The following is a 144179-nucleotide window of genomic DNA, read 5'->3' as shown; positions in this document are numbered from 1 at the left end:
CTCTTGGGAGACTCCATAAAAATTAGCCCTGGGAGTGCATTTGGCCATGTGTCCATCCACTTTACCATCCATTTTTAAAATAGTGGAAGAACAGAGTGGATTAATGAAACCTGCTGGACTTCCTGACATGGAATCCATGAAGTGACATCAAAGAGTGGAAGAGTGCTCTTGCGCTCACATCCTGTGCTTGAGCTGATCCTTGTGTTCGTAGAGTGCTGAACCAGACACACACTTGTTTTGATCCAAAGGGGCTCTTCTCATGTTCTAATGCTATACAGAAAAAAGAGATGCATGGTTCCTTGCCTTTTCTTTCTGTAAAACAGAAATCCACACAGAATCAGCATGGAACAGACTTAGAGGGGGAAACAGCGGGTAGCTCTTCGAAACAGACTTGACAGATCTACCCGTTTCTAGTCAGGAAATCAGCCAACTGTAGCTACCAGGACAGTGATGGGAATGGAGGAGCCTGAAGGTGGCCATTTGGCTGCAATATCCTGCCAATCAGAGAGATGGCAATGGCTTGCATAGCTTCCCAGAGAGGACTCAAGGCTTCACACATAGTTCCCAATCATTTGTTAGATGAGTGAGCAACCCGTCCTTACTCTGTCAGGCATCCCTTTCTTTGCTGTTTATTCCACTCCTGCATATTTCAAGATTGGTTTCAGCAAGTGTTTCCCCTGTGAATAATATCCGCTTTGTCCTCTTTCTCCTTGAAGCGATATGCTTAATTGATTGGTGGCCATCTCGCTACACTTCTCCAGTATTGATATATTGGATATTATCGGCCAGTGATGGCTTTGTAGAGGCCTTGCGCAGGGTGACCTGCTGCGAGGTGGGGCTCTCTACCTTGGCATCCAATTAGCAGAGGAGACGATGTGGAACACGCTCCCGACACTGAAATGATTTAACATTAATAACCAGTCTTTCAAATATTTATTGCAATGGCTGTTTTTGGTAAATAATGCATGAAGGACCATTCCTCCCCACTCCCCTTCCCCCCCCCCCCCGACTTGCCTAGCTTTGTGGGCTTAATTTGCCTTAATGAGGATAAGAATCGTACTGATAGATTGCCTCATTGTGAATGTGAAAAAGGTATGAGAAACGTTTCCTTGAAATATCTCTTGTCGGGCAGCAAATGGCAGGTTGTGTTTTCCCTGGGTGGGTTTGTCCCATAATGGGAAAGGCTATGGAGAGACCTCATCTAGCTGGGCATGTTCTGCAAAAAGTGATGACGAATAGCCTAAATTCTTGTTTTCTGGGCCTTTTAGATGCACTTTATGGATTACAATGCATTCCTAGCATGGAACAGAGTGCATAGCTTTGTGCACTGCAAATGCTGCAGGCTCAGAGCCTGGGAAAGTTTCTCCTTTTTACTAGAACTCTACAAATACTGTCACAATCAGGCCCATGCTGGCTGGGAATGTTGGGAACTATCATTCAAAAAGATTAGGAAAATCTTGGAGTAATGATAAAAAAGAACAAAATTGCCAGACTTTGCTCCCCCCCCCCAAATTTTTTTTTAATCTCCAAGCCATAATCTGTATTTAGGGTTTGAAGAGGTCTGGAAATGGTCTGAGGAACCAAATTGGAACTAGCAATTAGCTATTTTTGTTGCTACTTAATAATTGTAATTTTGCTACTATTATGAATCGTAATGTAAATATCTGATATGGAGGATGTATTTTCATTCACTGGACCAAATTTGGCACAAACACCTGATACGCCCAAATTTGAATACTGGTGGGGTTGCGTTTGGAATTGGTTTTGTCATTTGGAAGTTGTAGCTGCTGGGATTTATAGTTAACTTACTATCAAAGATCGTTCTGAACTCCACCAATGAAGAAATTGAACCAAACTTGGCACATGGAACTCTCATAACCAAGAGAAAATACTGGAAGGGTTTGGTAGGCATTGACCTGAGTTTTGGAGTTATAGTTCACCTATATCCAGAGAGCACTGTGGACTCAAACAATGATGGATATGGACCAAACTTGGCACAAATACTCAATATGCCCAAATGTGAACACTAGTTGAGACTGGGGAAAATAGACCTTGACATTTGGGAGTTGTAGTTTCTGGGACTTATAGTTCACCCACAATCAAAGAGCATTTTGAACTCCATCAATGATAGAATTGGGCCAAACTTCCAATGCATAATCCCCATGCCTCGAAGGGGCTTGCTGACATGAGACTCCCTCCAGCATTGCACACTCTCCCTCACCCACACATGCACACTACGCTGCCATGTGCCGAACACACCTGCTCTCCCCTCCCTGGGTGGAGTCTCAGAAACAGTCCTCCCCTTGGCTGAGAGGCTGGCTGTAGGATTTCACCCAATTACGATAAAACATTATAAGGTTGGTAGCTAATTCTGAATTTTCAAATAGTACAGTTTCAATTCCTTATGAAGATAGAACCCCAATTGGATTAAATCTTAATCAATTATTTTCATGAAAGCTAGACAAATAGATCCATGCCTTTGCAGCTAACCCTTAAGCCAGGCATGGGCAAACTAAGGCCTGGGACTGGGGTGTGGCCCCTGTGGGCTTATCTCAGGCCCTCTTCATTTTCTCTATCCTCTTGGCATAAGGCCATGGTGATCCACCACATCCTTATGCAGAATGGATGGGGGAGGGATGTATGCAGCAGCTGAGAGCTCTCTGGAGTGCTCTTAAACATCACATATCTTGCCTTCCTCCTGGCATAAGGAGGATGTGAGCAGCCTTGTCCTTATGCCAGGAGGACGGCTTGAGGAAGGCACGCAGTGGTTGAGAACCCTCTGGAGCACTCTTGGACATTGTGTGACTCACCCTCCTCGAAGCATAAGGCTGACAGGACAGCCCAAAGATCGAGGAAGAAGCATTGCGGAGGAAGATTGGGACAGTCACTGTATGACTCATTTTCCTCCTGGGATAAAGACAGTGTGAGCAGCCTCGTCCTTATACCAGGAGGACAACCTGAGAATGACCTGCCCTCTCCTGGTCCCGCTCTCTTCCATGCCCTCTCCCTCCCGGATCCATCCCACCCAATGTTTGCTTGGCTGCTCTCTTTCCTGGCCAGGCCCACAACGCGGCCCCAAGCGACAAAAGTTTGCTCTTGCCTGCCTTAAGCAAAGTGTTCCTGCTTTAAACACAAAACACACCAGCAGCCTGTGGCCCAGACTGACCCAGTTTAAGGCAAATATAAGTGTAGCGTTTATCACTCAGCTACCAAATATGGCAGCCCAGCAAGCCACTGCAGCCTTGGAACACAACAAAAGTCCAGCATGGAATATATGCAGAGGCTGGCTGGCAATTGAATGATTGCTCTCCGAACCTGCTATCAAGTTGCTAAGAACACCGTTTATTTTTCTGGCTGACAAAGCTCTTGGTTGAGGCTGGTTTCCCCCACCTGCTGGCTGCTCTTTCGGCAATCTCTCCACCTCCTGATCGACTGAAAGCCATTCACATGGCGCATTCGATAGTCCTGCCAGGCACTCATCAGAGCCTCTGCGTGCACGTGTCTATGAGCATGTCTATGCATTTTGCCTGCTAAAGGACTGAAATTATTGCATTTCAGGTAGTCACACTTAAAAAGGACAGGACTGGGAGAAAGAGAGAGACTGAGAGAGAAAGGAGAAAACACACTTGCTTTAAGTTTAGTAAAATAATTCTATTCCACTTTTCTAGGGAGCCCCCGGTGGCGCAGTGGGTTAAAGCCCTGTGCCAGCAGAACTGAAGACTGACAGGTCACAGGTTCGAATCTGGGGAGAGGTGGATGAGCTCCCTCTATCAGCTCCAGCTCCTCATGCGGGGACATGAGTGAAGCCTCCCACAAGGATGATGAAAACATCAAATCATCCGGGCGTCCCCTGGGCAATGTCTGTGCAGACGGCCAATTCTATCACAACAGGAGCAACTTGCAGTTTCTCAGGTCACTCCTGACACGATAAAAAAAAACAAAAAACATTTTTCTAGTAGTCCAAAGAACATTGCACCAAATGATGATGATGATGATGATGATGATGATGGTAACAATCTCACATTGCATGCAAAACAGCCAGTTGGAACAATTACTAGGCAGGGATGCAAAATGCAGCATTTGCAGAAAACACATTTCTCAAACCAATGCCAAAAAAAGGTCTTACACACCATCTGCAAAAATAACATGGTCACTTTCCTTGGAATATAAGGAAGGAGGTTCAGCAATTTGAGGAAAATAACGGAGAAGGCCAAACTCCTGCCAATTGCAACCTGAGTTCATTTCAAGTATGGATAGGTAGGAACAGATTCGTCTGCCTCTGTCCAGCCCATGCCACTTTGAAAAGGGGTCAGCCATGTATCCATGCCATTTCTACATTAAACTGCAAATTTAAAAATGGGAAAGGCAGCAAAGGGTTCCCTATAAGAGTTTTGCTCCCACAAATAAAATTCCCTTCAAGTGCCAAATCACTAGTATTTCAGAGAATAAGGCATTCCGCAAAAGTGGAAAAACTACAAATTTAGAAAGCCACTTTTTCAAACCTGAGAAAATTGGTTTCCTTCCTGTATTTTGAGCAGATACTTCATACTAAAGACAGAACAAAGTATGAGAAATAAACAATAACATTTTAGTCGCTGTCCTTGTGTGCTGTGGATTTTTATAAAAATTTCAAGAGCCACATATTAACTTGGGGATGGGAAAAGAACTCAATCTAAATTTGCACATTTAGAGAGAAAGAAAGACAGAGAAACCGAGACAGAAACTTGCTGATGTCTCCCTTGTCCTTTCTTGCTCATAAATATGTTTCCACTTGTCAATCTAAACTAAATAAAGTGTCAAGAGCTCTTAGAATAATAATAAAAGCCTTATCTTCCAAAGTCATGCAGGAGTTGGGTGATGTAGCTTGAATTTTCCCCTCCTTACAATACATTTAGCAAGGTTCTACATATCCTCCATAGAAACCCAGGGGAAAGAGTACTTTACAATTACCTTTTAAAAAATCTATTTTCTGAGCAATAATTTGATCATGTTCTAGAATATAAGTAATATCCTTCAGACAAATCCAACTTCTGGTCCACAATTTTGTCAGTGCACTAGAGTTGTATGCAGAATTCGTTTCTCCCGTTTCCTTCGTTTCTTTCATTTTTTCGGGAGCACGGAACAAGAACGACCCTCCTGCTACGAAAATTTGGTCAACTTGAAAGCAGGTTGGAGTGAGTTCTGGCTTCTGGCCTGCTTTTCTGCATCACAGAGTAAGAGGCGCTTGGCTGCAGGCACTGGTGGCACCAGCGCTCTGGGCCTGCACACCATACTTGCACTCTCTTTCCAGGAAGAGTGTGTGTGTGTGTGGTGTGCAGGAGCATCCATGCCTACCAATGCCTGCCGCTGAGTGCCTCTTACTCTAGAGTAAGAGGTGCTTGGCTACAGGCACTGGCAGGCCTGGGCCCTTTCTGGGCCTGCACGTCACACATGCACTCTCCTTAGAAAGAGAGTATGTATATGGTGCGTAGGCCCAGAAAGTGCCCATGCCGGCCAGTGCCTGCAGCCAAGCACTTCCTCTAGAGTAGAAACAGCAGCAGATAAGAAGATGCCTCCTTAAAGTGTGCACTGAGAAGAGGAGTCTGGGTGGGAAGCCCCCCTCCCCATAATAGGCTGATAGAAAACTGACCTTTTGGCCCTGAAGAGTGAAAACAGATATCTGTCCTCCCGATTTCAGGAGGTTCCCAAAAATGAATCAGGGCCCCCACCAAAAGCTGGGACATCAAGATTTATCCTGAATGAACAAGCCCACAGTGCACTACATTGACAGATGAGAAAAGGCATAGAAGTAGAGAAGAAAGTAATGCTTTGGAAGGTAAGATGGAATGAGAATTAACCAATTTCAAATTTAGAGGTCCTGAACCCTCAAAAAACTTTTGTTTTTTGTAAAAAAAAAACCTTTTGAGTAACTGCTCAAGGCTATAATGCTTATGGGTGCAGTTTTTTACGCACCACCTTTCATGGTTTAATGTTGCACAAGCTGAAAGTTACAAAGCAGAAAAAGAAAGTCAAACTAAAGCTGTAGTCATTGCTGATCTGCATATTGCACCGTGTTCTTTCTGTGAAGAAACCTGAGCAGTTTTCCATTTCTGTGTCAACAGTGGCAGTTTTTCTAAGCAAGCTTCATAACATTCATGGAAAAGCTGTGCAGTTCCTGTGATTGCAAAGAAGGAAAATCCAGAGCATCCCAAATCTACAAGATACTTCTTTGTTCTTAAAACTTGTCAGTAATGGGGAAAAAGCAAGATTTATCATTTCTATTAGGGGTAAAGACTGCTTGGAGAGGCCCTGACTTAATAGCACTTTGTGAACTAGGAAAAAAACGAGCTGCTAGTATGTTCTGTCTAAACTTGAATATAGGTTTGAATCCAGGGAGCGTTGTGAGTTCCCGCTGTTCACCCCAACTAGTGCCAACCTAGCAAATGTGAGTAGATCAATAGGTACCACTCCGGCAGGAAGGTAATGGCACTCCATGCAGTCATGATGGCCACATGACCTTGGAGGCGTCTACGGATAATGCCAGCTCTTTGGCTTAGAAATGGTGATGAGCACCAACCCCCAGAGTCGGATTTAATGTCAGAGGAAAACCTTTATGTTTACCTAGTATATTCTGCCCGTTGTGTCCCAATCCAACCATTAGGGTTTCCCCTTCCCCGCAGCATCGTTTTTTAATATTTTCTCACTTTTGTACAGGTTTCAGTCCCCTTTAAACAAGAGAGAAAATTCCTCTCTTAAGGTTTAGTTACTAACAGCAAGAACTTCAAGATAAAATGCTTTAAGCATTGTAATTTTGACCATAGCATTTGTTTATAAAGTGGCCTCATACAAACCAAGAGAATGAAATAATATTATATGCTGCAACCACTGGTTTTCACTTTGCCTCATATTGTTCCATTCAAATGTACCATGTGCTTTAAAAAGTAACAATTGTAGTTATGTTTCAGGAATGGAGAGTAAAAGAGCTGATTCCTTTTAAATGAAGTGGTAACCATGTTGGAAGCATAGAACTTCAATGAAAGCACTTTCAGTGTAACTTCCCAAGCGTTGCTTTGATTAGGTTTCATTCTCTTTCTGTGTTTCCCTTACATTCTGAGGTTGTAGTCAGAGAATCATAGAGTTGGAAGAGACCACACCTCTCCTATCAGTTCAGTTTCTCCAAAGGGCAATAACAACCTCTGCTCCTGGGGTCTAGAATGAGTTCTAAATATTTAAAAGACATAGTCCAAAATGCCACATGGAGCAGACAAAGTATAACATTCTGATGAGATAAAACTCCACTCCATCTCCCCTTCCACTCATTTGGTTCCTGGTCAACTATTTCGTGACATAGCCATTTAGTGACCCTTTAGTCACCAGTAGACAGCATGGTGGTATCCAGTTATATTACTAAAGCCTGATGCACAACGATGCCATCCTTTAGAATTGTTGCATGAATCATGGGAAATTCTAGAGGATGTTTTTGTGTTTGGACATCTCACTTCACTAATGTTCCTTCTCTGTTGGTCACTACATGGCCATGTCAGATACTTCTCCTGGAACCTGGAAAGTTTTGAGTGAGTTATGGTCACAGCACAAAGTTGGTGATAAATGCTCCCTTCCTCAGTGACCCAAACCCCAAAGATATATACATCACCTCACCTCCTTCAAGACTCGCCTGGTTCTTGAGATGCCCCTTCCAACATGACCATTTAGTGATCAGTGGAGAGGAGGAGGTGGTGGAGAACTGGCTGTACAATTATGATACCATCTTCTGGGACATCCAGGAGACTCCTATATGTTTCCAAATGGCACCTTTGTTGTTTTACATCATGTTTCAGGAACATCAGATACTTCTGCCTTTGTCACGTTGCCAGGGCTCTGTCTTATTTAGGTAGAGATGAACCAAACTCCCAGTTTTATCAAACAGTTTAATTAAAACAGTACTTACTTGCTGGCTGTTTTAATAGACCAAAATATAAAACAAAGATAGCACTCAGCCACAGAATAAACAAAAAACGGATAGCAAAAGCTACACCATAGTCAAAGGGTCCAGTCCAGTGGTCAAATGCCAAGAGTTCAATAAAAGTCCAGGGAGCAAGAGTCTATACCGTAGTCAAAAGTCAGTCCAAAGGTTCAAGGTTCCAAGATTACAAGAGACAGGTCAGGATACCAAAAATCCAACTGACCTGAGGGAAAAACCAGCAGCATCCACCACCAAAATATGACAATAGTTTTATTCCAAAGATCAGTCCCAAGGTTAGCTCCTTAAATCTAATAACACCCAGCTGCAACCTATCCCCTGCATGCCTCCACCCTTAATTACTTTTACCTGTAAACTGTTACTTACAAACTACTCAGCCCTTTAGAACCAAGACTTACATTAACCCTTCAATCACCAACGGCCAGGTCTACCAGCACCAACCACCATCAACTATGGAACATACGATAGCCTTATACTTGTTCTCTACCAGGTACTGAAAATATATTATTATAACAAAGTACGTTTTGAGGGGCTGGGGGTTATTGTGCAAGGAACGTCTTTTATACTCTGGAATAAAAAAGATATATGGTAGCATTACATTCAAGTTCATCATTAACAGGAAGCCACCCATGGTTTCAGGCTATTGAAAATTCTCTTGCATTGTGTTGTCTAACGGACAGTAATTTATAATCCTTTACAAGTGGCAATTAATTAAATTAGAAACATATTATAAGGAGATCTGAATTGGTTAGTAGAATCAACACAATACCATAAAGCTAACAGTCCAGGATCAAGAGAATATCCCCTGCCTCCTGAGCAAGAGGCAAGTACATTCTCGGCACAGAAAAAAAGGCTAAGGTTGATGATTAGAGGTACTGTTCAAGAAAAAGATTAAATAATCACCCAGTTTAAACTTGCTCATGCTTGCATTTGCACATTCTGAGCCAACCAAGTGATTAGAAAAGGAGGTCTTTATTCCTCCTGAGGTGGCCGATCTGCAGAAGTCAAAATGATAAATATTTCTAGGGCATTGGCTGGCTTTCTCAATTCCAATTCTAGATTCATAACCTGGATTATGAAACCATCCCTGTTTCATATTCACCAGCACCACATAGTCATGATTGTGTCACTGTTGTCACAATTGTAAATGCTCTCCCAAACTAAGGACACCAGATCCCATTTTATTTATTTATTTACAGTATTTATATTCCGCCCTTCTCACCCCGCAGGGGACTCAGGGCGGATTACAATGTACACATATATAGCAAACATTCAGTGCCAATTTGACATACAACGTATACAGACATACACAGAGTCTATTTAACTTTTTTCTGGCTGCCAGAGGAGCTGTCACATTCATCGTCCATCTGTGACACTAATGAAGTATTTCCGCATTCCCCGCATGCTTTTGCTGGAGTGCTTTGCTGGAGTCTTTTTTATGGCCTTATAAATTAGTTAATTTAGCCTCCCCACACAAGGTGGTACCTAGTTTTCCTACTTGACAGATGCAACTGTCTTTCGGGTTGCAAAGGTCGATAACAGGCTACACAATTGGTTGGAAGCCCACTCCAACCCGGGCTGGCTTCGAACTCATGACCTTTTGGTCAGAGTGATCTTAATGCAGCTGACACTTAGCCAGCTGCCCCATAATCCCAATGGAAACTATGTGGAAAACTATATGGGGTCGGCCCTGTTTAGTACTTGGGTAGGAAACTGTCAATGAATACCAAGTGCTGTAGGATATGTTTCAGAAGAAGGAACAGTGGTTGATACAGAATATAGACCAGGGGTCTTCAAACTAAGACCCGGGGGCCGGATACAGCCCTCCAAGGTCATTTACCCAGCACTCGCTCAAGGTCAACCTAAGTCTGAAATGACTTGAAAGCACACAACAACAACAACAACAACAACAACAACAACAACAATAACAATCGTATCTCATCAGCCAAAAGCAGGCCCACACTTCCCATTGAAATACTAATAAGTTTATATTTGTTAAAATTGTTCTTCATTTTAATTATTGTATTGTTTTTAAGTTTTTTTGCACTACAAATAAGATATGTGCAGTGTGCATAGGTATTAATTCATGCTTTTTTCAAATTATAATCTGGCCCTCCAACAGTTTGAGGGACTGTGACCTGGCCCTCTGTTTAAAAAGTTTGAGGACCCCTGATATAGACCAATGCCATTTACTAATGTCTGCAAAGGAAGTGTTTGCTAAAGTTTAGTCCCAAGTGCATACATCTAGCCATTTGTGAGATGGCTGTATGGAAATACCTTCTCAAACATCTTTGCAGATATTGTGTATGTATTATGTATGTACGTAGTAAAGGTAAAGATTTCCCCTGACAATAAGTCTAGTCGAGTCTGACTCTGAGGGGTGGTGCTCCATTTCTAAGTCGAAGAGCTGGTGTTGTCCGTAGATGCCTCCAAGGTCATATGGCCAGCATGACTGTTCAGCAGCTCAGTGGTTTAAGTCACTGTACCACTGGGGGCTCCATATAATGTGCAATAATAATAATAATAATAATAATAATAATAATAGAATTGGTGAAATAAGAATATTGAGAAATGCAGTAATATATCCAAACACATTGTTGAAAGATTTAAAAGGAATTGGGGAAAATTTTTGAAGTGATACATACATTGTTTATATTGATGTTACTCCTGCGTATGTATTAATTTTTAATATATGTGCCCATAATGAGCAGAGGCTGAAATGCAGCTATGTAGAAGTAAAGGTTTCCTCTCGACATGAAGTCTAGTCGTGTCCAGCTCTGAGGGCAGATGCTCATCTCCATTTCTAAGCTGAAGAGCCAGCGTTGTTCATAGATGCCTCCAAGGTCATGTGGCCAGCATATCTTCCCGCAGAAGTGGTACCTACTGAACTAGTCACATTTGCATGTTTTCAAACTGCTAGGTGGGCCTAACAGCTGGATCTCACCCCGCTTCCCAGATTTGAACCACCAACCTTTTGATCAGCAAGTTCAGCAGCTCAGCGGTTTAGCCCGCTGCACCACCAAGGAGTGCCTGCATATGTATATGCTATTCCACCAAATTTCACCAGTGGGAGGAAAAATTGTTCAGTGATTTATTGAAGCCGGAGATCACCATTGGGAGACCTACTAAAATGATTGTAAAAGCTCCAGGAGGAGCCAAACTATTATTTGTATCTGATCACCAGAGAAATCACACCTTGTTTTGTGTAGCTCTTTGGTTGTTGAAGGGAACATTTAAAAAAAAATCCCTGAACTGCAAGAATAAGAATCTTCCTATGTTTGCCATAGATGAAGAGAACTGTACACTTGGCTCTTCTTGAGATGAGGTATGAAAGGATGTGGGCAAATGCCGAAGGCTCAGATCCCAAAGTCCGCCTACTTTCATTAAATCATATGTATATCTTTTTTCTTGAAAAGGAAAAAAAGTACAAATACAAATCTGGCCCTTAATCTCTGCCTCATTAGGCCACTTCACAGGACTGCTGTGAAGGCCAATCTATAAAAGCCTGTGAGGTGTTGAGTAACTATGGTGATGGGATGGCAGATAAGAAAGGCCGTTAAAGAGCTAATTATATATCCAGTGCTGAGCTAATAAATAATCGAAAAGTCTGCCTTGATTTAGGCATTGCTGGGTCTGCCCCAGTTATAGTTTGTCTAGCACTTTGCCTTCTGCATTGCCAAATATTTGGCCTTTAAAGCCCAGCTAACTAGCCTTCAGTTCAAAGATAGCGGCCATAGCATCTCCAAATGTTTTCCAAGCTACATTGATGAGCAGGAATGGAACCATTCCCTCTGACAGGAGAAGGTTAGATCCCCCCCAGTGCAAGTATGAATACTCAATAGTGGTACTGCTGCGCCTGGTGTAAAAATTAGGGTTGGATAGGTTCATTCGGAAGAGCCTGAAAGTCATTAAAAACTTCTGAATTTTGCCTTCCAAAGCAGTTTTGAACCATGCAGGAAAGGGTGGGGGGGAGGGTATGTGTGTGGGGGCAATCTGAATTTGAACCACTTACTTTTTTTCGGAAGTATTCCATAAAATTTGGATGTCTCCCAAGGTTATTTTAATTTTCACAACTGTTACGTAACTTCAGTAAAGCCTAAAAAGTTGTAAAATGTCATGCATTCCCTCCCCCAGCGATGCAAGGAGGGATGAGGTGGGTGTGGCCAAGCATAGCCATTGTTGTAGTTAGAATCATAGAATCATAGAATCAAAGAGTTGGAAGAGACCTCATGGGCCATCCAGTCCAACCCCCCGCCAAGAAGCAGGAATATTGCATTCAAATCACCCCTGACAAATGGCCATCCAGCCTCTGCTTAAAAGCTTCCAAAGAAGGAGCCTCCACCACACTCCGGGGCAGAGAGTTCCACTGCTGAACGGCTCTCACAGTCAGGAAGTTCTTCCTAATGTTCAGATGGAATCTCCTCTCTTGTAGTTTGAAGCCATTGTTCCGCGTCCTAGTCTCCAAGGAAGCAGAAAACAAGCTTGCTCCCTCCTCCCTGTGGCTTCCTCTCACATATTTATACATGGCTATCATATCTCCTCTCAGCCTTCTCTTCTTCAGGCTAAACATGCCCAGTTCCCTAAGCCGCTCCTCATAGGGCTTGTTCTCCAGACCCTTGATCATTTTAGTCGCCCTCCTCTGGACACATTCCAGCTTGTCAATATCTCTCTTGAATTGTGGTGCCCAGAATTGGACACAATATTCCAGATGTGGTCTAACTAAAGCAGAATAGAGGGGTAGCATTACTTCCTTAGATCTAGACACTATGCTCCTATTGATGCAGGCCAAAATCCCATTGGCTTTTTTTGCTGCCACATCACATTGTTGGCTCATGTTTAACTTGTTGTCCACGAGGACTCCAAGATCTTTTTCACACGTACTGCTCTCGAGCCAGGCGTCCCCCATTCTGTATCTTTGCATTTCATTTTTTCTGCCAAAGTGGAGTATCTTGCATTTGTCACTGTTGAACTTCATTTTGTTAGTTTTGGCCCATCTCTCTAATCTGTCAAGATCGTTTTGAATTCTGCTCCTGTCCTCTGGACTATTGGCTATCCCTCCCAATTTGGTGTCGTCTGCAAACTTGATGATCATGCCTTCTAGCCATTCATCTAAGTCATTAATAAAGATGTTGAACAGGACCGGGCCCAGGACGGAACCCTGCGGCACTCCACTTGTCACTTCTTTCCAAGATGAAGAGGAAGCATTAGTGAGCACTCTCTGTGTTCGTCCACTTAACCAATTACAGATCCACCTCACCGTAGTTTTGCCTAGCCCACATTGGACTAGTTTCCTTGCCAGAAGGTCATGGGGGACCTTGTCGAAGGCCTTACTGAAATCCAGGTACGCCACATCCACGGCATTCCCCGCATCTACCCAGCTTGTAGCTCTATCGAAGAAAGAGATCAGATTAGTCTGGCATGACTTGTTTTTGATAAATCCATGTTGACTATTAGCGATGACTGCATTTGTTTCTAAGTGTTTGCAGACCGCTTCCTTAACAATCTTTTCCAGAATCTTGCCCGGTATCGACGTGAGGCTGACCGGACGGTAGTTGTTTGGGTCATCCTTTTTTCCCTTCTTGAAGATTGGGACCACATTGGCCCTCCTCCAATCTGCTGGAACTTCTCCCGTTCTCCAAGAACTCTCAAAGATGGTTGCCAATGGTTCCGAAATGACTTCCGCTAGTTCCTTCAATACTCTTGGGTGTAGTTGATCTGGCCCTGGGGACTTGAACTCATTAAGAGCGGCCAGGTATTCCTGGACGACTTCTTTCCCAATTTGGGGTTGGATGTCCTCCAATCCCTCATCCACTCCATCTTGCTGAGGTTGAAGACTCTCTTTTTGTGAGAAGACCGAGGCAAAGAAGGCATTAAGTAGTTCTGCCTTTTCCCTATCCCCTGTCAGCATTGCCCCATCTTCTCCTCGAAGAGGTCCTATCGCCTCCTTGTTTTTCCTTTTTCTACTGACATAAGAATAGAAGCCCTTTTTATTGTTTTTAATGTCCCTGGCAAGTCTGAGCTCGTTTTTTGCTTTAGCTTTGCGGACCTTTTCCCTACAGGTGTTGGCTATTTGTTTGAATTCTTCTTTGGTGATTTCTCCCTTTTTCCACTTCTTGTGCATGTCTCTTTTGTGTCTTAGCACAGTTAGAAGTTCTTTGGACATCCATTCTGGCTTCTTTGAACTTGTCCTATTTTTTCTCTTTGTTGGCACGGTTTGCAATTGCGCCTTGAGTATTTCACTCTTGAGAAATTCCCATCCATCCGTACCTCCCTTGTCTTTTAGTATCTGTGTCCACGGAATGCTGCTCAGCGTTTCCTTCATTTTTTGGAAATCAGCTCTCCTAAAGTCCAAAATGCGGGTTTGACTTGTCTTAGTTTCGGCCTTCCTTTGTACCTCAAATTGCAGGAGCACATGGTCACTTGCCCCTAAGGATCCTACCACTTCGACCGCATCGATCAGGTCCTCCGCATTTGTTAGGATGAGATCAAGAGTAGCCAATCCCCTTGTTGCCTCTTCTACCTTCTGGACCATGAAATTGTCTGCAAGGCAAGCGAGGAATTTGTTGGACCTTGTACTCTTGGCTGAGTTTGTTTTCCAGCAAATATCGGGATAGTTGAAATCGCCCATGACTACTACATCTCTTTTCTGTGCCTGTTTGGTCAACTGTTGGCAGAAGACTTCATCAAGATCTTCCTCCTGGCTTGGGGGTCTGTAGTAGACGCCTACAACGACATCTTTTTGAGTCCCAGTTCCCTTGATTCTTATCCAGATGATTTCAAGCTGGTTTCCCAGATTGCTGTCTTGAATTTCTTCTGCAGCATAAGAGTTTTTTACATATAAGGCTACTCCGCCTCCTCTCCCCTTTGTTCGGTTTCTGTGAAAGAGGTTATACCCCTCGATATCTACATTCCAGCGATAGGAGTCATCCCACCAGGTTTCAGTGATGGCTATGATATCATATTTGTGGTGTTGTGCTAGAAGTTGGAGTTCGTCTTGTTTATTTCCCATGCTCTGTGCATTAGTGTAAAGACATGTGAGCCCCTGGGATCTTCCCTTGAGCTGTTTAATTGGGATTATTGTGCTTTTGGTACTTGGTCCTTGTTGTGTTTGTGCAGCCCTCCGTTTAGCCTTCTGGCGATTCCCAGACATTATGGGTAAAGTAGTGTTCGCAAGGCTGTTGTCCCCCTCCCCCGGTGGACCTAGTTTAAAGTGCGTCTAATGATGTTTGCGAGTCTGTGAGCAAAAAGGTGTTTTCCTACTTGTGTGAGATGCACCCCATCCCTTGCCAGTAGGCCATCCTCCTGGAAAAGCAGGCCATGGTCGAGGAAGCCAAAGCATTCCTCCTGACACCATTCTCTAAGCCAGTCATTGACCTGTACTATTTTTCTGGCTCTTGTGGGTCCGTGTCTTACAACAGGGAGGAGGGATGAAAAGACCACATGTACATTACATTCTTTTAGCATTGCTCCTAGAGCTCAAAAATCATTTTTGATCTTTTGAAACGTATGCCTTGCAGTATCATTGGTTCCTACATGAATCAACATGAGGGGAGGACGGTGATAGGGCTTGAGGAGCCTGGTGAGCCTCTGAGTGATATGGTGTATTTTTGCCCCCGGTAGGCAGCATATTTCTCGAGCCATCCCATCCGGTCTGGAAATGACAGCTTCCGTTCCTCTAAGGAGGGAGTCGCCTACTACCAAGACCTGTTTACTTTCAGGAATGACAGGGCCCCTTTTGTGCAATGTAGTGTGTAGGTCTCCAGAAACGTGATCCTGTTGGTGTGTATTGTGTAGGTGAAAAGTGTTGTCCTCCTCCTCGACATCCCCGGTGCATTCGTCAAGGACAATCCATTGAGATTCGTCCAAGAGCCTATGGTTCTCCTGTATGTGTTCCTGTTGCTCCTGGTCTATGGTTGGGGATGGTACACCTGCAGGATTGTGCAAGTGTGAATGTTGTGAAGTGTTGTCCCAGTCAGGGCTATCCCCCGCACACTGATCAAGGATCAAGGATGAGCCACTGATCAGTATCTAAGCCATTCTGGTCTTCCCCAATATGTTGTGTTTCTTGGTCAGGTGGTAGTTGTGTGAGAATTTGGAATCTATTGTGTAACTGCAGCTGAGCGGAAGTATTCTGAGGAGGCTTCCGGGTCCTATGTGTCTTTCTAAGGGTGACATTTCTCCAAGCCTGAGGGTTGTCCACATCTGAGGTGCTGTTCTGTTGAGCCTCCCCGTAATGTTGGTGTGATATGGGCTGCGTGTCTAGGCCAGTGTGGTGTGTGGTGTCTAAGAACAGCCCAAGTTCCTGAATGTCCTTAAGGGTGTTAATACGGTCCTCGAGTTGTCGTATCCTGTGTTCCATGCGAGTGATCTGTGTACACTTGGGGCAGATGTAATTGAGTAATTGTAGTGTGAAAAAGCTGAACATGCTTTGTGAAGGCCAGGCCTCCAATGGTAGAGATTGCAAAAGGCCCGGCTGTTAAGCTACATTTTCCACACTGCCCTGCTGCTCATTAGCCAAAATGGCTGAAGGACCCAAAAATACTATAACTGTCTGTAGCAGTCTTCATCTAAATATAAAATAAACTGATTGAATCTACAAAGTTGTCTAAAGAAGCCAGCAACACAATAAGCAACTTTTGCAAAGTCAAGAGAACATAAACTGCTTAAAAACCAATCATTTCACTTTGGCTTGATTGGGGTACAGCCAGCCAGCCCTTTACGTCAGGAAGTAATGATAAAATAAAATGATTGATTGCATCTACAAAAAGTAATAAATGGATGGATGTGCCTTGAGGTTCTCCTCCAACTCAGTAGAGGAAGCAAATGGATGTCAGGAGAGATTGGATGGTCCCTTTTTGCTCAAAAGAAGGGGGTCAGTCTAAATGTCCCTTGATGGGGTCTGTACTATACTTTCTGTTCTCGACCAATTTAGCACGGTTTGTGCCAAACAAACAAAGTTTCTGGAGTAGACCAACTACTTTCAAAGTAAAGACCACCCAATGAAACAGGAAATAACACTTTCTAACCAGGAACAGGTTTTCTTTCTTATTAAAAATGTTTTTTTAATAAAAAATTGAAAATTCACCAAAAATCCACAGATAATTTATTTTATTTATTTCGCGCATTTCTACCCCGCCCTTCTCAACCCCCAAGGGGGGACTCAGGGCAGCTTACAAAGGCACAATTCAATGCCAGCATAAACATAACAATGGATAAAACACGTTAACAGCAATTATAACAATTAAGACAGTCAGTTTATACATCAAAATCAATAAAAACAATCTAATGCTCAGCGTTCGCCATCTCAGAGTCTGTAAATTCATTCGACATTGTCAAGTACTATCGATTCTGGTTGTCATCGTCCTTATCTAACCGCCAGATTGCCCGAATGCCTGGTCCCACAACCATGTTTTTAAATTCCTTCTGAAAGAGAGGAGGGATGTCGATGACCTAATTTCCCTGGGCAGTGAATTCCACCGGTGAGGGGCCACCACCAAGAAGGCCCTGCTCCTCGTCCCCACCAATCTCACTTGTGATAGAGGTGGGGTCGAGAGCAGGGCCTTCCCAGAAGATCTCAAACTCCGGATAAGTCAAAGGTTATGAAACCTAGTGAGCTAACAGTGGCCCATGCTTCCTACCACTGTGGCAAGTTTCATCAGGATTGATCTAAAAACTGAGGGAGGGAGAATCCCCTGAAATTTCCTGTGTCAGTGCTGTTTTTTTTCCTACTGCGCATGCATGTCTGCCATTAACAAAATGATTCTTAAATTTCAGAAGTTTCAAAAAGTTTTGAATTTTTTTTAAAAAAAATTGGAAATGACTTTAGAATAGAACCACCAGCACCCCCTACATCCGAAACGGGTTTTGAACCATATTTTTGGATCAACCAAGCCTAGTAGAATAAGCAAGTTTTAAAAGTGTTTTCAACCATTGCTAATATGTTTAATCCATTTTGATCTTGTTTAAATTTTGCCTTTTAATCCAAAAGTGTTTCAAACGGTTGCTCTTCTATGCTGCCCTGAGATCCTATGATAAAGGATGGGAGAGAAGGAGTCCAATCTATCCATCAATCAATCCTTGAAAAGTATGTACCAAGGGTTTTTTTTAAAAGCCAGGCTTACTTCTGAACAACTGTTAAAAAGGCAATGCAGAAGTTGTACCCTGAATATGAAAGCTCTGGCTGTAGGAGAAAGCATCTCCTTGCCTTTCAGAACTTCTACCCTTTTCAAGAGTGCTGGGGGCAGCCTAGGGAACCATTACCGAGCTGGTGAAGGTTAGCTGGAAGCTGCTCTATCATAAAACGTCAATGATGTGGAAATACAGGATCAAATGAGTAGCAATTCATAAGTCACCGCATGACAGAACAAAAATCTGTGTGGAGGAATTAAAGGCATAAATACTGGAGGGCGGTGGGAGGGAGAGGAGCTTCAGAAAAGAAGGTTTCCAGCTAATATGCTCCTGACATCTGGAATGGCAACTTGCTGGAACTTCTCTGGCATAAAAGCACTTTGGCAATTAAGTTGTGTGAATGCAAAGGGAGGAAGGAAGTAGGTTTATCTTTTTCGTTCTCTCTCTCTCTCTCGTTTTCTAAACGGCTTGGCAGGTGATGAAAACCCAAATATCATTTGCCATTAATGCTAGCAAATCTACCTTTTAAAAAAGACGAGGTTAAAAAAGATGAAAGGAGTTAATTGCCGTAGTCATTTACTTGGCTTTATTTCCTTGGGGGAGGCAAGGGAGGGGGGCAAAACGCTGCCGGTAGATGTTTCTCGCTTGATCTCCCACCTGGATGACAGTTCAAAAGTTCCGCTGCTGTGATATTATTTTAATGCTTTCCAGGTCGCACACAAATAGTTATGATTTGCTGAAAGCATGAGAAAGCGGTACGGTCCTTAATTTATTAAGGTGAGAATGGGGGGTGGGGGGTGGCTGCATCAAGAGCAACACAGTGGTAGACATTTCAGAAGGCTTTCCTTGGAGATGGAATAATGTGGCTTTACAATCTCACCTTGGTTACCAGAAATGCCTGGGGCTGCCCCTAAGCACTTTGCTATACATCTGGGGATGGTTTCCCCATGGTTCAAAGTCAGCTGTTTCTCCAGGGCTATGTTTGCTATGTTTCTAGGATCCAAGGGATAGTAATTATTCTGGATGATTTTTTCTGAAATATTCATGAAAGCAGCAAATCCAGTTAGCTTAAAGACAGAACTGGCTAAATATGAGAAACATGTCTTATGAAAGCAGCGAACCCAGTTAGCATAAAACCATAACTGGATCAATTTGACAGACATGCCATGTGAAATCTCTACAAGTTTGGCTCTACAGTAAAGATAACTGGTGGCCAATTTGAGGACAGTAGAGAAATGAGAGGCAATGGTGACCGGTGTCATAACACACCCCATAGAATCTGAGCTATCCAATGCAAAGGATTCAGATAATAGATCTCTTTCTCTAGAAGACATCCCCCCCACACATAGGAGCAGCTAGTTGTTGATGTGGCTGATGAGGAACTTCATGATGGTGAGCCCTCATCCCAGCAAAGGAGATTCCTCCATCACTTGTGGAACATCATCAGGAAAGGGAACTGTGGTGAAGGAGCCAATGCCATTTAGTTAAGAAATGTTGAGCAAGGAAATTCCTGATTTTTCTAGGTCAGAAGGTTATAAATCCCATAGCAGATGTTGAATTTTTTCCTGATCACATCTGTTTAATCTCCTTGGGTTCTACTTGCTTGCTGCTCATGGATTTATTTGAATTCTTGACCCCTGCACTGGTATATTGTGTGTGTCTGTTTCCACCTTATCAGATGAAGACAAACTTGTGTCCTAGTACACTGCAGGATGCTTCCTTGGTGGCATCTGGTAGGTTTTGTCAAGGATGCTTCCTTGACAAAACCCACCAGATGCCATCACATGCCAAAAGGCAACTTCCATTGGGTCTCCATAGAGGAAGTGTCCTGGCAGCATGCTAGGAAGCTTTCCTGAGAACACAGGAAGCCTCCAATGTTCCCATAGGAAAGAACAGGAGGAAGGTGGATAAGGTAAAGGGCACAGTAGATGATGCAGGGCATAGGGCAATGGTTTCCCCCATTGCCCACTGGATTCACCATACTGTATGTGACAAATTCCCCTGCTGCTGCCCAGCTTCAGACCTCAGTGTGATGAACCTCTTTGCCTTTTCCTTGTGTCACTGGTGATCATTACTGCTGGATTCAGAAGTAGTGGAGACTCTTCTGCCGCAACTCTCTCCCCCCCCCCCCCCCCAGTCAATGTCTATAAACCCTATTGACTTCTTGTATGACCTTGATTGACTTTATTCATCGGTAACTGTTTCTCCTTAGAGTAGTTTGTCTCTCCTGGAACTTGCTGCCTGTAAGCACAAGGTTACTTGAAGCACAGAGCTGTTTGGACTACCTGGCTTGCCCCCAAGACTTAACTGTCTGTCTTTAGTATATAGAATAGGAAAGAATGTCCTCTGGGTCTTCACCTCAGACTGCAAGATGCCTTGGGCTGTCTCAAAACATCACACAATGTTTTTAAAAGGAAAGTCTAGTAGATCAGTAGCCAAGATACTGTAGTATGCTGGGGAAGATAAATTCTCTCCTCATGTAGACTCATGTTCCTTCTATTCCCCTCCCTTGTCCACATAGCAGCTTCCATGTTCTGCCAGTGGCTGACTTCCATTTATTGGCTGGGGGCTGAGATGTGAGGGATGACTGAAGGTATATGGTCAGTGTTCAGGAGAAACCACTATCATAACTCTCCAACATACGCACCCTGGAGCTTTCTGGACACTTCCTGTGATCCTTTCCATCCACTAACCACTACTCAATAAATGGCTATTTTTCCATCATGAGAAAGTTGTGCAGTGGGGAGGCAGGAGATGGTGGACATCACCTGCTTCCCTACTGAATCTCCTTCACAACATCCGGAAAAATACATATGTGCACATAATCTGGATTTTTGTTCACACATTTCACAAACATGATCCCAGCCAATATCTGGTGGAATGCTAAGGGCATGGCTTCTGTGCGAAAAAGGAACTGAGAGGGTCTCCTATCTATCTCATGATTTGTGTTTTCCAGGTCACTGTGCAAGAAATCTGCAGATTTTTAAGGAGTTGTCCAAAGTCCTGAAACTATTTGTGGAATAAGGTTCTATATCTTGGACAGCTCTTTAAAATCCAGATTAAAGCCCACAGTGGAGTCAACATACCACTGATATAGAAGCCACTGGCCACCATTGGTTCAGACTCTGTTGTCTGATTTTCTATACTATATGATCTGTTTCCATTGTTGGTTGAACAGACTGAAGGCCAAAACAGATAGTATTTTAAATACATTATGTAACACAAAAATTGCTTGCATCATTTCTGCCACAATTTACTTCAGAAACATAGGCTCTCATTATCTTGTCCAGCAAAGAGAAAAAGTTGATTTTTGAGGAAAACAAGCAGAATGTTATATTCCTAAATGTTTTGAGCCAACTTCCTTCACTTTCTGGGAGACAATATGGGATGGTTGTTAGAACATCAGAGCAGCTCCAAGGAGATCAAGCTTTCTATACCCACCACAAACACAAAGTTCATAGAGTGATCTTGGTCCAATCACTTTCTTTCATCCCTACCTACCTCACAGGGTTCTTGGCAGGATAAGTGGGGGCAGCAAGGAAAAGAGAAGAACCAAGCACACTACTCTAAGCTCCTTCAGAGAGGCATGAGGAGAGGAAAATGAAATAAAAGGAGTGAAACAATTTTACACCAAAATGGCTGGTACATACAGTTTGGGAAAGATATTGCCTTCTCCAAGTCTGTGAAGCAGAAAGTTAGGAGGTTTTAGTGTTGCAAAGATAGCTGTCTCCTTGATGCATGCTACCACAGCCCACAGTTCCAATCAATACCGCAACCTCTTGTTTGTGCTAGAGATGGTCTCCCACTAATCTTGGCTTCAAGAAACCCATAAAAAGCAGCAGCGAGAGATTTCTCGTCCTGAGTGATGTTCTCTTGGACTCAGAGTGCCCATCTCTGCCTCCAGAAATGACTGCTCATTGTTTACGGCCTTTATCGCCACTCTACAAGTCTCCTTGGTTCTCCTTGAGTGATGCTGCCAGTTTACAGCAGGAGGAGGGAGAAGGGAGGAGGCGGATGGTGAGGGAAAGGTAAGCTGTTTGCCATCAATGGACCCCAAGCTGTGCTCACAGCCAAGCATGCAATGTGCACTCAGGTAGGTGGAATGGCCCTTAAAAGCCTGAATGTGCTGACTATGGAGGAAAAGATGAGCCAACACAATCATGTATACATAGCATACAATGTTTCTGAAGGAAGAACACTCTACTATGCTTACAAGCAGCAAATACTAACAGTGACAGATTAGCATAACAGGAAGCAGCTACAAGTAAGTCAAGGCAGGCCAGGTCATACCAAAGCAATCCAAGAAGTTTTCAGAAGGTGAGGGGAGATGTGATCTTAAGGTCTCTGCTGGTATAGAATCTGTTATAAGAAGCCAACTGATTATCCAAAAGGGTAAGGCAAGAATATATACTGTTGTTGTTGTTGTTGTTGTTGTTGTTGTTGTTGTTGTTGTTCGTCTTCTTCTTCTTCTCCTCCTCCTCCTCCTCCTCCTCCTCCCTCTCCCCCCCCCCCCCTCCTCCTCCTCCTCCTCCTCCTCCTCCTCCTCCTCCTTCTCCTTCTCCTTCTCCTTCTCCCTCTCCTTCTCCCTCTCCCTCTCCCTCTCCCTCTGCCCCACAGAGGCACCACTCAGGAGCCTTCAGTGAAAAGTTGTGCAACAGTTTTCAGATGAAATCACACAGATCCACTCCAACTTGCATGGTGTGGTTGATACTAATTGCAATGGATGTGATCATGGTACCAGCATGTCTCCTATTATTGGGCTTGTTTGGTTTAAGCAGCCTGCTGATGTGGACAGGAGTCTTAGAGAGATGAGAACCACTGCTTGTGTAGTGGATCCTTGCTCTTCCTGGCTTAGAAAAAAGAGGGAAACTAGCAGAGGGAAACTAGTCAATTCAGTATAGGGAATAATGAATGTATTCTGGTAGCAGTCTGGACTCAGATAACCCAGTTCAAAGCAGATATTATGGATTATCTGCCTTAATATTCTGGGTTATATGGCAGTGTGGAATGGCCTTGCAACTGAGACTTTTCAACTCCCTTGACTCCAAGCACAAGCTTTGGTTGGAATTCAAAGGTAGACTTCCAGTTTGGCTTACAAGTCTTGAGTTTGTTTTCACCAGGCTTCAATCTGTGGATATATATTTAACTTCTCCCAGGAGCTCGTCACAAGGATAAGGTTGACCTTTGCCTCACAGATTTTGACACAAAGAGAAAGGAGACAGGAATATCTGACAGATGTACACCTGGGAATTGGTGACTTCTGGCCAAAGATTAACTTGTGCATAGGAAGCATACTAACAGTGGCCACATCTGTTTGGGGGATTTTATGGGTGTCCTACAGCAAATCAGCTCTCCTGGGACTGACAGCTCTGCAGATGGTGGCACTTTGTTTATAATTGCTGAAATACAGCGGCAACCATTATGATGAAAAGAGCAAGCATCATCCATGTCTTTGTCTTATTTAAAGCTGACATACTGAGGTCAAATCGTTCATCTCCTGAGAATGCTCAAAGACATTCGTCAAAGGGAGAATCTCCAGCCTTGTAGTTCAGCAGTGTGATTTATAAGTCACAGTGGCGGAAAATAATATATTTGGGTGTGTTGAACACAATTTCTTCCCTTTCATTGGCCACTTTTCCTCTAGACTTTTAGATTCCATAGACAGTGTTTAGTTACCGTTTAATGTATATGTGCAGGGATTGGCTCTAGTATCAGTGAAATGGTATATCCAATCCAGGTTTTAAGCCATTAAAAAAAAAAGGTCAAGGTTCTGAACCTATTGAAGTGGGGTGGTTACATGGATTCAGCACTATGGATAGCTCCTAAAAAGTAGGTGTGGATTCACTTCAACACTGAACATAGGAGCCCCTGGTGGCACAATGGGGTAAATACTTGTGCTAGCAGGATTGCTGACTGACAGGTCAGCGATTCAAATCTGGGAAGAGTGGGTTGAGCTCCCTTTGTCAGCTCCAGCTCCCCATGTGGGGACATGAGAGAAGCCTCCCACAAGGATGGTAAAACATCAAACATCCAGGCATCCCCTGGGCAACATCCTTGCAGACTGCCAATTCTCTCACACCAGAAGCAACTTGCAGTTTCGCAAGTCACTCCTCACCAACACACACACACATACACAGACAAAACCTGAACATGGAGCCAATTGCCATAATTGGATGAACTGATATTTGGGGGAAAAACCTATCCAAGACAATGAACCAGACTAGTCCAAACCAGTGGAGAGATTGGTATTGATTCTGGTGGCAAAATAAGGTTGTCAGTATGGCATATGTAAATATTGATGTTCCATGTTATCCCAGGCAAAGGGAATATAGTATGCCCCCATTTCTGCAGGATATACATTTCTGGATTTTGTGTGCATATGTTAAACTACGGATAATAGTGAATGCTATTATCTCTATTGAAATTAAAGGCTTCCAGTCCAAGAGTGCCATAGGGTCATGCTGGAGGACCTAGAAAATGCATAGAGAGGACATAATTTGACAGATATTGATAAATGAAACTATATGTATAGTTCCCACAAATATGAGGGTCATACTGTAATTCCTCTATTATTTGCCCTACTGGATGAAAAGATAAATATTTCTGTGCAGTTCCCAGTCCATGCACCTCTTTATGACCCGATAAATATATGTACAGAAAACGTGTTTCACTTTTCTTGTTCTAATGTTGGCTCAATGCTTGTTGTGAAGGACAAGGGAGAGATCACTGTATTTAATTTTGAACTATCAAAAACACATCAAAATAAAAAGGAATAACCAACCTCCTTGTACAAAAATAAATAAAAGTACCCAATTTCCAACATGTATAAGGTGTATTTATTTTATCTCTGCGCCTTGGTAATTCATCTTCAGATAGCAGTCCTGCTTCTTTGTAGAGTGACAGCACAATTGGCATCATCAGCTAGTGGCAATCTTTTTGGTAAATGCTTTAGACCTTGTGTTGCCTAACAACACAATGCTTTCTTGAGGCAATGGTTCACACACTTTCAACAACCACACCTCTTTTGGGGAGAAATTATCCTTTTTAAGGAAGGGACATGCTCAGTGAGAGATTCTGACTGATATAGAAGATGGGGGCAGACTGTTCCAAGTGTGCTCCAGGTAGATCCAGGATCAAGTCTGGGAAACCATGTAAATGTGAAACAGAAGAAAGCCCATTTTCATTTTAGATAGGAAAGACTGAATCAGGCTATTTGGGCTTTATGTAGATTGCTTGGCATGATGATTTGGGGTGAAAGGGATGGGCAATTTCAATAGACACACACCTACAGTTATCACATAACATTATTCACCCGCCTAACCATTTCCACGTTGAGAGAATCGGAACAAATCATAGATATGTGAAACCAATGGTATAGGAACATGCAGGACCTCTCCAAAAAATAAGGCAAAGTGTCACAATGGTTTAAAACAGTGGGTTAAACCGCTGAGCTACTGAGCTTCTTGACTGAAAGGTCACAGGTTCAAATCCAGGGAGTGGCGTGAGCTTCCGCTGTCAGCCCCAGCTTCCGCCAACCTAGCAGTTCGAAAACATGCAAATGTGAGTAGATCAATAGGTACCGCTCTGGCATGAAGGTAATGGTGCTCCATACAGTCATGCCAGTCACATGACTTTGGAGTTGTCTATGGACAATGCTGGCTCTTCGGCTTTGAGTCACCTGAGGGCTGAGAAAAGCGGTATATAAATGGAGTAAATCTATATAAATAAAAATGTAATGTTCATTTGTGGGATTAACAGAACTCAAAAACCACTGGACGAATTGACACCAAATTTGGACACAAGACACCTAACAACCCAATGTCTGTCCTTCACTCAAAAATTTGGTTTTGTCATTTGGGAGTTGTAGTTGCTGGGATGTATAGTTCACCAATCAAAGAGCATTCTGAACTCTACCGATGATGGAACTGAACCAAATGTGGCACACAGTTCTCCCATGACCAACAGAAAATACTGGAAGGGATTGGTGGGCAGTGTCCTTTGGTTTTGGAGTTGTAGTTCACCTACATCCAGAGAGCACTGTGGACTCAAACAATGATGGATCTGGACCAAACTCTACACAAATACTTCAAGTACCAAATGTGAACACTGGTGGAGTTTGGGGAAAATAGAATCTTGACATTTGGGAGTTGTAGTTGCTGGGATTTATACTTCACCTACAATCACAGAGCATTCTGAACCCCACTAATGATAGAATTGGGCCAAATCTCCCACACAGAACCCCCATGACCATCAGAGTGAGCCCCAGCAAGGCGTGGCAGGGGATGGCTAGTAAATAAAATAAATTAGAAATGGAGATGAACACCAATCCCCAGAGACAGGGGAAAACCTTTACGTATACCTCCTCTTATTGTTCTGTGGTGCAGAAATGACTTTTGCCGACAGTTGTGGAACAGATATAAGGTGCCAATGGAGAGATGGGAACAGACATTTCTGAATGTCCATGAGTTGGTAATAACTTAATGAGAGGAGTGAAGGAAGAACACCCATCCAGTATGGAAGCAAAACACGTGGGTTTATTGTTAATTGCTGTCAGATCTGTTCTGACTTATGGTGACCACACCCCAAAGTCGGACATGACTGGACTTATTGTCAGGGGAAAACCTTGACCTTTTACAATTAAAAGAAGGAGAAGGCGAGAGCATTTGCAATCAGGAGAAGTATATATCTGCATGGAGATTCAGCCAATAAGAGACAGACAATTGAAAAGACATTTCATTCCTGTTCTGAAAGAATGAAAGCATCAGGATGCTGGGACCTAAAAGAGCGAGAGCTCCTGGACAAAACACTCCTGCTGACACTACAGGGGAAATGGCACCATGTGTTCCAAGCTGGCTGGGACCCAAGTGAGCTTGAAGTGGGCTGGATATAGTAGAGTGCAAGGAAAGGGGAATGGAGACAGAGAACTGAAGGGGACAAAGATAAGGGGGGGGGGGGGGGAGAGAGAGAGTGGGTTTTTCAGCCTTCTGGCAGGAAGAATGCCAGGGACAAAGACTCTAAAACCTACGGCACGGGGCCAGGACAGAGTTGTTATAATCCCTCTGCGGATTCATTTGCCAGCTACTAAAGCAAAAGAAAGCAGTACCCTGAAACGGAGACTAGCTATTTTGCAGCAATTAGTTGTCAGCGCCTGCTGCTGATGTTGGAGGAGAGCCAGCTGTAGAGCAGAGAGAGGTATGGAGAGGATTAAGCACCCAGGTTTCCCTAGAAGAAGCATTCTGGGGCATGGAATAGACTCGCAAGCGCATATTGACAAGCTGCCCTTCACTGGGGGCAGAGGCGTCTGCTGTGGCTCTTTAGAAGTCCATTAGCTGAGCCAGAATGGCTGGTTTGACCTCCTTTGGCTTTGAAGTACTCGCAATAGATTTATATGACAGACTGAATCTGGTCCTAATACAGTTGTTCTCTATTCTTTGAGATATATTTTACTGTGTATGTTTCTAGTGAAAGGGCGAAGGATACATTTCAGCCTGGTGTTCTTGGGGGCCACACTTAGTTTAATGTTCCTCCAGCTTTAGAAGAACTAGAATGGGTGGTGGTGGTGGGGGGAATGCATGTGATGATGTTGTTGTTGCATGCCTTCAAGTATTTCCAACTTATGGCAAGCCTAAGAAAAACCAATCCTGGGGTTTTCCAGGACTAAGAGTGTGTGACTCAGCCAAGCTCATCCATTAAATTTCCATGGTCAAGTGGGGAATTGAACCCTAGTCTCCAGAGTTGTAGTCCAGTGCTCAAACCACTATACAACAGTGTCTCCAAAAAACAACACCAACACTACACCACATCAAAAAAATTCCACAGTAATCCCCAAAAGGGGAGCCATCAAATCATGTTGTCATGGAGAAGGAGGCATGACCTAATGAGGAATCCAAGAGGAATGCAATGGGATCTTAGAAGGGCCATATAATAATAATAATAATAATAATAATAATAATAATAATAATTTATTTATATTCCACCATTCTCACCCTGAAGGGGACACAGGGTGGATCACTGTAAACATACACAGCAAACATACAATAGACAGACAGACAGAACAGAAGGAGGTGCAATGGAAGGTTGGCTCGAGTCCAGGGGGTGCTGTTGCTCTTTCCTCCATGATGAAGAGCCATCAGGACTTCCTCCTTCCGTTTGGTCGCCCAGCATTTTCTGATCTTCTTTCTTTATGGCGTTGTAGAACACCTCTGCCGCTTTTTAGTGGTACCTAATTTCTCTAATCACATCTAAAGCTCTTAGGTAAACAATGAGCTAGGCTGGCAGTTGGCAGCTCATGCCAACCCGGGGATTCGAACTTGTAACCTTTTGGTTGATAGATCTTATAATTGTTGGTGATTTACCAGCTGTGCTAAACCTCTGGCCCTGTAACTGAAAAATATGCCTCTGTAACTGAAAAACCTACTCCTGCTCTGATAGGATTCTCAATTCTTTGGAGAAAACAAGAGCATTAAGTATTGCCACTCAACTGACTTTCCAATATAAAAGGAACACACATCAGCCAATGATATGAACCCTGCTATATCAAACCAGAAAACCACTTAGTCCACGATCCTGTTCCTCCATAGTCCAAATAGATGTCTTTCTGGAGCTCCTGAACAAGATATGAGGATGCAAACCTCCTCCAACCTTATGTTCCTCACTAGCTCCATTCTCTTATTTATTTACACCCTTCTGTTACTCTTTTTGAGAAGCGTGCTATCTCTAATACTGGAAATGATAAACAGACAGTAAACAGTGATAGCTTGCTTGCAAACTCTTTTCCTTTTCGTCTTGCCTTGCTTATCAGTACCTCAATGGTACAGACTCCAAACCCCTTGTGACCATGGATCCTGGAGATAACAGACCCATAAAAGTCCCAGCAAATGGATCATGCTACATCAGCATCCATGACTTCCAGTCAACCAGGTGATACATGATGCATATGGTTATAGTTGCATCTAATTTAACTTAGTTCCTATATGATTTTTTTCTTCCTGGGCGTTTCATCCAGCCACACATCCACCTTCCCCCATATCAGTCCATCAGCAAATCATTTCTACATGCCTTCTTCACCTCAGAGGCTTTGTCCCTAATGGGGCTGAAGATTTCACATGACATTTCTGACGATGGGGGCAATGCAGAGGAGATAAAAGGTTTGAGAGAAGGTTTTGTGTGTGTGCGTGTCTGTTTTCTTTTACAGAAAGTGAAAAATCAATCCATGACCTTTTGAGGAGTTTATGAATTCTTGGCGTGGCGGTCGATAGGCATTGATTTCTCTCTTGGCGTGGGCTTCCCATGCAAGCTCTCAAGTGACAAAAGTGGCACTTTGGGGTGGGGCAGTGAGGTGAGGTGGGCAAAGTTGACCCTTTTCCATATTTTAGCAGAGGATAACATTATTATCCCCCCAAAAATTCCAAAAATCCCAAACACCTTTTTTCCCATAGCAGTGATGAATCTGACAGTACCCGATTAGAAGCGATAGAAAAGTGCAAAGATAGCTGGTATTTAAAGCAGGATTACTTTATATGAATCCAGAAGCCAGAAAGAATGAAATGAACTCTTCATAAATGCTTGGGATTCAGTCTGCATTTTAACTAGCAAAACAGATTTGCATGCCAGCTAATGAAAGGAGCAAGGAGTCCCACGCTAAACAAGCTCAAAAGCAAAAGGCCAGAAATGAATGTGAACCTGCAATGGAACATAATAAGTGTTTGTACATATGGTCTCACATTCAGTGGGAATTTTCCTTTGGGCTTAAGGTTATTTGTTTACTTGATTCATTTATATCCCTTACTTTCTCAGGTTGGTCAAAAGACTGCAGAAGAAAGAAACTCAGATGTTTAGAACCACAAATTATAAATGTCTACATTCTCAATTTGCGAATAAACGATAAAATCTAACAAAACCAGCAGGAGGGAAATGCTGCTTGCTGGTACTAAGAACGTAAATCTCTGTAAATTTCCTTCTTGCAAATGAGGCTTACTCATTTTATCATTTTTCTTCTCATTTTGAAACTGCCATTGAAAACTGCACTGCTCAAAGAGTTTACAGCTTCTGACTTATTATGTTTCCCTGGCAAAAGCATGTAGAATCATAGAATCACAGAGTTGGGAGAGACCTCATGGGCTACCCAGTCCAACCCTCGGCCAAGAATCAGGAAAATCACATTCAAAGCACTCCCAGCAGATGCCCATCCAACCTCTGCTTAAAAGCCTCCAAAGAATGAGCCTCCACCACACCCTGAGGCAGAGGGTTCCACTGCTGAACAGCTCTCACAGACAGAAAGTTCTTCCTAATATTCAGGCGGAATCTTCTTTTCTGTGCCTTACTGGTGCATTATTTAAACTGTTATGTTTATTCATATCATGATTTGATCACCATACTCAATATATCCCATATGCATGGGGGTATTGGGGTAATGATACCCCAATATTCCTAATGCAGGCTAGACCCTCTTTCACTCAGACTCAGCCCCCTGAAACTCAGCCCCCCCAACCCCCCCTGAAAAAAATTCAGCCCCCCCCCCCGAAACGAAATCCTGGCTACGGGCCTGATTATAATGGTATAGTTTAATATAGTAATATATAATACTGATGGAGCCCCCGGTGGCGCAGTGGTTTAAAGCACTGAGCTGCTGAGCTTGTTGATCGAAAGGTCGCAGGTTCGATTCCGGGGAGCGGCGTGAGCTTCCGCTGTCAGCCCTAGCTTCTGCCAACCTAGCAGTTCGAAAACATGCAAATGTGAGTAGATCAATAGGTACCGCTCAGGCGGGAAGGTAACGGCGCTCCATGCAGTCATGCCGGCCACATGACCTTGGAGGTGTCTACGGACAACGCTGGCTCTTCGGCTTAGAAATGGAGATGAGCACCACACCCCAGAGTCAGACATGACTGGACTTAATGTCAGGGGACTACCTTTACCTTTACCTATAATACTGATATTGTACTATGCTAATAATATAATATAATTATAATAATTATTATTGGAGACAGTATATTATTTGAGAACACAGAAATGCTGGACCACTCTCACAACCACCATGTCAGACTACACAGAGAAGCCATTGAAATCCACAAGCATGTGGACAATTTCAACAGAAAGGAAGAAACCATGAAAATGAACAAAATTTGGCTACCAGAATTTAAAAAAAAACTCTAAAATTACGACAGCAAAACAACAGGCAGGAAACAATCTGGGACACCTAATCACCTCTCAACAAAAGATTGCCCCAGGCACTGCCAGGCCATCAAATTCTAATCAAGGTGGTCAGTTGAAGCATTCACACCTAGCTCCAGCAGACAAGAGTCCTTTGTCCTACCCTGGTAATTCCACAGATATATAAACCTTTTTTCCTAGTTCCATCAGACCTCACTACCTCTGAGGATGCTTGCCATAGATGCAGGTGAAACATCAGGAGAGAATGCCTCTAGAACATGGCCATATAGCGCAAAAAAAACCTACAACAACCCAATTATTATTATTATTCTACATCTTAGTCTCCAGGGCAGCAGAAAACATGCCTGTTCCCTCCTCCCTATGACTTCCCCTCACATGTATGCAGAAAAGCAGCATTTTAACTTTTCTACACAAGAAAATACTAGAAAATGTCACTTTGTGGATACATACAAAAATCTCATGCATTTTCCAGGCAGGATAAGTCTCCAACTGCAAAGAGTGTTGTTTTGTCTAGGATTCACCTTGTCAGAATTGCCTGTCACTTGAGAAGCCCATTTTCAGCCATTTTTCTTTGACATTTTTGAATGTATTTGCCAACTCTAGCTTATCTTCTGAAAATGCATACATTACAACTATGTTAACTGGTGCCTAAATACCAAGAGTATAGCAGGAAGCTAGACTTTAATAACCAGGGAAGGAAACCCTCATATATATGTGCTAGTCCTATGAGCTTTGCATGCTCATACCATCACCCAGAGTTTGGAGCAGTAACTTTGAGACTATTACTTTCAGAATCTCGAGGTGGCATAGCCTTTTTACATTGTGGATGAAAGATTTTGGGAGTTGTAGTCTCAGAAACAACCTTTTCAAACACTGATAGCATCTTGAATTCGTTGCGATGACCAATTTGCTTCTAGTCATAACAGTCAGCATTGTGTGAAATCCTTGGAAGAGATGGGACAGTTGAGAAGATGAGCTGGTTCTGTTTCACTATGCTAGAAGGAACAGTCTCTTTACTTATACATTCATGCATGCAGCATATTTATGATGAGGTGGGCAAAATAATCCATTTCCACTCCCTGGCACTTTTGCATGTGCTCCTACCTCCTGTTATTTTGTGTATTATTTGTCTATAATTTTGAAAGGTCTGCATAAAATAAGCCTTTCACATTTGTCCCAAAATAACTTTTCTAATTATATTTTATCCCCCCAGACATACCTTGAATAGATGCATATAGAAAAAGAACAAGGGAAAGAGGGAGAGAAAGATGAAAACTGTATTCCAGATTTAGTAGAACTGAATACCCTAGCATGGATCTGATTGGAACTTGCAAAAGCAGATTTTGATACAAATTTCTTCTATCCAGGTAGATAATGAAAAAGAAGCTCAACTAAGTTAGGCTAGCCAACACATTCAGATGGAGGAATGTTTTCTGTTTATGATCTGCAGCTAAGTTTTACATTTGCAGACTCCTTTCGCCAGCTCTGACAGTCACTCAGATGTTATAGGCAAATGGCACAATTGACAGCTAGATCACTTATGGATGAGATTGCCTGCCATAGATATGGGTAAAACATCAGGAGAGAATGCTTCTGGAACATAGCCATAGAGCCCGGAAAACTCACAGCAACTCTGATATCTTATGTTCAATGCACAGCAGATGAAGACTCTTTTCTTGCTAGCTGTTTGTGAGATTTAGCTAGCCATGTGTTGTTGTACACTTAAATATGTATTTCCCCAGTGCTGCAGTGGGTTAAACCACTGACCTGCTTAACTTGTTGACTGAAAGATCGTAGGTTCGAATCCGGGGAGCGGTGTGAGCCTCAGCTTCTGCAGTTCAAAAACATGTAAATGTGAGTAGATCAGTAGGTACCGCTCCGGTGGGAAGGTAATGGTGCTCCATGCAGACATGCTGGCCACATGACTTGGAGGTGTCTATGGACAATGCCAGCTCTTTGGCTTAGGAACTCACTACTCAGTGAGATTAGGCAAGCCCCCTCCTTAGCAGACTTCAAGAAAAGCCTGAAAACCTGGCTTTTCCATTATGCCTTTGGAGTGTGACCATCCATCCCATTTGTGTTGCCCCATTTATAGTGTTGCCACTATGATAGATACATCAAAGCTGCAGTTTGATGCCACTTTAACTGCCATGTCTCAATATTGTGGAATTGTGGGAATTGTAGTTTTATGTGTTATTCAGCCTTCTCAGCCCAATAGTGCTGGAATCACACTACATTACAACTATGATTCCATAGCACTGAGCCATGCTGAAGGTGGTGTCAAACTGAGATGTGCCCATGACTGCATCTATACTGTATTTATGTATTTATTTATTTGCATTATTTCTACCCCGCTCATATCAGCCCGGAGGCGACTCAGAGTGGTGTACACAATCGGCACAATTCGATGTCATAAAAATACATACATTGATAAGCAAAAGAACCATTATAGTGCAATTAGACATAAGACAGTGCATAATAACAATATTAAAAGCTAAAAACTATATCCTCTCATTCAAGTCCTTATCCGTTCCATCGTCTTTGGCCATTTCTGGGTCATTTTCCAATTCAAGTTTGTCTATTTATTCGGAGGTTCCAAATGCTTGCTCGAAGAGCTAAATTTTTACTCTTTTCCGAAAGGTCAGGAAGGAAGGGGACTGATCTAATGTCCCTAGGCAGGGAGTTCCATAGCCGAGGGGCCACCACAGAGAAGTCCCCGTCTCTCGTCTCCGCCAGACATGCTTGTGAAGCAGGTGGGATCGAGAGCAGGGCCTCCTCGGACGTTCTCAAATTCCTGGAGGTTTCGCAGAAAGAGATGCGTTCGGATAGATACACTGGGCCGGAACCGTAACTGTAGAGTTAATGCAATTCAAATCATGGGAGCTTTAGCTTTACCAGGTTTTTAGCTTTCCCTGCCAGAATACTGGTTCCTCCACAGACTAAAACTTCCAAGATTCCATAGCATTGAGCCACGGCAGTGGAAAGTGATGTTAAACTGCATTAATTCTATGGTATAGATTAGGCATTGTTAGGTACTGTTGGAATCTTCAAAATTTGGAATAAATTTGGAAAAGTTACCTTTTTGAAGTGATTTCAAAGTTTTTAAGGAAACTGGAAGTCCCTTTGCCCTTCTGAAGCCTTTTCCGCCATTTTTGTTACAACTCATGAAGTAAGTCGGAAATGATTCAGCTTTTCCTTGCTTCTGGTCTCTGGCCTTGGCTTAAGCCAGAGAAGCCAGTTTTAAACCAGAGAACAAAGGAATTTCCTCTGTTTGCTTTTCCCCACTTCTGGTCCCTGGCCTTGGATCAAGCCAGAGAAGCCAGTTTTAAACCAGAAAAGGAAGGAATTTCCTAGCCTCGGCTGAAGCCAGAGAAGTCAGTTTTAAACCAGAGAAAGAAGGAATTTCCTCCATTTGCTTTTCCCCACTTCTGGTCCCTGTCCTCAGCTCCATCCAGAGAAGCCAGTTTTAAACCAGAAAAGGAAGGAATTTCCTGGCCTCGGCTCAAGCTAGAGAAGCCAGTTTTAAGCCAGAGAAGGAAGGAATTTTCTCCACTTGCTTTCCCCCACTTCTGAAGTAAAATGACTACTTTGAAACTAAAGACCATCCAATGAAACAGTAAGTAACAATTTCAAACCATTGACGAAAGGATTCGGAAGTCTCGGAAGTTTCGAAAAGTTTTGAACATTTTTTCTGTGAAATTCAGAATTGAATTTAGAATCAAACCACCAGCACCCCCTACATCCAAAATGAGTTTTGAACCATTTTTTTAATCAAACAAGCCTAGTATAGATGCATCCTATATCTATTAGGCTTGGGTAACCATGGGAAAAGTTTGGTTCTAAACTCGTTTTGTTTTTAGGGGGCCCTTGTGTTTCGTTTTTTTATTAATTCCGAAATTTTCCTTTAAAATTTTTTGAAATTTACGAAATTTTGTAAAATTACGAATCGATTTGTTAATGGCAGACGAGATTGCGCAATATGCTAAAAAACCTCCAAATGGGACAGGAGGAACTTCTGAAGCTTCCCTCTCCCTCTGTTGTTGACTGTTGGTGTGATAAAACAAACAACAACTATAAAACTTGCACCAGACATGCGAAAATAATTACGAAATAATTACGAAATAAATTGAAAAAATTGTTTCGAATCTTAATTACTCCTCACACTATTCCTGCATGGCTCAATATTAGATTGTAAGCTAATTTAAATACGAATTAATAACGAATTACGAAATTAACGAACGAAACCGCCCAAGCCTAATATCTATCTGTCTATTATCTTCTCCAGTCTTGCAGAGTGAGCTATCCATGGTCCTGACGTTCCCTACCTCATTCGTAGATTTTTCCCATCTGGCAATCCCAGAATGGGATCACCAATGTGAATCTTATAGACTTACAGTTGCGTCAAGAGTGCATAATTCTTGTACACCTATTAAGTACAGATGGCTTGTTGCTGTGACACTGAAAAAAAAGAAAGAGAGACTTCAACATGTTACAGTCCTGCTGTTCTACTAACCCAATCTTTCTCTTTTAGTTCTTGGATTGTTCTTTGTTACTTGATGATGAACAGTAGGTGTATGCTAATAAGGCACTGATGAGCAGTTGATGTTCCAAGAACCTGGATTGCAAGTCACACGCTGCTGCCTGGGTGGCAGTTGGAACCAGTTTATGCTTGGTTTAACCAAATTGCAGATAGAAAAGGGCAGAGAGTGAGAGCTGGAATCAACAGCATCAGTTTAGATTAGACTTGGAATGAGCTGCATTTGGGGATTTAAAGGGGATGGAGATGGAATGAGACCAGAATGATATTACTGCAAATCTGGTATTGATTTCTCCATTTGATTTCTGCATCTATGTAATACCTTCGTAGGTGGTACATTTGTAAACAAATCAATTATTACGAAGCCTCAACATGAAGCCCAGAACTTTCCAGCGCCAAGGGAATACGAATGCATGAAATGGGAAAGTCTAAAACCTCTTCTAACTAGATGAATTAAAGACCAGTGTGGATTGAGATGAAGCCTGGAGGCCACTTACTTTGCTGATGGCTAGAATAACATTTGGGGGCAACCGGAGGTCATCGGCTTGGTGAGAGAATCCGAGCTCATGCAAGCAGGAATGAGAAGGAAAGAGAGCTTGAGGGGAAAAAAGAATGTTGACACATAGACGTTCAACTACGATTCTCCAGATGTTGGTGTATTGTAGATCCCAGCTGCCCTAGACAGTATAGTCAATAATGAGGGATCTTGAAAATTACAATCATGGTCAGAAGCATTTAGCAAGTCATAATTCACGTTACCAAACTCTGAAGTCCAGCTTGGGTCCCTCAGGTATTTTGGATGTTAACTCCAAGAATCAATAACTGGTTTTTCCAGTGGTCAAAGAAACTAGATGTCATCTAATGGCAAAGATGGAGATCCACTCAGGTAGACCATTTGTCTTCACGGGTATTGGACATGCAGATGTGTAAGCAGAAGTGCTCAGATCTCCAGATATTATTGGGTTACTACATCTTCCCTTATAGGGCCCCTGGTGGCGCAGCGGGTTAAACCGCTGAGCTGCTGAACTTGCTGACCAAAAAGTTGGCAGTTTGAATCCAGGGAGTGGGATAAGCTCCAGCTGCTAGGCCCAGCTTCAGCCAACCTAACCATTTGGAAACATGCAAATGTGAGTAGATCAATAGTATTTATTTATTTATTTATTTACTTATTTACATTTCTAACCCACCTTTGTCACCCCGGAGGGGACTCAAGACAGCTTTACATACAGGCAACAATTTGATGCCCTAAAACACAATGTACACTTAAATAAATATTAAAATAAAATTTAAAAGTACATTAAAACAATTGAAACATTTTAAAATAATACATTAAGAATTAAACATGTAATGCACGAGTGTAATCTAGGCACTTCCAATCGTCATTGCACATTGTTCCAGGTGTATCTATTGCATAAGTTCTTTAAAGGCTTGGTCACAAAGCCACGCCTTCATTCCCTTGCGGAAGATCAGAAGGGAGGGGGCTAATCTAACATCACTGGGGAAGGAGTTCCACAGCTGACGGGCCACCACTGAGAAGGCCCTGTATCTCGTCTCCACCAATTGTGCTTGTGAGGGAGGTGGGATCGAGAGCAGGGCGTCCCCAAATGATCTTAAACTCCATGGTGGTTCATAGAGGGAGATACATTTAGACAGATATGCTGGACCAGAACTATTTAGAGCTTTATAGGCTAAAGCCAGCACTTTAAATTGTGCTCGGTAGCAGATTGGCAGCGAGTGGAGCTGATGTAACAGAGGAATTGTATGCTCCCTGTATGCTGCTCTAGTGAGCAATCTAGCTGCTGCCTTATGGACCATTTGTAGCTTCTGAACATTCTTTTGTGGGAAGGTAACAGAGCTCGATGCAGTCATGCTGGCCACATGACATTGGAGGTGTCTATGGACAACGTTGACTCTTCGACTTAGAAATGGAGATGAGCACCAAGCCCAAAGTTGGACACGACTGGACTTAATGTCAAGGGGAAACCTTTACCTTTACATCTTCCCTTAGCCCCAGCAAGCATGGCTCATGGTCAGTAATGATGGAGATTGTAATCTAAAGCTTTGGGGAGGGACAAGATTAGCCGAGGGGACGGGGTATGAGATGCAGTGGTTGCAGAGATGAAGTGTCCAAAGAGGCCTGTCTATTACAGACCCAGCAGACTGCAAAGCTTTGATTTAATCTGACAATTTAGCCTGCCGCGCCTACTGTCTCTTCTAATATATTCACATTTGTTTGATCTTCTACAAACCTCTTCTCTCTGATCTCCTGATGAAATAATAAATCCAAGTCCTTGGGGGGAGAAAGAAAAGAAAAGAAAGCAAAGCAAATGCACTGCAAAAGCTTGTAAAAGGGGGAAGGGTGCATTTTAATCATTTAGCATTTCTTCCATTAGATACCCCCTCCTGGATAGTTTGATAGTTTGCTACCTTTTCTTCTTTCATGAAATATAAGGCCTATAAAGGCTTGGAAACTCACAAGGGCTGTGCTGGTGATCACCATATATGTAAATTGGGTGCCATTCCCCCAAAGAAACATTTCAGATCAGATGGAGGTGAATGTTGATGTATTCTTAGCAGCATACATGGCGTAATCTTGGCAAATACCTACCCACATATCACATATTAATTCTTAGATAGTATAATTCTGAAAAAAGGAGAAGAGGTTGGATGCTTTGGAAATTTATTTTGGAATATATGTTAATTTACCATTGCAAACAATCTCTCTAAGCACCTGCCTGGTAAATGGTAGGTTAGAGATCCGTTTGCTGTCATCATTACAAGCAAAGGGAAACTGCGCCTGGAAAGTCTTTAGCTCCTTCATTTCACAAGGGCTGTGGCTCCTATCATAACTGGCAATAAAGCAGAAATACAATTGCAGCAGCCGCCTGAGAATTTTAGGCTGACTTTAAATGCCTATTTGGCCTCTGATCCCACTTCTCTCCGACTCTACTTCCCCAAAGGAAAAGACGAAAAGAGGAAGATTTTGTTTTATTTTTCCCTTAAACATTGTTTTATTGCAGTACAGTATGATCCGTGTATCTATGGGGAATACTGTATGTTCCTGGACTTTGGGTGGACATGTGAAACTGCTGATAATAGTATTTATTTATTTATTTATCGAGTCATCAGCAAGCAGTCATTTCTATTACATTTCTAACAGAACAAAGCAAACAAACAGACAAGATACAAAAATACAGAATACAGAATACAAAATTTATGAGTTTGGTAGTTGATTAAATGTCCTTTGACCAGTATCTGGCCACTTGGAGTGCTTCTGGTGTTGCTGCAAGAAGGTTCTCCATTGTACATGTGGCAGGGCTCAGGTTGCATTGCAGCAGGTGGTCAGTGGTTTGCTCTTCTCCACACTCTCATGTCGTGGATTCCACTTTGTAGCCCCATTTCTGAAGGTTGGCTCTGCATCTCGTGGTGCCAGAGCGCAGTCTGTTCAGCGCCTTCCAAGTCGCCCAGTCCTCTGTGTGCCCAGGGGGGAGTCTCTCATCTGGTATCAGCCATTGGTTGAGGTTCTGGGTTTGAGCCTGCCACTTTTGGACTCTCGCTTGCTGAGGTGTTCCAGCGAGTGTCTCTGTAGATCTTAGAAAACTATTTCTAGATTTAAGTCGTTGACATGCTGGCTGATACCCAAACAGGGAATGAGCTGGAGATGTCTCTGCCTTGGTCCTTTCACTATTGGCTGCTACTTCCCGGTGGATGTCAGGTGGTGCAATACCGACGAAGCAGTGTAATTTCTCCAGTGGTGTAGGGCGCAGACACCCCGTGATAATGCGGCATGTCTCATTAAGAGCCACATCCACTGTTTTAGTGTGGTGAGATGTGTTCCACACTGGGCATGCATACTCAGCAGCAGAGTAGCACAGTGCAAGGGCAGATGTCTTCACTGGGGGCATGAGAGAAGCCTCCTCGCAGGATTGCAAGACATCCGGGCATCCCATGGGCAACGTCTTCATAGACGGCTGATTCTCTCGCCACAGAAGCGACCAGCATGCAAGCTGATAATAGTGAACTTAATTCAGTGGGACAAACAATACAGATACCAAAAAGTGGGTACAGCTTGTACAGGAGGCCCTAAGTCTGTGTTTCTCAACCTTTCTAATGCCATGACCCTTTAATAGAGTTCCTCATGTTGTGGTGACCCCCAACCATAAAATTATTTTTGTTGCTACTTCATTACTGTAATTTTGCTACTGTTATGAATCGTAATGTAAATATCTGATATGCAGGATGTATTTTCATTCACTGGACCACATTTGGCACAAATACCCGGTATGCCCAAATTTAAATACTGGTTGACTGATTTTGTCATTTGGGAGTTGTAGTTGCTGGGATTTATAGTTAACCTACAATCAAAGATCATTATGAATTCCACCAATGATGGAATTGAACTAAACTCGGCAAACAGCACTCTCATGACTGACAGAAAATACTGGAAAGGTTTAGTGGGCATTGACCTTTAGTTTGGGAGTTGTTGTTCACTTAAATCCAGAGAACACTGTGGACTCAAACAATGATGGATCTGGACCAAACTTGGCACAAATACTCAGTATGCCCAAATGTGAACACTGGTGGAGTTTGGGGAAAAAACATTGACATTAGGGAATTGCAGTTGACAGGATTTATAGTTCTGAACCCCACCAATGATGGAATTGGGCCAAATTTCCCACACAGAACCCCCATGACCACCAGAAAACGCTGTGTTTTTGGTGGTCTTTGGCGACCCCTCTGACACCCCTGCGCAACCCCCCCCCCCCCAGGGATCCCAACCCCCAGGTTGAGAAACACTGCCCTAAGCAAATAAGTGAAACCAATAATAGTGAAAGCATGTATAACAGCTGAGCAGATCATACTGTAGCTGATGTAGAACAACAGCCCAAGTCTTGTGTACAGAAGCAGCCCTAGGTAATTTTCAATGGTAAGCAAACAGTATTTTGGTGCCCCCCCCCCCCAACCAATCACTGATATATATTTTCTGTTCTTCGTGGGAGTTCTGTGTGCCATATTTGGTTCAATTCCATCATTGGTGGAGTTCAGAATGCTCTTTGATTTTAGGTGAACTATACATCCCAGTAACTACAACGCACATATGTCAAGGTCTATTTTCCCCCAAGAGCACCTCAAGAGCGCCCCTGGGCAAAATCAACTATACTGCAAATGCTTACTTTGCGTAATGGGTTGAGCCGCCCCTACTTGTGTACAAAACCTTACTTAGCAGTAGTTAATTCTGTTTGATGGTAATTGCTGATCAGAATAAGATTTTTTCTTCTTGTTGTTTTTCTCTACTCTAAAATCTGGTGATTTGTTTCCATCTTGGAATTTGATTAGGATGTTAAGATTTGACCTTTGAAGTGGAATTGGACCTAGTCACTTGAACTTGTCATGTTGGGATCATATGTGTAAGGCCAATATAAGGTATTATATCCTTTGGCAAATAACAGATTATTGCCAAACCCTGGCTATTTTCTCTGAGAGCTCCTTGGATGTGAAATGGCGATCCCAAAACAGGAAAATATCAGCAGAAGAAGTATGGATCAAATTTGCCAAGAAATTGGTCAAAGATAATTTCCTTGAGCGAAAATTGTATTTTGCTCTATTCTTTTTTTTTAACCAGAATTGAGTGTGCAAAGAACACTGCCATCTGGTGGGCATAAGGACTCTGCCTCAGCACTGTGCACCTTTCCACTAGGGCTGGGCGGTTTCGTTTCGTCAATTCGTAATTCGTTAAAAAATTCGTTAATTTTTCAATTACAGAACGATAACAAACCAGTCTGGAGCAATTTTTTTAAAAAACAAATTTTTAAATCGTTTCGTAAATGTTTTGTATTTCGTTATTGTATTCGTTTCGTTATCGTTTTGAGGTCGTTTCGTTATTATTTCCGCATGTCTGGGGCAAGTTTTATAGTTGTTTTTGGTTTTCTAAGGGTTTTTATAGTTGTTTTTGGTTTAATTAAGCTTCAGAAGTTCCCCCTGTCCCATTTGGAGGTTTTTTAGCGTATTGCGCGGTTGCGTCCGCCATTAACGAATTGATTCGTTATTGTTTCGGAAATCGATTCGTTATTGTTTTGTAATTTTTTTTCACATTTACGAAATTTCATAAATATCGAACTTTTTTAAAGGAAAATTTTGTAATTATTTTAAATAACGAAACGCAAAAACCCCCAAAAAAGAATCGATTTTAGAAACAAATTTTTCCGTTGTTACCCAGGCCTACTTTCCACAATACATTGTGTTGAAAAGCTGTAATGAGATATAGAGTCAAATTCTGTAGTCAACCCTCTAGGACAAGTGAAGACCAAATCTGTGGGGTTAATTTTGTAGGGCAGATGCACATACAAGAAAGAACTCTTGTCTGTTTGAGCCAAGTGTGAATGTTGCAGTTGGCTACCTTGATTAGCATTGAAAGTAACCAAGCTTTAAAGCTTGGTTATTTCCTGCCTGGGGCAATCCTTTATTGGGAGGTGTTACCAGGCTCTGATTGTTTCTCCCACCCTGTTGCTTTTGTTGTTCATTAGTTCAGTCGTTTCCAACTCTTCGTGACTACATGGACCAGCCCACACCAGAGCTCCCTGTCAGCTGTCACCACCCCCGGCTCCTTCAAGGTCAATCCAGTCACTTCAAGGATACCATCCATCCATCTTGCCCTTGGTCGGCCCCTCTTCCTTTTTCCTTCCATTTTCCTCAGCATCATTGTCTTCTCTAAGCTTTCTTTTCTTCTGATGATTTAGCCAAAGTACTTCATATTGGCCTCTACTATTCTTCCCTCTGATGAGCCGTTGGGCTTTATTTCCTGGAGGATGGACTGGTTGGATCTTCTCACTGTCCAAGGCACTCTCAGAACTTTCCTCCAGCACCATAGTTCAAAAGCATCTATCTTCCGTCCAGCTCTCACATCCATAGGTTACCATTGTTGACTATGCGGATCTTTCTTGCCAGTGTGTTGTCTCTACTCTTCACTATTTTATTGAGATTGGACATTGCTCTCCTCCCAAGAAGTCAGCGTCTCCTGATTTCCTGGCTGCAGTCTGCATTTGCAGTAATCTTTGCACCTAGAAATACAAATTCTGTCACTCCTACTCTGTAGATTCCACAAATATATAAACCCCACTTGCCTAGTTTCCAATAGACCTCACAACCTCTGAAGATGTCTGCCATAGATGTGGGTGAAACGTCAAGAGGGAATGCTTCTGGAATATGGCCATACAGCTCGGAAAACTCACAGCAATCCAGTGATTCTGGCCATGAAAGCCTTTGGCAACACATTTCCAGCGTTCATCTTAAAGATGAAATACTCTGTGTATACATTCACTAGCATTTCCAAGAGCTTTTTAAAATCTACTATAGCCAGCTCCTTCCTTAGAAAGCTTTTGGGCATGTAGACCTAGTGCCTAGTATCTGGTCAGGTTTACTCTCAGCCAGCTTCAAAAGTGCTGGAAAATCAAGCATTCTCTTTCACACACAACCTCTGAAGCAATGGGGGGAGTTTAGATAGCACAGGACACCTGCTTGCCTGTATCCATCCTGACTTCTTTAGCTTAGGTTTCTCTATGTGCACCTCCCCCCCCCCCCCCCCAGTGCATGGTCGTAAATACTTTTTGTATCTAAGCAGCCGGATCATGTGACCCAAGAAATGTCTAGGGTTGGCAGTCATAAGAAAACTCCCCTTCTTCATCTAATTCCTCTTTTCTCTTTCCCCCCCCCCCTTTTTTATGCTCTCAGCTTCAAGACAGTGAGCTAAAGCTTTAAGCTCCCAGGAAACCTCCCTTTTACTTGGGATATAGGTACTTGGGGTGTACTTATTTACTTAGGTGATCCCTCATAGCCTGAGGATGATGGTCCTCCAAGTATAATGTCTTGATGGTGGGTCCGTAGATGGCTATGGAGCCCTATTCTTGATCCGCACATTCTACCACAGTGAGGACATCAGTTTCCAGGTGGAAGGCAGTCCCAGTTAGGCACACTTCCTCCAGCACAGCTCTCATCATCCTTGGAGCAGGTAAGCTCCCCACCACAACAAGGGGGCACCCATCGGACTACAAACAGAGGCACAACTATGTGGCCCAAATGATTCATTGGAACTTATGTCACAAGTACCATCTGCCAGTAGTAAAGAACTGGTGGGATCATAAACCTTCAAAGGTAATGGAAAATGAATGCGCAAAAATACTGTGGGACTTTTGGAACTCAATACACCAGATCTCACGACTGTGGAAAAGAAAACAAGTTTGATGTCGCCATATCAGGTGATAATCAAAGTGACAAAAAACAACAGGAAAAAATCAGCTGTTATCAGGACCTCAAAATCAAACTGCAAAGTTTACTACCAAACTGCTACCTCCGAGGATGCTAGCCATAGATGCAGGCGAAATGTCAGGAGAGAATGCCTCTAGAACATGGCCATATAGCCTGAAAAAAACTTACAACAACCCAGTGATTCCAGCCATGAAAGCTTTCGACAATAAACTGCAGAGGCTCTGGCATAAACCAGTACAGGTGGTCCCAGTGGTAATTGGCACACTGGGTGCCATGCCAAAAGATCTCAGCTGGCATTTGGAAACAATAAACATTGACAAAATCACCATCTGTCAACTGCAAAAGGCCACCTGACGGATCTGCGCACATCATTCGAAAATACATCACACAGTCCTAGACGCTTGGGAAGTGTTCGACTTGTGATTTTGTGATATGAAATCCAGCATATAGATCTCCTTTGCTGTGTCATACTGTGTTTATCTATAATATTTATACTTTATTTATATTCCACCCTTCTCCCCAAGGAGACTCAGAGCAGATTACAGTATGTAAACAGACACAGGCAAACATTCAATGCCTTGTTACAATGAAATGCAATGAGACACAAATATACAGAAAAATGCAAAGGCTTCTCCTTTCATTTCCGGCTCTGGAGGCAGTGCTCATCTCTTGTTTGGAGAGGTGCTCATCTTCATTTCCAAGCCTTGGAGTCTGCATTGTCTGGTCATGTGGCTGATGTGACTGCATGGAGCATATTTTTGTCTTTTCCTGCCGAAGCGGTACCTATTGATCTACTCACATTTGCATGTTTTTGAACTGCTAGGTTGGCAGGAGCTAAGGCTAACAGTGGGAGCTCACCCCATCCCATTGCTGGAGCCCTCGGTGGCGCAGTGGGTTAAACCCCTATGCCGGCAGGACTGAAGACCGACAAGTCACAGGTTCAAATTCGGGGAGAGGTGGATGAACTCCCTCTGTCAGCTCCAGCTTCCCAAGTGGGGACATGAGAGAAGCCTCCCACAAGGATGATAAAAAATATCAAATCATCCAGGCGTTCCCTGAGCAACGTCCTTGCAGATGGCCAATTCTCTCACACCAGAAGCGACTTGCAGTTTCTCAAGTTGTTCCTGACACTATCAAAAAAAAAAAAAACCCATCCCATGAATTTGAACTGTCAACCTTTAGGTCAGCAGTTCAGCAGCACAAGAGTTTAACCCATTGCACCACCCACAGCCCCGTTCTTCTCTTTCCCAGATACCAAGCAGATTTTAGGTAGTAATATGATATGAATCACTTCTTTTTCCTCTACCTTCCCCTAAATCACAAATGAGTTATACTTTATATCAGTTAGGCATCACTGTCAAAACTTGTACAGTTCCATGTGTGATGACAATGGTACAGCAATCAGCTCTGAACATTTGCATATCATTTACATACACAACTCATAATCAGTAAAAAATTTCCAGAGAAAGCATTAAAGAAAAAAGAGGAATCAAATTTCATGCATGCGTTTAAGTGCATGCAACTTCCTTCACTCCTGTTCATCCAACGGTACATTTCTCTCTTGTCTCTTTCTGTCCTTCTGCTACTGTCACACTGCTGGTGTTATTTATGCCTTGTTTTTATTATCCGGTGTATTTATTGGCACTGCATAAACAATGTTAAGAACTTCCCCATTTCTTTGAGTGATGAGAAATCTAGGAACAGAGATATAAGTGTTTAGTTTCTTCTCCTCAGAGAGTGCACTTGCGATTTATGATACCCTTGCAATCTCTCTGGATGAAATCCTGTTGGTGCATGAGACACTCATAACTACAATGGCAGAGGTGATGGCACATCAATAGGAGGGAAAAGATTGCAAGTTCGGTAATAGCAAGGGAGGAAAGGCACAGTCATTGCTGTTGCATTTCCAGGAAGACCCACTCCAAACCACTGATTTCTCCAATGACTAGTCATTGGTGGCCACTGTGTTCTGAGAAAATCAGCAAGGGACATGGCTGATACTATTCACAAAGCAAGCATTCCCAAAATATCCTTGCTCTGAGGATTCACTGGGAAGCCAGGTCTTGGAGAACCTGACTGCTTGGATCCAACAGCTTTTACTTCCGAATATTGCATTGACAATTCCTTTGTTTTTCCTCCCCTTTCCATCCCTTCATATCAATGATAGAAAGTTCACAGATTGGTTGAAAGTTTCCATTAAGTTTTATAATAATAATAATAATCATCATCATCATCTTTATTTATATCTCACCACCATCTCCCCAATGGGGACTCAGAGCGGCTTACATGAGGCCAAACCTGGACAACATGTTACAGCAAATGACCATCGGATGCAAACTACAGATAGTTATCTGTATGTTTCTAGTGCAATTTTTTTTTAAATCATGCCAGAGTGACTTGAGAAGCTACAAGTCGCTTCTGGCATGAGAGAATTAGCCGTCTGCAGAGACATTGCACAGGGGAAGCCCAGATGTGTTACTAACCTGTGGGAGGCTTCTCTCATGACCTTGCATGGGCAGCTGGAGCTGACAGGTGGGAGCTCATCCCACTGCAGAGATTTGAACCATCAACCTTCAGGTCAGCAGTTCAGTGGGACAAGGGTTAGTGGGGTCTGCTTCTACAATATCCTACAAGTTTGGGTGTCCTCTTGGATTCATCACTTACGCTTGAGGCTCAGGCGTCGGTGGTGGCCGGGAGGGCTTTCGCACAATTGAGACTCATGCGCCAACTGCGACTGTACCTTGTAAAGGCTGATCTGGCCGGGGTGGTCCATGCCTTGGTCACCTCTAGATTGGACTACTGTAACGCGCTCTATGTGGGGCTGCCCTTGAAAATGGCTCGGAAATTCCAACTGGTGCAACTGGCGGCAGCCAGGTTGTTAACTGGTGCTCCTTACAGAGAGAGGTCAACCCTCCTGTTTAAGGAGCTCCATTGGCTGCCGTTCATTTTCCGGTCCCAATTCAAGGTGCAGGTGCTCACCTATAAAGCCCTAAACGGTTTGGGACCCGCCTACCTGCATGGCCACATCTCCGTATATGAACCCACACAATCTGGAGAGGCCCTGCTCACGATCCCACCTGCGTCGCAAGCGCTTTTGGTGGGGACGAGGGACAGGGCCTTCTCTGTGGTAGCCCCCCGACTCTGGAACTCTCTCCCCAAGGACATCAGACAAGCCCCAACGTTGGCAGTCTTTAGAAAGAGCTTGAAGACCTGGCTGTTCCAGTGTGCCTTTCCAGAATAGGAAACTCCCAGCATCATGTCCCAAATGCACTTTACCAGAGATTTAAGATTGCCTGCGCATCACACCTACCCTAAAATCCTTACACTTCACCTGTTATGTCCAGCACTTTTTAATTTTATTCATTTCATTTGGCCCGGCCCTTAGTTTTAAATGTGTCATGATCTTATTGTTTTAATGTTTTACTGTTATTGCTTTAATGTTTATTGGTTTCCTTTATGAGGTTTATTGTTGTATTTGTTATGCTGTTGTTTTATTGAGGGCCTTGGCCTTTGTAAGCCGCATCGAGTCCTTCGCGAGATTTTGCGAGGTATAAATAAAGTTAATAATAATAATAATAATAATAATAATAATAAGTTTGGGTAATTTCTTGTTCCATTGTATTATTAGCTGCTAGGCTTGGGCGATCCAGTTCGTTAATTTTGGTATTCGTTATTAATTCGTATTTAAATTAGCTTACGATCCAATATTGAGCCATGCAGGAATAGTGTGAGGAGTAATTAAGAATCGAAACAATTTTTCCAATTTTCGTAATTATTTCGTAATTATTTTCGTATGTCTGGTGCAAGTTTTGCAATCTTGCATTTACCCCACTTCCGGTCCCTTTGCTCTGCTGCTTCCCTCCTCTTTCCTCATGCTTCTTCGTGCCTCACTCTGGGCTGCACTGGGCTACCTTCCTTCCTTCCTTCCTTCCTTCCTTCCTTCCTTCCTTCCTTCCTTCTTTCCTTCCTTCCTTCCTTCCAGCTGGCAAATCTCACATTCCCCCCTTCCTCCTCTTTCTCCTGGCCTCCTTCTTGCCCAAAATTTCTCATTACTTTATTTTTCATACCCTTACTCTATGCCACAGGAATGCGTTGCCAGGTACAGCTAGTATATAATATAATATAATATAATATAATATAATATAATATAATAATATAAAATACAATTATAATATAATATATAATATTATAATATTATATTATATTATATTATTATAATACTATTATATTATAGTATTGTATATTATATTATTATATTATATTACTATATTATTATTATATTATATTTGTTGTTGTTCATTCGTTCAGTCATCTCCGACTCTTCGTGACCTCATGGACCAGCCCACGCCAAAGCTCCCTGTCGGCCGTCACCACCCCCAGCTCCTTCAAGGTCAGTCCAGTCACTTCAAGGATGCCATCCATCCATCTTGCCCTTGGTCGGCCCCTCTTCCTTTTGCCTTCCACTTTCCCCAGCATCATTGTCTTCTCTTATATTATATTATATATTATAATATATATAATATAATATAATATAATATAATATAATATATAATAATATTATTATAATATATATAATATATATAATATATATAATAATATAATATATAATAATATAATATAATATACAACAATATAATATAATAATATTATAATAATATAATATAACATAGTTGTTGTTTGTTTTATCACACCAACAGTCAACAACAGAGGGAGAGAGAAGCTTCAGAAGTTCCCCCTGTCCCATTTGGAGGTTTTTTTTAGCATATTGCGCAATCGCGTCCGCCATTAACGAATCAATTCGTAATTTTACGAAATTTCGTATATTTCAAAATTTTTAAAAGGAAAATTTTGGATTTCTTAAAAAAACCAAAACGCAAGGGCCCCCTAAAAACAAAACGAGTTAAGAACCAAATTTTTCCGTGGTTACCCACGCCTAGTAGCTGCATTTTCCCTCATTGTCCATGTGGTGCTGGAAAGGGAAGGAGACCCACCCAGGGCTTAGTTGCAGAAAACTGCCTAAGAAACTATACTCAACCATTCAATATTTTGGATTTAAAAAATATATATTGTGTTTGTCTCCTCTCTTTGAATGCAGCAATTTCTAAGGCATCTAGGTTAACCCAGGAACACTTTGGGAATTAATCTGTAATAAGGACAAGCTTATTCATAATCATTGAGACAGCCAGTTGCCAGATTTACAACACCATTATGTGCAAAACTGTTGACTTTCAAGCGTGGCCTGTACGATGTCACTTTGAACATCAGTGTCATGTCACTGCCGAGATGGAGGCTACGCAGAAGGCGACAGCTTTGCCTCTTCCCAAACAGTCTTCATTATGGATGCTTCTCATAAATCTGTCCCTGCTGTCAAGGATGTTTTTTTTCCCCCATTCGGTTTATCAGCAGCAGTTTGGGAAGGCTTAGAAAAAGAAATGGGACCGTAGAGGCAGACACCGGCTTCTCCTAGCCATTTCGCAATGTCCGTGAACTATCTGCCCCTCTGTCTGCACTTTTTAACCCTCTGCACAGTGCAGCCTCTTTTGATAGGAAAGGGCAGAAAGCTTCACCATTTCCTCCTTATGTGCTTAGAATGGAAATAGATCCCAGGTTTCTACACAAAATCTTCTTTGACAGCTTGGAGCTGGGCAACCTGCAGGCACCAAAACCATTTGGGTCCTCTGAGCACAAACGTGATAGAAATTGTATATGCATTTTTAAATATATCTATATCTATCTATATATAAATGCTCTGTGCGTAATGAGTACCTTAAAAACAAAAGAACCAATGAACAAAATCACACCAAATTTGGCAACAAAATGTCTCACAACACAAGGAGTGACCATCACTCAAAAAAATATGATTTTGTCATTTGGGAGTTGTAGTTGCTGGGATTTATAGTTCACCTACAATCAAAGAGCATCATGAACTCCATCAATGATGGAATTGAACCAAACATGGCATACAGAACTCCCATGAGCAACAGAAAATACTGGAAGGGTTTGGTGGGCATTGACCTTGAGTTTGGGAGTTGTAGTTCACCTATATCCAGAGAGCACTGTGGACTCAAACAATGATGGATCTGGACCAAACTTGGCACAAGAACTCAATACACCCTAATATGAACACAGATGGAGTTTGGGGAAAATAGACCTTGACATTTGGGAGTTGTAGTCACTGGGATTCACAGTTCACGTACAATCAAAGAGCATTCTGAACCCCACGAATTTTATTTATTTATTTATTTATTTACTATTCTTGTATACCGCTGTATCTCAAGCCCGAGGGCGACTCACAGCGGTTTCCAGACAGCAAACAGCAAAGACAATAAAAACAGCAATAATTAATATGCAAAACAGTTAAATTACACACACTTACATTACTAGCTAATAAAACCATCATCAATACACGAGTTGTAGTTACTGGGATTTATAGTTCACGAATGACAGAATTGTAGCAAACTTCCCACACAGAGCCTCCATGACCAGAAAATACTTAAGACCATCCAATCCAACTCCCTTCATCAGAGCAAGAAAATGTAATCAAAGTCCTCCTGACAAAGAGCCATCCAGCCATAGATAGATAGATAGATAGAAAGAAAGAAAGATAGATAAGGAGTTGTAGTTGCTGGGATTTATAGTTCACCCACAATCAAATAGCATGATAGAACTGAACCAACCGAGGCATACAGGGCTCCCATGACTAACAGAAAATACTAGAAAGGTTTGGTGAGCATTGACCTTGAGTTTGGGAGTTGTAGTTCACCTACATCTAGAGACTACTATGGACGCAAACAATGATGGATCTGGACCAAACTTGGCACTAATATTCCATATGCCCAAATATGAACAGAGATGAAGTTCGGGGAAAATAGACCTTGACATTTGGGAGTTGTTGTTACTGGGATTTATAGTTCACCTACAATCAAAGAGTGTTCTGAGCCCTATCAACAACAGAATTGGGCACCAGACTTGGAGGGCCATCATCTTCAGGCTACGAAGGATCGCCTAAGTAAGTAAGTAAGTAAGGTGTTGAAAACTAATGAGAATGAAGCAATAGTGTGTAGGACAAAAGAAAATTATATATTTAATTGTAGGCATGAACTAGTATACTTTGACTATTGTGTGTCTAATGAGATGGGGAATCACAGGGTTGCATATACGCAGTGAAACTATACACAAGGGAGCTATAGTGAGCGAATTCACTTCCCATCCAATCAGTTCCAAGTGATCACATATGGTTGTGGTGCGGCTATGAATCTCTGGTTGTTTCTTATGGCAGAACCTAATAGTCACACTGGTATTTAAAATGTGTTGGAGAGACACAAATTTGCCCCTCAAATTTTAAATGTGGTACTGTGCCCCGAAATTACAATCCTTTAGGCTAGTGGCATTGCTAGATAGTTTTTGGCAGGCATCTACTACAAGATCTTATAAGCTGGCAGCTGTCAAATGCAAAACCCTATTGCTTAGCAGCTGCAGATATTGATCATTTGGAGTCTCCCTTAGGAGAATATTCAACAGCAAAATGTGGCTGAGCCAAAATGCTTTATCTTTTGCAAACAGTGTTACTATAATCAAAAATCAAACTCCTCTTTCAGCAGTGATTTATAAACAACTACAAATGGCAGAAATGTGCTCTGACACTCCAAAAAGCATTGCTTTGAATGTATTCTGTTGAAATCCATGTGCATGTGCAATAGCTACATGTCCCTTTGTTGACATTCTTAAATCATGGGACAGGTCAAGGCTAGAAAGCATTCGCCTTGCTCGTTTTATTTACCCTCAGTGGTATAAGTATCTTGCCAAATCTAATGGCTTAGATAAAATTGCAATCTAATCACCTTAACTATGGGATCCCTAATTGTCTGGGATCATTTAGATAAGTAGAAAGAAACTCTAACCAGAAAAAATGATATCAGAAATAAATGCAGGAATCATCTCAATTTCTTAAACAAATGTGACAATATACTTATTTGAAGAAGTTCTGCTCCCCATAGAAATGCTACCGTCACCCCCCCCCCCCCCAATATCTAGACTTACTTATTTACTTAGGTAATCCCTTGTTTTCCAAAGATGATGGCCTTCCAAGTGTAGTGTCTTGGTGGTGGATATGTCGGTGACTGTGGAGCCCTATTCTTGATCCACATGTTCTTCCACAGTGAGGGCATTGGTTTCCAGGTGGAAGGCGGTCCTGGTCAGGGTTGGCTTGATGCGCCTTCCTCTTGGCACACTTCTCCCTTTCTCCTTCCATTTGTGCCTCTTTGAATTCTACATCACTGCTGGTCACAACTGACCTCCAGTTAGAGTGCTCAAGGGCCAGGGCTTCCCAGTTCTCGATGTGTATGCCACACTTTTTAAGGTTAGCTTTAAACCCATCTTTAAATCTCTTTTCCTGTCCACCAGCATTCTATTTTCCATTCTTGAATTGGGAGTATAGTAACTGCTTTGGAAGTCAGTGATCAGGCATTCGGACAACATGGCCAGTCCAGCTGAATTGATGGTGTAAAAGCATCACTTAAGTGCTGGTGGTCTTTGCTTCTCCCAGCACACTGACATTTGTCTGCTTGTCTTCCCAAGAGGTTTGCAGGATTTTTCAAAGGCAACACTGAGGGAATCATTCCAGGAGTTGAGTGTGGCATCTGTAGACAGTCCATGTTTCGCAGGGGTTTGGAGGACAATAGCTTTATAAACAAGCACCTTGATATCCCTACGGATATCCCAATCCGCAAACACTCTCTGCTTCATTCAGAAAAATGCAGCACTTGCAGATCTCAGGTATTGTATTTCATTGTCAATATTGACTTTTGTGAAGAGGTGGCTTTGACTATGGTGTGGTAGCAGACATGGTCAACATTTTCTAATGATACACAATTAAACTGAATTTCTGGCATTGCAGAAGGATTAGCTCGTGTCTGCTGGAAGAGCACTTTGGCTTTCTTGATATTCAGCAAGAAGCCAAGCTTCTTGTATGCTTCTGCAAAGATGTTTAGAGTGGATTATAGGTCTTCTTCTGAATGTGCACAGACTATGTTATCATCAGCATATTGGAGTTCTATAACAGATCTATAACAGTTCTATAACAGTGTGACCATAGTTTTGGCTTTCAATCTGCTGAGATTAAATAGATTGCCATCTGTCCAATAGATTATTTCCACTCCAGTGTGAAGATTTCCATCAACAAGATGAAGTATCATAGCGATTAATATCTAGAACCACATGTCAAATGGAAAGCCTGTGGATGGAATCAGGCCTGCGATGTCATTGTATATGTCCTGCAAGGCTTTCAATGCCAGTGCAACATAGTTACAGGCCGTGACAGACTTCGTACAGCAAAGATTACTGTAGACGCAGACTGCAGCCAGGAAATCAGAAGACGCTTAGTTCTTGGGAGGAGAGCAATGTCCAATCTCGATAAAATAGCGAAGAGTAGAAACATCACACTGGCAGTGAAGATCCTCATAATAAAAGCAATGGTATTCCCCATAGTCACCTACGGATGTGAAAGCTGGACCATAGGGAAGGCTGAGCGAAGGGAGATAGATGCTTTTGAACTGTGGTGTTGGAGAAAAGTCCTGAGAGTGCCTTGGACCGCGAGAAGATCCAACCAGTCCATACTTCAGGAAATAAAGCCTGACTGCCATTGGAGGGAAGGATATATAAGGACAAAGATGAAGCATTTTGGCCACATCATGAGAAGAAAGGAAACCTTAGAGAAGACAACGATGCTGGGGAAAATGGAAGGAAAAAGGAAGAGGGGCCGACCAAGGACAAGATGGATGGATGGCATCTTTGAAGTGACTGGCTTGACTCTGAAGGAGCTGGGGGTGGTGATGGCTGATGGGGCACTCTGGCGTGGGATGGTTCATGAGGAGGTCACGAAGAGTCGGAATTGACTGAACGAATGAACAACAACAATACAGCCTTATCATTACAAATAACGCCTTGAAAGCAACCATAATGCTGATATGGCCCTTGGTGAAAATGGGTTGGGCACCTTTGGTCTACAACAGTGGTTCTCAACCTTCCTAATGCCATGACCCCTTAATACAGTTCCTCATGTTTTTGGTGACCCCCAACCATAAAAATATTTTCATTGCTACTTCGTAACTGTTATTTTGCTACTATTATGAATTGCAATGTAAATATCTGATATGCAGGATGCATTTTTATTCACTGGATCAAATTTGACACAAATACCCAATACGCCCAAATTTGAATACTGGTGGGGTTGGGAGGATTGATTTTGTCATTTGGGAGTTGTAGTTGCTGGGATTTATAGTTCACCTACAATCAAAGAGCATTCTGAACTCTACCAACAATGAAATTGAACCAACTTTGGCACATAGAACTCTCATGACCAACGTAAAATACTAGAAGGGATTGGTGGACACTGACCTTGAGTTTTAGACTTATAGTTCACCTACATCCAGAGAGCACTGTGGACTCAAACTTGGCACGAGTACTCAATATGCCCAAATGTGAACATTGGTGGGGTTTGGGGGAAATTGACATTGACATTTGGGAGTTGTAGTTGCTGGGATTTATAGTTCCCCCACAACCAAAAAGCATTCTGAACCTCACCAATGATAGAATTGGGCCAAACTTCCCACACCAAACCCCCATGACCAACTGAAAATACTGTGTTTTCTGATGGTCTTTGGTGACCTCTCTGACACCCCCTCGTGACCCCCCCCCCCCAGGGATCCCAACCCCCAGGTTGAGAAATGTTGGTCTAGAAGAACCAACCAAGTTCCTAGAAGTATTTTGAGGAACAAATTCAGTTCACCTCTAAACTATTGTAGAGAAATCCAGCCAAACATATGTATCCCTGGCACAAAATGGATTGGCTCCAGGTTAGAACCGCAATCCAGGTCTTTGAGATTGCTGCTCAGTTTTCATCCCACTGGGCTGTAGTGCTTGAATTGACATGAGCCAGTCATTTTCTGTCGAAAGCATTCGATTTCTCCTGTGTAGCAGCACCTGCTGTTATCTAGCTAAATGTAATACTAGAGGGTAAGAGTGTTCAGCCCGTCAAATGCTCTGATTGGCTAAATATCCTTAAGTGATTTTAAAAAGAGGGATGGAGGAAAAAAATGTGTCAGGGAAAAAAATATAATGAAGTTTGTGGTTCAGAATCTTAAGTAGTGTTTTCTGCCAGGGCTGTTTGGTTTCCATAGATTAACTCAGCCCTTTGGAACACTTGCCAGCCTATTGGAAAGCTCCCTCAAGCCAAGCCATTTTATAATTAAGTGATAATTGTTTTTGCTGGGGAGCACATGAGAAAGATAAACAGCTTGAGGAATCAATAAGCATCAAGGTCATACGCTGAATTATTTACCAAATCGTCTGCTATTTATCTCTCAAAGTTTTCTGTGTGAAGGGAGAAACTGTATCTACTTTGTCAGTGATTTAGGAATTGCCTTCGCTAGCTTTCTCTTTGGATAGCAAAAAAAATTAAATATATATATACACACTGTAGGGTAAGGGCAGAATGGATCATATAGGGGCATGCTGATCACCAAGCCACTTCATTTCTGTTTGTAATATCAGTAGACACTGGAGTCAGAATCATCTGGTAGAAAATCAACATATTTGAATTGTGGCAAAAGGAAGAGAATCAACACATTTGAAATGTGCTGCTGGGGAATTATTCAACTAATACCACAACTTACTTACTTACTTACTTAGGCGATCCCTCGTTATCTGAGTAAGATAGTCCTCCAAGTTTGGTGTACTGGCGGTGGGTATGTAGGTGACTGTGGAGCCCTATTCTTTTTTTTAATGTTTTTACTATTCTTATAAAACAATTATACATAACCATTAGGGCTGGGCAGTTTCGTTTCGTAATTTCGTAATTCGTTAAAAATTCGTTATTTTTTTTATAACGAAGCGATATTGAACCATTCAGGAGCAACTAAAAAACGAAATGAATTTTTCCAATTCGTTTTGGAATTGATTCGTTATTGATTCGTTATTGATTCGTTATTATTTCCGCATGTCTGGTGCAAGTTTTAGGGTTGCTGTTTGTTTTCTCAGTGAAAGAAAATATAATTATCACACCAACCGTCAACAACAGAGGGAGAGGGAAGCTTCAGAAGTTTTTTTTAGAGTATTGCGTGATTGCGGCCGCCATTAACGAATCGATTCGTAATCGATTCGTAATTGTTTCGTAATTGTTTTATGATTTCCGAAATTTCGTAAATATCAAACTTTTTTAAAGGAAAATTTCGGAATTCTTTTAAATAACGAAACGCAAAAAACCCCTAAAAACGAATCGAGTTTAGAAACAAATTTTTCTGTGTTTGGACAGCCCTAATAACCATAATAACCATACATTTTGGTGGAGCCCTATTCTTGATGTGCATGTTCTCCTGCAGTGAGGGCATTGGTTTCCAGGTGGAAGGCGGTCCCGGTCAGGGTTGGTTTGACGCACCTTCCTCTTGGCATTTTTCTCTCTTTCACCCTCCATTTGTGCCTCTTCAAATTCTACAGCACTGCTGGTCACAGCTGACCTCCAGCTGGAGTGCTCAAGGGCCAGGGCTTCCCAGTTCTCAGTGTCAATGCCACAGTTTTTAAGGTTGGCTTTGAGACCATCTTTAAGTCTCTTTTCCTGTCCTCCAACATTCCCTTTTCGAGTTTGGAGCAGAGCAACTGCTTTGGGAGACAATGGTTGGGCATTTGGACAACTTGGTAAGTCCAGCAGAGTTGATGGCGGAGGAGCATTGCTTCAGTGATGGTGGTCTTTGCTTCTTCCAGCAGACTGACATTTGTCTGCCTGTCTTCCCAAGAGATTTGCAGGATTTTTTAGAGGCAACGCTGATGGAATCGTTCTAGGAGTTGCATGTGACATCTGTAGATAGTCCACATTTCGCAGGCATATAGCAGGGTTGGGAGTACAATAGCTTTATAAACAAGCAGGTTGTGTTTCTTCATCAGCTTCCCTATGCGGTCAGTGGTTCCCTTGATATATGGTAATAACACTTTCCCTCTGGATGGATCTTTGTCTTGGCTCTTGTGGCTTTTTCTTGGTCTTGAAGCTGTTCTGATGTCTATGGTGAAGTATCCATTCGCCTGTAGAGCCCAGTTTAGGTGGTTCAGTTCACTTTGGAGGAGATGTAGTTTGCAGATCCTTTTTGCATGGTCTGCCAGGGCTTTAATTGTTAAGCTGCAAGGCTATTCAATGCTAATCAAGCTGGCCAATTGCAGCATTCACACTTGTTCCAAATAAACAAGAGTTCTTTCTATCATCCTGGATGTTCCACAGGTATATAAACCTCACTTGCCTAGTTTCCAACAGTCCTCACAACCTCTCAGGATGCCTCCTATAGATGTGGGTGAAACGTCAGGAGAGAATGCTTCTGGAACATGTCCATACAGCCCAGAAAACTTACAGCAACTCAGTGATTCCAGCCATGAAAGCCTTCAAAAACACATTATACACTCTAGGCTTCCATAGGATACCACTATGGAGGTTAAAGTGGAATATACTTATACATGCTGAAGATATCCAATCCCAAGAGAAGAAGTAGATGGAAGGGAAGCAGATCAAGTAAAAATATAATTACAAATAATTTTTAAGGACCATCAGAAGTAAGAAGGAAGTCAACAAACACCTTTTCTTTCCTTATTTTATTATTTTTATGTCTATTTTATTTTTTACCTTTCTTCTTTTTTCCTATTTTCTATATAAACAAATGTTCTCCCACTTTCATTGTATAATCTACAACCTATATTTTTTTCTTTTTCTCACTATTTAGATGCTTTATATTCAATATGACAAAACTATATATATATATATATATATATAGTGGAATATAGTGCTATAATTATATAACATCAAAGGGCCCATGCTCTGCAAAACGATACAATGCAAAGGTTCAATGTGTGCATCTACACTGTAGAATTAACACACTTCACCAACACTTTAGCTCAATGCTATGGAATTGTGGGAGTTGAAGTTTGGTGGGTCACCAGCACAATTTGGCAGAGAAAGACAAAGTCTTTGTAAAGCTCCTACTCCCATGATTCTATAGCTATGCCAGTTAAAGTGGTGTCAAACTGCTTTAATTCTACCATGTAGATGCACCAAAATTCGACTTCTGCCAGGTTGCAATCTGACCTACCAGATTTCTGAGTTTTCTTTTTTCTGTCATCACATTGTTTCCATTTCCTCGCAGAGTATTTCTGAATGTCAGGCTTGGCAACCTTATTCCTGTGTGATCTGCTAGTTTTCAGTGGAATATTCATTGAATTGTGGGTGGCCAGGGCGGTGCATTGGTGCAAAACGTTCAAGTCTGCTTTGCTGAGGTTATGAAATGGAAAGGCAGCATGGCCTTTCTCCCCATGTGGGACCTGATCCCCTGCGTGGGACCCGACAATTAACAAGAGCAAGGCTCAACCTGTCAGTTTGTATGATGATGATATGGATGGGCTTCTCCCGCCTTCCTTTGCCAATCCTGCCACTGTTCACAGTTTGCTTGCTGCTATAATCTTTCCAGGTTGCTGTTTCCATCACTGCGAATCTCACTGTATTGATTAAGTAATGTCACCGCAAGGCTTCTTTCGAGAGAAAATAGGTTTATGGAAAGCAATGTGATGTGTATATACACACAGTCCCGGCTATTATTGTGTTATCCTCACAGAAGGCTGGAGAAAGGCTTTAAATTGGAATGAAGAGCCATTCTCTCTCTGACACTTTGGGAATGATGGATTTGGGCTCTCCCAGTATAAACACAGATCCCAGTGACTAGAAACTTTCCCACCTGGCAACATAGACACTGTCTAGGGCAGCCTTGGTCAACCTGGGGGTGGGTTGCGAGGGGCTATCAGAGGGGTCACCAAAGACCATTAGAAAATATATATTTCTGATGGTCTTAGGAACCCATTTGGCAGAGAAGACTGAAGACCTCTCCAGCGGTCCTTCTCCTCCTTTTTGGAAACAGATATCAAATCCTCCTACCAAAATCCCTCCTCCGCTGTGATTGGCTGGCCTCTCAGCCAAGGGGAGGGCTGTTTTTGGAGGAGAGAGCAGGCATGCTCGGCGCATGACAGTGTGGTGCACACACGTGGGTGAAGGAGAGCATGTGAGGTGGGAGGGAGACTTGCACCAGCAAGTCCCTTCAGGGCATGGGGGTTCTCTGGGAAGTTTGGCTCAATTCTATCATTGGTTGGGTTCAGAATTCTCTTTGACTGCAGGTGAACTATAAATCCCAGCAACTACGACTCCCAAATACCAAGGTCTATTTTACCCAAACTCCACCAGTGTTCATATTTGGGCACATTGAGTATTAGTGCCAAGTTTGGTTCAGATCTATCATTGTTTGAATCCACAATGCTCTCTGAATTTAGGTGAACTATAATTCCAAAACTCAAGGTCAATGCCCACCAAACCCTTCCAGTATTTTCTGTTGGTCATGTGAGTTCTATGTTCCAAGTTTGTTTCAATTCCATCGTTGGTGAAGTTCAGAATGTTCTTTGATTGTAGGTTAATTATAAATCCCAAGAACGACAACTCCCAAATGACAAAATCAATCCCCCGCCAATCCCACCAATATTCAGATTTGGGCGTATTGGATATTTGTGCTAAATTTGGTCCAACAAATGAAAATATGTCCTGCATATCAGATATTTACATTATGATTCATAACAGTAGCAAAATTGCAGTTATGAAGTAATTTTGAAATAGTTATAGAAACATTACAGTTATGAAATAATTTTGTGGTTGGGAGATTTGCAGGTTCGAATCTGGGGATGAGCTCCCTCTGTCAGCTCCGGCACCCCATGTGGGGACATGAGGGAAGCCTCCCACAAAGGATGGTAAAACATCAAAACATCCTGGCATTTCCTGGGCAACGTCCTTGCAGACGTTCTCTCACACCAGAAGCAACTTGCAGTTTCTCAAGTCACTCCTGAATTGGAGAAAAAAAACCCCACAACATGAGGAACTGTATTAAGGAGGCACGGCATTAGGAAGGTTGAGAAACACTGATCTATTCATTTTAGGTTCTGGAACTTTTCTTTCTTTCCCCACCACCGTCAATCACATTCTTTCTTTTCTCACAAGATCCATGGATCCCTTTGGCTAAATTGTGCTAAACGGGATATATTTTGGATGAGTTCATTTACAAGTCAATGAAAGATTTTAAAAAACAGCCCAATTAAATGTGGCATTAAGCAAATCACTTGCCCTTATGGAGCCCCTAGTGGTATTTATTTATTGTGTCAGGGGCAACCAGACCATTGTATTACATTTCTAACAGAACAAAATAAACAAACGGATTTTTAAAAACCCACAAAGTTTGCAAGATTGGTAGTTGACTAAATGTCCTTTGACCAGTATCTGGCCACTTGGAGTGCCTCTGGTGTTGCCGCAAGGAGGTCCTCCATTGTGCATCATGTGGCAGGGCTCAGGTTGCATTGCAGCAGGTGGTCTGTAGTTTGCTCTTCTCCACACTCGCATGTCGTGGATTCCACTTTGTAGCCCCATTTCTTAAGATTGGTTCTGCATCTCGTGGTGCCAGAGCGCAGTCTGTTCAGTGCCTTCCAAGTCGCCCAGTCTTCTATGTGCCCAGGGGGGGAGTCTCTCATTTGGTATCACCCACGGATTGAGGTGCTGGGTTTTAGCCTGCCACTTTTGGACTCTCGCTTGCATGAGAGAAGCCTCCCACAGGGATGGTAAAACATCAAAACATCCGGGCATCCCCTGCGCAATGTCCTAGCAAATGGCCAATTCTCTCACACCAGAAGCAACTTGCAGTTTCTCAAGTTGCTCCTGACACAAAAGAAAAACTTCCCTTTATGTGTTTTTCTTTGCTTCATTATTGGGCAGACTTGGATTAGGACGACAGTGGAAGAAGTTGACTTTAATTGTCTGCCGCTTTCTCCAGCTCCCAAATCTCACATTCTTGGGTTGCTATGCGGTGAAGAAAACCCCAGCATAGAAGGGTTAATGGTATGAACAATGTTACATCTAGTTTGACTGGCACAGTAGAACCATAACAGTCTTAAGTCATTGCCTGCATGCCCTGCCCATCTTCCACAGAACTCAGAGGAAATTGTTCTAACCTGCTTGTAAGCTTTGAGAAGCATCTGCCATTAAGAAACAGAATGCTAGGCCAGATGGTCGGATCTATCAAGGCAATTCTTAGTGTCTTATTTACTTATATGTCTTTTTCTGTCTTTCTCTTTTGATGAAGCTTCCTTTTGAAATGCATGGGCTTGTGATGAGATTTCACTGAAGTTTCAGCTTTTGGATCGCTTTTCTTGCCTGTCAAAGAAGAATATTCAATAGCAAATGACAGGGAAAATTCACTATAGGTTAGTTTTTGCTTGTCGCAGTCAACCATATAAAACTTGCTCAAAACTCAACACTGAAAAGAAGTACAGAAAAAAATACGAGCTCACAAAAAAAAAGATAATTTGCCTCACACATATTTGTGTTTGCCCTTTGTGGCAAACAGACTGACACATACAGATAGACTACCATCTCTAGCAAGTAGGCTTGGGCAGTTTCGTTCGTTAATTTCGTAATTCGTTATTAATTCGTATTTAAATTAGCTTACGATCCAATATTGAGCCATGCAGGAATAGTGTGAGGAGTAAATTAGATTCGAAACAATTTTTTCAATTTATTTCATAATTATTTCGTTATTATTTCGCAATTATTTCGAAATTATTTCGTAATTATTTTGTAATTATTTTCGCATGTCTGGTGCAAGTTTTATAGTTGTTGTTTGTTTTATCACACCAACAGTCAACAACAGAGGGAGAGGGAAGCTTCAGAAGTTCCCCCTGTCCCATTTGGAGGTTTCTTTTAGCATATTGCGCAATCGCATCCGCCATTAAGGAATCAATTCGTAATTTTATGAAATTTCGTAAATTTCAAAATTTTTAAAAGCAAAATTTCAGAATTCTTAAAAAAAAAAAAAACGCGATGGACCCCTAAAAAAGAAGCGAGTTTAGAAACAAATTTTTCCGTTGTTACCCAGGCCTACTAGCAAGCTCAGGAAAGCATTGGACTCCATGGTCCTTGCGGTCTCTCCCAACCATGATTCTTTGATTCTATGACATTGAACAAAACTAATATTATTTCTAGTTCACAAAAAACTCTTTGTTCCAACACTCAAAACAATTTATTAGTGAGTATCTGAGAAATATCTACTTGCCGCTAGGCTTGAGTGTAGATTCATTTTTAGCCATTTCCTTTGGCCAATCCGGCTTCTTCGGTTTGTTAGGGTGCCCATAATGGCAAGAACCCAGCCTTCACGGATTCTCGTCTGTAATGGGACCAATCTTTTGATTTTCCTTTATTTTCCTTTATTTTCTTAATTCCTTTTATTTAGTGGGACTAACTGGGAATTGGGGACATGCAGGGTGGGTGGGTGGAGTATACGTGCATGTTTGGGCGCTTGGGAGAGTCACACTTTTTTTCGCTTTTTTCCCTCCTTCTCTCCCTCTTCTTCAAATACTTCTAAAAGATAATAATAATAATAATAATAATAATAATAATAATAATAATAAAAAATCACAGCAAATGAAAAGAAAACCCTCATTCTCTGAAAACTACTAGCACCTAGTTACCTCTCCTCTAGAGTAGAAAGTAGAAACAGCTTTAAGGAAGCATTAGAATCAGAGAATCATAGAATCAAAGAGTTGGAAGAGACCTCATGGGCCATCCAGTCCAACTCCCTGCCAAGAAGCAAAAATATTGCATTCAAACCACCCCTGACAGATAGCCATCCAGCCTCTGTTTAAAAGCTTCCAAAGAAGGAGCCTCTACCACACTCCAGGGCAGAGAGTTCCACTGCTGAACGGCTCTCGCAGTCAGGAAGTTCTTCCTCATGTTCAGATGGAATCTCCTTTCTTGTAGTTTGAAGCCATTGTTCCATGTCCTAGTCTCCAGGGAAGCAGAAAACAAGCTTGCTACCTCCTCCCTGTGGCTTCCTCTCACATATTTATACATGGCTATCATATCTCCTCTCAGCCTTCTCTTCTTCAGGCTAAACATGCCCCGCTCTTTAAGCCACTCCTCATAGGGCTTCTTCTTCAGACCCTTGATCATTTTAGTTGCTCTCCTCTGGACACATTCCAGCTTGTCAATATCTCTCTTCAATTGTGGTGCCCAGAATTGGACACAATATTCCAGGTGTGGTCTAACCAAAGCGGAATAGAGGGGTAGCATTACTTCCCTAGATCATAGAATCATAGAATCCCAAACCCAAACTAGAAAGCAGAAATGAGACTGAACTGTGCCCACTCCAGGCAAGGCCTGCAGTAGAGAAAAGAGAGGGTTTTTCAAAGGAAGTCCAGGGAGGATAGCTCCAGGTCATCGACCTTCCTTCCCTAGGCCTCCTTAAAATGTCTTGGATAGCTGCGTGATGTGCTACGGGGAGGGAAAGTGTGTGCCTGCCTACAGCATCTCTCCTCTAGAATCGAAACGGCTTTAGGAAGCATTAAACCTGGTGTTTTCTACAGACAGAAAGGAAATGATCACAGAAAGAGTGGTATCTTAATTCTGATGCTTTTAATTCAGACCTTAATGAAGGATATAGAAGGGGAGGCCATGGGGAAGTCCTCCCCATAATGGGCCGGATATGATGCTTTCTTAACCCCGTTGCTGACACCCAGGATCCCTTGAAGGAAAAAAGGAAAGGGTCCCAGGAAGGGTGCTTTCTTAACCCCATTGCCAAAACCCAGGCTCCCTTGAAGGAAAAAAAAGGAAAGGGTCCCAGGAAGCCTCATAAGTTCCTCATTGCCGCCAATGGGTCGGATCTTGCTGTATTTTTCAATTGCGGACTGAAAACGGCTCTCCGGCTAGCCACCCATTTTCAGGAGGTGTGCAAAAACTATTTATTTGTTGTGTCAGGGCAACCAGTCAATTGTATTACATTTCTATCAGAACAAAACAAAGAAGCAGACAAAATACAACATTTTCGAGTTTGGTAGTTGATTAAATGTCCTTTGACCAGTATCTGGCCACTTGGAGTGCTTCTGGTGTTGCTGCAAGAAGGTCCTCCATTGTGCATGTGGCAGAGCTCAGGGTGCATTGCAGCAGATGGTCAGTGGTTTGCTCTTCGTGCAAAAACTGATATGGGGGTTTACTGGTATCGAGCCATCAAAGATGGATCGAGCTTCAGCTGAAATGCACAAGCCTATTTGCCGCAGTTGAGCAGGTGAACGACTTTTAAAAAATAAAAATAAAACCACTCAAAGATTCAAGGCACTTTGCCACATCCCACCTTATTTACTTCAAGAATTCTTTGAAAATGTTCACTGACTGTAACAGTGAGTCTCAGCATTTGCTCTCCACCCTACATGGTTTAGATTTCAACTCCCAGAATCCCTAGCCATTCTGGAGTTTTGGGAACAGAAGTCCAAAATAACCAGAGGACTACATTTTGAGAATAGTAATCTATAGTCCAGTGGTTCCCAACCTGGGGTCCCAAGATGTTTTTGGTCTACAACTCCCAGAAATCCCAGCCAGTTTACCAGCTGTTAGGATTTCTGGGAGTTGAAGGCCAAAGACATCTGGGGACCCCAGGTTGAGAACCACTGCTATAGTCCTATCTGCATTAGATTTCCTTTCCACTCCATGGACCTTCACCTATTTAATCCTTACAATAAGTGTATTACCCAAGAAATAATGCTTGGGAGCAGGCCCATAGCCAGGATTTTGATTCGGGAGGGGCTGAGTTTGATTGGGGGGAGGGGCTGAGTCTGAGTGAAAGAGGGTCTACCCTAGCAAACCTTTTGTATCGTTACCCCAATACCCCCATGCATATGGGATATATTGAGCATGGTGATCAGATCATGATATGAATAAACATAACAGTTTAAATAATGTACCAGTAAGGCCTTCTTGCGGACCAACCTGAGAAGTGGGGGGGGGGGGGGGGCGGCGGCTGAAGCCCCTCAAGCCCCCCCCCCCTCTGGCTACATGCCTGCTTGGGAGTGCTCTTTGAGGGCCTTTAGTAGGGTCTTATGTAACAGGAGGACACCAACACAAAGACATCTGGGGAATATAGTTTGACAAGATTTCCAGTTGTTTACAAAAGAGTTAGCTTGGAACATATTTATGAGCCAAACCAAAAGTAAATGGAATTCTGGTCTCTGAACATGAAAAGCTCCTTATTTCTAAACCCTATTTCAAATGACCATAATCCATCTCAAGTCACAGGAACATCACCAGTTTTGATTAACACTCACAGCAGTGGCTTCACAAGCACTTCAGCATCTGAGCTATTTATATGCAGACATAGAGACTGTTGGCTTCTGATCTGTTGGGGAGAAATAAGTCTTCCACATCCCCAAATAAAGAAAGGTCTGTACGATCACTACTGTTGACTTCTTGATGTGCGCAACCCAATATCCTTCACACCAAAGACTGATGCCCTTGACAGCTGGCTCTTCCAGTTTCTGAACACATCTTAAGAGCTAGGGAAGTTTCTCAGCTAATGAATTTCTCATAAAGGAAGGAAGTGGCTCATACACTCAGTTACCCTCCTGAGAGCCGGGAGTGCATTAGTCATCAAACAGGGGCCAAGAATTAGACCTTGGCATGGATTTGCTTTGCCCTAGCTTTCTCGGTGCATATTTATGGATCAAGCGATCTCTGGCAAGTGAGACTCAAGCAAAGAGATGGTGAGTGAGTCTGTAATGAAACACAAACCACCCAAGGAAGTGGAGAGTGAGATGGATATCCACGGGAACCTTCCCAGTGAAGCCTACGGGCAACCCTACATCTGATGCCTTCCATTTCCTTACTCCTTGTTTCCATCTCTTTCTCCATTTTGGGTCAAAAAAGGAAGTGTTTTGCAGTACAGGAGGAAAAAAAATCATTTGATTTTTCTCCAGCCCTCCCTTATTTAAAAAGCCCTTTATATGAAACAGAATATCTAATACACATACACACATTTGCTATAAGTTTGCTTGCAAGCAGGAGAAAAGTCAGAAATGAAGATGGTGTTTTGCGAAAAGCAGGCAGGCGAGCCTGAAGATGACAAGCTCATGTTATATTTATGGAATTCTCCCTTTTCTCTTTTGAGTTGGATTCAAATATAGTTTTTGTACATTTGGGGAAGGAAGACCTCCCCCTCCCCCAACTCTTTAAACATTCATGTTCCACCATCATAATTAATTTAAATGAGGAAAGCAAGTCTGCAAATTTTATCTTTGCCCATATACATGCTTTCTGTTTTGTAGAATGCAAGGCAGATTGGCCAGTCGCTGTTAGAAAGCAAATGTCAGCATGAGATGTTTTCCAGCAGCTGCCAAGGACCTATCAGAATGGAGATCCACTTGCCATGGTTGCCTGGACATTCAAGTTAAAGGATCTGGAGAGCCAGCATTTGCATGTCATACATGGACCCCAGCGGTATGTTGCTGTAGGACAATGATATCCAATCACACGTTTCCAGATGTTATTGGGCTACAATAAGGAGAAATCCTATCCTTCATTAGTGAGCTGGAGTTTCTGGGAATTCAAACCAATGAAGGATGCAAAGGTAGGAATCATGCCTTAGTTACCTCCAGGTTGGATTACTGTAATGCACTGTACGTGGGGCTGCTCTTGAAGATGGCCTGGAAACTGCAGTTAGTGCAAAGGTTGGTGGCCAGGTTGTTGACCAGAATGATCAACCCCCCTGTTCAAACAGCTTCACTGGCTGCTGATAACATTCTGGTCTCAATTCAAGGTGCAGGTTGTCACCTATAAAGCCCTAAACAGATTGGGACCTGCCTATCTTCACAATAGCATCTTCCCCTATGAACCCACGCGATCTCTAATGTCCTCTGAGGAGGCTCTCCTCTCGCTCCCCCTTCCGTCACAAGCATGGCTGGTGGAGACGAGGGAGAGGGCCTTCTCGGTGATACCCCCCCCCCCCCGGCTCGGGAATTCTCTTCTCAGAGAGACTAGGCTGGCACCCACCCTGTCCATCTTTCACAAAGAGTTAAAAATGTGAATGTTCCACTGTGTATTTGACTAGATGATTACTGAGAAATTCCGGCTCCCAGTTATGACCCAAAATTCAGTCCCTGCACTGTACTATTGTCCCCTGCCCTGAGCCTTAGAGTTCTACCTCATACTGCCCTTATCCCCGAATTTTTTCATCTGGCACTTGCACTTTTTCTATCAGCCCTGCCCTCAATTGATTTGGACTGCACCCACCCACCCCCGCCTGAGCCCAGAACTGTTTTGGTATTTCAGGGACTGGTTGTCTGATGGTTGTTTTTATACTGTGTTATGTTGCTGTTTATTTTATTTTGTTTTTGTTTCTGTTTTTATGAATTTTAATGTGTTATATTTTAACTATGTTTGCTAGGGCTTGTCCCCATGTAAGCTGTCCCGAGTCCCTTCCATTATTATTATTATTATTATTATTATTATTATTATTATTATTATTTGAAACACAACAAGATGGGTCCACAGCAGACACACTGCTGGCTGTTGAATTGGATCACATGTCGGACACTTCCCAAGTGTCTAGGACTGTGTGATGTATCGGCGAATAATGCGTGCAGATCACAGTAAGGTGGCCTTCTGCAGCTGGCAGATGGTAATTTTGTCAGCGCCTATTGTGTTTAAGTGCAGGCCAAGGTCTTTAGGCACTGCACCCAGTGTGCTGATCACCACAGGGACCACCTTGACTGGCTTGTGCCAGAGTCTTTGCATTTCGATCTTTAAATCCTCAATTATTATTATTATTATTATTATTATTATTATTATTATTATTATTTGAAACACAAGATTATCACTATGCTGTTTGTTGTATTGGCTCACACATTGGACACTTCCCAAGTGTCTAGAACTGTGTGATGTATCAGCGAAAAAGTAGTTTACTACTATTGACTTCCATCAATGTTGGTTCTTGACTGCCTTTCACATAATCTGCCAGTGCGTGTTTCTCTTCTTCTACCATTTGTTTAACTTGCAGAAGCCCTCTTCCTCCTGAATTTCTGGGCAGGTCAAGTCTGTTGACATCACTACGCGGGTGTAATGAGTAGTGGATTGTCATAAGTTTTCTTGTTTTTCTGTCCAGATCATCAAGCTCTGCTTGTGTCCAATTCACAATTCCAGCAGTGTATCTAATGATGGGGATGGCCCAGGTATTGATAGCCTCGATCATATTTCCAACATTTCATTTGGTCTTCAAAACCTTTCTGACGCTTTGGACATATCGTTTGGTGACCACATTTTTCACATGCCATGCTTGAAATTGTCCAACTGTAGTAGACCCAAATATTTATAGGCTTCAGGCTAATTGCATTTTATGGTTTGTCCATTTGGCACGTCTATGCCCTCGCTTTGAGTATTTTTCCCTTTCTTTAATGCCACTGTGGCACATTTGTCTAGGCCAAACTCCATACTGATGCCAATGCTGAAGATTCTGACTGTGTTGGTCAGTGACTGGATTTCAGTTTCTGATTTTCCAAAAGCTTTAGATCATCCATGTACAGTTGTTGTTGATGTTATGACACAAAAACACAATATGTCACAGCAAACGAGATCTATATGCTGGATTTTGCATCACAAAATCACAAGTCGAACACTTCCTAAGTGTCTAGGACTGTGTGTAATGTATTTTCGAATGATGCGTGCAGATGTAAGTCAGGTGACCTTTTGCAGTTGACCGATCATGATTTTGTCAATGTTTATTGTTTCCAAATGCTGGCTGAGATCTTTTGGCATGGCACCCAGTGTGCCAATGACCACTGGGACCACCTGTACTGGTTTATGCCAGAGCCTTTGCAGTTCGATTTTGAGGTCCTGATAATGGCTCAGTTTTTTCCTCAATGTGGCCATCACCTGGAATGGTGACATCAATAATCCAAACTTCTTTCTTTTCCACAATCGTGATGTCTGGTGTATTGTGTTCCAAAGCTTTTTCAGTCTGGATTTGAAAGTCCAACAGTATATTTTTGTGTTCATTTTCCACTCCCTTTGCAGGTTTATGATCCCACCAATTCTTGACTGCTGGTAGGTGGTACTTGTGATGTAAGTTCCAGTGAATAATTTGGGCCACAGAGTTGTGCCTCTGTTTGTAGTCCATCTGTGCAATTTTCTTGCAACAGCTGAGGATATGATCAATGGTTTCATCAGCTTCCTTGCACAATCTGCATTTTGGGTCATCAGCTTATTATTATTATTATTATTATTATTATTATTATTATTATTATAAAACACTGTGTAAAATTTAAATAGTGACCCAAACCTTTCTCTCCACAATGTCACAACTTCAAGATAGTTGAAGGACACTATCATTAAATATGGTTTGGCTTGACTGAATATTTCTGCCTTTAGAAAGCTGATAAAACCACCAACCCATTGCTGAGAGCAATACTGTCCCTGACTCACAGCTCTTGGCATGGTTCCCTTGCTCTTGACAAATTCATAGCTTTTGGAGTACTACACAACTTGTCTACTGATAACTCCTGAACATTCTTGACCTGCTGCTACTGACAAAAGCATCTTTCCAATACTGATACTTGGCTTCCATCAGAACACAGCTAATGGACTCTGGACACCTGAACTTCATTAAAGCAAGACACTCAGCCAACACTGAATTTTGTCTACCACAACAAAAAACAGTGGCAAAACTTTTACACTGAGGAGACAGAGTATAACTGTACATATGCGGAATTATATTTGTGCACTAGAGAATTGCAACCCTGCACAAGTGAATGTGCAAACACATGTGAAATGCACAATAACAATAGATAAGGCGTAACTGCATATACAGTGCATTAAGGATAGAAAGGATTTTTTTTTTTTGAAATTCCCAAAAATCTTTCAATTCTGCACATGCTGTATTTAGAATTCATCCATACTAATCTGGACAACGGAACTGGCAAGACATTAATCCAGAGAGACTAAGCCAGTAATCCAGACAAGCCAAGCAGAGTTGTTTCATCACATGTTCCCGCATTGAAACACAACACTTAACATATTTGGAGAACGTTGCATGGGTTTTTTTATTTAATTAATTTATATTCTGTCTTTCACCCAAAGCTTAATCAAATCAAATCAAATCAAATCATTTATTTTGGTCATAGATCAGCACGGGAAATAGAAATCACATTTTCATACAAACTTGGTACGTTTAGTACATTAAAAATATAAATATAACTACTGAAGCACAATGTGGGTGAGGGAGAGGAAGAGGAAACAGGGTAAAAACATACAATGCACAGATCCATCACCAAATTGTAGATTAAGGGAAGATGATTACTGGACACACCCAAAGTTTAGACGATAACTTCATGCAAAGTACGGTAGCTTAAACAATATTTAGTACAAAAGGTTATTTTTTAAAAAATTAAACAAACTATCCCATTAAAATATTAATTGAAAGCACACATTCAAAGCATAATAAAAGATAGCGCACTCCCATTGACCTGATCTGTTAAAAGCTGTATAAATCCAAATTTATTTTTCAACTGCTAGCCACTGTCTCCTCCTTGTAGTAATGGAATTTCTGTGAGGGAATTTCCTCTTAAGTTTAAACTGCCCTGAGTTAACCATGCAGTCACCACCATTTAGGGACTTTGTCTTTCTTCTGGTAAGGACGCATTTTGCCTCTCTCTAGGTAAAATGTAGCTGCATTGCCTTTTTTAACCTTTTACCTCCTTTAGAAGATGAGACTTAGTAAGCTAGTTAGCTCCAAGATCTTTTCTATCAAGAATGTATTTATTTTACTTCAATAAATATTTTTGAACTTGAAGTTCTGACTCTACAATCCTGAGCCATCCTAAGGAATAGAAGGTTATCTTTTCTCACTACATGTAAGTTTCTGCTGGTTATGGAGTTTACCCCTGGAACTCTGCTATATTTTGGTGATATTGCCCCAACTGAGGATTATTTGTGAGCCTAACAACTCTGACTTCCTAACAGTAGCCACCAAGAAGACTGTTTCCAAAGTCCTTCCAGACTAGATTGTAAGACTAATAGAAGGCCTCCTAAAGATCTGACTAGGCTCAAAGCATCTTAAGGCAGAGATGGGCATTTGCCAGGGTCTATTGCCACACAATTGCCTCTTGCAAGACCCCAGAAGGATCTCCATTATGTTCCTCCTCTCAAATTTTTTTTTTCTATTTTTCATTTTAAAATGGCCTCAACATCTCTTGTGGGTTTGTTTCCTTCATGTCAAATAAAGGTTGGGGTAGATATTTTGGTCCAACTGATATTTTGGGAGATGGATTGAAAGTCCCCAAAAACTATACATGTCATCATTTCACAGGTGAAACCAACTGATGGCCAAGCAACATCAGAGTGTGATCCAAATGGTGACATTTATCCATGAGGAAGAAGAGACAAGCTGGAAAAGTCTGCATTAGCTTGCTTTTACTGAAGTCCAATGAGAAATCAAGATCTCGGCCATCTTCTTCTCTCCCCTCTGTTGAGTTAATGGAGGGTGAACTATATTAGCACTCTGAACTCAGTTTGCAGCAGTTGATGTACTTAGGTGATCACTCGTAATCCAAGGATGATGGCCCTCCAAGTGTAGTGTCTTGGTGGTGGGTCCGTAGATGGCTGTGGAGACCTATTCTTGATCTGCATGTTCTTCCACAGTGAGGACATTGGTTTCCAGGTGGAAGGCAGTCCCAGTCAGGGTTGGCTTGTTGTGCCTTCTTCTTGGCACATTTTCCCCTTTCACCCTCTATTTGTGCCTCTTTGAATTCTGAAGCACTGCTGGTCACAGCTGACCTCCAGTTAGAGCACTCAAGGGCCAGGGCTTCCCAGTTCTCGGTGTCTATGCCACAGTTTTTAAGGTGGGCTTTAAGCCCATCTTTAAATCTCTTTTCCTGTCCACCAACATTACATTTTCCAGTCTTGAGTTGGAAGTATAGTAACTGCTTTGGGAGGAGGTGATTGGACATTGAGACAATGTGGTCAGTCCAGCGGAGTTGATGGCGTAGGAGCATCGCTTCAATGCTGCTGGTCTTTGCTTCTTCCAGCACGTTGACATTTGTTCGCCTGTCTTCCCAAGAGATTTGCAGGATTTTCTGGAGGCAGCGCTGATGGAATCGTTCCAGGAGTTGCATGTGACGTCTGTAGAGAGTCCACGTTTCGCAGGCGTATAACAAGGTTGGGAGGACAATAGCTTTATAAACAAGCACCTTGGTATCTCTACAAATGTCCCGATCCTCAAACCCTCACTGCTTCATTCAGAAAAATGCTGGACTTGCAGAGCTCAGGCAAAGTTGTATTTCAGTGTCAGTGATGACTATTGTGGAGAGGTAGCTGCCAAGGTAGTAGAAATGGTCAACATTTTCTAATGTTACACCATTAAGCTGTATTCCTGGCATTGGGGAGGGATTGGTTGGTGACTGCTGGAAGAGCACTTTGGTTTCCTCAATGTTCAATGAGAGGCCGAGCTTCTTATATGCTTCTGCAAAGGTGTTTAGAGTGGTTTAGATATTCTTCTGAATGCTCACAGACTACATTATCATCAGCATACTGGAATTCTATAACAGATGTTGTTGTGACCTTGGTTTTGGCTTTCAGTCCACTGAGATTAAATAATTTGCCATTTGTCCGATAGATGATTTCCAGTTTGCAGCAATTGATGTATGCCAATGGCAAAGGAAGAAAGTGGAAGGAGGAGAGAGGAGCTGGAGCATTTAAAAAGTAGCTGGCTAAGTGAGACAATTTAGGATTCATAATTAATTCCCTGCCAAATCAGGACACAAAAAGAGCATTGAAAGCAGCATGTATTATTTGTCCAGCTCAGGCATTGGACATGTTCATCTTTCAAACACAAAATCAGTCTGCAAAATTGAGAAAAAGAGGAGCAGGAGGCAAGAGAACCAAAGAACAGCAAGTAGAAGATGCTCCCCCGATTTCTCCTTCCCTAAATTCAGTAGCAAATGTGAAGATATAAGGGGAAATCTCTGCATTTCTACCTGGCAGGCCTGGCAGAGAAGTGAATTTGTGTTTAGTGTCAGTGTATGTTATGAAGTGTTGCAAATGAAGCCTTTGGGGTCCAGGTTCACGGTCAGAGGAGAAGTCTTTTCGATTTCCCAGTTGCCCAAAGTCTGCTACTTGGGTTAGGATTTAAGGCCTGGCTGAGCCCTTTCCTCCTTCATGCTTCCCAATTAATGCCAAGATGAAGAAATGCATTCCTAACATATATTGGCTGTGAAAGCCCTTTGGGTGGGCATGCTTGTGTGTATGGGTTTAAGGAAGGTAGGGTTGAAAATGTGAAGGAGACAGCTATGTGTTCCTCCTAAAGAAAAGAAAAAATGCAAGAAAGATGCAGATTGTAACCAAATCAACCTCCTCTTCTGGTTAATTAATTAGAGTACTATTTTCAGAGGGAGGAAAGGAAAAACACCCTCCTCAAGTCCCCTGTTGCTCAAGGCAATTTTCTCATTGCCATCATTCAGCGTCCCTGATAGACAGGAACACAATTCGTTCTCTGACAGAAGGCGGCCAGTAAAGCACAGATGGAGTGAAAATAGAATTTTTAACACCACTGCAATGCTTGTAAGTACCCAAGGAGAAAACATTCCCCCAGTAGGTAGTCCACCTTTGATGGAGAAAGCTGCTGGGCTTTGGCGTCAGCTTCCACCGGAGTACGTAATTGACTTGCCCTGCTGATATTTTCAATGCGCAAAGCAACCTCTGTGCAGGTGGATTGTTTCGTGTGGCACGAGGCCCGGTGTGACCACTGTGATTTCAGATTGCCCCACGGTACACGTCCTTCCTGCATAATGGTTAAAGGGTTTCATGGGGATGGAAGGGGAAGGGTTTTGGGCGTATTCCGTGTTAAATAAATATTTCTCCCAAATTTTTGTCGAGAGCATAATGGAAAGGATTTGACTCTTTTTTTAAGCAAGTGAAACTAGCCAATTTGGCGCATCAACATCTAGGACAGGTGGATAACTGGGGGAGGCTAAAAGGCCATCTTACCGTGTCCCTTGGAGACTTCAGAGGGTTTCCATGGCATCTGCTCCAAACAAAATAAATAATTGGGAGGTTTGTTTCTCCAAAATGCCCTCTTAGGGACATGGCAGCATTTTCACCATGTTTTCAGTCTTCCTCAGCCTGGGTTACTATCATCTCCTCCTTCGTGTCTTTAACGACTTGAGAAACTGCAAGTCACTTCTGGTGTGAGAGAATTGACCATCTGCAAAGGGGATGCCCAGATGTTTTGATGTCTTACCATCCTTGTGGGAGGCTTCTCTCATGTCCCCTCATGAGGAGCTGGAGCTGACAGAGGGAGCTCATCCAAGCTCTCCCCGGATTCTAACCTCCAACGTGTCGGTCTTCAGTCCTGCTGGCACAAGGGTTTAACCCATTGTGCTACTGGGGGATGCTATCATAAAACTCCATATAAGGCAAAATACATAGAGCAATATCCAAACAAGCAATCTAAATACAAATAATAACACTCAGACACATATATTCACTATACTAACCAGTTTTTAAGCATGAATTTTTAACTTGTGTCCTTTGTCTAATCTCTGTTTTGTGTATTTTAATATGTATTTTATAGAAATATGTTTTTTTTTGTCGTATCAGGAGTGACCTGAGAAACTGCAAGTTGCTTCTGGTGTGAGAGAATTGACCGTCTGCAAGGACGTTGCCCAGGGGATGCCCAGATGATTTGATGTTTTATCATCCTTGTGGGAGGCTTCTCTCATGTCCTCGCATGAGGAGCTAGAGCTGATAGAGGGAGCTCATCCGCCTCTCCTCGGATTCGAACCTGCGACCTGTCAGTCTTCAGTCCTGCCGGCACAGGGGTTTAACCCACTGCGCCACCGGGGGCTCCTAGAAATATGTTTAATGTGTATCTTTTATAGAAATACATTTTAATATGTGTATTTGTAGCATTTTGACAATGTTTGTGTGTTTTAATTATTCTGTAACCCAGCTCAAGTCACGAGGAGAAGCGGATAAGAAATAAAATTATTATTATTATTATTATTATTATTATTACTACTACTACTACTACTACTACTACTAATATTAATTGCAATTCCATAACTAACTAAAAGTCTGTTTTCTTCTTTTTTATTGATTTTTTTTAAAAAATATCCTTCTTTCATGCACATAAGAATTTTTGTTGTTTCCATATTATCTAGTTCATTGAGTAAAATTATAATGTAATAGAGTAACATTTTAAACATTCAGTTTGGTTTTGAATCCTTTTGTTAACTCATTTTTGTAAAATGTGAAAGAAAAGAATTAACTGTGGAAAAATGAAGGCATGACAGCCTCTAGCTATCTTTGGGGGTGGTGTCTTAGAACTACAATCAAAATTAATATTTTATTTTATTTATTTTTAAGAAGGAAAGGAAGGAAGATCTCAAGTTTATGGAGCCACAGAGTTCCAAAAAAAACACGGGTCCTTGCTTTGAGCAAGTATTTGTAGTTATGAAAGGTAATTTACATCTGACCAAAGCAGTTTCAACGCTCACCAAAAACAAAGAGGGAGGCGCTGTAACTGGGTTTCCAGCTATTCTCATTTTTGCAGCGTTGGAACTACGAGAATGCTCTGGACTACAAAATTGGTTTCCCAGAAAATCAGATGCTATTTTTCTTCCAATGTCCAAAGAGCAAAAGACAGTTTTCCTAACCTACAAGGGGATATGTTGCTTGCTTTTATTGTTAATGACGATGTTGTTTTTATGCTGTTTTATATTTTGTTGCTCTGTTTTTAACTGTATGTTGTCTGGGCATGGCCCCATGTAAGCCACCCTTAGCTCCTTTGGGGAGATGGAGGTGGGGTAGAAAAATAAAGTTGCTGTTAGGTTCTTGTGGGTTTTTTCGGGCTATAGGGCCATGTTCCAGAGGCATTTCTCCTGACGTTTCGCCTGCATCTATAGCAAGCATCCTCAGAGGTAGTGAGGTCTGTTGGAACTAGGAAAATGGGTTTATATATCTGTGGAATGACCAGGGTGGGGCAAAGAGCTCTTCTCTGCTGGAGCTAGATGTGAATGTTTCAACTGACCACCTTCATTAGCATTTGAAGGCCTGGCTGAGCCTGGGAAAATCTTTTGTTGAGAGGTGTTAAGATGTGCCTGGTTGTTTCCTCTCTGCTGTTTTGCTGTTGTAATTTTAGAGTTTTTTTAATACTGGTAGCCAGATTTTGTCCGGATGCCTGACCACTGTCTCCCAAAGCAGTTGCTCAACTCTGAACTCAAGAATGGAAAATGGAATGTTGGAGGACAAGAAAAGAGATTTAAGGATGGGCTCAAAACAAACCTTAAAAACTGTGGTATTGACACCGAGAACTGGGAAGCCCTGGCCCTCGAGTACTCTACCTGCAGGTCAGCTGTGACCAACAGTGCTGTAGAATTTGAAGAGGCACGAATGGAGGGTGCAAGAGAGAAAAGTGCCAAGAGTAAGGAGTGTCAAGCCAACTCCAACTGGGACCACCTTCCACCTGGAAATCAATGCCCTCACTGCAGGAGAACATGAAGGTCAAGAATAGGGCTCCACAGCCACCTACAAACCCACCCCCAGGGCACTTAGAGGACCATCATCCATGGACTACGAGGGATCGTCTAAGTAAGTAAGTAAGTACGCCCCATTCTTTTCCGAAATTCTATCCTAGTTATATTTCACCTGGTCTTGCTCAGCATTATTTTTAAAATTTTAATTATTACATATGGCCCAGCCTTAGGTTTTTAAATGTTATTGTGTTATTGTTGATGTTTACTGCCTATTTTCTGTTTACAAGTTTTATTTTATTGTTTTGTATTAGTGTTGTTTTTTGCTGATGTACTGTGGGCTCGGCCTCATGTAAGCCACACCGAGTCCCTTGGGGAGATGGTAGCGGGGTACAAATAAAGATGATGATGATGATTATTATTATTATTAATTGAAGCAAGGGTCTATCAATGTAGACTCCTAATCACCAACCTGGGTGGAGCTTTGCTTGGTGCTCAGAAAGAGCTGGCTGCCATTGCCAGCCCTCTTTGTCCGAGGGAGTTTCAGCTTAAGGGGCAATTGTGACAGGGATTTTCTTTCTACCTGTTGCAATGGGAATTGTTCAAAGGAGGGGCAGGAAAAGATAGCCAGGCGCTTCCTGTTGGATAGGGGATCTCAGTAGCTTCTGCCCAGGCAAGTGGTGATCAAGGTGGCCCAATAGTCATGACGTTCATTACAAAACACCATAACTATTGGGATCACATTTATGTAAATTGCAGACAGAATTCCAGCCTTGCTGCCTTGAAAAATCTCATCCCTCTCTTGAGAGAGCTGTTTACTGATTCCTCCAAATTTCCTTTTATCGTCAAAGAGGATTCTTGGCATCTTTGCAGGTCAGTTATAACTATCCTCCGGGGACTCTTGACAATCCCACTTGTGCCTACTTCACAAGCAAAAATATATATCCAATTATTCAGCTTATTATTACACTTTGCAAACACAACAAGAGCATTTCTCCTGAACTCTGTAACTTCAGGTGTAAATACATATGTTGGCAGCACGGAGAGGGAACCATAAACTACTAATGATGCCCCTTCTTTTTGACACTGAGTGACAGGTTTTGATGATTAAATGAAAAAAACATGTGTATCGATTTCAATTTCATTAATGAGCTAAAAGGCTAATCATCAGTTCAAAATATTCAAATTAATGGAGACAGCTCTGTTAAAATCTTGCCGGCAGGTTTGCTTACAGAAACATTGTAAACAGTGCTGGATCACTGAAGACAGAAAGATACCATTTTTTTTTCATATGGCATATCTCCTTGGATTTGCTGCATACGCTAAAGGTAGAGCAAGATACTGGGAAAAATCAATTCCGAGATTTTGATAAGAGGAGAGCTTCCCAGAGAAAGGCTTGTGAGTGGGACGTGAGCCACCAAGATGCTTTACCCTAAACTTTAGACTTAGGGTTGCCCTAAGTCTGAAATCTCTTGAAACAACAACACCATTCACAAAACCAGGGAATTCAACTCAAGAAACAATCAGGGCCAGCTAATCACCTCCCAACAAAGGATTTCCCCAGGCAGTAAGAAACCAAACCTTGAAACTGCTAGGCCATTAAATGCTAATCAAGGTGACCAATTGTAACACTCACACCTACCTCAAACAGACAATTAATGGAGGGTGAACTACAAGAGTTTTTTCTCCCACCCTGGACATTCCACAGATATATAAACTAAGCCCACTTGCCTACTTTCTAACAGACCTCACAACCTCTGAGGATGCCTGTCATAGATGCAGGGGAAACATCCAGAAAACACACAACAAGCCAACAAGTATCCTAATTAACTGTTCTATCTCATCAGTTCCTATTGAAATACTGGTAAGTTTATATTGGTTAAAATCATTCTTCATTTTCAGGATTGTATTCTTTTTTAATGGTTTTTCACTACAAATAAGATATGTGCAGTGTGCATAGGCATTTGTTCATTTTTTTTTCACTGATGGTCTGAGGGACCATGAACCTGCCCTCTGCTTAAAAAATTTGAGGATCCCTAAATTCAAGGAACAGTGGCATCCAGTGCAATTGGACTGGACACCATTATTTTTCTTATGCAACTCAAAATCCTCCTAGAAAAACATTGAAATTGGAGGTTAGGGATGCTCTGAGAGTTATCAAAGGACAGGGAGTGGAAGGGAAAGAAATGATATCTTGTTGACACTCAGGTGCCAGTACATTCCTGAATATACAGTAGAGTCTCACTTATCCAACATAAATGGACCGGCAGAACGTTGGATAATGTGAAAATGTTGGATAATAAGAGGGATTAAGGAAAAGCCTATTAAACGTCACCAAAACATCATGCTTTACAACAAATCAACAGAAAAAGCAGTTCAATACACAGTAATGTCATGTAGTATTACTATATTTACGAATTTAGGGCCAAAATGGACAAGGTTTCTTTCATTCTCCCATCCTGGACATTATTCCGGGCAGGAGGAAGACTGGATTGGATTATACAGAACATTGCATGAGTGAAGGTTGGATAAGCAAGACTCTACTATATATCACTAACACAGCGTTTCTCAACCTGGAGGTCGTGAGGGGGTGTCAGAGGGGTCTCCAAAGACCATCAGAAAACACTGTATTGTCTGTTGGTATTGGGGATCATGTGTGAAGTTTGGCCCAATTCTATCCTTGGTGGGGTTCAGAATGCTCTTTGATTGTAGGTGAAGTATAAATCCCAGCTACTAGAACTCCCAAATATCAAGGTCTATTTCCCCCAAACTCAGCCAGTGTTCACATTCGGGCATATTGAGTATTCATGCCAAGTTTGGTCCAGATCCATTATTGTTTGAGTCCATAGTGCTGTCTGGATGTAGGTGAACTCAAGGTCAATGCCCACCAAACCCTTCCAGTATTTTCTGTTCGTCATGGGAGTTCTGTGTGCCAAGTTTGGTTCAGTTCCATCATTGGTGCAATTCGGAATGCTCTTTGATTGGAGGAGAACTATAAATCCCAGCAGCTACAACTTCAAATGACAAAGCCAATCCCTCCCCGCCAACCCCACCAGTATACAAATTTGGGCATATCAGGTATTTGTGCCAAATTTGGTGCAGTGAGTGAAAATACATCCTGCATATCAGATAGCTACATTACAATTCATAACAGTAGCAAAATTACAATTATGAAGCAACAATGAAAATAATTTTATGGTTGGGGGTCACCAGAGCATGAGGAACTGTATTAAGGGGTAGCAGCATTAGGAAGGTTGAGAAACACTGCACTAACACAAATCCAGGACCTGGTCATCTTCTGTATCTCTTCTGCCTCTCAACAACTAATGTGAACAGTCTCTGATGGCTCATCATGGTTTGTGTTTTGCCACCTCTCTTGCTCCATTCCTAGAAATATAAAGAGCCCAATGACATCATGGGTCGACTCCATCTCCACGTCTCTTATAATGTCTATTTTGTCCCTTGGCTCATATTGCTGGGTGCCGCTGGCTTTATTATGAAACTCAATCACCCATGTATTCATAACCTTCAGTAGCTCTCATTCATAAGTTGGCACCACGGCGCGATAACACTCCCGAGCAGAGGTTGGTTGTATTAAGGGAAACCGGCCATCAAGATTTTCGTTGCGGAAAATGCCAAGCAAAGGTTGTTATTATGAAACCATGATTTCATTTTACCTCTGCCCAGAGCCGTTATTTTTAACTGGTCCATTGCACATCATACCTTTGATTAAAAAAACCCACATTATTATTTTTTCTCCTTTTCCTTTTTTAAAAATTGGCCCTGTAAACATTGCTTTCCTAATGGAAAAGGAGAATTGGTCAGCCAGGCCAAGCTGCAGAGGTTATTGCTATTAAATGGCTAATTCTTGCCCACTAGACTAATAATTTAACCATGCTAATAATATCAGCCGGTGCCTATGTCAAATCCATTGTTACACAATGTGACCAAATCCATTACCACACACATGGAAATCAATTACCGCACATTAGGGAGCGCTTAACAATTTACCGCAGCCTTTGCCGCAGAGCATTGTGTGCATGGGGAGGAGGGATGAATCATTATCTGCCATGCTGGAAATAGATCTCCCTCCTTCCTCTGTAACAAAAGCACACAGGTGCATAGCATAGCACATGCAGACTGGTAATGGCTTGATGTAGGTAAACAAGGCATTTTAGGTGTTGGAAATGTACAGTTTACAAGAAAGCAGCATGCCGAAGGTGGGAGAAGGATGCATTGCTATTGAGAAAAATTGCTCCTTTTGTTGGGCTATAAATACGTTCTCTCTCCTTCAGTAACAATCAAAAGGAAGGGAGGTGGGGAAAGGGGGGAAACTAAGCTATCATGCACACTTAAGGAACCTGCGCTTAACATGAGTTTGATGGAGAATGCATACATACTGGCAATCAAGTCACGAGATTGTTTCCGTCTTGTTGTGCTTATGCGTTTCAGAGGAAACTTACACTTTCTGACATCTCAGAGATGCCAACTAGGACACATATGACCAGGCGACATCAGAGAGTGGTCAAGATGGCAAAGGTTATTAATGAGGAAGAACAGACAATATATGCAATATGCATCAGTTTGCTTTTACCTGAATCTACTGGAAAGGGCAATAGTCGTCTTCCACTGCCTGAATGCAAATAATCTTTGCCTTCTTGACCTCAGGAAGTAGAGGACCAAGGGACCAATGGGAGGGGAGAGAGAAACTGGGATGTTGTAAAAGAAGATTAAAAAGTGGATTTGCTGAGATTATTCTTGCCAAAGCCAGACACTTGTATGGTATACAATTAGACTGGACATCATGTTTTAGCTATGTTGTCCTAGTCAGCATACCCAATTGTCCATACAGGTAATTTCCTTAATTCATACTTTGTCATCATCTCACATGATCTTTGAGACTGAGTCTGTCCACTCTGACATGGGAGGAAGCCAGAGTATGTAGGGTCGCTGGTATTGGGATGGTTGTTTTCAGTCCTTTCAGTTCAGGTCCCCAAAAATTGGACCATCATGGGATGGGGGCTTCCCCCCATTGTCTCCCCTTCCCATGTATTCTTATTACCTGGCACCTGTTGTTTCTACTCTACAGTAAGAGGTGTTTGGTTGCAGGAACTGGCAGGCAGGCATGTTTTTGGGGCCTGCCTGCACGCCATGCCACACATGCACTCTCCTTGGAAAGTATGTGTGTGAGAGAGACGGGGCATGCAGGCAGGTCCAGAAAGTGCACCTGCCTGCCAGTGCCTGCAGCCAAGCACCTCTTACTCTAGAGTTAGAGGTACTAAGCTTCAGGCATGCTCCAGACCTGCCTGCATACCCTGCCACACTCTTCGAGAGTGCATGTGTGGCAGGGCAAGCAGGCAGACCCACCACACACACACTTTCTTTCCAAGCCAAGGAGGCAAGTTCAGATGCACACAAAACCAGATTTTTGTGTGTGGAGGGGGCTTCCTGTTTTGTGCTTCCAAAGAAATGGAAAACACACCACCCCTATATCCCCGGATCTGATCCCAGATTATCTGGCAGTATAGACTCATATAATCCTGTTCAAAGCAGATAATCTTGGATCAGATCATGGGATATAGGGCAGCGTAGATCCAGCCTATATCAACAGCTAACAAACGCAACCTGAGTTTGCTTTCCTTTGTGAAAAAAAAATCAGCTCTTGAGGGCGAGCACAGAAAAAGATTTTCTGTGTAAATCCTGGGGCATTGGAACCACTTTGAGCTAGCTTCACCTCAAAGATAAACTCAGTGTGGCTTCATAAGAAAAATTTGCATGGAAGGGACAGCACTTTGAGAGGGCCCTTCCACACAGCCAAATAACCCAAAATATTAAGGCAGATAATCAACAATATCTGCTTGGAACTGCATTATCTGAGTCCACACTGCCATATAATCCAATACAATATGGATTTTATACAGCTGTATGGAAGGAGCCAGAAATGCTCAAGACTCACACATTTTAGTGCTTTGACATTTTGGGCGAAGACCAGAAACTGATAGCCAGTTTAGAAGAGTTATTTATATTTCAAGTCCCGCATTTCTGCCTCTGTATTCTATTTAGGTATAGCAATAAGCTCTATATTTGCCCTTAAGCAATTGTCAGTTTTTCTTCAGATCTCCAGGTCTTCTGTCCTCATGACTGAGGAGCAATCCTGTTGCAGGTTATTGCAAGGAGCCTAACTGGAGAGTTGTTTACAGCCTTATTCATAATCTAGTCCGGAAACTACCACCTACAAGGAATAAATCAAACTTTAGTCATCTGCACCATTTCCCCTTCTGTCACCTTTCTACAACAATCTCTCACCTCACACAAAGTTAGAGGCTTTGTGTATATATATATATATATATATTCTGTAGTTTCCTAATGACTCATTCATAGCATTTTTCCCTGGGCTATATTGCCTTGTGTGAAGCAAACAATTTACCACATTCTTGCAGAGACTATTTTCTCTGTGTGATCCACTTGTGTGGAGGTTGGGGAAGTAATTGACGGATATTTTGGCCTCAAAAATAGCTTCTGAAGACAAAGCGCCCTAGTGATATCAGAGTATAGGCTCGAGGGATGAAAAAACTGAAAAGAATTGAAAATGCACCAAAACAAAATGGAATAAAGACAAATTTGTTAGTTTTCAATGCATAAATGGAAAACAGTACAAAGTCAGACAAAAAACTCCCTTGGTAGCCAGTGCTGTCCTGGCACAGGTTATATTGTGGAGCTATCCTGAATCTTGCAATTCAAAGGGAGAGAACTTTTGGTTCTCCAGAAATTTTGGTCTATAATTTCCATAATAGATATGCAGATGATGCCACTATGATGGCTGAAAGTGGGGAGGATCTGAGGAGCCTTTCTTCTGAAAGAAGAAAGTGCAAAAGCTGGGTTGCAGTTAAACATAAAAAAACCCAGATTCTGGCAACTGGACTGATTGATAACTGGCAAATAGAGGGAGAAAACATGGAGGCCATGACAGACTTTGTATTTCTAGGTGCAAAGATTACTGCAGGTGCAGACTGCAGCCAGGAAATCAGAAGACATTTACTTCTTGGGAGGAGAGCAATGACCAATCTTGATAATATAGTGAAGAGTAGAGACATCACACTGGCAACGAAGATCCACATAGTTAAAGCAATGGTATTCCCCATAGTCACCTACGGATGTGAGAGCTGGACCTTTGGGAAGGCTCAGTGAAGGAAGATAGATGCTTTTGAACTGTGGTATTGGAGAAAAGTTCTTAGAGTGCCTTGGACTGCAAGAAGATCCAACCAGTCCATACGCCAGGAAATAATCCCTGACTGCTCATTGGAGGGAAGGATATTTGAGGCAAAGATGAAGTCCTTTGGCCACATAATGAGAAGACAGGAAAGCTTGGAGAAGATCATGATGCTGGAGAAAATGAAAGGAAAAAGGAAAAGGGGCCGACCAAGGACAAGATGGATGGTATCCTTAAAGTTATTGGCTTGACTCTAAAGGAGCTGAGGCTGGAGACAGCGAACAGGGAGCTCTGGCGTGGGCTGGTCTATGAGGTCACGAAGAGTCAGAAGCAACTGAACAAATAAACAACTATAACAAATTTCCATAATGCTTTACCATTGGCAATGATGTCAAAACATTCTGGAAACTGAAGTCCAAATTAGTATAGTTGCCCTCTGTGTGTGTGTGTGGGTCCATGAGCACGCCTTCATGTCACCTGTTCACATATGGCAGTATTTCATAAGGTTTTCTTAGGCAAGATATATTCAGAGTTGCTTTTGTCAGTTTCACAAATTCAAGAAGGGCATTCAATAGATGCCATTTACCTTCTCCGTGCAAAATTCATGGTATGGAAGTCCTTACTTAGTATTTTAAAATCATGTCAGAAGCTATTTGAGAGCCGTGGTGGTGCAATGGGTTAAACCCTCATGCTGGTTGAACTACTGATATGAAGGTTGGTGGTTCAAATCCATGAGATGGGGTGAGCTCCTGTATGTCAGCTCCAGCTTCTCATGTGGGGACACGAGAAAAGCCTCCCATAGGATGGTAACACATCTAGGCATCCCCTGGGCAACGTCTCTGCAGACGGCCAATTCTCTCACACCAAGAAGCGACTTGCAATCTTTACTTATTGAGGGAGAGAGATTATTCTAAAGACAACCTGCATCTCCAAATCAGGGCAGAGTCACCACATTTCCCCCCACTTTGCCCCTATTTCTATAACAAGGAGCTGGAAAGGTTAACAGATGGAGAATGTTTGCCTCCCTGCGCTGTGCAATCCTTCACCCAGCGATCTCTGCAAATCAAATGACTATTAATTTAAAAGGCCCAAGAGCAGGCCTGGTTAAGGATCTCCCCACCTTCCAACCTTTTCTCTTCTTGATCAGTTGGTAACTCTCAGGCGATGGAACCCAGGTGTAATGAGACAGCAATTTGGTTTACTACAGTGAGAGCAATAGCCTTCAATTCCATCCAGAGGGAATTTGTTTTCTCCATTATACCAGGTGGGAAGTTTTCTCCCGCCCTGCTCTGCCCATTACTGAGTGAACAGGAGATGGGAGATTGCCCACCAGCAAAGTAATTTTGCAACACCAGTTTATATCAATACAGAACTGCATCCAGAGGCGATTATTCCAAGGCCAATTTAGGTTGTAGAATGTGTTTTCTGAACAGTGGCGATCTCCAAAAGGAGAAATTGTAAGGTTATCCAGAAGGTGAATGTGCGGTATTAGCTTTAAGGTTCTTTGGGGGGGGGGGGGGGGGAGCAGAGAAAATAGACCCACAACTAGAATCAGAAAATCCCTGCTGGACTCCTGAAGTCTACTGTGGCAAGGGAGGGAGGTGTGTACGGTTGGGAATCCTTGGAAAAGCAAACCGAAGAATCATGAAAAGAGTTACAGGAAAGCTAGTGCTGTTATCCTTCTTTTCTTGGCTTCCCCTTTCATTTGATACCATGGCTGATGAAGCCTTACTGGCACCAATGCACACAGCTGCTCTTAGGACACATGGCTGCTTCAGCTGGCACACTTGCTAAGTGAGCATGGCATGGAGAGACAAGTGCAAAGGACACATGAATCAACAGTGTGTGGAAACCGATGGAAGAGAGAGATGGGCCAAACACAGAAGAAGAAACCAAGTCCTATGAGGAGCTGTTTAGGGAGGTAGGGGTATTTAGCTTGGAATAAAGAAGGTTCAGAGGGTTATTTATTTGTCATGTCAGAGCAACCAGTGAATTATATTACATTTCTAACAGAGCAAAGCGAACAAACAGACAAAAAACTACATTTGTGAGTTTGGTAGTTGATTAAATGGTCTTTGACCAGTATCTGGCCACTTGGAGTGCCTCTGGTGTTGCTGCAAGAAGGTCCTCCATTGTGCATGCGGCAGAGCTCAGGTTGCATTGGAGCAGGTGGTCAGTGGTTTGCTCTTTTCCACACTCGCATGTCAAGGATTCCACTTTGTAGCCCCATTTCTGAAGGTTGGCTCTGCATCTCGTGGTGCCAGAGCGCAGTCTGTTCAGCGCTTTCCAAGTCATCCAGTTTTCTGTGTGCCCAGGGAGGAGTCTCTCATTTGGTATCAGCCATTGATTGAGGTTCTGGGTTTGAGCCTGCCACTTTTGGACTCTCGCTTGCTGAGTGTTCCAGCGAGTGTCTCTGTAGATCTTAGAAAACTATTTCTAGATTTAAGTCGTTGATGTGCTGACTGATACCCAAACAGGGGATGAGTTGGAGATGTCTCTGCCTTGGTCCTTTCACTATTGGCTGCTACTTCCCGGTGGTGCAATACCGGTTCAGAGGGTACATGATAGCCATATTTAAATGTTTGAAAGGATGTCACATTAGAGAGGGCAAAGCTTTTGTTTTTTCTTCTGCTCTAGAGACCAGGATATGGACCAGTGGATCAAACTTCAGGAAAGAGGTTTCACCTAAATATTAAGAAGAATTTCTTGATGGCAAGAGCTGCTCAACAGTAGAATATGCTGGCAGTTCCTCCTTTTCTTGAGATTTTAAAGCAGAGCTTTGATGGCCATCTATTTGGAGTGCTTTAATTGCATTTTCCTGCATTGCAGAAGATAGACTTGCAGTATCTTCTATACTTTGATTCTAAGCAGACTGAGAGCCCTTCCACACACAGCCATATAACCCAGAAATCAAGGCAGATAATCCACAATATCTGCTTTAAACTGGATCATCTGAATCCACACTGCCATATAATCCAGTTCAATGTGGATTGTATACAGCTGTGTGGAAGAGGCCTAAGAATGAAGGTACTGGCAGTTGGGTCACACATGAAAATTCTTTCAATGTGCCAGTGACCAAGTCTTTGCAAAAAGTGATGTATGTTTACAATTGCCTACATCAGTGTTTTTCAACCTTCCTAATGCCGCGACCCCTTAATACAGTTCTTCATGTTGTGGTAACCCCCAACCATGAAATTATTTTCGTTGCTACTTCATAACTGTAATTTTGCTACTGTTATGAATCATAATGTAAATATCTGATATGCAGGATGTATTTTCATTCACTGGACCAAATTTGGCACGAATACCCCATACACCCAAATGTGAATATAGCGGGGTTGGAGTTGTGGGCTGGGATTGATTTGGTCATTTGGGAGTTGTAGTTGCAGGGATTTGTAGTTGACCTACATTCAAAGAGCATTCTGAACTCCACCAATGATGGACTTGACCCAAACTTGGCACACAGAACTCTCATGAGCAATAGAAAATACTGAATGGGTTTGGAGAGCACTGAGCTTGAGTTTTGGAGTTGTAGTTCACCAACATCCAGAGAGCACTGTGGACTCAAACAATGATGGATCTGGAGCAAAATGGCATGAATACTCAGTCCCCCCAAATGTGAACACTAGTGGGGAAAATAGACCTTGACATTTGGGAGTTGTAGTTGCTGGGATTTATAGTTCACCTACAATCAAAGAGCATTCCGAACCCATCAAGAGAGCACTGTGGGCTCAAATAATGATAGATCTGGACCAAAATTGGCATGAATACTCAATATGCCCCAACTGTGAACACTGGTAGTGAACACACAGAACCCCCATGACCAACAAAAATACTGTATGTTTTGATGGTCTTTGGTGACCCCTTGGACACCCCCTCATGACCCCCTCCAGGGGTCCCAACCCCCAGGTTGAGAAACACTGGTCTACATTAAAAATGGTAAAATTCACAATTTTCTGCATATCACACACCCTACCTTTGATTTTTCAACTAGAGATTTTGTTGAGGGGACGGGGACCTTTTAAATCACAACTTCCAGATGATAAGCAACCTTGCTGGCTGGGGATTCTGGAAATTATAGTCCAAATGAGCAACTTTTCCAAGCATTTTATATGATTGTGACAAATGATGTCTTTTCTGGGACTTGTATTTTAAAGAAGTAACTTTTCCAACCCATTTTTATGGCCTTAATAAAGTTTTTCCAAGGCAGCTTTCTCAGAGATGTAATATTTCCATGCTATGACCATAATAAATGTTGCTGTAGCATACTGTAATACTTTATTTACATTTTGAGTTCAGTGGGTTTTACTCAGTGGAAAGTGTCCAGGATTTCAGCCTCCCTGTGGTGAGTTACCTCCTTTCCGTCAGGCAAGTTTAAAACGATGGTATGCAGTCTTCCAGACAATATAAAACAAAAATAAAAAGAAATGCAAAGTAAAATGAGCTCAGCTACCCACACAGATACACTTATTTGCTTGTGCAGTTCATAGCCTGTATCTTCAATTTTTATGTTCCCAGGATGGCTATACAAAGATATGATAATAGCATAATATAATAAATAGGGCATGCATACAATCCCAAGCAATGAAAACAAAACAGCAAAGTCCATTTGAAGAAGAGAACTTGAAATTGCTCAGTTAAAAACAGAGTAATTAGCCATTTATAAGAGCCAGGATGGTTTGGGCATTGCACTATGACTCTGGATAACTGGGTTTGAATCTTTGCTGATCCACTGTGTAACCTTGGGCAAGTCAGGCTCTCTGAACCTCAGAGGAAAACACTGGCAAAGCTCTTCTGAACCCTGTGACAAGTTTGCTGTGGGGTTGAAAGCAAAGAATAACAAGTATATGGAAAAAGAGAACTTGGGTGGTGGGAATTTTTGGTGCTTGAAAAATAGTAATTCATGGACATCTCTGGGGAGAACTGATGAGCCACCATTGAAAAGTCCCAATTTCTTTCCCAACGATATAGATGCAAGAGGCTCTTGGAGATTGATCTTCTGATGATGTTTTCCACCAGCAATGGAACAAAAACTGCTAAGATCACAGAGTGGTCACTACCAGACTTGGCAACAGAGTGTCAGTATCTTAACAAGAATATTGAAAGAACATAGTCAACTATATAATGGGAAGCTAGTTGATGGAAATGGCTTACTTCATATTTTACTTGTGTAAGGGAAGAAACAGTCCAGCAAGATTCATCACAATAAATTGAGGGGTCTTGCAAACTACCTGGCTCAGGTCTTCTTGTATAGCTGTGCAGCAGGGCACAGCTACCCAACATTACATTCTGCTGGTGATATGTAATCTTTTCTTTCTAAATCTTTGCACTGGATGCTCTACACACTCTTGGGATATTTAGATGTTGAACATCCAGGTGTCCCCTGGTCAACATCCTTGCAGACGGCCAATTCTCTCATACCAGAAGCCACTTACACTTTCTCAAGTCACTCCTGATGTAAAAAAAAATGCAGTGTGTTAAACCCTTGTGCCAGCAGTATTGAAGACTGACAGGTCAGAGGTTCGAATCCGGGGAGAGTGTGGATGAGCTCCCTCTGTCAGCTCCAGCCAGAGGCGGCCCTAGATAATTTTCAATGGTAAGCAAACAGTAGTCCCCCCCCCCCCCCAACCAGTCACTGATATATATTTTCTGTTCATCGTGGAAGTTCTGTGTTCCACATTTGGTTCAATTCCATCATTGGTGGAGTTCAGAATGCTCTTTGATTGTAGGTGAACTATACATCCCAGTAACTACAACTCACATATGTCAAGGTCTATTTCCCCCCAAGAGCGCCTCAAGAGCGCCCCTTGGCAAAATCAACTCTACTGCAAAGACTTACTTTGCGTAATGGTTGAGCCGCCCCTGGCTCCAGCTCCCCCTGTGGGGACACGAGAGAAGCCTCTCACAAGGATGGTAAAACATCAAAACATCTGGGTGTCCTCTGCGTAACCTCCTTACAGATGGCCAATTCTCTCACACCAGAAGCCACTTACAGTTTCTCAAGTCACTCCTGATGTAAAAAAAAAATGCAATGGATTAAACCCTTGTGCCAGCAGTACTGAAGACCAACAGGTCAGAGGTTCAAATCCAGGGAGAGTGTGGGTGAGCTCCCTCTGTCAGCTCCAGCTCCCCCTGTGGGGACATGAGAGAAGCCTCTCACAAGGATGGTAAAACATCAAAACATCTGAGTGTCCTCTGTGAAACCTCCTTGCAGATGGTCAATTCTCTCACACCAGAAGCCACTTACAGTTTCTCAAGTTGCTCCTGACATGAAAAAAAAAGACGTTGAAAGAAATCTGAGCTTGTTTTCTGCTGTTCCAAAGACAATAACATAAACCTAGGGATTCTACCTCAACTTTAAGAAGAACTTCATGATAAGATCTGTTCAATGGAGGAATGGACAGCCTCAGAAGGAGTCCTTTGGAGTACTTAAAACTGCTGTTTGATGGGTACCTTTTGGAAGTATTTTAGTTCTGTTTTCTTGCAGAGGGTTGGACTAGATGGCCCTTGTGGTCCTCTCCAACTTTGAAATTTCTATGCTAGCTGTTGATAATTAAATAGTAACAAATTACTCATTACTATTTCCTCCTAAGGTAATTTTGTAACAGCAAACAGCCCCAACAATAAACTAGTTGGTGCTTAATTTGTAACTATGTTGATTAAAATTAATATTAGTCCTCAATAAAGAATCAACAAAGATATATAGTTGATTAACCTGCCAACTAAAACTTGCCACCCCAAGAAGAAATTTGGGAAAGGAACTACACCCCAATCTGGAAGCCCAAAAATATTCCCCAGCTGACGTAAATTGTTGGAATAAATATTATGAGTGCATTTTCTGTAGCAATAAAAAATTAATTTGCTATTACAGAAAAAGAGTGGGTTTTTTGCTATTACAAATGCATATTTTGTACCGAACGCTGCTCTTAGGGATGGCATGTCATCTATTCCATTCTGTTTTATTGGCTTTGAGTCTTTTTTCTTAGCGATTTGAATCACAGCATACAAAGATTGCTATGGCCTTATCTTTCAGTAGGACATCCCTCAAACAGCACATGGTTGTTCCTTGGGGAGTCTGTGTTCATTTTGTGCTCTTCCACCCTCTCTTACTCAAGGAAGTTTATTAGCCTCGGGCAGATCTAACACACGCACACACATACAGAGCTGGGCACTGTCTGATATATGACCGTGTTCAGCCCCACAGACGACAAGCAGCCTTAATAACATTCTTCTTTACAAAGTGCTTCATGTTAAACATTTATGAGACGATGCATGAATAGCCTCCGCCGCCGTCTATGAATCTGAGAACACTCTCCCCTGCAGCATAAAAAGGAGGCACTGCAGAAAAGGAAGACAGATCTGATAGACCTTCTGCCTTCCTGGTGCTCCCAGAGTGGAATGACCATCCATTCTATTCCATCCTTTGCAAGCTCAGAATCATATTTTTTGACAACATGATGATGATCTTTGTAGACCTGAAGTGCTGCAAATCTGTTCCTTAGATTTTTCTCTTCCTATTATTATTGTTGATAGGTTGGGTCTCTTCTGAATCATGCTTGGAATAGTTGCACTGAAATCACTGACCCATTGAAATAAATTACTTCATTGGTTTCAGAGGGGATACATCAGTGGTTCCCAACCTGTGGGTCCCCAGATGTTTTGGCCTTCAACTCCCAGAAATCCTAACACAGTGGTTCTCAACCTGGGGGTCGGGACCCCTGGAGGGGTCGCGAGGGGGTGTCAGAGGGCTCGCCAAAGACCATCACAGACAGTATTTTCTGTTGGTCATGGGAGTTCTGTGTGGGAGGTTTGGCCTAATTCTATCATTGGTGGCCTTCTGAATGCTTTTTGGTTGTAGGTGAACTATAAATCCCAGCAACTACAAATCCCAAATGTCAAGGTCTATTTTCCTCGAACTTCACCAGTGTTCACATTTGGGCATATTGAATATTTGTGCCAAGTTTGATCCAGATCCATCATTGTTTGAATCCACAGTGCTCTCTGGGTGTAGGCAAACTACAACTCCCAAAATCAAAGTCAATGCCCACCAAACCCTTCCACTATTTTCCGTTGGTCATGGGAGTTCTGTGTGCCAAGTTTGGTCCCATTCCATCGTTGGTAGAGTTCAGAATGCTCTTTGAATGTAGGTGAACTATAAATCCCAGCAACTACAACTCCCAAATGACAAAATCAATCCTCCCATAACACTCCAATAAGAATACATCCTGCATATCAGATGTTTACATAACAATTCCTAATAGTAGCAAAATTACAATTATGAAGTAGCAATGAAAATAATTTAATGGCCGGGGGTCATCACAACATGAGGAACTGTATTAAGGGGTCGTGGCATTAGGAATGTTGAGAACCACTGTCCTAACAGCTGGTAAACTGGCTGAGAGTTGTAGGCCAAAACACTGGGGACCCACAGGTTGAGAACCACTGGCTGTACATTAGGCATGACTAAGTGTGAATCTACACTGGTCACTAAATCTGTGGTCAGAGGCGGCCCTAGGTAATTTTCAATGGTAAGCAAACAGTATTTCAGTGCCCCCCCCCCCAACCAATCACTGATATATATTTTCTGTTTGTCATGGGAGTTCTGTGTGCCATATTTGGTTCAGTTCCATCATTGGTGGAGTTCAGAATGCTCTTTGATTGTAGGTGAACTATACATCCCAGTAACTACAACTCACATATGTCAAGGTCTATTTTCCCCAAGAGCACCTCAAGAGCGCCCCTGGGCAAAATCAACTATACTGCAAATGCTTACTTTGCGTAATGGGTTGAGCCGCCCCTGTCTGTAGTCAGTAAGGAGCAGAAATACTCTGGACTCATCCCAAAATGAGCTAGATGCATCTAGCCAACATACCATAGTACCATAGTTATGTCCACACTGTTCAGCTGGACCAAAACCATAATGGAGTGTCACTTCATCCTCCAGGTGACCATCACTGCTCCCAGCTAGACATAGATTCGGGTGTATGTAACACCAGCAGAGACATCCAGATGATCAGAAAGGGTGCTGGTCACTTTTTTCTTGGAATTGTCTAATGGAGAGTTCTAGCATAGCTAGACTTATCTACTGGAAAATTGTCTACTGGAGAGTTCTAGCATAGCTCCTAGAGCTACAGAAGAGGTATCTAAATTCCTTGTCCAACTGCAGATCCCAAGATTTTATCAGAAGGAGCCATAACAATCAACATGGGAGAGCTGTGAAATGCCACCAGGATCCAGAGCTGCTTTCTTATGCTTGGACTTCTTTGGCTATAATGATTTCTTTCAGTGACAACTAGGCCTGGGTAACAACGGAAAAATTTGTTTCTAAAATCGATTCGTTTTTTTTGGGGTTTTTTGTGTTTCGATATTTAAAAGAATTCCGAAATTTTCCTTAAAAAAAGTTCGATATTTACGAAATTTCGTAAATGGTAAAAAAATTACAAAACAATAACGAAACAATAACGAATCGATTCGTTAATGGCGGCCGCGATCGCGCAATACGCTAAAAAAACTTCTGAAGCTTCCCTCTCCCCCTGTTGTTGACTGTTGGTGTGATATTATAATTTTTTTCACTAATTAAACAAAAAACAACTATAAAACTTGCCCCAGACATGCGGAAATAATAACGAAACGACCTCAAACCAATAACGAAACGAATACATAACGAAATACGAAGCATTTACGAAACGAATTGAAAAAGTTGCTCCAGAATGGTTCGTTATCACTTCGTTAACAAAAAAATAACGAATTTTTAACGAATTACGAATTAACGAAACGAAACCGCCCAGCCCTAGTGACAACCATGGGCCCATTCACACTATGAAATTACTGCACTTTAACTATCATGGTCCTTCACATGGAATCCTGGGAATTCATGAAGAGTACTTGCAATTCTCAGCTGGGTTTTTAGTGCCTCTCTAAACTATACATCCCAGAATTATCGGAGCCCCTGGTGGTGCAGTGGGTTAAACCCCTGTGCCAGCAGGACTGAAGACCGACAGGTCACAGGTTTGAATCCGGGGAGAGGTGGATGAGCTCCCTCTATTAGCTCCAGCTCCTCATGCGGGGACATGAGAGAAGCCTCCCACAAGGATGATAAAACATCAAAAATCATCCAGGCGTCCCCTGGGCAACGTCCTTGCAGACGGCCAATTCTCTCACAACAGGAGCGGTTGCTCCTGACACAACAACAACAAAAAAATCCCAGAATTCCACATGCAACCATAGCAGTTAAAGTGGAATCATAATGCTACAACTGTATAGCACTAAAAGGCTCCAGGTGTCTGGGAGAAGAGTTTGGGATCCAAATCAAGGATAAGTAAGGGGTTGCTGTATATTCAGCTCTCATTGACCATAAGCCAGTCACCCTCTGTCATGATAGGGTCCAACAGGGTTTATATATTTTCCTAAAATATGTCTATCAAGCACAGAAATGCACTACTAAATTTGAAGAGATGCACAATGTAAGGGTATACCAATCTATCCTGTGAAGTCTGAATTAGGTTGGTTTGCTTAAAAATGGAGATGGAATCACGTTCCCCAGCATTCTTAATGCCACTTAGCTCACAGGAGCAGAATAGAGCTACTGCCTTTTCTCTAGATGCATTCACTAGAGCTCTGTATCTATCTTCTATTGCTGTCCGTGAAATTATAGATACATTAATGAAGTCTACATTAGATACATTAGTGATGCAGCCACACACAACTCTGCACTTAAGTGACTTTGGGAATAAACGGATAATTCTGAGCTTCAAAAATGCAAGCAGCTATCACTAGAACTCTATCAAAACTTCTATTAAACTATGCAACCTTTAAAAACGCATCGGCAATTATGAGGCTGATACAAGCTATGCTCACTGGCTGCATCTAAATGTAGTTTGACATCACTTTAACTGCTATGGCCAAATGCTATAGAATCCTGGGAGCTGTAGTTTTTCAAGGACTTTAGCTATCAGGATGGATTCCTGATGGCTCTTGCGGACTTTCCTGCCACTTAGGTGATTCCGTCGAAGCCCTGGTAAACCTCTGGAATGGGGAAATAGCCAGGGCACAATCCCTCCTGAGCATCCCCTCTCATAGAGAAGAGCCAAACCAGTGTCTTGGTATACCATGGAGCTCATGGCAGTGAAGCAAGTGAGATGAGGACTCAAGGTATACTACCAAAATTCCTCAAGGAGGCTATAGTACAGTGGTTCTCAACCTGTGAGTCCCCAGATGTTTTGGCCTTCAATTCCCAGAAATCCTAACAGCTGGTAAACCGGCTGGGATTTCTGAGAGTTGTAGGCCAAAACACCTGGGGACCCACAGGTTGAAAACCACTGCTATAGTAAATGCCTCAAGGAGGCTATAGCAAAAACATCTTTAGACCCCTCTGTGATGAACAACTACCAACCAGTTTCAAATCTCCTCTTTTTGAGCAATGTTCTGGAACATGTGGTGTCTTTGCAACTCCAGGGTTTCCTGGATGAAACAGATTATCCAGGCCCATCTCAGTCTGGTTTCAGGCCTGGCTACGGAACCATGATGGCTTTGGTTGCCTTGGTGGATGATCTACTCAAAGAACTAGACAGGGGAAGTGTGTCCCTGTTGGTTCTCTTTGATATTTCAGTGGCTTTCGATACCATCGACCATGGTATAGCCCTGGACCACCTCTCACCAATGGGAGTAGGGGGCACTATGTTGCAGTGACTCAGCTCATTCCTGGAGGGTCAGGTCCAGAAGGTGGTGCTGGGGGGCTCCTTTTCAACTCCATAGCCTTTGTCCTGTGGGGTCTGTCAGTGTTCAGTATTGTCCCCCATGTTATTTAACATCTACATAAAACCACTGGGAGAGATTATCAGGAGTTTTGGGGTTTGGTGCCATCTGTATGCAGATGACACCCAACTCTCTCACTCCTTTCCACCAAAAGCCACTGGCTACCAGTCAGCTTCTGAGCACAATTTAAAGTGCTGGTCTTAACCTATAAAGCCCTAGAAGACTTGGGCCCAGTTTACTTAAAAGACCGTATCTCCCTCTATGAACCTATGCGAGCCCTGAGATCAACAGGAGAGGCCCTTCTCTCGATCCCACCACCGTCACAAATACAGTTGGTGGGAACAAGAGAGAGGGCCTTTTTGGTGGTTGTTCCACAGCTCTGGAACTCCCTTCTGAAAGACATCAGATTGGCCTCCACCCTACTAACTTTCAGGCGCCAGGTAAAAACGTTTCTCTGGAATCAGGCCTTCAGTGAAGAATAATACAAGAGCAATAGGGGTCATAGTAACATTTGGGCAAAACCTTTTTTTTTTTTTGCAGTACCTTTATGGACAAGTGGCAATTGGAAGGATAATGCCTTCGGTTTATGTTCATTTAGTTTTAACTATACCTAAAGTGTTGAATGCATTTTAATATGTAATGTGTTCTATTATGGTCTAATAGCTTAATGATATTTCAATTGTTGTTGTTGTTTTAAATTATATCTACCTCTTTTATCCCATTGTACCATGTATGTTTTATACCTTGTTGTTAGCTGCTTTGAATCTGTGATGGGGGGGGGGGGGGGGAGTGGGATATACACAAATAAATAAATAAATAAACAAACAAAATTAGTCGTATCTGCCAAAGAATGCATACCTCAAAAAATTACAGCTCCCAGGATTTCACAACTTTGATCAATGCCATTTAAAGAGGTGTCAAACTGAATTCATTCTACAGTGTAGATCAGGGTTACTCAAACTTTTTAAACAGAGGGCCAGGTCACAGTTCCTCAAACTGTTCTTTACAAAAACAAGAATTCCTATGCACACTGCATATATCTTTTTTTGTAGTGCAAAAAACACTTTAAAACGATACAATAATTAAAATGAATTTTAACAAATATAAACTTTTTATTATTTCAATTGGAAGTGTGGGCCTGCTTTTGGCTGATGAGATAGGATTGTTGTTGTTGTTGTTGTTGTGTGCTTTCAAGTCATTTCAGACTTAGGTTGACCCTGAGCGAGGGCCGGATAAATGACCTTGGAGGGCTGTACCCGGCCCCCGAGCATTAGTTTGAGGACCCCTGGTATAGATGCACCCTTTGAATCAATTGCTGATGATAGCATCAAATATGGTCCTGAAAAGGTCCGTTAGTTGTTTTGCTTGCTTTCTTGCATGCTGCAAGTCGCTTCTGGTTGCTTCTTAGGCGAGAGAATCAGCCATCTATGAAGACGTTGCCCAGGGGACGCCCGGATGTCTTGCAATCCTGCAAGGAGACTTCTCTCATGTCCCCCATCAAATATGGTAAATCCCACTGATCCAATATTCTTACTCTAGTTGTCACTAAGAATAGGATTCCAGCCCAGTTGATGGGAGGGAAAGAGATAATCCAAAAGGGCAACCTTTTGTCATTTCCAGGGTAAGAAGTTTCAAGTGACAGCTTATGTCTAGTTTAGTATAGGGCAGAGAAATATAAAAAGACAGTCAAAGAAGAAAATTTTGCCTCCCTCTGTGAACAATTTGTTGTCTTTCCTAGCAAGAAATAGGTGTGCTTTTCGTTTCTATTCATTTTTACCCACTCTTGCAAAACCTGGAGGCAGGGGCAAAGCCAAATGGACAGATCTGCCCACCTATTGCTAACTAACTACTGCAGAGTCTCTGGTGTTATCTCACTGCCGTGTGAAGGACCAGGGAAGGATATGTCCATTGACCTGTGGGAGGGAAAGAAAGGGACACATAATATATCTAATAATTTCCAAGGCAGCTCTGTACATTTCTGAAGTGAGTCGGGAAGCCGGCACGTCTTGGCATGGCTCTCCTCATGGTTTAATTTCAAATCAGGATTCAGGGCAAAGCTTGGCTAATTAAAATAATGAATGCTGGGAGAAGGTTTCTCCTTGTAGGGCCAGCCAGTATCTGCACACACAGACGTTCAGGATGCCCCTGGCTGTAGACATTACCTTCATTGCCGCTCTCCTACCAAGGAGGGGGAAAAAAAAGAACAGACGCAAATGTCAATTCCATAGGATTTCCAGGGTGAAAACTGGAGAGAGCTCCTCTGCTTTTAATGAGTGTGTAGAAAAGGCCATTTTGGCTGGTATTTGCTTGCTGCCTGTTTGTATGCTGAATGCCTACTAAAATTCCATATTGGGTTCATTAGGGAGATAGGAAGGCCACAGCCCACAAGAAGAAGCACTACCAAGTCCTTTATTGGAACCAACCAGTATGTAAGCTTTTCTGTTCCCAGAGGTGGCCCTAGGTAATTTTCAACGGTAAAAACATAAAAATCATGCACAGCATTTAAATCACTTTGTACCATTTTCCTTGTAGATCAAAGGAATATATATATACTTTATTTTTTTTCCACATTAGTTCCCATTCTTCCATTTTTATTGGTCTTCTGATATATGCAGCCCACTTTGTCATACAGTCCTTGACCTGTTCTTGTTCCATAGACCATTGCAACAAAATTCTGTATATTTTAGCTATTTTCTTCTTTTCCGTCAACCGTATTTGTCCCATATTGTCCCATATTGTATCTGTTACTGAGAAGCTTGACTTATTTATTTATTTATTTATTTATTTTTCAATTTTATATAGTGCCACTCCCCGAAGGCTCAGAGCGGTTCACAATATACACATGTAATAAAGGTAAAGGTAAAGGTAGTCCCTTGACATTAAGTCCAGTCATGTCTGACTCTGGGGTGTGGTGCTCATCTCCATTTCTAAGCCAAAGAGCCAGCATTGTCCGTAGACACCTCCAAGGTCATGTGGCCGGCATGACTGCATGGAGCGCCGTTAATACATAACATTAAAATCAAGAAAAATTTCGATCAGCAAGGTTCAAATGCCAGCCTAAATGAATAAGTTTTACAAGCTCTACGAAAGGATAGTAAATCTCGGAGAGCTCGTGTCCCCACTGGCAAGGCATTCCACAGGTAAGGAGCCACCACCGTAAATGCTCTACGCCTAGTAGACATCAGGTGAAAGGTTCTAAAATTGGGAGCCATGTTATGTTCTTAAATATTAAATTTAGTTCTTCCTGAGATTTCATCATATGCATACCATTTTGTATTTTTAAGATATCTTTATACGTTGGCCAATTTCCCGGACAGGAAAAAAAATCGGAAGTCAACAAGAAGATTTTATTTTTATTTTTATTTTTACATTTTTTACTAATTTTTTCCTTTTTTTCTTTTTCTTTTCATTAAGCTTTTTTTCATTTTTACCCCATTTTTTACCTTTCCTTCCCCTCTAGCCCTTTCACTCCCATCCCCATTAGTAGTGAAATTTCCATACCTTTTTAACCATAGTTAGCTTCTTCCTATTTTCTCTTTCCTACCTGTTAAACTTTCCTACCCCCTATTAACCCCTTCCCCCCCCCTTTCCCCCCTCCTACCACTAAGAGTGCCAGGACTATGCTTCTGCAACTTAGTTGCATAGAATAATACATTTATGAAAGTGTTATTTGTTATGCAAGTTTACTACTGATATTCCCTCTTCTGCATAATAAGAAAAGGTACAAGAAATATGTCCTCTGTTGTTGTTGTTGTTGTTGTTGTTGTTGTTTTTAACCATCGAGCTTACTTATTCCCATTCCTGCCCCTGAAAGCAATAAACTTACCCCCATGCTTTCCCAAAAACCAGAACCAAATATGAAATCACAGCATTTCTGTATGTGTCCCCACTAACCAATGGGGCACAGTGAAGGTGAAATATGGCCATATTAAGTGCAATTGTCAATTCTTGGATTCCCCCACCACCACAAAAAAGGGAAAATTGGAAAGCCAGCACGAAGTCTCCAAATTTGGCCAAATTATGGCCAAAGTAAGATGGATATCTAAAGTCTTATAGAAAAAGAGTTGGCTGTGAAGACAAAGGATTTTCATTCTTTTAACAAAAAAAACCCACACATTTTGAAACAAAGTCTGTTTGGCCATCACTCAGGAGTGCTTTAGCCATGAATTCCTAGATACGATATATTAGACAAGATGACCCTTGGGGATTCCATCCAACTCTGTTGTGTATGTTTGTATCTAGGCTAGGCTCTTGTTGGTTGTTGCTGTTTATTCATTCAGTCACTTCAGACTCTTCATGACCTCATGGACCAGCCCATGCCAGAGCTCCCTGTCAGCCATCACCACCTCCAGCTCCTTCAGAGTCAAGCCAGTCACTTCAAGGATGCCATCCATCCATCCATCCATCCATCTTGCCCTTGGTCGGCCCCTCTTCCTTGTTCCTTCCATTTTCCCCAGCATCATTGTCTTCTCTAAGCTTTCCTGTCTTCTCATGATGTGGCCAAAGTACTTCATCTTTGCCTCTAATATCCTTTCCTCCAGTGAGCAGTCGGGCTTTGTTTCCTGAAGTTGTTGGTTAGTTTCCAGTTAAGATTGGTTGAATGGATATTTTTTTCACAAAAAATAGTATTTTCTGTGCAAGAGTATCTGTGCAGGAAAATTCTGTTGCATGTACCAAAAACACTCTATTCTACACAAAATGACATATGAATTTTGTGCAGAACCAGGCTGGATCAGTAAAAGTTATTATTAGCCCTGAATTCTTCTCATCAGGGTTTCTTGGCATTCCAAAATAAGCTTTCACAACCATTTTTCAAATATTTTCAAATATTCCTTCTGTCCCTATTCAATGGCTACTCTACTCAGCATAAAAAATGGTATTTACGTCCTAGTGTTGAACACCAGGACACACAATGAATGTGGATTCTCTATTTTTGAGGATGAAAAGCCTGGCTGAAATGCAGTGCTCTCCACCCCCATTGTAGAGGCTGCAATAAAATTGGACTACCTCAAGCTATTTTGATGACCTAGATGAATTAATTGTATTCTTCGCACACAGAGAGAAACATATCTGCATATATTTTTTTTCCCAGAGAGAGGAATTCTCTCTGTCCCCTTGTACAGACTGCAACCCAACCAGAGAGAGCAGTCAGTAGTTCTTGAATACGCCACTGGATTACAGGCGAGGGAGATGAATGAGAAAGAGATGTGTTAGGGCTGCTCACACGCTGGATTGAAATGTCGATCATTCTTGCTGTCACCAAAAGAACAGCTTTAAATAGGAGCTTTCAGTGTAGAACGTTGCGTAACCGGCTTTCTAACAATAGCAGGCTGCCTAGCAAAAGGAAGCCTGTTTAGTAAGGATGAGGAAGCTGTTATACTGAAGGCAAAGCGGTTGAGGTTTTGTTTTGAGGATTTTCCCTTTTTGCAGTTCTTGCTGCAGCCATTCTTTGAAGGATCACATTCCTGGAGACTTGAGGAAACAGGATTTCTGTGTCCTTAACAGACTTGCCACATTTGTTGGTGAACTTTTTGCAACTGTTTCAAATATCTGGGCTGAAAGGTCTTAGTCCAACATTCCCTTTGCATAGTGTAAGTAATATCTCCATATGGGCATATGTCATGTTAACAGGATAGTAGAAGCAAAGATGAAGTACTTTGGCCACATCATGAGAAGAAAGGAAAGCTTAGAGAAGACAATGATGCTGGGGAAAATGGAAGGAAAAAGGAAGAGGGGCAGACCAAGGGCAAGATGGATGGATGGCATCCTTGAAGTGACTGGATTGACCTTGAAGAAGCTGGGGTGGTGATGTCCAATGGGGAGCTCTGGCATGGGCTGGTCCAGGAGGGCACAAAGAGTTGGAAACAACTGAACAAATGAACAACAACATGTTAACAGTGAGCAATCCCCAAGCAAATTAGCAACATTATACAACAATGTCAATGACTGGATGCTGTTGTGAAATTCACAATGCAAAGTATGGAATTAACAACCACAACTTGTAAAGAAGAGGCACAGATGTATTTGTTTGTCTGTTTACATTTACATCCTGTCTTTCTCCCACTTTGGGTCCCCGCTATCTGCCCAATTCTGGTTCTGCCACTATCCACAGAAGTATGTCTATTTCACAATGGTGACTTTTGAGCCTTGGATTCAAAGCATGCCTTACAGGTGTGTATATTTCTATGAAAGGGACGAAATGACCTAAAGATAGTAGATACAGTGTGATCAAGGAAGCCAAGTAGGTTCAGCCTGGTTCATATTGAATGGGAGGCCATCAATGAAGACCACATGGTGTGCAAGCTATATTTCAGAGGAAGGAACTGGCAAGACCTACTTTTGAGTATTCCTTGCCTAAGAAAACCTTATAAAATTCATGGTCATACATCAACAGGTGACTTGAAGGCTGACACACACACACACACACACACACAATTGCAGCTTTAAAAAGGAAAGAAAAAAACCTTTAAGAACCTTATAAATACACTCCCTCACAAATACACTCTTTTCCACTCCTATCTCATCCAGTCTTTTATCATTTCACCTTGTGCATTTGGCCCGCCCATTGTGTTTGACTTTCTATTATATTTTTGCATTGTTTATTTTATCTTGTTCATTATGTATTTTATTGTGATGTAATTTTTGTTGTTTTGTATTTTATTTTGCTGTATTGTAATTTTGGGCTTGGCCTCATGTGAGCTGCCCCGAGTCTCCTTTGGGGAGATGGTGGCGGGGTATAAATAATAATAATAATAATAATAATAATAATAATTATTATTATTATTATTATTATTATTATGCCAACCTGTTTGCTTGAAGATACTATAGACATCAGGTCCAATCAGACTTATTCAGGAAAGGCAGTCATTAAGAATTCTGGGAACTGATCAGGCAGTCCCCAAGTTACAAACAAAATAGGTTTTGCAGGTTTGTTCTTAAGTTATACATTTTTAAGTGTATCTCCATCCATATATATCGTGTCTGTCTGTCTCTCTCTCTCTCTCTCTCTTTATATATATATATGAATAGTTTCAAAAGATCACACCTCAATTTCAGGCCCTGTTAGAATTGCATTCTGAAAAATGTGGCTTGTTGTAGTCGCAAGGATTAGTGATAAAGCTTCAGCAGAGACCCCTTCCCCCATGATAACTCTTTCAGGAGTGGATTTCCATTCCTAGGGCTAAATTTTTTTCTTATTGTTGCACCCTCATTCCTAACCATGAGTCATTTGTAAGTCAGAAGTTTGTAACTTGGGGACTGCCTGTACTCCAAAACATCTTTAAGGGGTCAACAGATATCTTGAGGGCACATATAGCCACAGACATGTAGCTTTTGGATTACTATTGGGAGCTGCAGCTCTCCAAAATTACATATATTTTGGCTGGTCCAGGTTGCCCAGTTTTCTTTTACTTTAACCATCTAAAAAATGCAAAAAGATAGTTTAATTCCATACTTGAAAGAAGTCAGAGCCTGGCCATGAAAAGTAATTCATTTTTAAAAGCTATGAAGCTGCAGTTTTATACACACCTCCTTGGGAATAAATCATACTGAACTCATTGACGTCTACTTGAAATTAAACATGTGTAGGATTAAAGATGGGAAATTTATTCACTTGAAGGCTTATTGAAGCTGCTTTTTTTTGACAATTGCCAGCCAGTGTGGTTGTTGGACAGGCTGTCAGGAGGATTCTGGGAGTTGCAGTCCAACAAGTAATTGCTCCCAGATTCTGTTTTGGTTCACATTTCTGGGCGAATGTATTCAATCTATAGTTCCCTCCTTGACCCTATGGTCTGCCTTTGTGCTTACAAAAGTCCTTGTTGTTGTCATCCTTGTTGTTGTGTATCTTCAAGTTGGGTTGTTGTAGGTTGTTATGGCCATGTTCTAGAGCAGTGATTCTCAACCTGGGGTCCCCAGATGTTTTTGGCCTACAACTCCCAGAAATCCCAGCCAGTTTACCAGCTGTTAGGATTTCTGGGAGTTGAAAGCCAAAAACATCTGGGGACCACAGGTTGAGAACCACTGTTCTAGAGGCATTCTCTCCTAACGTTTCACCTGCATCAGAGGTTGTGAGGTCTGTTAGAACTAGGAAAATTAGGTTTGTATATCTGTGGAATGACCAGGGTTGGACAAGAAACTCTTGTCTATTGAAGCTAGGTGTGAGTGTTTCAACTGACCACCTTGATTAGTATTTGATGGCCTGGCAGTTTTTTTTTATAGTGTGGCTTGTTAGTGCCTGTGGGAATCTTTTGTTGACAGACCTCACAACCTCTGAGGATGCTTGCCATAGATGCAGGTGAAACGTCAGGAGAGAATGCCTCTAGAAAATGACTATATAGCCCAAAAAAACCTACAACAACCCAGTGATTCCAGCCATGAAAGCCTTCGACAGTACATCTTCAAGTTGCTTCTGACTTATGATGACCCTAAGGCAAGCCTATCCCAGGGTTTTCCTGGTTCAAAGAAGGTTTGCCTTTGCTATCCACTGTGACTGAGAGAGTATGACTTGCTCAAGGTCTCTCAGTGGGTTTCCATGACCAAGCAGAGATTCAACCTCTGGTCTCCAACATGCAAAGCATTGTGCCATGCTACAAGGCCCACAGTTGAAAATGCCTCTAATTTATCCGCCTGGAAAAGTGCTGTGCTATATTTTGGTTAATTCTCAAATTGGCAGGCGAAGCCCAAGAGCATTGATTGGCACCTGCAATCAGTCCCCCTTTCACTGTGCTCAATGAAGGGAACTGATTGCAGCAGTCTCAGCTTTGACCTACCAAGGCTTTGCTTCATTAGCGGGATAAATATTTTGCTAAAAACATTTTTTTCTAGATTCCAGAAGTCAGGGAGGGGCTGGGTGATTGAAAGTAGGGGATATCATTCCATGAGCATCATTGGTACACTGCAAGACTTCTAGGATTGCCAGTTATTTATTTATTTATTTATTTATTTATTTATTTGCAGTATTTATATACCGCCTTTCTCACTCCTGGGGGGACTCAAAGCGGTTTACACATAGATAATGGCAAAATTCAATGCTTTACATTGGGCACTGATACGATGCCAATACAAACAATTACAATAGTAAAACCACAATTAAACATAAATCATAATTAAAATCAACAAGCATTCAAACAATAAAATGTATCTCCTTATACATCCCACCTCAGAGCTTAAGATCCTCTGGGGAGGCCCTGCCCTCAGCCCCGCTGTTGTTTCAAACACATTCAGCGGGGACGAGGGACAGGACCTTCTCGGTGGTAGCCCCCCGCCTGTGGAATACGCTTCCCGGGGAAATTAGATCATCGCCATCCCTCCTCACCTTCAGAAAGAAGGTAAAATCATGGTTGTGGGGCCAGGCCTTCGGGCATCCATCGAACAATGGATAATATTTGACTATGGCTTGGAAGTGGTTTTGGATAAGTGAAGTGGAGTAATCATTAGTATATGTCTAGAAAAATAGCCATCAGACTGGAAATAGCTAAATGGATCGTAAGTATGCTGTTTAATTTTTTATTTTAATATTCATTGTTTTAATTGTTATTTTTGCTATTTGTATTTTATGAAGTGGCATTGAATTGTTGCCAAGTGTAAGCTGCCCTGAGTCCCCCTAGGGGTTGAGAAGGGTGGGGTAAAAATGTTCAAAATAAATAAATAAAAACAGTCTCGTCAGTTGAATCGCTGTGCCAGTCAATATCCCTCTAAAATGCTACATACATCTACTGTCTGAAGGCCTGGTCCCAGAACCATGATTTTATTTTTCTAAAAGCCAGGAGGGAGGGAGCAGATCTTACCTCATTTGGGAGTGTATTCCATAGGAGGGGGGCCACAGCCGAGAAGGCCCTGTCTCTCATCTCCGCCAGACGCATTTGTGCTGTTTACGGGAGCGAGAGCAGGGCCTCCCCAGATGATCTTAGATTATAAGGTGGGACGTAGGGGTGGATGCGTTCAGACAAGTAAGCTGGGCCAGAACCATATATAGCTTTATAGGTCAAAAACAGCACTTTGAATTGGGCTCAGAGATGGACCGGCAGCCAGTGGAGCTGGCTTAGCAGGGGAGTGGTATGCACCCTGTATGTCGCCCCTGGTGTGCTCTTCCTCTATTAACAGTGATTGATAGGAAGGAATGCCAGTCCCATTGAGTTGTTTGGTGAATTAAGTTCCAACAGTAGAAACAACTCTAGTAAATGAATGTTGAAGCTGCAATTTGTAGGACGCCACAGGCAATGGGACAGCAAACAGAGGCAGCATTACAAATTCCCACAGCATTTCCAAGAGGCAGTTTTAGCCAGCAACTTTGGGTCTCAAAATTTATATGGGCATCGATCTTGTATGAGGCAGGTTAGAGTGACATGTCAAGTAGAGAGGTACATCTACCTCAGTGGTTTTCAACCTTTCTAATGTCGGGACCCCTTAATACAGTTCCTCATGTTGTGGTGACCCCCAACCATAAAATTATTTCATTGCTACTTCATAACTGTAATGTTGCTGTTGTGAATCATAATGTAAATATCTGATAGATATGCAGGATGCATTTTCATTCACTGGACCAAATTTGGCACAAATACCTAATACGCCCAAATTTGAATACTGGTGGGGTTGGAGAGATTGATTTTGTCATTTGGTAGTTGTAGTTGCTGAGATTTATAGTTTACTTACAATCAAAGAGCATTTTGAACTCTACCAATGATGGAATTGAACCAAACTTGGCACACAGAACTCCCACAACCAACAAAAAATACTGGAAGGGTTTGGTAGGCATTGACCTTGGGTTTTGGAGTTGTAGTTCATCTACATCCAGAGAGCACTGTGGACTCAAACTATGATGGGTCTGGATCAAACATAGCATGAATACTCAATATGCTCAAATGTGAAAACTGGTGGAGTTTGGGGAAAATAGACTTTGACATTTGGGAGTTGTAGTTGCTGGGATTTATAGTTCACCTAAAATCAAAGAGCATTCTGAACTCCACCAAGGATAGAATTGGGCCAAACTTCCCACACAGAATCCTCATGACCAACTGTTTTCTAATGGTCTTAGGCAATCCCTCTGACATTCCCTTGTGACCTCACAGGGGTCCCAACCCCCAGGTTGAGAAATGCTGATCTATCTGAAGTTAAGACTGAGTTGGCCAGTTCATAACATGACCATTGCTTATTGCAATGTGTACATATGTTGGTCTGTTAAATAAATGTATATGTAATATAAGTCAAGATGCACATCCATGGAAGTGTTGTGTATTACCAGGCAACTTACCTGTCACAAATTTATCCAGTATTGCATCTCCTGTCTTCATTTCCCCTCCGAATTGTGTTATTCAACAAATGGAATTGTTCACAACAGGAAGATAAAAACTATCAATCACTAGCTGTACCCGCCACGCTTTGCTGAGGCCAACATTCCCTCCCTCTTTCTCTCCTATTTTCCTAACCTTCCTTCCCTCCCTCTTTCCTTCCTTCCCTCTTTTTCTTTCCCTTCTTCTTTCTTCCTTCTCTACCTGTTTCTTTTCCTTTGCTCTTTGGTTCCATCCTTCCCTCCCTCCCTCCCTCCCTCCCTCCCTCCCTCTTTCTTTCGTTCCTTCTCTCCTTCCTTCCCTCCTTCACTGTTTTATTTCCTTCTCTCCTTCGTTCCTTCTCTACCTTTCCTTCTCTCCTTCTTTCCCTCTTTCTCTCCCTCCTTCCTTCTCTACCCTTCTCTCCTTCCTTCTCTCCTTCTTTCTCTTCTCTCCCTCCTTCTCTACTTACTTCCTTCTCTACCCTTCTTTCCTTCCTTCTCTCCTTCTTTCTCTCTTTCTCTCCCTTTTATTTCCTTCTTTCTCTCCCCTCCTTCTCTCCCTCATTCTCTCCCCCCTTCTTCCTTCCCCCTTTCGGTGTATGTGTTTTGTGTGTGTGTGTGTATGTGTGTTTGCCTATATATGTGGTTTTGCACATACGTTGTAATGTAATTTTTTTTTACTTTTTAAGTCCCTTCTGCTGTGTTTTTTTTTCATGTTTTTATGAGTGATTGTCACTTGTTGGCCTGAGGGGTGTCTTGTGTCCAAATTTGGTGTCAATTCGTCCAGTGGTTTTTGAGTTATGTTAATCCCACAAACAAATATTACCTTTTTATTTATACAGATTGTTGATAAAGCTGTTTGAAAGACCCAGCAATAGTGGTCAATTAAATTGTTAGCAACCCTATTGTGGGAACCTCTAATGAGATATTAATTTATTCCATTTTTGGAATAAAAAATTGTAGGGGCCTAAAAACATGGCTCTTCGAGCAGGCCTTCAATTGAGTGTAGTTAAATTGACACTGGAATGAACTAAGACTACGATTTTTGGCGATGACCCCAGGACTTGACGAAGCGGATTTTTAGTATAAGTATATGTTATGTTGTATTTGTCTGGTTTGTATTGTCCTGACTCACTGTACACTGTCTTCTTTGTTGTTGTTCACCGCCCCGAGTCGCCCCCGGGCTGAGAGGGGCGGTCAATAAGTGCAAGAAATAAATAAATAATAAATAAAAAAAGACACAGAAGTTTTTAGTAGGTTCAGGATCAATGATATTATTTTTAAAACATGAGCAATTCCAAATACAAATAACAAAAAAAAAAAAAGAAAAACACCCTTGGATCTGCCACTTGGGTTTCTCTATTTCCTCAGTAGGTGAAATGTTGTAATTAGAGGTGATTTGAGAATATTCACAGGTGTAATTAATTCAAATATTTATTAAAATCACATCTGATAAATAGGAGGAAAGAGTACATGATAAAGCCAGAATACACAAGAAATCATTAGGGGGGAATCAATGAATGCCTGAGAAAGCACAAAGCAATGATTCAAACAACTTGTATTTTAAGAGTTAGATGAGATTAGTTCTTGCTAATAGAGCCCCTGGTTGTGCAATGGGTTAAACCCTTGTGCTGGCAGAATGGCTGACTGACAGGTCAGTGATTCAAATCTAGGGAGAGCAGGTTGAGCTCCCTCTGTCAGCCCCAGCTCCCCATGTGGGGACATGAGAGAAGCCTCCCATAAGGATAGTAAAACATCAACCATCCAGGTGTCCCCTGGCCAATGTCCTTGCAGATGGCCAATTCTCTCACACCAGAAGCAACTTGCAGTTTCTCAAGTCACTCCTGACATGAAAAAAAAGTTTTTATATACTATAGTACAAAAAATTAGTAACATCTCTTTTTGGAAAATTGTACATTTTCCTCTAACCTTCAATCTGCTCTCTCATCAAAGCTTGTTTTATTTCTAGCTATAAGGAATTTGGCCTAAATATTCAGGGAGTAAAACATATAACTACCTGTTCCAAATGCTAGGTTTATGAAGACTCAAGTGAAGGTTCAGGAAGATTCATCCAAACAAATTGAGATGGAAAAAGTCAAGAAAGAAAGGTTGAACTGAAAAAGTCAAGAAATAATGGGTCTGAGATTCAACAGAAGGTAAAACAAGTTAAAATAAAGCAAGAAGAATGGGCAAATAACATGATACAACAGAGTGGATATAACCATACAGTGTCTAACTCTGTAACTTCTCCATACTGTTCCTTCATACTGTAGCTTATTTATTTATTTGCAGTATTTATACCCCGCCTTTCTCACCCCCATCCATTGCAGCAAATATAAAATAAACATATATGTTAAAACATAAATTAAAAACCATATAGAGATTAAAACACGTTATTACAACCACACAATCCAAGATTATAGTTGAATAGCCATTCCAATTATCATTGTACATTTTCCATCATCACTTATTGCACTGCACTGTTGACCAAAGGCTTGTTCTCAGAGCCATGTTTTTACTTGCTTTCTGAAGGTCAGGAGGGAGGGAGCTGACCTGATTTCTCTGGGGAGGGAGTTCCATAGCTGAGGAGCCACCACAGAAAAGGCACTGTCTCTCATCCCCATCAACTGCACCTGTGAAGGAGGTGGGACTGAGAGCAGGGCCTCTCCAGATGATCTTAACCTCCAAGTTGGTTCATAGAGGTAGAGATACATTTGTACTAATGCCTTGTCACCAAAACAACAATTTGCCTGTCTTTTCACTCCTTTCAGAATCCAGGCATTAAGACATTGTTGCCACTCTCTTCTAACACCAAATAGTCCAAGTGTAGTTGAACACCAAAGATTGCTTCTGTTCCATTTCACAGCTCTAAAGGTCTTCTTCCCAACATGAACATGGATGTCAACTTCTGTGCATGTGACTTTTGTCAGCAGCCAAAGACATAGTAATTTGGCAGCTGAAGCTTTTCCTGTGACTGAATATTCATGTCTTTCAACACATCACCTCCTAGATTTTTCCAGAGTTACTCTACCATGTTATTATAGGCAAAGGAGCAAAGTTTGAGAAAGGGAACAGGTGGCATTGAAAGCTCAGATGGAACATGAGATATTTATGTACCTTCCAACTGTCCCGATTTGGCAAGGAAAGCCATCATTAATACTGTGTTGTGTCACTTTTTCAGCTGCTCTTGAAAAGTCCCAATTTCTCTCACCATCCATTGCCCACCTTTGTCCTCTCCTTACTTGAATTTCTACAACTAAGTCTAAAGTTTAAAAACATTAATTTAGAAGAGTTATACATATATGAAAACCTGCTGCATGTAAAAAAGCTACCTTGGCTCAATACTATTGGATCATAGGAGTCTCAGTTTTAAAAGCTCTTTAGCCTTTTTGACCAAAGAATGCTGGTGCCTTAGATAAAGGAAAAGGTTTTTCCCCTGACATTAAGTCCAGTCGCGTCTCATTCTGTGGGTTGGTGCTCATCTCCATTTCTAAAAGAGCCAGCGTTGTCCATAGACACCTCCAAAGTCATGTGGCCAGCATGGCTGCATGGAGTGCCGTTACCTTCCCCCCAGAGCGGTACTTATTGATCTACTCACATTTGCATGTTTTTGAACTGCTAGGTTTGCAGAAGCTGCGGCTAGCAGTGGGAGCTCACCCCGCTCTATGGTTTCAAACCAGTGACAAGTTCACAGCGCTTCTCGGCCTTTTGGCTAAGATCAAGTGTAGTGTAGTAGCTCAGCGGTTTAACCCACTGTGCCACCGGGAGCTCCATGTGCCTTGCCAAACTACAAATCCTAGGATCCCATAGCATTGAGCCATGACAGTTATAGGTATGCAAATAGCATTAATTCTACAGTGTAGATGTACCCTAAATATGTAATCCATTAGGGTGCATCTTCACTATATAGTTGCTACAGTTTGACAATATTTGAACTGCCATGACTCCATCCTATATCATCCTGGAATTTGTAGTTTGCTGAGTAACACCTCACATACAGACTATTCTAAGGACTTCACCCTAGTTCAAATCCCAGGATTCTGTAGGATAGAACCATGGCCATTAAATGTGATAGTTCTTGCATGGCCAAAGATACCGATTGCTGTATTTATTTAAATGCTTTCTATGATTTTAGACACCCCTCTAGATCTGAATCCCCTATGTTTCTCTGTCTTGAGTGGAGGAGCTGCATTTCCAAATGCTCCACCATGACTAATGCTATAACTTTCTGCACAATGTTGTTGCCTCAAAAATATACAGTCACACGATGAGCTGGGAGGCAACTCGGAAAACAGATTATCTTTTTTATTTCCCAAACAGAATGCCAAGAAAGCGAGCAGCTAGTGAGCTGATTCAGAGCTGAGCTGGGAAGTCTTTCCCCCATCCCTACTTTTAATGTGCCGAAGTGCCATAAAAATGTTGAATATGATTAACATGACATTGGATCCTGTTTGAATGTTTTGAGAAATGTTGTTGTAAGACATTTTGGTGGCTTGTTTGCCGACTGCAGCGACTACTGTTTAATACCCCACTGAGTGAGGTGAACAGGAGATAGATGGCTCAGCATGGTTGTCTTGAGTTCGTCTCAAAGAGTTCTGGGTCCTCAAAGACGTTCAGAGGCATCTCCATCTGTTCTCCTCCACATATGGCTGCCAGCTGTCCTAATGCCAGCCTTACCATGGATAATAGGTTGTGCCTTTTCATCCTCAGGTTCCAACTCACCTCAGTGCAGCCATCTGTGGCCCTGGCAAAGCTCTTCCATTGCATTATATCTTGGTGTCTGCTCCCGAGGCCTGTTAGCGTCCTACTGCCTATAATGGATGTCTTTAATTCTCATGGAAATATTGAGCAAACATCAGGGAAAATATGTTTTACAGCCTGGAGCCAGCTCGGAGCGCCGCTAACGTTGTTACTGGAGACGGCATGGATGATTTAAGCTGAGACCTGTGACAAAGACACACACCTGCCCATGAATAAAAAAGGCTGCCATTTATTACCCAAGCCATTAATTAGCTGGAGGAGGAGAGGGTTGGGCCCTGGGAGGGATGACAGTAAGGTGAGGATGGTAATATGTTCCCCTCTTGCCCCTTGGCATTCTGCATTAGTAGTCTGCATGCCAGCTGATCTCATTAGGTCACTCTGGAGTCCACCCTCCTTGTGTTAACACTGCCCTGATGTTCAACAATCTAGCTGTAGCTTTTGGCAATTAAAATGGGATGGAATTAGTGATCTCACAGAACAACTGCACAGAGCGGGAAGGACCTTATTGCCGTGTAGAATTCCATTGCAGGAGATAAGTCACACCTCTCCAGAAACAGCCGCCTTGGATCACCGGCAGCGAAGCCGGTAGCGTTACATCTTATCAGCGCAAATCACCATAGCTGCAGATGAAGTCTGATCTTAATTAGGGCTCAATGAAAAGTGGGGAAAGATTTGTAATGAAACATGTCAATGTGGAAAGTATTTTCCATTTAGAAATGTGTAAAAAGGATGAAACTGCTCTTTTCGATTAGCAGGAAGCAATGACCTGCACAGCCTCCATTTGCTTTCCTGTGCTTGATCAGCTGGGATCACCAATTGGATAGGACCTGTCCAGAAAGCAATACAGATTGAGTATCCTTTATCTAAAATACCTGAGATCAGAAGTGTTTAGGATTTCTTATTTATTTAGTGGATTTTGGAATACTTCTATTTGCATATACATAGATGCACAGTATTTATTTGGTGCCAGAAGTAGTGGTTACAATATTGCTTTGGGATGTTAAAGATCCAAGATCTCACCCAAATAAAGCTATGGAACTGACTGGATGACCTTGGGGTAACAGTTAAATACTATGAGATCATAAGGGTTGAAATTTTAAAAGCTCTTTAGCCTTTTTGGCCAAAGAATGCTGGTGCCTTAGGTAAAGGCATGTCTGACTCTGGGGGTTGGTGCTCATCTCCATTTCTAAGTAGAAGGGCTGGCGTTGTCTGTAGACACCTCCAAGGTCATGTGGCCAGCATGCCTGCATGGAGCACCATTACCTTCCCGCCGGAGCGGTACCTATTGATCTAGTCACATTTGCATGTTTACGAACTGCTAGGTTGGCAAAAGCTGAGGCTAACAACAGGAGCTCACCCTGCTTCCCAGATTTGTTTTTTTTTAAAAAAAAAAGCAGAACTTGGAAAAACAGCTTTTGACGTTTTATTTACAGGCAGTCTCTGAGTTACAAACATTTGACTTACAAACAACTCATAGTTACAAATGGGGGTGAGACAGCAGAAAGTGTTAGAAATCTGCCCCCCGGAAGGGAAGTTCAATCTGAAAGAGTTATCATGGGGAAAAGTTTCTCAGCTGGAGCTTTATCACCAATCCTTGTTTCCACATAAAGGCAGTTTTTTAAAAAATCCAGTTATCCCAGGGACAGAAAGTGAGGTGAAATCTTCTCAACAGAGGCACAGACAGCAAAGCAAATACCACAGGGGTGTCAACCCTTCCCTGTGCCATCCAAAGCTCATACACACACAAACACAAACACACACACTAGCTTGGGTACACACTGTTGCCCAGGTTATTTGAAATAGTCATGTGTTATATTAATGAAATAAACAAACAAACAAACAAACAAATAAGGTTGTGGGTGAACTACAACTCACATCATGCCAGATTGACCCCAAAAAACTCCATCAGTACTTAAAGTTTATTATGATGGGCAAGTTTGCTCTAGATGCATCATTGGTGTGGATCAGTGTGATCTCTGGCTACAACTCCCACAATGGTGAGTCAGTCCATTCACTATGTCTGAAAATCTGTGTCAGGGAGGTTCCTCCTCCAAGAATCCAAACTGGAACCCCACAAAAGGCCCTGAAGGCTCTCCTTAAGAGGATATCACCTCCTAGCACCTCAAATGGTGGACATAATACTGCGGTCTGACCCTCTAGAGCAGTGGCTCTCAACCTGTGGGTCCCCAGATGTTTTGGCCTTTGACTCTTAGAAATCCTAACAGCTGGTAAGCTGGCTGAGATTTCTGGGAGTTGTAGGTCAAAACATCTGGGGACCCACAAGTTGAGAACCACTGCTCTAGAGATTCTGGAAGAAGTTGAAATGGAAAGTTTCATTCCTCTATCTTGGCACCACCAGCAGTCCCCCATTTGGTCTTACTTACCAACCTTACGATTGCTGGTATTTAGTCAATGTGAAAAACCCACATTCTAGCTGAAACAAATGAGATTCCAGTGATTCCCTTTCACTCGATGATTTCTCCTCAAAACCGATTTTCCCATTGGCTGCCACAGAGGGGCAGAAGAAGATGGATGTTTCCCATTACTTGGTGTAATGACTGTGAGGCACACTCATAAAAACCTTTACAGCCAAAGTTTACGGAAGCCCACAAACTCCGATCAATGGCTGAGTTACAGTTCCAATGCATTGATTCACTCCAAGGCAGCCTTGGGATGTAGATGGTGGTGAGATTGTGTTGAAGGTAAAGAAGGAGAAGAAGGGAAAGATGGGAAAAAAGAAGTCTGGCATGAATAAGATATGAGAACAATAGGGATGGAAACTGGGATTTAGGAGCATTGCCAGAGCTCTGCGGGGTGTTCAAAGGATTTTCTGTTGTTTCTATGGATATTTCTATTTCACCAAACAGCATGAACATTGAACACATTTTTGGGTTATTCATAGAAAGCAGAAATGCAATTTTCAAAAGGAAAGCGTATCTAAGTGCACATTCAGAAAGCTCATTGGCTTATCTTTCTTTCTTCTTCCCCAGGAGCTAATATGTGGCGATTGGTGTTATCCATGTCACTTGGCTGGTGAATCTGCTCTGGGTTTTAACCTGAACATATGTTTATTTATTTATTTATTTACTTCATTTATATACCGCTTTTCTCAGCCCTCAGGCGACTCAAAGTGGTTAACAACAGCAAAATTCAATGCAAAACATCATAAAACAATTATAGGACAGTTAAAACAGTAGCATCATCAACAATTAAACGCCAATATAACAATCATTAGCGTCTCATCAGTAAAATAAGAATCCAATCTCATCATCTGTTATTCCGTGTTCCTATATTCATTACACTGCTTAACCGAATGCTTGTTCGAGCAGCCAGGTCTTCACTTTCCTTCGAAACACCAATACAGAGGGGGCCGATCTGATATCTGTAGGAAGGGTGATCCACAGCCGAGGGACCACCACTGAGAAGGCCCTGTCTCTCGTTCCCACCAGGCATGCCTGTGATGCAGGTGGGACTGAGAGCAGGGTCTCCCCAGATGATCTTAATGTCCTAGCTGGTTCATAGGAGGAGATGCGTTCGGAGAGGTAAGTAGGGCCAGAACCATTTAGGGCTTTATAGGCGAACACCAGTACTTTGAATTGTGCTCGGTAGCAAACTGGCAGCCAGTGGAGCTGCCACAACAGAGTTGTATGCTCCCTGAGTGCCGCTCCTGTTAGCAACCTGGCTGCCGAGCATTGGACCATTTGAAGCTTCCGAACAGTCTTCAAAGGCAACCCCACATAGAGAACGTTGCAGTAGTCTATACAGGATGTAACCAGAGTGTGGACTACCGTGGCCAAGTCAGACTTCCCAAGGTACGGGCGCAGCTGGTGCACTTTGGATACCTTTTTAAAAGTTCAGATCAGAATCCAAAGTTGATGCACCACCTACCGACATGGTATCCATCAACCACCACAGAACCGGGTGCTGAACTTACTTTACAATGTCATGTCTCCCTTTCCTTCCTTCCCTCCCTCCCTCCCTCCCTCCCTCCCTCCCTCCCTCCCTCCCTCCCTCCTTCCTTCCTTCCTTCCTTCCCTCCCTCCTTCCTTTAACATGTATACTATTATTGTACTCTAGAAGAGGATGAAAATTCTCCAGAGCAAATTTTGGTGACCACAAAAGGGAAGGAAAACCTACTAGTTTATCAAACTCACTAATTATGCATGTCAAATCCATTGTTGAATGATAGTGGTGGCAACGATGATGATAACAGTGATTGCCTTATTATACCACTCTTCCTTCAAGAAATATGTGTGATATGGTGTACAGTATTTCTCATTGCAACATTCGATCCCACAGCCACAATATGGGATAGGTCAGGTTGAAACCCAGTGACTACATCATGTTTATCCCATGAGTTTTGTGACCAATTCAGGATTCAGAGTTGGGATGTTACTGTCGTAGTTCAAATATCTAACTACTGCATTACAGGGGATCATATATTTCTTAGTTTTGAATTTGTTTTGTTTTGAGTAATTTCTTTCCTGGAAAACTGGACTACAGCAGTTTATTTATTATTTATTTATTATTTATTTAGGGCTTTTATATCCCGTCCTATCTCAGCCTCCACAGAGGGACTCAGGGCGGCTAACAAATCGGCACTCATGGAGCCCACATCAAAACATGAATATACAATTTAACAACAATATAATAAAACAGCAATATAAGCAGTATAAACAGTATAAAACCATATGAACAATATAAAAGCAGTATAAAAACAGACAACAAACAGTCAGCAGTCACCGATTTAAACATTATCCAGGTGCAGTCCATCAGTTCTATATAGGTCAGCACGTTAGCAAGTCAGCCTACTCTCCAAAAGCCTGATCCCATAACCAGGATTTTATTTGTTTGCGGAAGGACAAGAGGGATGCAGCTGATCTAATTTCACTCAGGAGGGAGTTCCATAGCTGAGGGGCCACCACAGAAAAGGCCCTGTCCCTTGTCCCCACCAAACATGATTTCTTCTTACATTGGCCTTAAACCTTTTCATTAGTCTCCATAGAGTTGACCCATTAAGTTATCTTGGTTGTTATATTTTAATATTGAAATATATATATATATATATATATATATGTATCTTAATTCAATTGATTTTAAGCTTAATGTTGTATGTCTTTAAGGCATTGAATAATTGTCATATGTAAGTTGCCTTGAGTCCCCCTTGGGGTAGAGAAAGGTGGGGTATAAATAGGGAAAATATATAAATACATACATAAATGTTGATTGGTAAATCAACACATAGGGATTGATTTAATGGCACTGCTCCAGTTGGGATAGAGTCATTCAGCAAATCAGTAATACAGATAAGCAAAGTCAGCAAGATGTAAAACAGGGCAGTAAATCATAAAAGGTCAATGGTCTTCAAAACACCAAAGAGTACTTGTTAATCACCAATAAGGACAGCTGAAAGTAACAAAACTGCCAGGGAGAGGCTGGAAAATTTATAGAAAGTTATCTGCAGACACCAGGTACCTGATTAGGTCTGCATCTCTTACTTAATAACCACTGGGAGCTGGTGGTCTCTTTTAGTCTCTTGGTAGCTCTATGAATCATTGCAATGGGTTTTAGCCTTTCTTTGGGAGCAGAGCCTCCCCGTACCTCAACCCTTAGTCCTTGGACTTAAATATACCATTATTATTATTAGGAACTGCAAATTCCTGACAATCTGGATCCTCTTCTCTTTCTGAATTGCCCAACTCCAAACGATGGGTTATGAAAGCAGCAAGAATAAGACCTGAGCAGGGTTGTAGATAACCAGGGCTCATGTAGGTCACTAATTCCTAATGTCTGCTAAGTCAAAACCAACTTGGTGATAAATAATGACCAGGAAAAAAGTTCTTATTCTCTTCTGCTCATATTGGTTTTATACTCTGAAAATCCTTGTCATTGTTCTATTGTTTTACTATTGTATTTTATATTTTTAACAGACTATACCCCACAAACTCTGGTTAGTATTTTAAAAGTGAAACAGACAAGTTAATCCATAAATTATATTTTGTCTCTATTTCTGTTATCCCACATTATTTTCTCTCCAGACCCCCATGGCGGGACCACACATATGGGGTTGAAAAAGCCAGCCATCACCTTTGCTTTGTGTTCTGTGGCTGCCAATGTCTCCTGCCAGCTGGACAGCTGGCCTCTATGATACATCATGCGTACCTGTTCAAATGGGAGCAGAAGTGGCTCTAATAAAGCAGTTTACACAGGCCGCCACTCAGGCAGTGTCTGGCACACGTTCCTGGTTCACTGTTGACAAGGGACAGCTTGGAAGCGGCTGGGGCCTTGGAATGGAAAAGGCCTCATATCAAAACCTACCTCTGCCAAGCCAAGTCTCTTTTGATCAGGTAGATTCCTTCAGTGTACTGCCAATTCATTGCTTCAGGTCCAAAATGTTTCGTTTTATGTTGCTGCATTTTTCCTTTTTAAAGAAACCCTACACTCTACTGTCTCAAACTCCCCTGTCTCTTCTAAGGGAGATTATAGTAATGCTGGAGAGGAAGGCAGCGGACTTTAAAGACAGACTTTGATTCGTGCAACCACAGAGTTGTAAGAAATCCCGTGCATCATCTCCTAGCGCATCCCTCTGTCCTGAGATGGCATTCAAAGCTGTCAATGGAATGGAGCCAAAATGACTCAGCAGTTTTGCATGCACATTTGTGACCATGCCAAAAAGACATCCACTGTTTGAAAATCTTCAGGGTGCCACTCTAAAATAATTCACAGGTTAAGCATTTGCTTTGTCAAAGAGGAAGCCACAGGCAGGAGGGAGCAAGCTGGTTTTCTGCTTCCCTGGAGACTAGGATGCGGAACAATGATTTCAAACTACAAGAAAGGAGATTCCATCTGAACATGAGGAAGAACTTCCTGACTGTAAGAACCGTTCAGCAGTGGAACTCTCTGCCCCGGAGTGTGGTGGAGGCTCCTTCTGTGGAAGCTTTTAAACAGAGGCTGGATGGCCATCTGTCAGGGGTGATTTAAATGCAATATTCCTGCTTCTTGGCAGGGGGTTGGACTGGATGGATCATGAGGTCTTTTCCAATTCTTTGATTCTATGATTCTATGATTCAATGTTCTCAAATCATGATGGGAGCTTATGACTGCTGAATGTGTTCAGGCAATCCCTATAGGCCAGTGGTTCTTAACCTTCCTAATGCCATGACCCATGAATGCAGTTCCTTATGTTGTGGTGACCCCCAACCATAAAATTATTTTCATTGCAACTTCATAACTGTAATTTTGCTACTGTTAGGAATCACAATGTATATATCTGATATGCAGGATGTATTTTCATTCACTGGACCAAATTTGGCACAAATACCTGCATTAAGATCACTCTGACCAAAAGGTCATGAGTTCGAAGCCAGCCCGGGTTGGAGTGGGCTTCCAACCAATTGTGTAGCCTGTTGTCGACCTTTGCAACCCGAAAGACAGTTGCATCTGTCAAGTAGGAAAATTAGGTACCACATTAAAGTGTGGGGAGGCTAAATTAACTAATTTATGAGGCCATTAAAAAAAAAAGACTCCAGCTAAAGCACTCCAGCAAAAGCATGCGGGGAATGCGGAAGTCCTTCATCAGTGTCGCAGATGGACGATGAAAGCGACAGCTCCCCTGGCGGCCAGAAAACGTTAATTAGCCTCTGTGTATGTCTGTATACATTGTATGTCAAATTGGCATTGAATGTTTGCCATATATGTGTACACTGTAATCCACCCTGAGTCCCCTGCAGGGTGAAAAGGGTGAAATATAAATACTGCAAATAAACAAACAAACAAACAAACAAACAAACCTCGGCACACAGAACTTCCATGTCCAACAGAAAATACTGGAACCGTTTGGTGGGCATTGACCTTGAGTTTTGGAGTTGTAGTTCACCTACAGCCAGATAGCATTTTGGACTCAAATAATGATGGATCTGGACCAAACTTGGCATGGATACTCAATATGCCTGAATGTGAACACTGGTGGAGTTTGGGGAAAATAGACCTTGACATTTGGGAGCTGTAGGTGCTTGGATTTATAGTCCACCTACAATCAAAGAGCACTCTGAACCGCACCAATGATAGAATTGGGCCAACTTTCCCACACAGAACTGCCATGACCAACAGAAAATACTGTGTTTTCTGATGGTCTTTGATGACCCCTTTGACATCCCCTTGTGACCCCTCCAAGGGTCCTGACTCCCAAATTGAGAAATACTGCTATAGACCTTCATATAAAAAATGAAGGTCTTCAGAACAATTATTCAGCAGTGCTTTAGATTGCAGGTTTGTATGGATGTCCTCTCTATCACTGACTATTTGATAATGCTACAAGATCCCCCAACAGGCATGGAAATTGAACATGTGTGAGTGTCTGTATGAACATGTATGAATTGATGTTCTGAAGGCATACTTCAAAACAGTTTATAATTTACTGTTTGACTCCCATATAAATGGGATGTGGTCTTATGGTACATTATAAATCTGACATTTATCCAGCAGAAATCTATGGTATTCTTGGGCCAGAAGACTTTCATTTTAAATAAGAATCATTATTATCCACAGTTGCACATATTCACTCACATTATGAGGAATGTATTTCTCACAGAACTGTACTACATTTAGTTTGCATTTCATCAATCTTCAAATGAGTTTAGGATAGATTTCCTCCTCCCCACACTCTTCCTTCAAAAGTCATGGGAGATAGATAAGCTTGAGAGAAACTTACTAGCTTGAGATTGCCCATAAAATTTCATTTGAATGTCCAATGCCCCATTCCAGTGCTATAGTCATGGGTCTACACTGTCTCTGGCAAACAATAAGGTGATACACAGGTGCAGCTCCCTCCCTTTTGTCCAAGAATATTTCTCTTTTTCTCTGTCTCCCTTTTAAACTTTCTCAGTACCAACATGTATTTGGCAATGAAATGAGGCCATGGTAAAACCCTCTTCTCTCTGCCCAGATTGGCAGCATAGCATCGAGACAAAGTGAAAACAACTCTCTTGCCAAAACATTGAGAGTCAGGAGCCAGAATGCTGTTCAAGAATGGAGAGGATAGAGGGTGGAGAGGACAAAAGCCATTATTCCACAAGCAAGTACAATTTCCAGACCTTGTTGGGCAGTAATTATTTCCATTAGGCCTGCTGGCCCACAATAACAAACTTCATCATTTGGCAGGCTATGACACTGACAGCTGAAGAACCCACGCAAACACACCTGCCTCTTTTCCATGGTACATCACATTATCCTTCGAAGAAGCTCTGTAGCATTCTGTGCGATGCATGACTCCTCACCGAATGAGACCAAAGCGATTACTAGGAGAAAAGATACTAAGCTTCCTGAAATCTGTATTTGAAAGACATGCCTGTACTTGGCGGATATAATGGAGGTGGTTTTATGAATGGATTTATGAATATTTATGATTGGTTTTATGAATATTTATGCTTTTAATGGTTTTAATGGTTTTATGAATATTTATGTATGAAATAATAGCGAAGGGTCTAGTGACACCTTGAAGACTAACATGTTTGATTTGGCACAAATGTTTATGGACTGTAGTCTAGTTCATCAAAGACAGGCATATATAGGAAGAGGAAAACAGAGCTGTTGTAATCAGTATCATATTTTGTTTTGGCTTTTTATTTATACTTATACAGTACAGTTCCCATATCTACAAACACACATGAAAACATGCAAAATATGTTTGACTATACTTGGTCTGGAATCACATTTGGATATCTAGAGGAGTTCACAAACACTTCCAGGAGGGGATTTGTTTTGGATCCCAGGCAGGTGAAACCATGGATATTGAATCTCAATAAGTGAACTGTAGAATCATAGAATCATAGAATCAAAGAGTTGGAAGAGACCTCATGGGCCATCCAGTCCAACCCCCTGCCAAGAAGCAGGAATATTGCATTCAAATCACCCCTGACAGATGGCCATCCAGACTCTGTTTAAAAGCTTCCAAAGAAGGAGCCTCCACTACACTCCGAGGCAGAGAGTTCCACTGCTGAACGGCTCTCACAGTCAGGAAGTTCTTCCTCATGTTCAGATGGAATCTCCTCTCTTGTAGTTTGAAGCCATTGTTTCGTGTCCTAGTCTCCAGGGAAGCAGAAAACAGGCTTGCTCCCTCCTCCCTGTGGCTTCCTCTCACATATTTATACATGGCTATCATATCTCCTCTCAGCCTTCTCGTCTTCAGGTTAAACATGCCCAGCTCCTTAAGCCGCTCCTCATAGGGCTTGTTCTCCAGACCCTTGATCATTTTAGTCGCCCTCCTCTGGACACATTCCAGCTTGTCAATATCTCTCTTGAATTGTGGTTCCCAGAATTGGACACAATATTCCAGGTGTGGTCTAACCAAAGCAGAATAGAGGGGTAGCATGACTTCCCTAGATCTAGACACTATGGTCCTGTTGATGCAGGCCAAAATCCCATTGGCTTTTTTTGCTGCCACATCACATTGTTGGCTCACATTTAACTTGTTGTTCACGAGGTCTCCAAGATCTTTTTCACACTTACTGCTCTCAAGCCAGGCATTGTCCCCCATTCTGTATCTTTGCATTTCGTTTTTCCTGCCAAAGTGGAGTATCTTGCATTTGTCACTGTTGAAGTTCATTTTGTTAGTTTTGGCCCATCTCTCTAGTCTGTCAAGATCGTTTTGAATTCTGCTCCTGTACTGTATATTTAATTTTTTTATGCTACCTTCCTTCACAAGGCATTTTTCTGACTTTGAATTTTTCAAAAAATAGGTGTAACTGATGCAAAAGAGACAGATTCTAAAAGGGTTTAGGCATAAATTGAGCTCCAGAAATGGCCTGAAATGGAGCTATCCAAAGTGCTGAGCTTCTGGATTGATGGACACATCCCAGCATCACACATTTCTAGTGCCCTCTTATTGTGAAGATGCACTATTTAAAAGAATGAAAGAGCAAAAGGGAAAGAGATATTCGTAATCTTCTCCAGTAACCTTTTCTCTTTTCTAAGCACAGAAGGATCAATGAATGCCTACACCGGGCCAGAGAGAAAATGCGATAACGTGATTATGCCTTTTTGTTTTGTTTTGTTTTCCTCTCTTAATCAGATCAAGTTTTACAACTCATGTTTTTGTTTAATGAATGAATCACCCAATTAGTGCACTCTCCAGTCTGAACACCTGAGATTCCAAATCCCAGAAGGAGCTTTGCATTTTCAAATAAGTAAGTAATATTTATTGTTATGAGTGTGACTACGTTGGATGAAGACATTTAAGTGACAGCATCAAGACATGTGGCTGGAATACATCTTTCTCAAAATTTCTCCTCTCTCCCTCTCTCTCTCTGCTGTATGCTACGAAGATGAAGTTGGTACTTTGAAAGGGAGACAAATGATAATGAATTATTAACAGCCATCTTTAATACGCCAAAGTGTCACTTTCCCATCCATGAAAGACCACCTTCACCAGGAACCCTTAAACACTCAGGCCTCAATCTTATTCTGAGTCTCATTTTGAAGTGAGTTATTGAATCAATTTTAAGTCAACATGTAGATAAATCCCATTGTTTCAGTGGGTCTTTTTAGTTAAGACTAAGAATAGCACTCAGGGATGAATGGATAAGTTTTTGAATTTTACTTTGGTTAATCTATGGACTTTCCAAGAGCCAATATGGTAAGTAGTGTGAGTATTGGACTAGGTAGGATACCGAAGTGTCACGAAAATATCATTGCAGATTTGATAAATGTGGATTTAATATGATATGTGGGAATGAATGGAAGAATGGAAGATTAATGTATGGATGGAGCTAATAATTTTGGAAACACCAGTAAAAGGCCTGCAATGAATACCTGCTTGCTGGACTGTAATTAAAAGTAAACTCGGATAAGAATTGGGACAGTGATAACAGAAATGTTTACAATGTTAAGAAGGAAGTCAACATAATATCAACACCAATCAAGAAGATCAACATCTGGCCAGGAAACTGAAATGGAGCCAGGATGGAAGACATCTATCATTCATTTACAACTTTGGGACGACATCAGCAGAATATTCCTATAAAAGACTCAGTCTAATAATGCTCAAAGTGTGGCAGACCTGAAGAGTTTGTTCCACCCACTATGCTCTGCTCCATGGGAAGGAGAGAGATAGTGTATATATGGAGAGTGACAGATATGCTATGGGAAAGCATGATTCTTGCCATTTTGGGGCTTCTTTCTCAAGGGAAGAGGAAGAAGTGTACCTTTGGAGTCGTAGATTTTGTGCAGGGAGTCAGGTTCTGCTGTATGGAAAATAGAGATCTGGTCTTTGGCATTGTTTATTTATTTATTTTGGGCACTTCTACCCCACCCTTCTCAACCCCCTAGGGATGTTCTTAGGGAAAGGATGCATTTTGGTGTTTTGAAGTTCTGAAGTTATTGAAGTTTTGGAATTATATGTTGGCAGGCTGCAGGAAAGTGGGATCTGGCCTAACAGGTGCTTCTCCAAGGAGGGAGAAAAATAATATGGTAACTTTTGAATGCCTGAGGATGAATGCGTGTACATGTGGTGTGAATGCTGAGTGAAAATGTAATTCCCCTTTGTTTGTTTATTAGCCTTGTAATTGTAAATCCAATGTAGTTGCATAGAATCTATATCTCTGTATGTGTAATGTCATTCTTTGTCTAAATGTTTTCTGTAATCTGATATACCCTCCCACACTGGAAATTGCACTAAAAGAATCTATGTTTTAAAGTTATTCAAAAGTCATTCATGTCAGGAGGACCAGATGGGTGAATCCCCACTTAGCCATTGAAACCTACTATGGCCTTGGGAATGTCACACTCTTCCAGCCTCAAAGGAAGGCAAGGCCAAACTCCCTCTGAACAAATCTTGCCAAGAAAACCACATGATAAGTTTACCTTGGGGTCACCATAAGACAAACATTTGAAGGCACACAACAATAACCAAACTCTTTATACTGAATAAGTGTCTTCCAGTTTGGGTTAGAGGGATTTTGAGATCAAAATAATGTTAAGGAAAAGGAAGAGTGATAGGCACATTCAAGGTTTCAAATTTCTGTGAATTCAGCTCAGCTCTAAGCACTGCATGAAGACTGCCACCTCTTTTTTTTCTTTTTTTTCTGAACTGTTCCAGTATGGGGAGTGGAAGTAAGAGAAGAAGGTCGATTTGTGGCACCCCTATGAAGGCGAGACTTCCAAGAGCCCCAGTGATCAATAGCTCTGCTCAGGACTTGCAGATTCAAAGCCATGGAGTGTACGATGTACCTATATGCAATACAGCTTCTACCTTTTCTTACTGTCATCTATTTTACAAAGCATTGCTGTCTTCTCTAATGAGTCATGTCTTCTCAAGATATGCCCAACGTATGACAGTCTCAGTTTAGTCATTTTGGCTTCTGGGGAGACTTCAGTCTTGATTTGCTCTTGGACCCATTTAGTTGCCTTTTTGGCAGCCTGTGGTATCTGTACAACTCTCCTTCACACCATATTTCAAATGCACTGATTCTCTTCCTGTCAGCTTTCTTTACTGTCCAGCTGTCACAGCTATACATGGGAAGATGATGTACTGAAGAGATATGATGAACAGGAGAATGCTATTCCCTTCACGTCTTGCTTGTGGGATTCCCCTGAGGCATCTATTTGACCACTCTGAGCACAGAATAGAAATAAAAACGTAATGTTCGTTTGTGGGATTAACAGAACTCAAAAACCACTGGATGAATTGACACCAAATTTGGACACAAGGCACCTAACAACCCAATGTATGTCCTTCACTCAAAAAAATGATTTTGTCATTTGGGAGTTGTAGTTGCTGGGATTTATATTTCACCTACAATCAAAGAGCATTCTGAACCCCACCAACGATGGAATTGAACCAAACATGGCACACAGTTCTCCCATGACCAACAGAAAATACTGGAAGGGTTTGGTGGGCAGTGTCCTTTGGTTTTGGAGTTGTAGTTCACCTACATCCAGAGATCACTGTGGACTCAAACAATGATGGATCTGGACCAAACTCTACACGAATACTCAATATGGCCAAATGTGAACACTGGTGAAGTTTGGGGAAAATAGAATCTTGACATTTGGGAGTTGTAGTTGCTGGGATTTATAGTTCACTACAGTCACAGAGCATTCTGAACCCCACCAACAATAGAATTGGGCCAAATCAATTGGGCCCACACAGAACCCCCATGTCGGCCACAGCAACGCATGGCAGGGGGTGGCTAGTGATGAAATAAATAGACCTGCGGTCTGATCCAGCTCCAGACTCTTCTTATAGTGTCACATTTGAATCAAGTGAGATTGCTCTCTAGCCTTCATGTTTGTGACTATGCTAGAGGCATGGGTTTTTCATTAAGCTTATTTCTAACTGTTACATCCTTAACATCATTCTAGAACACTGAAGGAGATGGTGGTAGACAATTAACACAAAAAGTAGGATATGTTTAATTTAATTTAATTTAATTCACTTCTATCCAGAGTTTCTCCTGGTATAGTCTCAAGGCAGTTCCGTTTCTCTTGTCCATAACACAATGTGGACCTTGAATCTGTCACAAATCCACTTTATACTGGCTTTGCATATGTTTTGACCACTATGAAATATTCTTAAAAGTGTGTGTGTGTGTGTGCATTTTCATTGACCCTCCGAATGTAACCTTAAAGCACAATTTTTCTTCATACTGGGGGTGTAATGAACAAGAGAATTAAATTATTCAAATGTGGACAAAAATTAAATGGATAGATTCATCCATTCAGGCCCAGGGCTTTTACTCAGTTCTTCAAAGTCTGGATTTGAACCCCTGTATATGCAGCCAATATATTTAAACACACTGTAGATTCATATTAAGACAGAGTCACAATATCTCTTCTTTTCCCTTCTCCAATAGTTTTTCATTATCTATATGTCTCCTCATGACGTGGCCAAAGTACTTCATCTTGGCCTCTTCTATCCTTCCCTCCAATGAGCAGTCGGGCTTTATTTCCTGAAGTATGGATTGGTTGGATCTTCTCGCAATCCAAGGCACTCTCAGAACTTTCCTCCAACACCACAGTTCAAAAGCATCTATCTTCCTTCGCTCAGCCTTTCCTATGATCCAGCTCTCACATCCGTACGTGACTATGGGGAATACCATTGCTTTGACTATGCGGATCTTCGTTGCCAGTGTGATGTCTCTACTCTTCACTATTATATTGAGATTGGCCATTGCTGTCCTTCCAAAAAGTAAGTGTCTCCTGATTTCCTGGCTGCAGTCTGCTTCTGCAGTAATCTTTGTGCCTAGAAATACAAAGTCTGTCACGGCCTCCACGTTTTCTCCCTCTATTTCCCAGTTATCCACCAGTCTTGTTGCCATAATCTTGGTTTTTTTTTTTTTTAATGTTTAGCTGCAACCCAGCTTTTACACTTTCTTCTTTCACTTTGATTAGAAGGCTCCTCGGCTCCTCCTCTCTTTGGTCATCAAAGTGGTGTCATCTGCATATCTAAGGTTGTTAATTTTTACCCCAGCCTTGCATTTGTCAAGCCTCGCACATAGCATGATGTGTTCTGCATACAGGTTAAAAAGTTTGGGTGAGAGTATGCAGCCTTGCCGTACGTCTTTCCCAATCTTGAACCAGTCTGTTGTTCCATGGCCAGTTCTTACTGTTGCTACTTGTCCTTATACAGATTCCTCAGGAGAAAGAAGAAAGAAGAAACATATTTTCTTCTGTCATGAAGAAGGGTTGAACTTCTTCATGACAGGAGAAAAGATGCTTCTTTTTTATCCAAAATGTTTGAGGAGGAATAGGAAAACCTGTAGCTTTCTCATCCTTTACAATCATTCAACCAAACATCTACCCGTCCATCTAATCAACCTATTTCATTCTGTTTCCTTTTGAGATGTAGGGAAGGAAATAGAATGAAATAGGTTGATTGACTGGACGGGTAGATGTTTGGTTGAATGATTGTAAAGGATGAGAAAGCTACAGATTTTCCTATTCCTGCTCAAACATTTTGGATAAAAAAGACGAAGCATCTTTTCTCCTGTCATGAAGAAGTTCAACCCTGGATTTCTGCTGAAGGGTGGATCTCACCGCCCTGAATGGCAAGGATGGCAGACTGAAACAATGTGCTTTCTCTATAGGATGGATAAAGCAAGAGGTGATTATCTCAGTTTTCTTTGCTCTCTATGCCCTTCCATTGCTCTGCAGAACAGACTCCTCAGTTTTTCTGCATTTATGTGCCTCACCCTCTCACTGCTTAAATAGCCCCTTGGAACACACCGTTCACCAGCAGTAACTTGTCATGGAGGGCTCTTTTATTTATTTTTATAAAGCGAAGGGAGAAAACCAAATCTTGTTTTATTTTTGCTCCTGTATATATAAATCGCAGATGGCTCTAAATTATTTTTGCGGCACAGCGCATTTAATACATTCCTACCAATCTGGGAAATAGATGTGTAAAATGGAGATGAGCTGAATGGTGGAAATTAGGTTTCAGGGGGAAATTAAAAACACTATCAAGGGGAAGAAATGCTCATGGGCGTGTTTGCATTTTTAAAAAAGCGACATTGTTTCCATAGCTTGGGCTCTGGAGTTTGATGGCAGTTAAATCTTCCCAGCACTTGCTTGCAAATGCATTTTATTCCAAAAAGGATAATGAAATTAATGTAAAGAATGAATCTGTAGGTCATATAATCCAAGACCTGAATTCATTCAACATCTTCCATATTCATAGTTTCTTAAGGTATTCGCCAACAGTCAGGATTCTCTTCAACAACCATGGAGCACAAAGCTGACTTGTGTGCTTTTGATGAGGTCCTTGTGGAATCCATGTGTGCAAATTCTCTTTATTGTACTAGGCTGCAACCCTGTGGTTAATAAATGCCCATGAGTGCATTTACACTGTAGTTTGCAGTGTAGTTTGCAATGGAATTTGACATCACTTTAACTGCCATGGCTCAATGATACTACTTACTTACTTACTTACTACTTACTTAGGTGATCTCTCGTTGTCCGAGTAAGATTGTCCTCCAAGTTCGGTGTCCTGGTGGTAGGTCCTTAGGTGACTGTGGAGCCCTATTCTTGACCCGTATGTTCTTCTGCAGCGAGGGCATCCATTTCCAGGTATAAGATGGTCCTTTTCGGGGTTGGCTTGATGCACCTTCCTCTTGGCACGTTTCTCTCTTACGCCCTCCATTCATGCCTCTTCAAATTCCATAGCACTGCTAGTCACAGCTGGCCTCTAGCTACAATAATAATAAAAATAAAACCTTATTTATATACCGTTCCATCTTCCCGAGGGGACTCAGAGTGGTTCCCAGGTAACATCACAAAACATACAAAGTAAAAAACAACATAACCATAAGATTAACAAAACAAAATTTAGCTAGAGTGCTCAAGGGCCAGGGTTTCCCAGTTCTCAGTGTCTATGCCACAATTTTTAAGGTTGGCTTTGATCCCATCTTTAAATCTATTTTCATCTCCACCAACATTACATTTTCCATTCTTGAGTTGGGAGCAGAGTAACTGCTTTGGGAGACGGTGACTGGGCATTTGGACAACATGGCCGGTCCAGCGGAGTTGATATTGGAGGACCATCGGTTCAATGCTGGTGGTCTTTGCTTCTTCCAGCATCCTGACACAATGATATAATAATGATAATCATAATCATAATCATAATCATAATCATCATCATCATCATCATCTTTATTTATACCCCGCTACCATCTCCCGAGGGACTCGGTGCGGCTTATATGAGGCCGAGCCCACAATACATCAATGATAAAAGCAATAACAATTAATACAGACAATAAATAAAACTCATAACAAAAAATAACAATAAACAATAGCAATGACACAACAACGTTTAAAACCTATGGCTGGGCCAAATGTAATAATTAAAATTTAAGAATAATGCTGAGCATGATTGGAATCATAGGAAGTGTAGTTTTACAAGGACTTTACCTTTCTCTACAAAAGAGTGCCTCATCAAGCTATAACATCCACAATTTCACAGCTTTGAGCCATGACAGTGAAAGTGGTATCAAATTGTATTAATTCCACAGTATAGATGCACCCCATGTCCTCCCAGGTACCATCTGGTTATACATTTGCAGCTCAGACAAAGGAAGAACTATCTGCTTTCCGGCCTTTTCTGCCACAACCTTTCATTTGTGAGCATATTTCACAAACAAAATTCCAGACTGTGTTATCTGCAATGTTCTCATTTGCACATGCATATAGAAAGTCTCATTTACTATGATATGCATGCCACCTGGCAATGGGATGTGTGGACCAACTCCGCTGAGGAATATTGCATTTCATCTTATGCACATGGGAGCCACAGTGAAATGCTACAGAACATCAATAAAACTCTGCAGATCAAAATTCCTACCAAACAGTTCCATTCCCTTTTTCCAACACTGTTTTTATTTTTGCTGGAGTCCCGTAGGGTTTTCTTATCAGAGGACACTGGACTTTACTGCACGAAGGAGGCAAACTGGCCTCCTTCTCTGCTAGTCTGCCTTCTTCCTGTGATAAACCCATCCCTGCTATTGATGGGGAAACCTTTCAATACTGAAAATCATTCCACTTTTTCTTTACTTACTTGAAGTTTCCTTTCTGTACCAACATGCTGACATTAAAGTGATGTTTGGGGGTGGATTTCTCCTCCTCTCCCACTTTTCTTCTCAGTATTCCCAAGGTATTTTTAATGTTGTGTTTCCTTTCTTATTACCCAAAACTGGAATTGTGAAATTGCATTAACAGCTTGTTTTTTTAAAAAAATATGGAGCAGTGCAGAAATAAGAATGCAGAATCACAGACCGGTGAATTGGCACAATTGCATGCAAGTAGAGATATGTGAGAGCAAGTGTGTTCCTGCCAGAATGTTGCTGGTACAGGTGATTATGCAACTGCCATGGAATAACAACATCAAGCAATAAAGTCCTTGTGATGCTTAAACTGATCTGGATGCAGGGTTGGGCAAGCAGAAGTGACTTAGGCCCCTTCCACACAGCTGAATAAAATCCTGTTGCACTCCAGGTCCAGAAGAAGCCCTCTGACTTAAAACACACCACACAAAGAGTGAAGAATCAAATCTTCTTTTATCAAAGCTTAGTAAATAGCCAGAAGAAATAAATGCTTGTAAGAAAATCAGCAGGTTCCAAAAAGTATTAGTCCATAAACAGTAGTAACCCAAAGCAATGTGCACACAAGAAATGTAGGCAATCCAAGGCAGCATTAATCCAGACAGGAATCAAGCATGATGCAAAGATAATTCAAAAGGCTAAAAAGCTCCACAGAAACAAGATCCTTTCAACAAGACTTCCATGGCACAAGAACTTGGTTTCCAAACAATGCCTGTTCTAGGTTCTTGTGGGTTTTTTCGGGCTACAGAGCCATGTTCTAGAGGCATTTCTCCTGACGTTTCGCCTGCATCTATGGCAAGCATCCTCAGAGGTAGCTTGCCATAGATGCAGGCGAAACATCAGGAGAAATGCCTCTAGAACATGGCTCTATAGCCCGAAAAAACCCACAAGAACCTAGTGATTCCAGCCATGAAAGCCTTCGACAATACAATACCTGTTCTGACAAGATTTTCTACAGGCAAACCTTAAATCCCAAAAAAATGTTTCATTTTCCCCCAGTCTTTGACTTTAATTGGCGAATTCTTTTGGATCTATGTAAACATTGGGCTTCTTGTCGATTCTGGCTAATCTCTAGCCAGCGACTTTCCTTATCTGACTCCTCATTCACTTTAGCAGGTGCCAGACTGTTTTCCAAGCTAGAATCTGGAGAGCTCACAAACGGAGGGAGTAAACCTTTCTCCCAAGACCTGACAGAAACATTCTCATGAGAATCTGCCCTTTGCACCGAAACCTCTCTGTCAGCGTCTGCATGAAACTCATTGCCCAACGTGTCTCCATCTTGCACCTCAGAGTCATTCCCAGCATCCCCCACATCAGAAGCAACAGGAAACTGAATTCCCTCCTCATTACCCACATCAGACACAGAAACATCAGGGGACTGAAACACATTCACAGGTTCAAGCACAGGCTCAGGTTCAGTCACAGGCTGAGTCCCAACAAATCCCACATTATCTGCTTTGAACTAAAATATATGGCAGTGTGGACTCAGATAATCTAGGGCTTGTTCAGACAGTATCTTTATCCCAGGACCTTCTGCAGCAAACAAGAGGGTGGCCAGACACCATTTCCTGTAAATGCAGAAGCAATTGCTACAAAAAGGCAAAATCCAGATGATTTCCAGGTGCAGGAATGTAGCGGTTTTTAGCTGAATATGTGGATCTTCACATGTCTGTATGACCCTGCAATCGGAAATCACGGGGGTTTTTTTATCTGGGTTTGTTCCCAGGTTTTAGATGTTTGTTCCTGATTGGTCAATTCCTAAAAAGAAGGTGACACTTGAGTAGAAGGCAAAAATGTTGTTTGTGTGCCAGAAACTTTATGAAATGTGTGGAAGGCACATTTTCTCTGGCCAGGACAAAGAATTGAACTTTTGCAGTGATTTGTTGCAGTGATTCCCCATATCTGCATCTTGGTTTTTTCTTTAAAAAAAACTGCCAAAGTTTCGGCAGAAGTCCCATGGTGGCCATCTGGGAGCCTCTAAATCTTGCAACAAAGCATCAAGTCTGGACAACAGAGGCAGAAATCCTGGGACCAACAAGTCTGTATGTTGGTCCCGGGATTTTTTCCCTGGTTCTTTTGGTCATGAAACTGCAAGTCACTTCTGGTGTGAGAGAATTAGCCATCTGCAAGGATGTTGCCCAAGGGACACCCAGATGTTTTGATGTTTTAACATCCTTGTGGGAGGCTTCCCTCATGTCCCCGCATGGGGAGCTGGAGCTGATAGAGGGAGCTCATCCGCGCTCTCCCCAGATTTGAACCTGCGACCCGTCGGCCTTCAGTCTTGCCAGCACAGGGGTTTAACCCACTGCGCCACCGGGGGCTCCTGTTTAAAACCCGTGATTTAGTGCTGTCTGGAAGTACCCTTAGTTCAAAGCAGATATTGTGTGATTTTCTGCCTTGATATTCTGGAATATTTGACTGTGTGGAAGGCTCCTTAGATATGTCTCCTTAACTAAAGACTTTATTCCACTACTGGGGGAAGTGGAGGAAGTCATCCTTTTCATGTGATGTTTTTTTCCTCTCCATCTAAGAAGGAAATTGCGAATTTACTAACCTCTATCATACTTGTTCTTCTCCAATTTGAACAGCAATCATTCATTTGTTTTGCCATCACACAGGATAATGTAGATTCCTCCTTTTTTCCTTTAAAGGAAAAATCTGAAATTATGGAAGTCCTGTATCCATTCCTTTAAAAATAAAGCTTCTCGAACAGCGAATTAACATAAATTCGATATTGTGCTGCTTCAGCATTTAAAGCAATTTTTGAAGAAACTACAACTCCTTTTTCATGTCCTAAGAGTAATGGCAATAATTGGAGCATTGAGGGGCATGTAAAGACTGCCCACATTAAAAAAAAGTCATTACATGGAAAGAAGACGGAGAAATAAAACAATTCTCACGCCACTTCAAGTATGCCACTTTAACCCATTTCTATGTAAAGAGAGCCAGCTGCAGTCAATTCCTAAGTGTCTTCAAAATCATTGTGTTTCTAAACACTTTTGTAATGGGCTCAAACAGGGAACCCACCGAATGATCTTGCGTCATCTGATTGGCTCCATGGGGCACCATGTTCTAAGTGTCAAGAAACGTTTAGAAAAATACATTGCACAGAGTCCTAAGTAGCTGATCCAGGATATCGGCACTCTGCTTTTCTCTTCCACACAACTTGGCTGCTCTCCATCTGAATTTCATGATGTTTTAAAGACATTTTAATCAGAGTTTGTAGAACTTGGCTGGAATCCTGGTGGGCCATTGAGCCTTCATAAGTGGACTTGTGTCTGTGAGAATTAAAATGGCACAGCTGTACAATCTCTGTTTTCAGTAGATGGCAGAACGAGGAAAATGCTCAGTGCACAATGCAACTGATGCACAATGGGACCAATGCACATGCAAATCGTGTCATTCCCACTTACCATTACGTCAGTCCCAGTTAGACTTGGGCACCAATGAATAACAAGTACTTTTGCCCATGTACATGTACACAATGTTTTTTATGGCCTCATCATATGGGGCTAAAATTGGCAGCGTACACTGATCTAGCCCCGGTCACCTATGGAGTTGGCTAACGATGTTGTGCTTGTTCTGTGGGTGAAGGATGGTGGAACTGGTGTGACGCTATCACTGCAGCAACATGGGAGGCTTCCTGTTTTGCCATTGATGTTAATGGGGGGGGGGGGGAGCCATGCACTCCATGCACACAGCATGCTTCCCCCTATGGGTTCAGATGCTGGAGGACCCCAATGATGTGAGGTATGGAGTAAATGCTCCCTAATATCTAGAGTCATAGTCCAATGCTCAAACCACTGCAGAAGCATGCGAGAAGCTTGGTTTGTCATTGAACATTGAGAAAACCAAAGTGCTCTTCCAGCAATCACCAGCCAATCCCTCTCCAATGCCAGAAATACAGCTTAATGGTGTAACATTAGAAAATGTTGACCATCAGCAGCCACCTTTCTACAAATGTCAACATTGACACTGAAATACAACACCGCCTGAGCTCTGCGAGTGCAGCATTTTTCCAAATGAAGCACAGAGTGTTTGAGAACTGGGGCATCCGTAGGGAGACCAAGGTGATTGTTTATAAAGCTATTGTCCTCTCAACCCTGTTATATGCCTGCAAAATGTGGACTGTCTACGGGCATCACATTCAACACCTACAATGATTCCATTGGCATTGCCTCCGAAAAATCCTGCAAATCTCAAAGCAGTTATTACACTCCAAACTCAACAACAGGAAACATAATGTTGGTGGACAGGAAAAGAGATTTAAAGATGGGCTAAAGCCAACCTTAAAAACTGCAGCATAGACACCGAGAACTGGGAAGCCCTGGCCCTTGGGCGCTCTAGCTGGAGGTCAGCTGTGACCAGCAGTGCTGCAGAATTTGAAGAAGTACAAATGGTGAGTGAGAAGGAGAAATGTGCCAAGAGGAAGGTACATCAAGCCAACCCTGTCTGGGACCTAGAAATTATGTCCTTACTGCGGAAGAACATACGGATTAAGAATAGGGTTCCACAGCCACCTACGACCCCACCATCAAGACACTACACTTGGAGGGCCATCATCCTTGGGCTACAAGGGATCGCTTAAGTAAATAAGTCAGTAAAAAGTAAGCTCAAACCACTACATCACAAAAGTTCAAATATGTAAAGAGGGGTTTTGTTTTGGTTTTCTTGGTGGGCAAAACTATAGCTCTCAAACTTCCCATAAAGGACTATGCTGGCTGTGAGCTCTTAAGAGCTCGAATCCTGAAAAGTATTTTTCTCCACTTTCTGCCTCTGTATTTTCTGTGGCCACCATATATGCCATATCTCAGGAAGATTAAACAAAGGACTTAAACAAAGGCCTTTCATTTTAAAAGCAATTAAGTGGAAAAAAAAGAAAATAGAGTCTGAATTTTTTTCACCTTCATTTTATGTTACAATGAATAGGAGATGAAGGTGGGTGTGTTCTTTTCATTATTCTAACATTAAAAAGGGAATTTACACCCCTTGTTTTTTCAGTTGCTCCTGCCAGAAATATACTCAGTGAGGCAGAGATAAATTTCAGATGGAGCTTTCTCAAAGAGGTGCTCTGGAAATGTATTATGCCAAAAAACAGAGGGATTGCACAGAGGAAAAGAGCTTTCCCATCTCTGCAGCAGTAGCAACTGGTGATTCCTCTGTCAATGAAGCAATGAGGCCACACTGGGTTTTAGTCTGAACTTTTTCCAAGGTGCCAAATTTTTATTGGATATAGGCATCAGAATCTAACATTTGGCAAGTGTCCTTGGCATAGTACTATTAAGTGTCCTACAGAATTGATATTATCTAACCAATTAAAGCCAATTACAGGTGGCAGAGAACTGTGGAAATCAGTAAGACATGACAAATGTGCCAATAATGAGGGACAAATGAAATGAAGACAAGCATGATGAAGATGGATAAAAAATGAAGGTGGCTTTAAAAATCAAGATTAACAACTATTTATAAGTCTACATAGGGACCACCAAATGTAGCATTGGCCAAACATGAATCAAGGAACATGAAAGGCGCTGCAGACTACTTAGCCAGAGAAGTCAGCCATAGCAGAACACTTGAACCAACCTGGACACAGCATATTATTTGAGAACACAGAAATGCTGGACCACAACTATCATGTCAGACTACACAGGGAAGCAATTGAAATCCACAAGCATGTGGACAATTTCAACAGAATGGAAGAAAACATGAAAATGAACAAAATCTGGCTACCAGTATTAAAAAAAAAATCTAAAATCATAACAGTAAATAAAGAACAGCACTCAAAAAAAGGGAATTCCAGACAAGAAACCATCAGGGACAACTAATCACCTCCCAAAGGATTCCCCCAGGCAGTAAGAAGCCAGACCTTGAAACTACTAGGCCATTCACACCTATCTCAAGCTTTCTTTCTCCCACCCTGGACATTCCACAGATATATGAACTCCTTTTTCAAGTTTCCAACAGACCTCACAACTTCTGAGGATGCCTGCCATTAATGCAGGTGAAATGTCAGGAGAAAATGCTTCTGGAACATGGCCATACAGTCCGGAAAACTCACAACAACCCAGTGATTCTGGCCATGAAAGCCTTCGACAATGCATATTTATAAGAAAATTAGTCTTCCCGCAGTCTGAGTGTCCTCCTGGACTCATCACTTACACTTGAAGCTCAGGCGTCGGCGGTGGCCGGGAGGGCCTTCGCACAATTAAGACTCATGTGGCAGCTGCGACTGTACCTTGTGAAGTCAGTTCTGGCCAGGGTGGTCCATGCCTTAGTCACCTCCAGATTGGATTACTGTAATGCACTCTACGTGGGGCTGCCCTTGAAAACGACCTGGAAATTTAAGTTGGTACAATGGGCAGCAGCCAGGTTACTAACCGGTGCTTCTTGCAGGGAGCGGTCAAGCCTCCTGTTTAAGGAGCTCCACTGGCTGCCGTTCATTTTCCGGTCCCAATTCAAGGTGCAGGTTCTTACCTACCAAGTCCTAAAAGGTTTGGGGCCCGCCTACCTGCATGACTGCATTTCAGTGTACGAACCCACATGATCTCTTCGATCATCTGGAGAGGCCCTGCTCACGCTCCCGCCCCCTTCACAGGCGTGATTGGTGGGGACGAGGGAGAGGGCCTCCTCGGTGGTGGCCCCCTGATTCTGGAACTCACTTCCCAAGGACATTAGACATGCCCCAACGTTGGCAGTCTTTAGGAGAAGCCTGAAAATGTGGTTGTTCCAGTGTGCCTTCCCAGAATAAGGAGAACTCTCAGCAATATGTCCTCACAATGCACTTTAATACTGACTTAGGATGGACTGTGCTCCCTCATTTCTCTCCAAAAATTCTATCCTAGTTATATTTTACCTTGTTTACATCAGCATATTTTCAATTTTAATCTATTACATTTGGCCTGGACATTTTTAAAATTGTTTGTGTCACTATTGATTGTTTTTTGTTTATGTGATTTATATGATTTGTATTTTATTGATTGTTTATTGATGTTGTGTTTATTGATGTTTTGTTTGTCGTACTTTGGGCTTGGCCTCATGTAAGACGCACCGAGTCTCTTGGGGAGATGGTAGTGGGGTACAAATAAAGTTTATTATTATTATTATTATTATTATTATTATTATTATTATTCCCGCAGCTGGAGCCTTCAAAATATTTTAAAACTGTAAATCCTGTCATTACCTACCTGTGACTATGTTGATTGAGACTGATAGGAATCACAGGTTTAAAACACCCAGGGGGGCAAAATTTCCCTACTTTGGCATCTACATACAATCTAACTGTCTTGATACCTTGATATGACAGGAATAGTCCAGATTAACCTGCTATCGTTCTTTCTTTCTTTCTTTCTTTCTTTTCGAGCTCCCAGTTTCTACCTCCATTTCCCACTTTTCTCCATTATCTTCTGATAACTCTGATTATAACAGAATACATTCAGTGTTGCATTAGCTCAACAGGGGAAATGTAGAGGAAGAGCTAAATGTTGCAGTCTCCTGTAAGCTCAGGCAAAGTACACTGCAGTGTAATGCAGCCATGGCTCTATGCTATGGAATATGTTGTTGTTTTACAAAGCTGTTAGCCTTCTCTGCCAAGGAGTTATAGAATCAAAGAATCATAGAGTTGGAAGAGACCTCATGGGTCATCCAGTCCAACCCCCTGCCAAGAAGCAGGAATATTGCATTCAAAGCACCCTTGACAGATGGCCATCCAGCCTCTGTTTAAAAGCCTCCAAAGAAGGAGCCTCCATCACACTCCGGGGCAGAGAGCTGAACAGCTCTCAGAGTCAGGAAGTTCTTCCTAATGTTCAGATGGAATCTCCTTTCTTGTAGTTTGAAGCCATTGTTCTGCGCCCTAGTCTCCAGAGAAGCAAAAAACAAGCTTGCTCCCTCCTCCCTGTGGCTTCCTCTCACATATTTATACATGCCTATCATATCTCCTCTCAGCCTTCTCTTCTTCAGGCTAAACATGCCCAGCTCTTTAAGCCGCTCTTCATAGGGCTTGTTCTCCAAGCCCTTGATCATTTTAGTGACCCTCCTCTGGATGCATTCCAGCTTGTCAATATCTCTCTTTAATTGTGGTGCCCAGAATTGGACACAATATTCCAGGTGTGGTCTAACCAAGGCAGAAAAAAGGGGTAGCATTACTTCCTTGGATCTAGATATTATGCTCCTATTAATGCAGGCCAAAATACCATTGGCTTTTTTTGCCACCACATGACATTGTTGGCTCATGTTTAACTCATTGTTGGCTCATGTTTTCACATGTACTGCTCTCGAGCCAGGCATTGTTCCCCATTCTGTATCTTTGCATTTCATTTTTCCTGCCAAAGTGGCGTATCTTGCATTTGTCCCTGTTGAACTTCATTTTGTTAGTTTTGATCCATCTCTCTAATCTGTCAAGATCATTTTGAATCCTGCTTCTGTCCTCTGGAGTATTGGCTATCCATCCCAATTTGGTGTCATCTGCAAACTTGATGATCATGCCTTCTAACCCTTCATCTAAGTCATTAATAAAGATATTAATCATTAAACTACAATTCCCAGGACTCCATAGCATTGAACCATGGCAGTCCAAGTGGTGTCAAACCATGGAAAAAGAATATGGCTCCTTATATACAAGAGTTAAAGATCAGAATCCTTTTGGTGACTTATATGAGCATCTATCCAAGTCCAGTTTCATCCATGAAATGAAAAAAAAAATAGGATTACAGTGGTGCCTGGACCACTCTCGTGTCCAGCTGGTGGCCAAAGGGTCTCAAAGTGACTTGAAGTTACTGGGAAGAAATGGCTGCTGTGCCTTTCCAGACCAGCAGAATAGATACACTGATGGAAATATATGGTCCACCAGCACAAAAATAGGATCTTGTCCAGCTGTAGCTTCTAACTGGGACTTTATTGTCCCTGAGCGGATGTGCCTTGGCAATCTTCAGGCAGCAAGAGTTTATTCATCGACATATCACTATTAACCTCTCTGGACAGGGCATTAATCTCCAGCGCTCTGCGTCTGACACCTTTCACTAGCAGAGACTCACCGGCACAGACTTCATTTGGAACGTGTAATTAAAACAGCACAGGGAAAGTCAATAAACTGTCATATCTCTCTGTTCAGCAATAGACTTTTTCTTTCTTCAAATTCAGGGTCAGTTTAGCCCGATTTCTAGGCAGATCGATGCTCCCGTCTAGGTTGTCAGAGTAACCCTCTCTTCTGAAGGTTCAAAGCGGTAGAGAAAAGTGTGTTGTCTCACACGTTGATGAGTATTTCCTCTCGCCGTGTTCTGCAAGGCTTCTAAAAGAGCTTTTAAAGGCTCATCATTATAATGCAGAACGTGTAGATCTTCCAGTTCATTGCAGAACCTATATAGGCATGTTTAGATCATAGGCGTGCAAAGTGGGACCTATGGGCTGCATGAGGTCCCTGGATCCCTTTTTTTTTTTTTTGCAGCTCTGAGGGTCTCATCCCATTCTTCAAGCCCCACATTTTCCCCCATTAAAATCTCACCCAAAATCTGTAAAAAATACTGTACAGCAACATGCCCATTCCTATACAGAAAACCACTCAGAATACTTAGAAACCAAATAATATTTTCGGTTGCTGTGAATTTTCCAGGCTGTATGGCCATGAAGCACCAGGACTGTGCTGCAGCTGATTGGGAATCAGATGCATTAAGATCACTACTGACAAAAAGGTCATGAGTTTGAAGTCAGCCCAGATCAGAGTGAGCTTCCAACCAATTTGTGTAGCTTGCTGTCGACCTTTGCAGCCTGAAAGACAGTTGCATCTGTCAGGTAGGAAATTTAGGTACTGCGTATGCAGGGGGGCTAATTTAACTAATTTACAATGCCATAAAAATCTTCAGCAAGCATGCAAAGAATGAGGAAGTACTTCATCAGTGTCACAAATGGATGGTGAAGCGATAGCTCCCCTGGTGGCCAGAATGCCCTCATCAACAAGCTGGAATGTTAAGTAGCCTCTGTGCGTCTGTCTATATATATTGTGTGTGCCTATGACATTGAATGTTTGCCATATATATGTACATTGTAATTCGCCCTGAGTCCCTTGCGGGGTGAGAAGGGCAAAAGATAAATACTGCAAATAAATAAATAAATTGCAACATTCACATCCAGAAGCATTCTCTCCAGACATTTCACCCACATCTATGGCAGGCATCTTCAGAGGTTGTGAGGTCTGTTGGAAACTAGGCAAGTGAGGGTTATATATCTGTGGAATAATGCCTAGGGTGGAAGAAAGAACTCTTGTCTGCTTGAAGCAAATGTGAATGTTGCAATTGGCCACCCTGATTAGCATTGAATGGCCTTGCAGCTTCAAAGCCTGGCTGATTGCTGCCCAGGGATCCTTTTTTGGAAGGTGTTAGCTGGCCCTGATTGACATTCCACAGATATATAAAAATCTCACTTGCCTAGTTTCCAACAGACCTCACAACCTCTGAGGATGCCTGCCATAGATGTGGGTGAAATGTCAGGAGAGAGTGCTTCTGGAACATGGCCATACAGCCCGGAAAAATCACAGCAACCTAGTGATTCTGGCCATGAAAGCTTTCAACGACACATCAAACAATATTTTATTTGAGCACTTTTCAAAATGGTGACATGAATGATGTTGCACAATTTTGGGATTCTGAAAAAAATTGAGAAACCGATGCAATTGGCCTCTGGATCCCTTGCAAATGTCATCATTGCCCACCCCTATATAGATCCTTGACTTTTCTTTAATGCACAATGCACAAAGCAGATTGCCTTTCCATTGTAATATTTCAAAATAAATTCACTAGTCAAGATACACAAGCAAGTCTGGATATAAACACAAGATAAGAAAACTGAACACATGTAAGAGCGTTAGATTAGAAGGGACCCGAAACAGAACCTGAAAAAGGCTCTTTTTTTCAGAATTAATTTTCAAGTTTTATGTAATACGCTAAAAAAATAATAATTATACCCTCTCAACATAAAATAATGTAGGCCACGCGATATCGTAACAGGGCCCAGTACTCTAGAATTTTGTGTCGTTTGCATTTTGAAGGAAACTGACCTAGTTTATGCCTTCCAGAATTGGAATGCCATTCTCCTTTGGATTTTGCAAACCTCTGAATCTGGCAGTGCAAAATGCATGTAAAATGAATCATTTACCATGAATTGCTTTCTTGGAGGGAAAATGCATTTAGAAATGGGCACTTAGCAACGCCCCCTCCAAATAAACCCCTGCATTCGTAAATTTCAATATGAATTTTACAAAGAGATTGTGGATTAATGATGGAATGGGACAGGCAATAGCATGGGAAAAGACAAATAGATCAGTGTTTCTCAACCTTCCTAATGCCCCTTAATACAGTTCCTGATGCTGTGGTGACCCCCAACCATAACATTAGTTTCATTGCTACTTAATAACTGTAATTTTGCTACTGTAATGAATCGTAATGTAAATATCTGATATGCAGGATGTATTCTCATTCACTGGACCAAATTTGGCACAAATACCCAATACACCCAAATTGGAATACTGGTGGGTTTGGGGAGGTAATGATTTTGTCATTTGGGAGTTGTAGTTGCTGGTATTTGTAGTTCACCTACAATCAAAGAGCATTCTGAACTCCACCAATGATGGAATTGAACCAAACTTGGCACATAGAGCTCCCATGTCCAACAGAAAATACTGGAAGTGCTTGGTGGACATTGACCTTGAGTTTTGGAGTTGTAGTTCACCTACAGAGAGCACTGTGAACTCAAACAATGATGGATCTGGACCAAACTTGGCATGAATACTCAATATGCCCAAATGTGAACGCTGGTGGAATTTGGGGAAAAAAGACTTGGCATTTGGGATTTGTAGTTGCTAGGATTTATAGTTCATCTACAACCAAAGAGTATTCTGAACCCCACCAACAATAATATTGGGCTAAACGTCCCACACATAATCTCTGGGACCAACAGAAAGTACTGTGTTTTCTGATGGTTTTTGGTGAACCCTCTGACATCCCCTCACAATCCCTCGAAGTCTCCCAACCCCCAGGTTGAGAAACACTGAAATAAATGAACATGTGGGAAAATGATACAGATTGGAAATGTGACTCTAGTCATTTCCAATCTGAGTTATTCTCACTGAAGAAGTTGCCTTTATTGAGAATAGCTCAACTGTTTACTTTGTTATGCCTAACTCTGGGTAGGTGCAATCCAAGGTGGTGAAATGCAGATTTGTCACCTTCCTGTGCATCTCTAAAAAATCTCCCACAATATTGTAATTGAATTTTGGGATGCTGATGCGTAAACCTAGGGTACATCTACACTGTAGAATTAATGCTGGCTGACGCCACTTTACCACAGGTCAATGCTATTAAATCAAGGGAGTTGTAGTTGGGTGAGGCACCAGCTGGCTTGGGCAGAGAAGGCTAAAATCTTGCAAAACAGCATCTCCTATCATTCCATGGCATTTATCCATCACAGTTAAAGTGGTGTCAAAGTGCATTAATAGTGTAGGTCAGTGTTTCTCAACCTGGGGGTCGGGACCCCTGGGGGGGGGGGGGTCGCGAAGGAGTGTAAGAGGGGTCGCCAAAGACCATCAGAAAATACAGTATTTTCTGTTGGTAATGGGGGTTCTGTGTGGGAAGTTGGGCTTAATTCTATCATTGGTGGGGTTCAGAATGCTCTTTGATTGTAGGTGAACTATAAATCCCAGAAACTACAACTCCCAAATATCAAGGTCTATTTTCCCCTAACTCCACCACTGTTCACATTTGGGCATATTGAGTATCCATGCCAAGTTTGGTCCAGATCCATCATTGTTTGAGTCCACAGTGCTCTCTGGTGTAGGTGAACTACAACTCCAAAACTCAAGGTCAATGCCCATCAAATCCTTCCAGTATTTTCTATTGGTCATGGGTTTTTTATGTGTGTCAAGTTTAGTTCAATTCCATCATTAGTGGAGTTCAGAATGCTCTTTGATTGTAGGTGAACTATAAATCCCAACAACTACAACTCCCAAATGACAAAAGCAACCTCCTCCCGCAACCCCACCAATATTCAGTATTTGTGCCAAGTGTAGTCCAGTGAATGAAAATACATCCTACATATTGGATGACGATTAATAACAGTAGCAAAATTACAGTTATGAAGTAGCAATGAAAATAATGTTATGGTTGGAGGTCACCACAACATGAGGAACTGTATTAAGGGGTCAAGGGATTTAAGAGCGTTGAGAACCATTGATGTAGGTGCCCTGGTGGCACAGTGGGTTAAACCGCTGAGCTGCTGCACTTTCTCAAATCTGGAGAGCAGGATGAGCTCCCGCTCTTAAGCCCAGCTTCTGCCAACTTAGCAGTTCGAAAAACATGCAAATATGAGTAGATAAATCGATACCGCTTCGGCAGGAAGGTAACGGCACTCCATGTAGTCATGCTGGCCACATGACCTTGGAAATGTTTACAGATAACGCCAGCTCTTTGGCCTTAAAATGAAAGACGAGCACACTCCCCCCCCCCCCCCCCCGGAGTTGGACATGACTAGACTTATTGTCAGGGGAAACCTTCAGCTTCACCTTAGATGCATCCCCGTTTCATATAACTCTACTTATGAATATCTAGGAAGCATCCAGAACTCAATGCCATATAAGTAAGCCACTTTCACGAAATGTCATTGTCACCCTTAATAATTCAATGACTTCTCTACATGCCAAATCTCTATATTGAACCTATAAGGAATTCAATCATGAGAAGGTAAATCTCATTCTATGAGATTCTTCCCTCCTTACATCAACAACTCTCCAACCATGCAAAGATGGCAATTACAAATGTGAGAATAAAAATGTACCTGCGGCAATCACATATCTTTCTTGCAGAGGCCAAAGTGATTGCTCACCCTGAAGCAACAGCTGTAAAATCGTGATATTTGACAGAAAAATTATCACTTATATGTCATATAAGGTGCAATCAACATATGCGCTATTAAGGGTAGTTATAGCTGCAGCCATAGAGAAATACGAAATTGTCAATCTGTGGAATGCTCAGGAAAATATACTCATTAGGTTATAATATAGCAAATAAAGTTGGACTTGTTGTATATCTGTTCAGTCACTTCCAACTCTTTGTGACCTCATGGAACAGCCCATGCCAGAGCACCCTGCCAGCCCTCACCACCCCCAG

This window comes from Anolis sagrei, chromosome 7 (assembly GCF_037176765.1).
Source record: "Anolis sagrei isolate rAnoSag1 chromosome 7, rAnoSag1.mat, whole genome shotgun sequence".
In the NCBI taxonomy this organism is placed as follows: Eukaryota; Metazoa; Chordata; class Lepidosauria; order Squamata; family Dactyloidae; genus Anolis; species Anolis sagrei.
The sequence above is the reverse complement of the archived record's forward strand: the minus strand, read 5'-3'. Positions refer to the sequence as shown.